General features: G+C 40.2%; 6 protein-coding genes and 1 long non-coding RNA gene across 10 annotated transcripts; 4 read left to right on the top strand and 3 right to left on the bottom strand.

The window, feature by feature from the left end:
* Positions 1–5,127: 5,127 nt before the first annotated feature.
* On the bottom strand, positions 5,128–19,381 carry LOC124276490 (transmembrane protein 209-like). The gene is made up of 15 exons (XM_046712121.1): positions 19,041–19,381; positions 17,451–17,509; positions 17,136–17,281; positions 16,615–16,866; positions 15,748–15,853; positions 14,277–14,363; positions 12,724–12,896; positions 11,901–11,963; positions 10,671–10,767; positions 8,529–8,654; positions 8,295–8,386; positions 7,699–7,813; positions 6,977–7,074; positions 6,627–6,700; positions 5,128–5,838 (listed from the first exon to the last, which is right to left on the bottom strand). Exons 1-15 carry the CDS (start codon positions 19,175–19,177, stop codon positions 5,787–5,789), a joined length of 1,677 nt encoding a protein of 558 aa, XP_046568077.1. The 5' UTR covers positions 19,178–19,381; the 3' UTR covers positions 5,128–5,786.
* A 138-nt stretch (positions 19,382–19,519) lies between these two features.
* LOC124276517 (U6 snRNA-associated Sm-like protein LSm3) lies at positions 19,520–21,664 on the top strand. The gene is made up of 4 exons (XM_046712144.1): positions 19,520–19,622; positions 20,125–20,235; positions 21,045–21,140; positions 21,356–21,664. Exons 1-4 carry the CDS (start codon positions 19,602–19,604, stop codon positions 21,437–21,439), a joined length of 312 nt encoding a protein of 103 aa, XP_046568100.1. The 5' UTR covers positions 19,520–19,601; the 3' UTR covers positions 21,440–21,664.
* A 6,427-nt stretch (positions 21,665–28,091) lies between these two features.
* LOC124276518 (muskelin-like) lies at positions 28,092–64,487 on the bottom strand. Of its 3 annotated transcripts, XR_006898552.1 has the most exons (22): positions 64,387–64,487; positions 62,682–62,751; positions 59,511–59,653; positions 59,117–59,205; positions 57,797–57,906; positions 55,730–55,867; positions 52,855–52,909; positions 51,487–51,561; positions 50,991–51,062; positions 49,110–49,222; positions 48,460–48,573; positions 47,116–47,273; positions 45,613–45,754; positions 43,661–43,793; positions 42,154–42,224; positions 40,882–40,958; positions 37,213–37,324; positions 36,758–36,835; positions 36,251–36,415; positions 35,801–35,858; positions 30,276–34,647; positions 28,092–30,221 (listed from the first exon to the last, which is right to left on the bottom strand). XR_006898552.1 is itself a non-coding variant. In XM_046712147.1 (21 exons), exons 1-21 carry the CDS (start codon positions 64,464–64,466, stop codon positions 34,526–34,528), a joined length of 2,160 nt encoding a protein of 719 aa, XP_046568103.1. In that variant the 5' UTR covers positions 64,467–64,487; the 3' UTR covers positions 28,092–34,525. The 3 variants fall into 3 exon arrangements, 2 of the variants coding, with proteins under 2 accessions (XP_046568103.1, XP_046568101.1); XM_046712147.1 differs by having other exon boundaries at positions 28,092–34,647; positions 42,154–42,209; XM_046712145.1 differs by having other exon boundaries at positions 28,092–34,647.
* A 243-nt stretch (positions 64,488–64,730) lies between these two features.
* Positions 64,731–85,019, top strand: LOC124276519 (carnitine O-palmitoyltransferase 2, mitochondrial-like). The gene is given in 17 exon segments (XM_046712148.1): positions 64,731–64,962; positions 68,301–68,341; positions 69,669–69,765; positions 69,767–69,872; positions 73,219–73,278; positions 74,561–74,664; positions 75,213–75,346; positions 75,802–75,906; positions 76,862–76,959; positions 78,015–78,161; positions 79,192–79,312; positions 79,515–79,711; positions 80,091–80,260; positions 80,551–80,779; positions 81,169–81,357; positions 83,095–83,141; positions 83,143–85,019. Coding segments are annotated over 17 exon segments (2,025 nt in total). The 5' UTR covers positions 64,731–64,884; the 3' UTR covers positions 83,245–85,019.
* A 4,322-nt stretch (positions 85,020–89,341) lies between these two features.
* LOC124276520 lies at positions 89,342–109,914 on the bottom strand. Of its 2 annotated transcripts, none has more exons than XM_046712149.1 (6): positions 109,652–109,914; positions 100,315–100,568; positions 95,075–95,242; positions 93,784–93,870; positions 91,568–91,672; positions 89,342–90,794 (listed from the first exon to the last, which is right to left on the bottom strand). In XM_046712149.1, the coding sequence occupies exons 2-6, from the start codon at positions 100,552–100,554 to the stop codon at positions 90,540–90,542; spliced, it is 855 nt and encodes a 284-aa protein (XP_046568105.1). In that variant the 5' UTR covers positions 100,555–100,568; positions 109,652–109,914; the 3' UTR covers positions 89,342–90,539. The 2 variants fall into 2 exon arrangements, with proteins under 2 accessions (XP_046568105.1, XP_046568106.1); XM_046712150.1 differs by lacking the exon at positions 109,652–109,914 and adding an exon at positions 102,787–102,909.
* A 15,687-nt stretch (positions 109,915–125,601) lies between these two features.
* On the top strand, positions 125,602–127,161 carry LOC124276523. Its single transcript, XR_006898553.1, has 3 exons — positions 125,602–125,660; positions 126,411–126,490; positions 127,099–127,161. It is a non-coding gene; the product is annotated as an uncharacterized LOC124276523 (long non-coding RNA).
* On the top strand, positions 127,159–128,492 carry LOC124276522. The gene is made up of 2 exons (XM_046712152.1): positions 127,159–127,566; positions 127,699–128,492. Exons 1-2 carry the CDS (start codon positions 127,188–127,190, stop codon positions 127,758–127,760), a joined length of 441 nt encoding a protein of 146 aa, XP_046568108.1. The 5' UTR covers positions 127,159–127,187; the 3' UTR covers positions 127,761–128,492.
* Positions 128,493–130,893: the final 2,401 nt, after the last annotated feature.

The following is a 130,893-nucleotide window of genomic DNA, read 5'->3' on the forward strand; positions in this document are numbered from 1 at the left end:
TGTAAGTCGCCGACTCTTCGACCAGATGTTACCGCCACCAGAAAAACAGCTTTCCAGGTCAACAACTGAATGGAAATAGCCGATAGGTGTGAGAAAGTGGGACCGACAGCCAATCGAAAGCGATCGACAAATCCCAAGGTGGACTGGTTAAGCCTGAGAGCAGGTCGAATCCGTTCAGCCAGCGAAAGCTATGACGAGAGGTGCTGCCCCAGAAGAGCACCATCGACAGGGGTGTGAAAAGTGGAAATAGCGGTGGAGTAGCCGCGAATGGTCGGGCCGCCAGGCCTTCTTCCAAACGAGCTTGCAAAAACTCCAAAACTTCGGACTAAATCCGCAGAAAAGGGATCTGCAATCCCCTTATCTGAACACCAGCGGCGCATAAGCGGACCACCTATCCTCGCATACTGAGCGTTTGTCGAATCCCTTCGAAGCCAGAATTGTGTCTGCAACTGCTGCAGGAATTCCGCGTGCCTCGAGGTTAGACCTGACAGAGGCCAAGCCACCCACTGAATCCGTGGATTTGGGTGGGGCGCTCGTTCTGAGTGAGAATGTCCGATCGCATAAAGGTAATAGAACAGGAGGCTGAGCCAGAAACCTGAGAATTACCGAAACCAGCTCTGTGACGGCCAAAGCGGTGCCAGTAGCACAAGTAGCCGAGCTGGCTGGGTGGACAGCTGTGAAAGGACACGGGGAATGAGTGGTAATGGCGGGAACGCCCAGAGCACTTTGCCCGTCCCAATCCAGCAGGAAGGCGTCGGCAGCCAACCCCTGGGTCCGGTATCCGAGAGCAGAACACGGGTGTCTGATCGTCCGCCCGGACGCAAACAGATCCACCTCGAGCGACCCGCACAACTGGGAGATTACTGTGAATATCTGCCTGTCGAGCATCCACTCGTCGCGGGGCCAGGATCCGGCGAGAGCGCATCTGCTCGCATCGTTCTCCAGCCCCGGAGATAAACAGGGAGTACCTGACAATGCGTACTGGTCGCTCCAGAGGAGAAAGTCCCACGCTTCCCCGGAGGAGCTGGGGACACCGTGCCTCCCTGCTTCAGGATGTACGACATGGCCGCTGGTTGTCTAACTGAAGGCGGACGACCTGGCCACGGACATGCTCTCTGAAGCGCTTCGAATACCAACCGCACAGCTCTCAGTTCCAACACGTTGATGTGAAGGTGAGCCCGCTTCGGACCAGAGTCCGGAGCCGACAGACTGCCCAGAACGCCCCAGCCCGTGAGGGACGCATCTGTCTGAACTGTGAGAGCTGGCGTCCGGGATTGCCAAGGGGAACCCCTGGTGAGATTCCCCGACATTTGTCCACCACTGAAGGTGAGGTGTCAACCACTTTCGGGACTGTGAGACTGCGCTCCAGATCCTCCGTGTGAGTCCACAGCCGAGCCAAAGCTTGCTGTATGGGGCGCATCCTCAACCGCCCCGCCACACTACAGAGATCGTCGCCGCCATATGGCCCAGTAGGCGGAGCCAAGTCCGTGCTGGTGCCTGGGGCTGGGAGAGGAATGAAGAGACCATCTCCCTAACTCTGGTGACCCGGTCGGGGCGACAAGGAAACGAGATCCTTGTTCGCTTTGGAATCGCTCAAGAAAAACCAAGTCCTGGGTGGGTACCAGGTCGGATTTCTTGAGGTTGATGATCCACCCCAGTCGAAGTTAGAATGTCTATCACTGTGTGAGTAGCATCTTGACTTCGCTGGCTGTGTTAGTGCTCCGAGCAACCAGTCGTCTAGGTAAGGGTAACAACGCCTTCCTTGCGGCGAGCTAGGGTAGCTGGGACTAACATGAGCTTGGTGAACACCCTTGGGGCAGTCGATATGCCGAGGGGAGCACCCTGAATTGGTAATACATCCCGTCGTAAGAGAACCGAAGGTACTGCTTGAGCGAGGGATGTATGGGTACATGCAGAATCGCGATCCTTTAGGTCGATTGGCGTGAGCCAATCGCCGGGCTGAACAGATGAGATCACCGGCGCAGTGTCTCCATCTTGAAGGATGGTACTTGAGCATGCGATTCAACCCCTTGAGGTTGAGAATCGGACGGAACCCGCCGTCTTTCTTCGGAGACGAGAAGCACGTGGAATAAAATCCCGCCTGTTCCTCTCCGGTGGAATGCGCGATTGCGGACTTGTCCAGCAGAGCCTGAACTTCGTCGCGCAATATGTCCGCCCTGGCTTGACATGACGGCACCGGAGTGCGACGTATGCCGGTGAAGTCGGGCGGACCTCGCTTCCACAGTGGGAGATGGCCGATGCTGACCGTGGCCAGCACCCAAGCGTTGTTGGTAGCCTTCTCCCATTCCGGCAGGAATAGAGAGAGCGCCTCCCACTGGGATATGGGGTAGGAGGCGGCGTGTGTAGACCCGAGTAGCGGAGCTGACTGGGCGTGACACACGGCTTGAGCGGCAGCCTGATGGGTTAACGGGAGGTCGGGCCGACCTCCCGCCAGCGAAAGGCTGGGAGCTGGTCGAGGACTGCTCCTTGCCCCTACCCTTGGCGGACGGTTCCTCCGCCTACCCCTACCAAGCGGCCGAAGCCAGCCGGCAGACTCGGGTGTAGGCTGCACCCCGGCGGAGGAAGGTGGCACGGGAGCGCGGGGGCGAGACACCCGCGGGTGCTCCAACAAGGCTTTAGAGTCCTTGAAGGAGGTAGCTGCAGCGGCAGCCTCCCGTATGACCTGCTGGGCCCCTGGAAGAGGGTCGGCTCCCAGGCGGAAAGGGAGGGCCAGCAAGGTCTGCTGTGTTGCTGCCGAGTACCTAGACGTCGACAGCCACAGCCGGCGCATCCCCATGACTGCGCACATCACCGTCGACGCAGCAGACCGCAAAGAGTCGCTACGAGGTGAGCCTGCACTTCCAAAGCTGACGGAGCAGCACGACATGCGGCGACACGTCGCCAGCATGCCCTCCGCCTCAGGGCCGACCTCTGAACCGAGGTGAGGTAGGCCTCATGGACCACCACCGCACCTGCTGCATCAGCGTTCGGTAGACCTCCTCGTAGGTCCGGTACGCAGCGTGCGCAGGGATGCCAGCGAGGGCAAAGGTGGAGTTAGCCCTTGCCGAAAGCAGCGGAGCTGCTCCTGAGGAAGCCGAGCCTCCCCAGGGCGGCGGAAGTGAAAACACATTCGTCAACAATCGGTACAACGAACAGGGAATCCTCCCAAGCTGGTAGCGCCGCCGCGAGTTCAGGTAAGTCAAACCTTACTCGGGCACCAGACAAGAGGGGATCGACCACGTCCGAGACCAACGATGGCAGAATCGCGGAGCTGCGCGCTGTGAGGGTTGCCTAGGGGCAAACGCCTCGCCAGGCAAGCGGAACTCAGTCGAGTCCACGCTACCAGCAGGCACCGCTGCCTGGGGTAGGCCCTCGGCAATTCTCTGCCGGACCTCCCGCAAGGCGAAGCAAAACGGAAGCCGCCGTCATGCTCCTCGACCTCCCCAAGCTCCATTGCCTCGGCGTCCGAGCCCGAGTCAGAGGCTGGGTCTCCTCCGTAAGAGGACCCTAACCCCAACCCGGTGGACTGCCTAACGCTAGGAACCACAGGAAGGGAAGAACAGACAGACTGCTCCCGTCGCCAGCGCCAGCCGGCGTGCGTGGACCCGGTCCCGAGACGCTGGAGGCAGGCCAGGCAGAACTGGTGCCTCCGCTCTCATGGGGCGGGTGTGCGCAAGGACCGGAATACCAGGAATACTCAACGGCCCTCGCTGAAGCTCGAGAGGGGACTGGGAGCCCCTCCCTCTCCGAGGAGCAGCCGAGGCGTCCGGATCCGGCCAGAGGCAACGGATCTACAGACGCCTCAAGGCCGAGGGATCGAGCCGAGCCCGGCGATCCACCCGGACTCTCCGCCCCCGTCCGAGTGGGTGAGGAACTCCTGCCGGAGACCTCCAACCGACTCCACTGAACGAAGGACTTCATCGAGTCCATCTGCTGCTGAAACATAGACTCCATCAGTGACATGTCAAAACCACTTTCGAAGTGGCAGGAGAGGGGAAGGGCCACGGGATTTTTCCCTTTTTGACACACGTTTGGACTTAGACGGGGAACCTGCGTCAGGTCCCCCCCGCCTCCGCATTTCAGCGATAGAACAAGGTGTCGGCAGCCCGCCTCTTCTGGGCCCGGGGAAAAGGCCAGACAAATAGGACAGGAGTCACTCATGGCCTGTCTTCTCCAGACAGGCCACGCAACTCAAATATGACTGTCGGCCCGGGATACTCCCCTCACAGACCGAACAGCATGAAAAGGCCTGAAACAAACACGCAAAGCGTGTTAGTGAACGGCGACCAGCAGCATATAAACACGTAGAAAACATTGAAAAACTACGTGAAGGTTACCACGAGGAAAGTAATAGTTGGTTTTAATACGCAATATTACGACCACATGGCACGCTAAACTTCCGCCATGGCAGAGCAACACGCGTGCGTAACCACGGGGAAAGTTCGGCGTATTTAGTTTTAATACAAAGTCACAATTATGAAAACAACCAACTGTAAAGCTTTACTGTTCTTGTTTTAGACAAATAAAGACCATACATACAGGTGGTGTCTCAGACATATCGTTTAACAGCGCCGTACGGCTCATGAATGGGTTATCAAACACGTCTGTTCACGGCCGTGACAGCAGAAGGAATGATGATACGGGTCTAGGAGCCTACCCAGTTGGTGCGCATGCGCTAAGGGAGGTAACTCCGTGAGGTAGGGTCCGTATAATAAATAAAAGAGTTTATTTATTGTACAATCTTTTTATTCAAAAAACATTGATACAACTGTCACAGGACATTTTTCAGCCGGAAAATGCATAATATGTACCCCAAGGACGATCTCTCTGAAAAAGAATCATAGGGTTGAGTGTAGCACCTCATACATACAATCATCACGATTCCTTGCACTGCAGTCAGTTGGATCAAGAAGTAAACCCATTCAGTCTAAGGCCAAACAAAATACCGTACTCGTTTTTTCATTTAACATGGACCAAATAGGAATGATTCGCTTGGTTGGGTAGTTCATTTTTTGTATAATTTTTTTTCACAAAATTTGTTCAATTTCAGGTCAAAATAGCTAAAAAGATGATAAATGAGATTTGTTTCCAAAAGTTAATATTTAATCTCAAGCGGTCTGTTTCCTCTTCTGATAAAATCGTCTGGTTTGAATGTGAAAGTCAGTACTAGAATCTGCACTTTACTGTGAAAGCATTGGCTACTTTCTGAACAGCATTGTGAATTCATGAAACAGTCACGTTACCTGTAACAATTGTACTTTCTGCATAATAAGCACCTGGGCCATAGTATAACAAAGTACCTACTTGGATTCCAGTCCCAGGAGAAGCATTTTGTGAGATTAACCAATATATATCCAGAAAACTCTGTATGCTTCTTTTCATGCTGTTGATCCCTGGTTCGTCTGGTCCAGATTCGATTATTTACAGACCGCTGCCATACACCTGGAATATTGCTGAGTCCGGCATAAAACTAAACTAAACTCGCTCACCCACTGTATGCTTCTGTCTCATACTCATAAAACATAGTGATCACATAAAACTCTGCCTCTCATCAGTGTTGCTTGCAACATTGATTCTGCTCTTCCAAAGCCTTGAAATCCGGCCATCTTCCTGAATGGGTCATGAACCTGCCACTTAGATTTCAGGCTGATCAAACCCCAGGTGCCTCAAGACAACTGACACAAGTTCTTTGAGTTTCTGATCTAGATGCAACTCCCAGATTTTTCGCCCAACCAAGAGCAGCGTGACCCAGCACAGACAAAAGATAGCACTATGTGTTGGGAGTCTCAGTTGAAGATCCACATGATGTTCAGACCAGACATACCAATGTTCACTCTCCTGAAAATAAAAATACAATACATGTCATAAATAACTGCACACACAATTTTCAGAATTTCAGTGGGGGAGGGAAACAGGCTACACTGAACAGTATTTCGGTCATATTACAGCTCGTGAGGTGGGAGTAAAGTTTTAAGTGATGCAGGTCCTGAGGGTTTACTACACTGGAGTTTAAAACTCAAGCCCATTTTATCAAGTGTCAGCTTAATGTTAGGCTTAAAGCCTGAAGTGATGCAGGTCTCATACATGTACCACTTTGGAAAAATCATGGCAAACCATTATTCAAACTGATGACCTAATGACCTAGGTTCCTGATTTACCCAAGGGAGGCAACTCTGTTCAGCACATTGTGGCACCTAAGGCTAGTTGGCCATTCTGCCTTGACCACATTAGTAAAATTGAACACTTGTATCATGGTGATTACTAATGAGTGAGTGAGTTTAGTTTACACTGCCTTTTTAGCAATATTCCAGCAATATCATGGTGGGGGGACACAAGAAATGGGCTCAACACATTGTACCCATGTGGGAAATCGAACATGGGTCTTCATTGTGACCACTAACACCACTATCGCCGCCCCACTGCCCCTGGTGATAACTAAGGATTATCATAATGGTAAACAGGTGATTTAAACCATTAATAAGCAGATCTTGCCGGCCAAGGAATGTAACTCTGCGGCAGCACAGACAACTGGATCAGAAGTAACACAGCAACATGTTTTATATGGACCATCCAATCAGTTCCCAGACTGCTATGTTACGTCCCAGCTACTCATCCAATCTACTCACCCCAGCATCCCACCCCGCTTCATCTTGATGTAGAAGAAGAACAGCAGAATAGCCTGGAACATGTTGTTCCTGCCCTGGAACAAACAACAACATCTCATACAAGCTCATGTTTTACATTCAAAGAGATTTGTTATTTCTGGCTGAGTTTGGTTTTACGCCTCTTTTAGCAATATTCCAGCAACATCACGGAGGAGGACACCAGAAATGGGCTTCACACAATGTACCCATGTGGGGATTCGAACCCGGGTCTTTGGCATGACGAGCCAACGCTTTAGCCACTAGGCTACCCCATCGCCCCTATTTCTAAACACAAGAAGCAGGCTGGTGTCTTGGGGTCTGACTGGACATACCTTGGGCAGGTTGAAGGTCTCGTCTCCGATGATCACCTGGAAGTGTGGAGGGCTGATGGAGACCTGGTAGATGTACATCGCATCCTTCTTTCCCTGGTCTGATGGAAAACAAGCAGCTTCTTCATCAATACAGTCACATACATAAATGTCATCTGTGTGTGTTTGTGTGTCTGCTTGTACTTGTCTATAGGGCTATTACAACAAAATATCATGCCACAGCTTAACATGGACACACCACTCAGACACAGTATACGGAGCTGACCAGTCCTTGTTGTGCAACATGTTATATTTGCGATTACACTTTCATAGTAAAGTACAGCTTCTAGTACCTTTGTTGGGTTGAGTCTCATCTGGGATTCGAACCCACATCCTCACAAAGTCTGCCGCCCTAACCTGCTCAAACACCGTGACTTCCCAATCCCGGATGGGACTCAACCCAACAAAAGTACTAGAATCTGTACTTTACTATGAAAGTGTAATCCCAAATATAACATGTTACATTTGACCACTTTCTAAATGCCATTGTGTAAATCAGTCCTTGTTTATCCTCTTCTTGCAGAGAGTCAGGTCAGGTAATAGCAATGTATCGTCTTGTAACATCTCTTGGCATGACGTATACTGGGAATGAACCACCCACTTCCGCTTGCAGAAACATCTTTACCATAACGAGATGTTGGCTATAATCCATTCCCTGCTGCGAGACTAGCAACCATCTAACTCACCAGGTTGATCTGGAGTCTTCACAAAATGCTGGGAGGTGAAAGTCTTGCCATCAGGATATCTCGGCTGTGTGGGCAACAGGGAGTCCAGGTAGGTACACAGTAGGTGCATCAGCAGCTGCAATCATTCGGGCAAAGAAACATGCAACCACTTCATGGAGTTGGTTGTCTTTAACAACTTACATAAACTGATGCAGATGTATTCCATCCCAGAATCCGAACAGGTCAATTCCCTATGCTACACACGAGTGGTATTCAAAGCTGGTTTCAACAATATCCCAGCCCTATCATGTTGGAGTGGGCCCAGCGAACATGTGGTCGACATCATGAGCATGTTATTTAGAAACCAGTGAAACACTGCAACACCCTCCTCATTATCATCTCTTACAAACATGAGTAACCATAGTTACTGGTAGTTTTCTGCACAGTAAAGGCCACAGGGGGAAAGAGAAAATTTACAAGCATGAGTAAATTGTTCCACTACCATTCGAAGAGGAAAGGGAGATAAGCAAAAGATCATGAGTCAGGATAAGGAAAAATAAATTGTTATGAAAACACTGGCCAATACCAAAAAGCAATATACAATGCAGCTGCCTTACCATGGAGTCTGTGGGTAGATGCTCCCCCCATGGTTTGCCATAACTACCTCCACTGTTCCATGCAAAGGCAGACATGGCACCTGTAGCCAGGTCTGAAATGAAATACTTAGCATATAAATGAAAACTATATTTGTAGAATCGAGAGAATACAAGCAGGCCTTGTAAACAACGCAGGTTCCCAGGAACCAATTCTAACTGGGTATCCTCACTAGGGCTAGTTGACAAATTTCATACCTCGTATACGCTTCACGATGTACTCTTGGTTCGACGACACATCCAGGTAGGGTATGATAGCGTTTAGAGATGGTACAAAATTTCCTTTTGTCAAAGCCAGCTGTTTTAGCGTAGACACACTAACATCTGCAAAAAAAAAGTGAGTGAGTGAGTATGATTTTACGCCACTTTTAACAATATTCCAGCAATATCACGGCAGGGAACACAAGAGATGGGTTTCACACATTGTACCCAGGTCTTCAGTGTGACTAACGAACGATTTAACCACTAGGCTAACCCACCGCCCCCAACAAGAAAGATGAAGTGACAGAGTGTATGTTGTTTTACACAGATGTAGGCAGGGTTACATTACAGGTAGACTGAAATGGCAGAGAGAGAACAACATGATAATTAAGAACTTAACTTTAACTAAGCAGGGGAACTATCTGAAAGCGAAGAAATTCATCAGAATATTGAGAAAGAGAAAATTCAGGACTGAGAAATCCAAGATCAGTTCATCTTCAATTTATTGTGAGATCTCCTTTGGGTAGATAGTATATAGTATATGATGTTATCTATAGTAATATGAAAGAATCGCGTGGTCCTTACTTTATTTCAGTTGTTTATCGTCAGTATGCGTCAAGTATGTTATATTATCTGTATCTATATGCCAATTCAAGTTATAACATCTTTCTGTATGCACACTCATGTTATATTATGAGTCTGTATGCCCACATTCATGACATAGCATATACATGAATATCTATATTCCCCACCCTTGTTTTAAGTGTCAGTATGCCCACATTCATGACATAGCATATACATGAATATCTATATTCCCCACCCTTGTTTTAAGTGTCAGTATGTCCATATTCATGACATAGCATATACATGTATATCTATATTCCCCACCCTTGTTTTAAGTGTCAGTATACCCATATTCATGACATAGCATATACATGTATATCTATATTCCCCACCCTTGTTTTAAGTGTCGGTATGCCCATATTCATGACATAGCATATACATGTACAAATGTATTTCTATATTCCCCACCCTTGCTTTAAGTGTCGGTATGCCCATATTCATGACATAGCATATAAATGTATATCTATATTCCCAACCCTTGTTTTAAGTGTCGGTATGCCCATATTCATGACATAGCATATGAATGTATATCTATATTCCCCACCCTTGTTTTAAGTGTCGGTATGCCCATATTCATGACATAGCATATACATGTATATCTATATTCCCCACCCTTGTTTTAAGTGTCAGTATACCCATATTCATGACATAGCATATACATGTATATCTATATTCCCCACCCTTGTTTTAAGTGTCGGTATGCCCATATTCATGACATAGCATATACATGTATATCTATATTCCCCACCCTTGTTTTAAGTGTCAGTATACCCATATTCATGACATAGCATATACATGTACAAATGTATATCTATATTCCCCACCCTTGTTTTAAGTGTCGGTATGCCCATATTCATGACATAGCATATACATGTATATCTATATTCCCCACCCTTGTTTTAAGTGTCGGTATGCCCATATTCATGACATAGCATATGAATGTATATCTATATTCCCCAGCCTTGTTTTAAGTGTCGGTATGCCCATATTCACCATATAACATACGTATTGATATGTTCTTCTCTCATGCTGTAAATAGAGGATACTAAACAACCTTCCGTGTAATACCATTATTATTAAACAATTAATGAGTAGGTATAAAACAAGCAAAAGTGAGTTTGACATTAAATCTTTCTCGAGTTTATTAAAAATGATATTTCACGGAAATGAGTTTAGTATTCTGTTTAATACTCTCCAACATAAACTGATAGAAACTGCCTACAGTGTGATGACTAAGCTTTCCGCAAGTCAAGCAAGTTCTATCACCATTGTGACAGAGGTATAAGCATTGTGATGTCATAACTGTAAACCATTATGACGTCATACGTCTAGCGGTATTACACCAGTGTAATATTGCTGTAAAAATATTACACTGCAGTATCTTCCACAGGCGAGTACTAACACATTTAGCTGTATGCTTCTCCCATGTTATATTATGTGTATGGGTTTGCTCCACACTCATGCTATAACATCTGTACCTGTATGCCCCCCACGTATGTTATCTTATCCATCTACCTCCTGCCTGCAAGTCCTCACAGCCGATATTCCTGAGTGTATTGTTGACTTTCTCCAGTTCATTCGCCAGCTTGATGATCAAGGTGAGACTCAGCCACTGAAATAAGATCACCAACACTGTAGGAGAATTACATCAGGGTAGTTAGTTACATGACCGCCTCCGTGGTTAGAGCGTCCGCCCGGAGAGAGGAAGGTCGCGGGGTCGATCCCCGACCGCGTCATACCAAAAGACGCTAAAATATGGTACTTGTTGGTCCCAGCCTGGCTGGTCGGCTCGGAGTCAGTAGAATGTGTCTGAGTGGGGTATTCATGCTTCACTGCAGCATGGTATCTCAGTGGGCTAGCACTATAAAACCAGCTTCAGTCTGGGCTAGTACAAACAGCCGCACATACACATACACACACATGCACGTTGTCATATGAGCGAAATATTCTCAAGCACCACGTTAAACCCAATTTCACCTCACCTCACCTCAGTTAGTTACATAGGACTGTTTTGCAAGGATTCACCTTTATCATCCAAAACTGTGTTCCACAGGAGATATTGCTTGTGTGAATCAAACGATATCTCCAAGGAGATATTATTTTGACAGTAAAGTTTGTAAAATGCTGTGACAATGCTATGACGTCATGAACTTGATGATGTTACAATGCTATGACATTGCTGCACTGCAAGTCTAATGACAGTACCGTGTTCCAACATGTGCATTTTTCATCGAAAACTAATGAAGAGTGATTGTGTCCTTGTGTCTTCTGATATTAAATACATCAACACTTGTTGATAAAAGTAGAAATATTCTCGGCAAGCCTCATATATTTGTAACTTTATCAACTCGTGGTGATATCAAAAGACACTCGGGTGAGATTCTCCATTTGTCTTTGTGTTATCAAGTCCAGGGAACCGCAGTCATAACTTCTTGGGGTAATCAACAGTGGCGATCAGAGATTTCAAATTGTGTCATGCATTACTTGATTTGGTATATTGTTGCTGAGAAAACTTAAGACTAAAGCAGATGACAACATGGCTTGCAGTAAGCTAGCTTTGTCACAGGAAATGAAGCATCTCGCTTTGATTTGATCAGATGTCTTTCAAAGTTTTCATTCATTTGTCAATTAATGGCAAGTATGTGATTACAGATTACATCTCCATATATGATGAATCATGATGAACATGGTGAAATGTAGATGCATTGTGACACAACTTGTACCAAGGGAGAATGTATAGCTTACTTTTCGGAGTCTCTCTGTCCACAGATACAAGTTGTCCTCAGTCACACCAAAATTGCTCCAAACCTGGAAACGTAACAGCAACATACAGAAAAATGTATAACTATAAGAAAACAGAACCACAACAAGGAAACAGTATCACTATGAGAAAACATGGAATCACGTTAAATAAACATCGTATGACAAAATGAAACTTAGTATCACAAGAAGGAATCATTGTATGAGAATCAGGAAACAATCGAAAGGAAATAATGCAAACAATATGACTGACTGAGTTTGGTTTTACGCCGCTTTTAGCAATATTCCAGCAATATAACGGCGGGGGACACCAGAAATGGGCTTCACTCATTGTACCCATGTGGGGATTCGAACCCGGGTCTTCGGCGTGACGAGCTAACGCTTTAACCACTAGACTACCCCACCCGCCCCGGAAACAATATGGAAACGTTGTATTATATTAAGGAAAGACTATCATTGAAAGTAAACATAATAATGAAACACTGTTTCACAAAAGTGAGTTGCAGCTTTAAGCAATATTCTAGCAATGTCACGACAGTGGACACCAGAAATTGAACCCATGTGGGGAATTGAACACGGACCTTCAACAGAAAAGAGCAAACACTTTAACCACAAGGCTACCCTTCCGCCCACTGCATCACAATAAGGAAACACTGCATCACAATAAGGGAACACTTCATCGTATTAAAGAAACACAACCACAAAAGGCAATGATGTAGACATGTCAAGGCACCAAAGCTGAACAGAATGGACCAAGTGTGGGTGTGACCAGAACACTATTGAAGCTACAATATTCTACCGTACATACCTCCTCCAGGCCTGATGACACAGACTGATCACTGCTGCTGGCTTTTGCTGTAGGTGACTGGGGCGACCGTGTGGCCACCTGATACTGGTATTTTCTCAGTACGTTCACATGATCCATTGGACTAGATCCAAAACTCCAGAATGAGGCTCCTTGACTACTGGTATCAGGGGAAGCTATCGTGTAAAACATTTCATTTAATCAATATCCAGAGCTACAGATAACTTTTTGGGTCATTGAGTTATGTACTCCCTTGTCTTCATCTCAATGATCCTAATTTTCCTTTGAGTAATGTAATAAATTTTACTCACCTCACTCAAACAAACTTTGCCATTTTCCATTAATTTTAAAATATATAATAAAGTTTAAATGTTGGTGTTTTGATTTACATTTGATCTGTAATATGGGAAACAATAAGAAAGACTGCAAGTTGTTAAGTTCATGTCCTGAAAAGGAATTTACTTCAGTTATTTTATCTATCCACTGGTACGCAAGCTACAATTTAACATTTTTGTGTGTACGCGTGTAAGATCATATTTATTGGGTATTTACATAACTTCAAACGTACTTGTACGCAATAGACTTAACAGGAATTGAGTTTTCACATAAATATTTAGTAATTTACTGGATTACAATTGGCTGTTCATTACAAGGATTAGTTCTGAGCTTGTAATCAGACTGACTACTCCAAAATTAGTTACTAGGTATCACTAAGGCTGGCTAAAACAAGTCATCAGAAGATGACAAATCCCTCCAGCCCCCACATATTTGAAAGAACAAATCATCTGACAGTTACTGAAAGTCCAACTTGACTTTTTTTAGTCCAAATCGTTTCCATGGAAACCGAGAAAAATAAAAATGACAAAAATCTGCAAATGGCAAAAGGCACCACTTCGAGATCTGTTTGTAGAAAGATATTGAACGGTTTTCCAGTTGTGCTCTGGAAACGAAGCCCTTTGGAGACTAAGTCCAACATGTTTCCATGGAAACCAAGAAAAATAAAAATGACAAAAATCTGTAAATAGCAAAAGGCACCACTTTAGGTTCTGTTTGATATATCTGCCAATTTTTGTTGAAAAATAGTAAACGGTTTTCCAGTTACGCTCTGGAAACAAAATGATTATGGACGGACGGACAGACAGACAAGGCGTCGACTATATCGCCCCGCATTACATGCTCGAGGCACAAAAAGGATTGATAATTGGAAATATTATTGATAAAAAGAATTATCTATATGAAAATTGTGTCATTGGTAATATCATACAAAAACTACTCTGATGATATGTAGTGTTTACTCACACAATACACAAAGCTATGTCTATATTAATGAGCTGTTTCTAAATTATGTTCAGTCTGCTGTTTTCTTACTAATCCATGCATAAATATGTCCCCACACACATAATTCCTTAAAGGTATTTTGGCATTAAGTTACTTGTCCGATATTTATCGATAATCAATTGATATCTAGTTACCAGTTATTGATTTCAATGATCTATCTCAATAGCCAGTCCTAGTTACTAGTATCAGGCATATAGAGTTCAGTCTTCCCAGCATACCTTGCAAGCTTCTTCTTTCCTTCTCTTCCTGATCTTTCAGATAGCGAGCCAAGGTTGGCATATCAGAGATGGTATCGTAAGTAGAAGCTGAATATGGAATAACAACAAGGTGAGGTGAGGTGAAATTGGGTTTTATGTCGTACTTGAGAATATTTCGCTCATATGACGACGTGCATGTGTGTGTATGTGCGGCTGCTTGTACAAGCCCAGACTTAAGCTGGTTTTATAGTGCTAGCCCATTGAGATACTATGCCGCAGTGAAGCATGAATACCCCACTCAGACACATTATACTGACTCCGAGCCGACCAGTCCTTGTTGTACCCATTAATGCCGAGCGCCAGGCAGGGACCAACAAGTACCATATTTTAGCATCTTTTGGTATGATGCAGTCGGGGATCGAACCCGCGACCTTCCGCTCTCCGGGCGGACGCTCTAACCACTACACCACGGAGGCGGTCTATAACAACAAGGCCTGTCAAGCTTACTTCACCAACAATTACAGTTTTAGTAGAACTCCTGACAGATTCAAAGATTGCAAACCTGTAATCATTACCATAGTATGATTTTATTTAGTATTACTTGAGGATTTACCTATGAAGCACATACAACATGTTTAAATAGGTGAGTGAGTGAGTTTAGTTTTACGCCACACTCAGCGATGTTCCAGCTATATGGCGGCGACCTGTAGATAATTGAGTCTGGACCAGACAATCCTGTGATCAACAGCATGAGCATCGATCTGCTCAACTGGGAACCGATGACATGTGTCAACCAAGCCAGCGAGCCTGACCAACCTATCCCGTTAGTCACCTCTTACGACAGGTATGGGTTACATTTAAATAGGCAAACAACTGCAAAGAAAAAACTATGCAAGACAGAAAACAAAGCAATGAATGTCAGTCGGGAATATTTGTTGAGGGAATTGTTCTAACTGGACAGTTGTATCATGTACTGTGGATGTTTTGAATAGTTTGCTTTAATGACAATGATTAGTTGGTTTTCTATAACTGCAACTGCATATTAAAATGAAAGTCACACAAATACATAGACTGAAGAATTCCAGCATCCAAGGGAATAGAAGTCTTAATATTTTAGGTTCCAGAGTGATGTCGCATACTTGTTTTGAATTATATCTTTGATGTCCTAGCAATGATGTGTTTGACATGTGCATGCTGTGAAGTGTTAAGTTAAAAACAGATGGGGGAATTCATTTTTCCTTAAATGCTGCATAGTGACTGAGGGAAGAAAATCAGATCCTGATTGCATTTATCATCAAAGATGTTACATTAGGATGTAATGCTGTAAATTCCTGATATCCATCGTCTAAACTTGACATGCAGGGATTTACAGGACGCAAATTTCTGCTCTGCTATGGAATAACCTCAGGTATATAAAATTTTGGGCATATTCTGGAATTCCCTTAGATGGTCATAGTAGCAGAATTAGAATTCAAAGTCCACTAAGACAAACCTGGTGAGAGTTTGGTGTAGGTGGCATTGTGTCTGGATCTCAGCCCACTGTGGTCGCTGACGTCGAACCTGCTTGAAGAGTTGTTGGCAGAACTCAGGTTGGCACTCTTAAATCAGAAGCAGTAAGTCAATTTTTTAATTATAAATTGTATCGCTAATTAATGGGTAATTTACAACTGTGATTTAAAAGCATCACTCTCATTAGCCGGAACAGTCTATCTGTAGAATGCTGTATGTCGCCAATGCTTTAACAATTTGCTCTCCCTGATCATTTATGATGTGAATACTATAATTTGTTGACAGCCTAAGGATTCAAAATCAGCTACATGACCGAGGCCAGTAGATAATGACCAGACAACCCTTTGACTGCTACTGTCGACCACAATCCTAACAACAACAGGCATAACAATATGCAATCAGCTAACTCACTGTATCTGACCACCCTATTATTTTGAGTCCCCATCTTGCACCTAGCTGGTGAGTTTAGGTCGCCACTTTCAGCAATATTCCAGCAATATGACAGCAGGGGACACTAGAAATGGGCTTCACACATTGTACCCATGTGGGGACGAGTGAACACTCTAAGCACTAGGCTACTCCACCGTTTTCCTTTCCCATCTAATTTAGGTTGCTGGGGACCTCTTCGGAATCCAGAATCCCCACTAGGCCAGGAATGTAGAGAGAATATAAATGTTCACAAATGGAGAAACAATTATTTTTTCCTATATTCCTGGCCCCTTGGCATTGGAAAACAAATCCATAATACGGCATGACTGTACCACAAAAAATAGAAAGAAATATTTTTAACATCAAGGCCCAATGTCAGTTGTTTGGTTTTGAAAATAGAAATACAAACTGTGTAACTTACCCTATCGAACGACTGCGAGTGTGATGGAGAGAGTGTTGACGATGACATTGACTGATAGCCTGGGGGACTGTGCTGTGAGAACATGAACGACACACCATATGGAGACTGAGACAGGTAGGATGATGGGCTGTGCCGGGATCCATCGCTGGCAAAACTTGTCTGTGACACAGGAGTGCTTGCCGAGAAGATGAAGCTACTCTGTGCTGATTGGTCACCTAAAGGTTTCCCGTGGTGATACCTTGAAACCTCGTTCTGAAAATTCATGAGATGACATTCCCTGGTTAGTTGACTTTGGCACTAACTTCTAAACATGCAATGATTAGTTGATATTTTTCTTCTCAGTCTGAAATTAGTAGAAGTCCCACTATTGTCAGATGTCATTTTCACATAAAATAATTAACTGAAAAACATGTTTACTGAAAAGTTATTACTTGTAATATATGCAAATAAAATACATGAAATGTCATATCTTACACCTCAGATTTGTGGTGACTATGATGATCATGGCAAATGTGAAATACTGTACCATTCTTCTGAACTCTAAGCAGTCTAGCTTGCTCTTCAGTTAGCTCCACTACATCTCCAAAGAAATAATCCCTTGTATAAGACACCAGATAAACAATACTTGGAACCAGTCTGAACAGCCAGAAGACCACACCCCCACATTCTGAAAAAAACGCCTACCATATAGCATGGCATTTATCAAATTTTATGACTCAAAATTATCTATGTAGTTGACTAAATTATTTCATGGGTGCTCCGTGCCACACTTGGAAAAGTACATTTCTGTCAGAACAATATAGATGGATATTGTGACGATTGAGTATTGTACTTACCTAAATACCACAGTGCAGGATGGGCCACTCCAAAATAACTACTAATAGTGCTGGAGGACCTTCAAACACAAATGTTATCAGATATCATAGCGTGTCAGTAACCATGGTAACATTGCTTGAATCTTTCTGCTGAATCTCAGTTAATAAAATTTCACAAATGTTAAAATGGCAATTTCCTTTGGTTTGCCCCATTAAACATGTGCAGGAGAGTAAATGGCAATCCTAACAACTTTGGTTCAATCAGATCAGTCAGAGTAATATAATACAGCTACAGAAGCTCACCAGTAGTCAATGACAAAACATCTTAGGGGTGGAGATGTGAAAAACATATATTTATGTTTTGTAGAACACACAACCTGACACTTAGATACAATCAGTTCCCAGATCATTTTGTCATGCCCCTTTTTCATGCTTATTTATACATTAATTTGTTTTCAATTTTCATATACCCTCGCATTATGGGTTTCCGTGGTATTAAGACATTTACGACTATGAATCAATCGGTTATATTGCCAAGTCATATAAACACAACATAGTGTTAGATGACATACCTTTGTATCATTTAATGTCAATAAAACACTTTTGTCATTCTGAAGTTCATTGTTGTCCGTATCGGACGACAGGCGGCAATTGTGCACAAAATCTGGTGACGTCATATGTTTCCGTGGCATTTCCTACAGATCAAATTACGGGCGCACAGCACATGTCACAATCTCACACGTTGTCAACAGCCATTCCGGGAGTGTAAGTGTAGGTTTACAGTAATAACGAAGTTGATAAATTGTAATGCAGTAAACGATTTTGTAGAATTAACACAATAGTCATATTTCTTCAGCATAAATTTCCAGTTCATAAAATATGTAGAGTTGATCAACGGGATACGTGAAATGGACCTTATCGGGCTTCCATAGTTTAAAAAATAGAGCTGGGATACCCCCTTTAGGTCACGTGATTGTTTTTATTGATGACATCAGCTTGCAGACGAGCGAAGTTTGGAAAACTTTGATGCTGAATAAGTTTACAGAAAATGTTTGTAAAGATTGCACAAAAAGTGCATTACGTGCTAGACATAAAGTTGCATTAGTTTTTAATAGTAGATGACTGTACGTACGCAAATTGATGAAAGTCGGAACATTTCTTGCTCAGAGCCGTACCGATCGACTGATGAACGTAAACAATCGATAGGTGGCGCGATTTGGTGAGTGGCTCGTGAGAAATTATGTCATTAGAAAATACCATGGAAACGTAAGTACCACGGAATCATATGACGGCATGGTAATTATTTGTAAGATAAAAAAACAGTCGCAACGATATGCATGCCCTAATGAGTGAAGCAATTACTTCGTCCTTTGCACTAATTCGCCACTTTGTGTGCAGCAATGATGGGTTCCTCATCAACTGCACAATCACCACGATGATCTGTTCCATCGTGTACAAATGACAACAATCCAAAACCTTCCTGTCAAGATTATGTTGATGCTAGACTGTTAATGAAGTTGATATCTATTGTGAAGTCAGTTAAATAATTATTGTACTGTTGGGTTTAGTCTATTTTTTCATTTCAATTTTGGAGCAGTTGTCAAAACTTACATGTCAATGAAGAGCAGCATGATGATCACCAGGATGAAGACAGCTGATGAGATAGCCTTTCTTGCAACAACCTTCCCATGACGTTTTCTGAATGTTTTCTCGACCACTGGACTGCTTCCCGGAGCAAGCCGCGCCATCTTATAAAATCTACTAGCGGTCACTAATTATTTGAAACAGTCAAAGTTTAAAATCCAACAACATAAAAACCATTACTAAACCTACACCAGTCATTCAAAATAGTGGGCTTCTTTACGAAAACACGAGTTCGCGGTTGGATGAGCTCAACACACTGTTGTGCCAGTGCCTCACAATATGACCAAATTGGCGACAACTAAAATTCGGCGTAAGGAGTTTGTTGGGCAAATTTACCAGGCGAGACATAAATTCGGATGTTTTGAAATTATGAACATACCCCAGATCGGTTTTGTTAATAGTATAAAATTTTAAATATTTTTTTAATCAATTATTTTTACACATTCTCTGTAGATCAAAGATTAAATTTATTTTGAAACTTACTGCCTTAATATACGAAACAGCATACCGGTAAGCTGACTTGTTAAAATGGCGGACGAGCAAGAGCAGGTGTGCTTTCTTAAAATTAGCCGGTTAACTAATAACTATGTTGACAACAGTTACTGTTGAAGTGTCTTTAGTTATTTTATGACATTGCAATGCTGGCTCATATATCTAGAGACCAATTATTGTTTTCTTGTTTTGGACTCCGAAACCTGTCTATATGTTATGGTTTACAAAGATCCATAGACTAAGGCTTAGTCTCTGAATATATATAATTTTGATAGTAACAAACAAGTCCATTTATATTGAAAAGGGGCCCTAGGGAGTCCAGAGATTCAGAAGCTGAGGAAATCTAGACTTGCTTTATTTAGGGCTTTAGCACTGCAGAGAGGGCTTGGCAGTAAGGAAATTAATGTGGTTCAGGGACTGTGAGACAGACTAAAAGATCCACGGAATTGTAACTTCAAATGCATGGATGTTGTCACTGCTGCCATCCGCCCGACTCGGGTATATACGATAATGCACAAAGTTGATAAATATATTCAAAGTTCTTTTTTCGATTTTTCAGCAAGTACCTGCACAGACAGTCGAAGAACCACTGGATCTCATTCGACTCAGTCTGGATGAGCGTATTTATGTGAAGATGAGAAATGACAGGGAGTTGCGAGGCAGATTGCATGTGAGAAATATTGCTTGCAAGTGACATTAAGGCCTCATGGAAGAATTATGTCTTATAATGTGGAGTGTACCAATCTAACCGAAGAGAAATAAAATAAAGAATTTGTGTAATTAGTGAAACCTCTTGCATTTAGTGAGTAAGAAATAGGTCCCAGTGAGTGTCCCTATGCTTGTTAGTAATGTTACTATGCTTGTGTTACAAGAGCTGAACAGTGTTCATTCTAAAATTTATTATGATCAACACCAAGAGAATATTTACCAGAAACGTTGTGTTCCTTAATAGAGAAGTTGACATCCATAAATGTTCACCTTTTATGTGTATCACTTCTATATGTTCTAGTTACACAAGCTGCAGAAATCTCCTGCCATGCCATCAGTCTTTGATGTTTTGAATCATTGCTCATGCTTTCAGTCACTGAAGTTTGTCAGCATCATGCTCCCACATCAATAATATATTGAGTAAAACATCGTGCCTTGATCATGTTGATCTCAAGGAATAATTGCTGTAAAAGAAGCATAAAACATTACTTACTCTTCTGGTACAGGCTTGATTATTTTGAACAAACAGACTGCCGTGATAGTGTCAATTTTGCTTAAACAACTTCCACTCAATCAAAGATTTATCAAATGCCTAGAATCAGCTAGGCACGTATCCTTCTATTAGTAAGTATTATGCATCCTATCATGAATTCATTACATTATTCACGATAAATAGAATTTGATATATACATCAACTTGAATTATACATCAACTGCTGACTTGTTATTGTATTACCATGGTTATGATGAATGACATGTTGTTGGTTTTCAGGCATATGATCAGCATTTGAATATGATCATGGGAGAAGTTGAAGAAACAGTCACAACTGTGGAGATTGATGAGGAAACATATGAAGAAATCTACAAGGTATTAATATTGTTAACATATGATTAACTGAAACCTAATTTTTGTAACAAGACAACCATCCAGTTTCCACTGCTTTCTTTATTAGCCTGTATGTCACAAGTCACAGTCTGAGTGAAGGACTGGTTGCAAGCTAAGCTATTATTAGTCCATACAATGTTAAATAACTCTGCAGACATGTTCTGAGGAGAGTTACTAATGATACGTTTACATTCTAGTCAACAAAGAGGAACATCCCCATGCTGTTTGTTCGAGGAGATGGCGTCATTCTTGTTTCCCCACCGATGAGAACAGGGACATGAGTTCAAGATCTTCATCCAGTTCCTATCATCAATCATTTTCATAACACTGACTAACCTGTGAAGGACACTTGAACATAGAGTGCAGTCTCATCGGAATTCTTCTTGTCCAAAGGAATTATCAGCTGGGGTCATGATGCTGATATTGGACATAAATTTGGACCCAACTTCTCATTGTATGACCGCCATGTTGTTTATGTTCATGAAGAATAAAACAATGTCTTTGTACTTGATGTGTGGATTGTTTTGTATCTTTGTTTGGTAGGTGACACAGGTGGCTGATTCATCTGAGGCAGAGAAATTTGCTTTTGAGAGTTGCATCCCTTAGGCATACCAGGAACCTATGAAAGCCTGGTTTCCCCAGTTTGTTTCTTGGTATTCCAGCACCATACCTCTGATCATGCACTTCTCCAAAATGGTAAATGTAAGAGAACTGCATCACTTTGGTGGTGCAATGACAGGAGCTGCAGGGTTAGAATTGTCAGTTAAACATTTGGCTCTGGTTAAACTCGAAGATTTGGACCTGTGTCAGTTCACCTGCACCCTTTTACATAGAATATTAGAATATGCTGTGATATAGCTCATCTGAAACACTGTTCAAATCAGCATTAAAACCCAGGCCCCCGGTTTATTGCTGGGTCTGAGAAAAGTGTGATGTGCTTATCAGTTTGCTGACATGTTCACAGCAGTTTGTGATTCATAAATGAACATTATATGGGTAAATGTGTACAAAAACGAAATGTTAAACTCAGCACAGCCTGCAAGGTTCAGGTATGTTCTGCCAGCATTGGAGATTTGCTCAGCCACTTCCAAATTGGTCAAATCCACCCATATTTATTTGGCACCAAAACATCGATGCCAGTGTTGGCACACCCTGGCTTTCCTGACTATGTAGAGCACTAATCTTCACTTCTGGCTGCAACAAACAGTTCTTCATCACTGTGAAGGCCTTTGTGGGTTCCACTCACTCACTCACTCAACCAATATACTAGTATACATTTGTGCATAAAATAAGCACCACCCTGAATTTTTACCAATTAATTTTGTCTGAAATGATATTCTAAACTCTTTCCCCAAAATAACCTTTATAATTTGATAGAGCAAGCATTTAACATTTCAAAAATGAAAACATTGAAATTACCGGTACCATGTACATGTACTTTAATTAGGATAATTGCCTATACGTAAAACAGGTTTTTTTCTGTCCTGAAACAAGTACCTTATTTTGAAAAGTGAATGTAATAATTGATTGTTTTGTGGCCTATAAATTCGTTATTTATTGTGAATTGGTGAAAGTTTGTAAACTAAGATTGAGGAAATTATACAGGCAAACTAAAAAGAAAGGAAAATATTAAATTGCAGTAAAAGTTGCTTTACAAACAAAACAAACAGATTTTAGCTGTAATTATCAGTATCCGACAAGGAGAAGTGTTTATTCATTACAATAAACTCAAAATCATAAAAAAAATTATTCCAAAATCTTATTAATGTGGCCTTTTTTCAGTTTTTGTCAATTAGCAATCTGAATTGTTGGAATTAGGTCTGAATCTTTGACATTCGGCTGGTTCCTGATTATACATAATTAAAGCTTAGTTACTTGATGTGTAAATGTCATCTTGGTATATAACAGAATTGTTATTTTTAGTCAAAAGTTAATTTAATTGTGTAGTTTAAGCAGGAGAGGAATAGTTATTTTGGGTAAAAATTCAGTCCCATCACATTTTCATCAACATATTCTTTGATAAAGAATAGAAAAGGTTATGGTATTTGTAAAACAATCAGTGGATGAAGCTTCTTTAACTGCAGGTTGATTAAATTGATTGCTATACCCTAACTTTTCTGTAGCATCACATCTTATTTATTGAGCACCCACTTAGTGGTTGAATTTAGCGCGCTATATAAATTTCCATTATTAGGTCTTCAGACTATTCAGTACATAGCGGAAGTTAGACGGCAGGATAGATTTGCCGCCATTGTTGAAAACACTGAAATTTTTGTCTATTTTCACGTTTTGACGGCGCCTGTGTTTATAAATCTTCTCCTCCTGCACGGCAAATAGTACAATCGTGCTTGATATATCGTTGTAAAGTCCACCCTCCGGACTACATAAATTGCTCAAGGCATGTCGATTTTTTTAATAGTGTTGGAGTTATCGCCCTTGGAAGTTGGTGAATTTTTCTAAGACGCATTTTCATAGGGTTCATATAAATGTCACAGCTCTGCTAAAACACAATGGATTTCATTTTTTCAAGGTCCCAAACTGTAGGTAATTGAATTGGGAAAATTTATGCTTCACATTATTGTTGTGTAAAAGTCAATGATTATGTCATAATCATGACAAACATGAACATTAGGCCTTTTCGCATTTCGTTAGTGGCGAGATAGCTGGAGGAAGAGTCGTAAAATCTAGCCCACAAATCCAGTGCCCACAGAAATAGTTCCCTCTTTAACAGGCCGTTGTTCTTAGGTCTACAGTCAAAACAATTAGTGTTCTGGAATTGCCAGGATGTGATCTCTCCAGCAGTTTGTTTACCAGCCTGACTGTGACAGGAATATGCTTGACTTTTTGACCACAATAAAACCTACAACATATACCAGTAATCTCTCTTTTACAGTACAACCAGAAATTATTGAGAATTTAAAGATTGTAAATTGTTAAATTATTAAATGTGAATATTAGCAGAACATAACTCCAGATTCAAAGACAGGTGAACAGTTAGTATTTTGTCAAATCACCATGGGCAGCAATGCAGGCTTCAATGCGGTGGGGCATACTACTGATCAAAGATAGTTAGAAAGTCGTGGTCCATGCTGTCCCAATATCCGACCACCTCTTCTTTCATTTCAGCAATATTTGTCAGATTTTTCTTATTGACACTTTCCTTCATAAGTCCCCAAACATTTTGTATTGGATTTAGGTCAGGGCTATAGCTTGGCCGAGCTAATAATGTCATATTTTGGGTCCGAAACCAGGCCTGTTAATGCTTTGAACGATGTTTTGGGTCGTTGTTCTGCAGAAAAATAAAAAAAATTCCATAGAACACGTGAGCAGATGGAAGTAAATGTCCCTCGAGAATATCTGTGTACCGCTCACTGTTCATATTCCCTTCAAATACACAGAGGGGCGTTGCCCCTAACACAGATATGCCACCCCACACGTTAAATTTCAGACTGTACTTTGGGCTCCGATACAAAGGTTTTTCAGTTTGTTTGGTCCAGAATTTCAGTGTATTAGGAAACAGCCACACAGAATTTTCATCTGAGAAAATCACATTGTCCCAATTAAAATGTCTATGCTGTAAGCACCAGTTTAACCTTCGCTCCTTTTGTTCAGGTTTCATGATGGGTATTGGAATTCCTCGACTTTTCTGCCAACCCATTGCATGCAGCTCAGTTCTAATTGTCTCCTTACAAACAGCCACAGTTCCTCTATCAATCATATCCAGCCTTAAGTTTTCTTAACTCCTTCGTTTGTTTTTAGAAACAAGAATACCAAGCCGCCTCCTGTCACCGACAGTCAATTTTCTAGGCCTACCTGCGCCTCCCTGGTGCTCAATGCCATATCCATTTGCAATATTTTTCAATACACGATATACAGTGGACAAAGGGATGCCTGTTCTACTTGAAATCACTTTAGCTGATCTGATGTCCTTGTTATAATACTCTAAAATCAACTTCTTAGCTGATCTGATGTCCTTGTTATAATACTCTAAAATCAACTTCCTCTTCTCTAAATCATCCATACTGAGGATCACTGAAAATGTCGTCTGCTAGCAAGTAAACAAAGGGGGATAACTCTTCACAAACTAATGAAAAAGGATTAACGAAGTTGTCGCTCTTGAATGAAACCAAGCACTTGATAGCTGGTCAAGGTTGTTTACACTAGAAATTCAATTAAACATATTCCTAAAATTCTCAATAATTTCTGGTCATACTATAGTATATGTCTGTATATATTGCTAAATTCCTTAGCTTTGTTTGACCGTGCGGTCCTGTTTGTCTTTCTGCAGTTTGTGAATTTTCCGTTTGTGTCAGCAGCATTGAATCAATGCCAAATTAATGTCAAAAACACTGGAATGGATGCTCCAGCTGACGTCCAAAGAAACAGTACAAGTAAAGGTAGCCACGGGGTGTGTATGGGGGAGGCAATCCTAGTTATTATTATCATTATTATTGTTTTCAAAATAGGGTGGTGCTTAATTAATGCATGGGTGTAAACACTATCAGCCAAGTTTCACTGTCAAACTACCTGTTTCTCTCTATTTTTGACATTGACGATAGGAAGCATGCACACCTTTATACACCTACATTATGTGAAGCATGCATACCTTTATACACCTACATTATGTGAAGCATGGATACCTTTATACACCTACATTATGTGAAGCATGGATACCTTTATACACCTACATTATGTGAAGCATGCATACCTTTATACACCTACATTATGTGAAGCATGGATACCTTTATACACCTACATTATGTGAAGCATGGATACCTTTATACACCTACATTATGTGAAGCATGCATACCTTTATACACCTACATTATGTGAAGCATGCATACCTTTATACACCTACATTATGTGAAGCATGCATACCTTTATACACCTACATTATGTGAAGCATGCATACCTTTATACACCTACATTATGTGAAGCATGCATACCTTTATTCACCTACGTTATGTGAAGCATGGATACCTTTATACACCTACATTATGTGAAGCATGCATACCTTTATACACCTACATTATGTGAAGCATGCATACCTTTATACACCTACATTATGTGAAGCATGCATACCTTTATACACCTACATTATGTGAAGCATGGATACCTTTATACACCTACATTATGTGAAGCATGCATACCTTTATTCACCTACATTATGTGAAGCATGGATACCTTTATACACCTACATTATGTGAAGCATGCATACCTTTATTCACCTACATTATGTGAAGCATGCATACCTTTATACACCTACATTATGTGAAGCATGGATACCTTTATACACCTACATTATGTGAAGCATGGATACCTTTATACACCTACATTATGTGAAGCATGGATACCTTTATACACCTACATTATGTGAAGCATGCATACCTTTATTCACCTACATTATGTGAAGCATGGATACCTTTATACACCTACATTATGTGAAGCATGCATACCTTTATTCACCTACATTATGTGAAGCATGCATACCTTTATACACCTACATTATGTGAAGCATGGATACCTTTATACACCTACATTATGTGAAGCATGGATACCTTAATACACCTACATTATGTGAAGCATGGATACCTTTATACACCTACATTATGTGAAGCATGGATACCTTTATACACCTACATTATGTGAAGCATGGATACCTTTATACACCTACATTATGTGAAGCATGCATACCTTTATTCACCTACATTATGTGAAGCATGCATACCTTTATACACCTACATTATGTGAAGCATGCATACCTTTATACACCTACATTATGTGAAGCATGGATACCTTTATACACCTACATTATGTGAAGCATGGATACCTTTATACACCTACATTATGTGAAGCATGGATACAATGTTATTTGGTGTCAAATTAACATTCATGATTGTAATCATCAAACAGGAAGAACAAAAACTAATGCAAATGTAACCATCCAGAAAGGCAGCAACACATGATCTCAATGCGAAAAAATATAGATCATTGCTCAAGATTTTTGTCACGTTTTTTGGTGTGTGTGTTTGCATCCAGATGTGTCTTGTCTAGTGCCGTACTCCCCTATGTTCCAGCTATGAGAGGGGTGTTGGGGTAGCGTAGTGGTTAAAGCGTTCGTTCGTAACGCCGAAGACCCGGGTTCGATTCCTCACATGGGTACAATATGTGAAGCCAATTTCTGGTGTCCCCCGCCGTGATATAGCTGGAATATTGCTAAAAGCGACGTAAAACTAAACTCACTCACTCCAGCTATGAGACGGCACCCTGTTAATTCTGGAGCAGTGACTGGTATTGCAAAGAACAATCAGTACTGTCCTGGTACAATGACTAGCCATCAACCCTGACCACCCTGTCACATCTTACTACCAGCATACAATACAAATCTCGAGGTCTGTCACTGCTTTGACTGATCTAGTGACCTTCCTTTGTAATACTGTTGAAATACCTCTTACTGTTGAAAAAACAAACAAAAATAGGAAGAACTGTTTTTGAATGGAAGAAAAAGTATCGCTTAACACTGCATCAGCAACTTTGCAGCTATTTGTGATGACACTCTTGAGAATCAAAAGATATTGCAGTACTGACAAAATGAGTGAGTTTAGTTTTACGCTGCTTTTAGCAATATTCCAGCAATATCACGACGGGGGCACCAGATATGGGCTTCACACATTGTACCCACGTGGGCAATCAAACCTGGGTCTTCGACATGATGAGCGAACGCTTTAACCACTAGACTACCCCACCACCAACTGACAAAATGAAATGACACTAAAGGTGATTCCAGGGCTTGATCATTGTGTGCAAATCTAAACGATTCTCTAGGTTAGCGTATCCCAATTAGAAACCAAAACAAAATATTTTAGCTGTTAAAAAACAAACAAAAATCCAAATGACTGTCTTTGAAAGTGAGAAAAACAATAAAACACCACAAAGATTTGATTGATGTTTATTTACAATATTTGCATGATATATATACATTTGGATAACTGCTCATAGCAAGAGTATAATATGATGTTTGACAAGGTCGACATGAAGGAGGACATCACATTTACACAGACATTCATACGAGCATTTTAATTATTAGAACTGTACAGTTGATAAGTTACAAATGTCTAACAATACTGTCTACGCAGATTCAATAATGTATGCTAACTCCTTGGATATTGTGTCAAATATCAGTTGTATATTAACAATGATTACTACATGCACAGAAACGGCTTGTTGCCATTTCAAAGTATTTAAAACCATTTAATTAAACAAATATATCATTTCTTCATTACAAACTTAGTCACCTGGGATATCTATTGGCAATGATGCTCCAACATGTGGGTAATTTGCATGTTACATGTATATCTCAACTTCGAAAATCCCATCCCCGATGCTCCTAAAGTAGCATTTAATCAAGTAAGTTATCAACCAATAGTATTGATGCATTGGAATAAGGGAAATTTACAGAATTATGACTACTCCAAATCATGAATCAGAAACAAAATAGAAGTTGCAAGGCTGAACAACAAAAGTATCATGACTTTTTCGGGGGATTTATTTTTTCTATGTAATTGTATGCTCAGGCTTCACTACAAAACAAAATACTATTCATGATCCCTAACCATTTCTGTACATCATATTTCTATTACAACAATCCCTGCCCATTTTCACTTTTTTAACAGAGACATTATCACAGCATATCCCAGGTCCATAAAATGGACTAGACTTTGTGAGTTGCTGCAAACTGCTCACATTGCCTGAAAATATGTGAGACCCTGTGCCATGTGATTTCACGCGTTTTGATTATATAAGGAGTGAACACTAGATCCTGAGCATTAAATTCCTGTTGTAATAGGTGATAAGGATTGAGATCATACCAATATGTGAAATGACTCATTGGGGTTTCATAACATATTTCATATCGTCAGCAATATTATTGACAAACTGTAAGAGTTCCTTTGTTGTTGAACTCCGCATATTCCAGCTACATGATGGTGTTCTGTAAAGAATCATGTCTGGACTAGACAATCCAGTGATTGACATCATGAACATCAATCTATGCAATCGGGTTACGATGACATGCATCAACCAAGTCAGTAGAGCCTGATCACCCGATCATGATAGTCACCTCTTACAACCAAAAAGGGTTGCTCAAGACCAATTCTAACCCAGCTCTCCATCCCATCAACAGAACCCAGCTGTGGTTCGCTGAACATGGACCCAGCTGTGTTTGAAAGTAAGTTTCCAAGTAAAGGGATCTTTGTCATAACCTGATTAAAGTTATAAATGAAGTTATGTTGAAGGAGGAAAGAGTCTAAGATTCAAATACTAAGAATGCAAATTTCACGGACCCCAGTACCCTATTCCACAAATGCTTTCAGTACTACGTTGATCTCAGGCCAATGTTAAAGTATGAAAGGTTCGATCACCTAAATGCTGAGATCGTACTGTGAAACTGGGCCTTGGATCCTATTTAACACGTTGACTGCCTATCACAAGTATACTCGTAGTATCAATTCTGGCTGAATTTGCCTCTACGAGTTACCCCATAGCTACATCAGTGGTATTTTGAAACAAGTTTCACATGTTGGCAAAATAGACACAAGAAATAAACGTTTCTTGGTGTTCTTGGTTACCGCCAGGTGACGATTGCTTCTCGTGCCTGTTTTGCCAACATGTGAAACTTGTTTTAAAATACCACTGATATAGCTACGAGATAACTCATTGTGGCAAATTGGGCCAGACATTGATTCTACGAGTATACTCGTTGTGGCCGTCAAAATGTTAATTTCAAACACTGCCAATAGGTTATTGTTCAAAGGTCAGCATGCTCTCATCCCAATCTATCCACCCGGACCATTTTCTGCAGTCACCTGCTATTCACACTGGAAATGCCAACAAAGCTATGTACAATTACACAGTGCAAGACCCCCATGTGTGGACTTCATTTGTTGCATTTGGATGACAATAATTGGACACATGAACTGACACACTTAAAAACATGCATCAGATTCAAAGGCAATGGGTGAGGCAAGGGTCAAGCTTATGAACCTATCACAGATACTGACCATTCTTTTGGTCTTTTCAGTAATAACCCGGTCATAAGGTTTTTCTTTTTACTTGTACAAGTAAGATATACTTTTACCAGTAACACCCCACGAGCAGAGCAGCAGGTGGAGTTTTCCAACATTTAATGTTATAAATTAATGGCAAGAAATTATTCTTTTTCATTTTGGGTATGGAGTGAGGCTCTCTCTCTCTCTCTCTCTCTGAACATAAGTCCACAGAGCATGTAATACAGAGCAGTTCATAATACGGTACAATGTTCAGCAAGCATTTCTTAAGCAGATATATTTTATGAGTGTTTCTTTACACTCTTATGATATCAAACAAATATCCTTAAATGTTTTTTTTTCCATTTAGACCAAACTTTGACAAAACAGACCTCCTTGATTTTTGTAGACATAGTAAAACCTTTGGGCAGGGATGGCCTTACCAGGTAAATTGGGCTAATGCCCTTACTTTTACTAGCTCAGTCATTGCATCCTTTGGGTTTTACCCAAACTCAAATATTGGAGTGATGTTTTATCCTATCCATCTAACAGTCAGAAAATCACCCACCCTAACAGACAATGGGGTATGATTTAGTGAGTTTAGGTTTACGATGCTTTTAGCAATGGGCTTCACACATTGTACCGATGTGGGGAATCGAACTTGGGTCTTTGGCATAACAAACAAACGCTTTAACAGAAAATGGGTATTTGCAGATATTACAGTGGGAACAAAGCAGTGCTAAGATGATTTCACACCGAACATGCGGATTACTGCTGTCTGAGAGACCTGTATGTATAATGCTATTTGAACAAAAATTGGTAATGTCACAGGGTGTCAGCTTAATGTTGGAGGAAAGCCCAAAGTGATGATGGTCCAAGACGTTTCTCTCTTTGGTGAAACCTGTGAGTACAGATACACTGCTGACAAGTCAAGAAGCCACACTGGGGCACATCTGAGATTCGAACCCATGACAAGTGTACCCTTACAGAGCTAATTAACTAATCATGGAATTGTGGAGAGACATTAAGACCGGTATTCAGGGAAAAAGAAATACCCATGTTCCAAAATATTAATCTTTTGCGCCTGTTTATAGGTTCCATGAAAGTCAAGGGTGCACCCAGTTCACCCTTTTTCTTTCTAACCTGGATAACTGTGCCCTGGTCAGCTGAACAAAATGCTTGAGAAACAGATAATTTCAGCATCTTGACCACAAACTGAATTCTTTTCAGAATGTATTTTGCCAAAATCATGACTTTAGCCACTAGTCCAATGCCAGAGTCTAGTAAAGGTCTCTTTGGTCAAGTCGGCTAATATTAGTCAACAACACTAAAAACTGAAAATGATGTTAACAGACTCAAACATTTTGGGCACAAACTGAAAATGGATAAAATTCAGCCTTAAAACAAAAAAAATATAATATCTTCAATGAAAGAACATCTATGTCATAAAAAGAACAAATTTCAGATGCCATGACCTGATGATAATGATTATCCACAAGCACTGACCCAGATGACTTACCTAATGGCTACATTTAAAAACCTGCAGGTAATGTTTGCCAGAAGACGAATTACATTTCTATAGATAAAGATTGCCTAATGACTACTAACACAACCACAATTCCTGGGTCAAATTATTTCAGTGTAAATGGCTGTTATTCACCTAAAACATCACACAATATTTCATGAATTATTGCCCCTTGAAAGTTAGATGACATCTGTGAGATCATTAATAATCTGTCAAATAATTGTTGACGAATATTAGTAGATCAAATACTGACTACATATGTATCCTCTTGCCCTGTCCCTAAACGTTAGTCAGTACCTGAGAGTTTCTCACATCCCTACAGCTTGTTCAGCTTGACCTGATCAAGTGAATACTAATGCATCCTGTGACCGTGTCACAACTGGTTGGGTCTATTATTGTGAAAGGGTGCACCTTGTCCAAACAGCCAAGACAAGATCGCCGTTTGACATCTCAGTGTTGAGAAATTGTCAGCGATGTCCTAACTTTCTTTAAAAAAGAAGCTGGATTAATGTTTCCGATTCGGGCTTTTAAGCAGCGAGGAGCAGCAGCAACTGGTGTTTCCAATGCAACCGTGAGCCAAATAGAACAAGAAAGGAAAAAGCTCCCCTATTTAATGAAGTTAACACGACCTGCCGTTTCTGCCATTTGGCCTCCCGTGTCATGCATATGTAGAGTAGCTCAGGTCAAGCTAAACAAGCTGTAACAGCACCATTCTGGAGGTCAATTTTCAACCACAGCTAACAGGCTCTTTCAAAGAAAGGTCACCATTTTATCACTGAAGTGATTGAAGTCTACCACAGATGATGATGGTCTAACTTTTATAAATGCACTTGTTGAAGGATCTGAGAAGTCAATGACAGTACGACCAGACAATGTTAACGAGGTCCAACACTACTTGGGAGAGTATTCAGTCATATTATTACAAATTTGCTAAATGTGTAAGCAGGATAAGATATACAGATGAACAACTTCTTCATTACAATATATACATTCATCCATATAGCTTATCCTTACTTACTACTCCAGCTTCCATATGCCTCTCAAAGAAACCTGTTTCTCAGAACAGGAAACCCAAGACTACTGCCACACTGGTAAGTGTGTTCAGTGCAAAGCCACTTTCAGCAGCATTTCAAGTATATCATGGCATGACTAACTGATCTGGGAACAAAGCATGGTGATAAACACCAAGTTGTAGACACTTACCACTTTGGTGAAACCAATATGCACTGGTTACCAGATTATTGAAACTCATGAACACTTGTATGATGCTGAAAGATGCAGGATCATAATCTTGGTGAATTCAAGCCATTGATCAGCAGATCCTTGCATGCCAAAGAGGGACAACTCCACAACATGTGTTCCCCCTCCCACTTCACATTGCTTGCAGCATCAGCTCTGTATCGTGATGATATAGTGTCACTTTTCTCCCATCAATAAATTAATAACACATTACTTGTAAATAACGTCCATAAATAAACATTGTTTCAATAATATGATGTGGTTTTTATATCACATGGAATAAACCACCTTACTACACCATCTACATGGAACCCTGCATCTACATGTGACAACCCTTGTACATTTTACCCTGCTTTAGCAAATGTCTTTAGAATGTTCTTCCCACTCATAAAAGCTGGAAGATAATGACTGATAATATTTGAAAGCTTGTAACCTATTTGGAACATTCCACTCCACCTCCTACCCCTAACCTACGCAACTCTAACAGACACCAAAATGTCACAATGTGGGGTTGCCAAAATGGATCCCAAATACATGCATGTGGGGGCAATATTAGAAACGAAATTCTCCAAATAATCTTTTTAGAAATCTGAACATTATTTTGGTACTGGTCTAGTCATATATTATTGGACTTTCAGGTGTGGGTGTGGGTGAACCAAAGCCAACATACACGACAAATGACATGTCCCCAGAATTACGGTTTACAGAATACAGTCATTTTGTTCCATGTCCCAGAGCGTTTTTGGTTGTAGTTTCAGAGTATTACAGAAATCCCAGCATCTTGTACCTGAAATCTGCCTACTGAAATCAGCCCCAGGTACTGGGAAATAATTCTGCCTCACAGTTTGACTAGTGTGTTAATATCAACAGTAAGTTCAATCCTATCCAGGCCAGCTGGTCAAAGGGAGATAACCACACTGCTCAAATACTACATAAAACATACGAAACCTCATGCTGATTCAATACAATAATGTATTCCTCTTCATGCAATAATATTAATAATAACATAGATTTTTCAGCTCAGATGATTCCAGCATATAAAACTTCAGAATTTCACCATTAACATTGTACAAGCAATTCTCTCCTGAAAATACCTAAGCATGCATTATTACTTTCATTGTTGATAGTGTGTAGTAAAACCAGAAACAATTGACAAATCTGTGTAAAGATGAATTGAGTAACAACCTGTGCCTATAAATACATGAACATGCTTCAACATAACACATATCAATCTTTTAACTCCTAGCATTGGGACAAAAATCGCTCCAACTCTTTAAAGAGAATTCCTTTCCAAATAACCAGATCTGTCCTTAAGTTCACAATACTGCACCAAGATCTACTAAAAACTCTTGAAAGTAACTGTGACAGCTGCAATTCCTGATTTTATCAACATTTTTGCATCTTCTCAGTCACCATTACACATAAACATCATCAGACACACACCTCTTCCAACAGTATATGTGTCAGTACAAATCTATACATGAAAGCCCATTGTATTGCGCGGGGGAAGCGACTGATCACTGTTGAGCAACTCTCAGTCTAACCTATCAATGCCAAGTTTAGTCGAGAGGTATCAAGTCCACCAGATTTCCTTTAGGTTGTGTCATGTGATCAGGAAAGTAGTTCACCAGCAAATCAAACAGATCTGTCCGACTTTGAAAATGTTCACTCACATCGGCATCTGAAAATAACGTTATTTTCATGTGAATTTTCTTGTAGTTTGTCATAAGATTTATATTGTTATCAATGCCCTAAACCAATACACTTCAGGGGTGGAAATAACCCATTGCCCGACGTCAGAGTCCAGTGTTTTTTTCTGTCGGGCAAGCAAATTTGCATATCACACTGTACTTGTTTCCAGTTGACTTTCCAATGTTAATTATGTTGTTTATTTAAAAAATCAGCAAGAAAACGGTCGGTATAGTGGAAAAATTATCAGGGCAAGTGACTTTACATGTGCCACTGTACCGGAGTACACTATCAATTTTAAAGATATTTCCACCCCTGCACTTAGTATCACTATCTCATAAATATGCAAATGATGTAACTTATCGCCTTATTACTCGCCTGTGGAAGATACTGCAGTGTACTATTTTTACGGCAATGGTACACTAGTGTAATACCGCTAGACGTATGATGTCAATGGCTTACAGTTAAGACGTCACAATGCTAATACCTCTGTCACAATGGTATTAGACCTTGCTTGACTCGTGGAAAGCTGAGTTACCACACTGTCATCTATCAGTTTATGTTGGAGAGTAATAAACAGAATACTAAACTCGCTTTTGCTCGTCTGATACCAAATCATTAACTCGTTTAATATAAATGGTATTACACGGAAGGTCGTTTAGTATGCTCTATATATTGCACAGTATTTCCTAAATGATAGATACATATAGATATGGCTCCTTATATGCAAGTGTAGCTGCAAACAGCTTCAAAGCTGATGTGGCTTAAAGCAACATTTACTCACAGGTATGTGCGAGCGCTTCTGTTAATGGCTGCAAATTATCTAGCACTATTCCTCAAATAGGATTGTTTTATCCGGCTTTGTATTTCTACGCTATTTCCAAATTTACTATAGTGAACAGCAAAATGTTTTATCAACAAAGTTATGATATGATAAAGAGATTATCACTCATGTGTTTATATATTGTAAGTATCATATCTTATGAAAAAAATATCATTATTATTCTCACAAAAGGTTCGCATAACACATGTTATATTAGTAAAATATGACGTGATATCATTCTGTAAATACAGATTCTTTTCCAAATTATTCAGTTAGATTAAAAATTTAGCTGTTTCCATAAAAACTGTTGTAAGGAAAGTACCTTCCAATGCTTCGTTTTCAGTACCATCATTGAACAAGGAAGAGGCAAGGAGCTGAAACTGAAAACATAGTCCAATAGTACCTCGTATCTCCTCACAGTGACAACAGTGAGTGAGTGAGTGAGACACAGTAGTCAGTAATATTTCAACAATATTCCTGCACAATCATGATAAAAACATACGACGATAAGTGACATTTATTCAGGTATGTCTCAAAACCTTACCACGTGATTCTCATTTGTCAACCTTGAAGAGCATAGAAAAATGGAAAGTGTTTATTCTTAGGAATCTACTTGTATTTCCATTGAACACATAAAATACATTGATATTATGTCTTCACTGATAAATGCTGCTTAAAAATTACATTAGAACAAAGCTTGGACAAAGAGTACCTCTCAACAGTCCAACACCATAGTAGCCAAACATAGCTTACATAACATAACTGCACTTACCTCCCTTGTCTCCTCGGTATCTGCATGGTCGACAGTGTTGGCTAGTTCATTCTGCAGGTAGATCATGGCATTCTTCGGATCACTTGCAGCCAGCTCCATAAAACGGTACTTCCTGATGAGGTACCGACACCGACGGAGAAGATGATCTGCTGACGGACGACAGAGCTGGGACAAGAAGAAAGATGAGGTGTTTAAGTAATATGGAGCTGGTTTGCAGGTTGTTGTATGCCACACTGTGCAATATTCCAGCTATATAATAGAAGCCTGTACATAATTAAGTCTGGGCCTGACAATCAAGTGATTGATATTGTCAGCAACAATAGATGCTATCAGTGTACAATGAGGTGTATCCAACCAAGTTACTGAGCCAGATGACCACATAAGTTATGTCCCCTTGTTTGATTAGCATGGGATGCTGGACACCTATTCTAACCTAGTGCTTCAATTTTAATGTGCATTGGAGGAGTTATTTCAGACCAAACTGTGTACAGTAATGTTGCTACTCACTTGCAGAGACCAAAAATCGTCAAGTCTCATTTTTGGTAGGCTGTCTTTTCCTGGATTCCCTCCAAAAAGGTAATGGACCTATGGCAGTAAAAGAGGGCTTGATCATAACAACTAATAGATGGTGTTCAGTAGCTGTTTTTATGTATTTAAATAAACCACATCTCTAATATCAGTGGAAAATGGAAATACTGTCAGCTGTTGCATCTTCATTAGGACAACAGAAGTGAGGCAATGTCATCAGTCAGCTAAAGAATTGCCTTTCATAACCCATGTGTCAAAGTAATCCAACAGAGGCAGTTACCTAGGTTACAGATCATTTTCAAAAGTCTACAGTCACTTATGAAGCAGGAATCACCTTTCTACATTAGTCTAGGCTAAATTAGTCCACAGTCAATACAGCACTGGTACTGATTCTAACCCAGGTGCCCACGGGGTCTGTGGAATCGACTCCTCACCTTCCTGACATGGTCATACACCAGTTGATGTGCGAACCTCGGCACTGGTTCGACATGCTGCTGTTTTATCCAGTATTGCTGCCCAGTGTTTTCATTTTTGTAGATGCATGACCTGACAGAGAAACAAACACTTCAACATTTGTAAGTTATAGCCTCGGAGTCATGACAACTTATAGTGCCATGAAAGGTGCAACCATCACCACACTTATCTAATCTCAACCATTCCTGAACTTTCCCAGATAGCAAAGGTGTGTTGGGCCAATGTTGGTATATGGTTGGTTGGTTGGCCAACAGTTTGACAACATTGGCCCAACGTTATCTTAATGACTTAAAAGTAACGGTGGCTTTTGACACGTTGGTCCAACAGTGGGTCAACATTTGAAAAAACTCTGCCTATTTTCCCTGATCTTACATCTATTTCACAAAGTTGGGCCACCGTTGGCCCAACATTGTGAATAAAAGAGTGAGCACACGGCCATTTTTAGCCATGTCTTCTTATTAAGATTTTGATGAAAGTTGAAATAATTACACAGGCAAAAAGAAAGAATCTATTTCCCTGTCTTTCAACTATGATGCAGTGAATTTTACAGCGTTGTTTTCTCCAAATTGAATACCAAACTTGTCATCATTGATAGCTTTACCTGATATTCAAGAGCAGACGACACTACATTTCTGGAGGCCTTCAACTGGTAAATATGCATTGTTATTTCTGTGATACTGAATTGCGAATATATTGTGAAATAATTGGTTTAAATCATCATTTAGGCTAAAGAAACTGACACATACTGTATTGAAAGGCAGTTGATTGAGTAGGTAAAAGATTTAATTGACTGTTTTCTTTAGGTAGCCTGTTTTAACCACATTGATAAATCTCATTTCATTTTAAATTATTTAAATTTATTGTGTTTACTTTATGAACATCATGTGTTTGTCAGTTACACTCCTGTTTCCATATACAACTCTCTCTATTATTCATCTTTACAACCAATAATTGCTAAACATCATCATATATATACCGTATGTGTCAAAGTTATAGTAGGTACACGCGTCATATCCAAATAAAACATTGTTTGAACAGCATTCTAGAAGTTGGTGAGTCAAAAATGAAACATACAACTCTATGGATGACAACTTCTTGTTTATTGTATAGAGCGACGTTTCGATGTAGATTCTTACACCGTTATCAAGCTAAAAGTGACTACAACCAAATGATGAGAAGTATATATACATGTACATAGTATGTTTTGTCAAATAAACATAATTGGGAGCAGCCAGATGGGGACTAAGAACAACAAATGGATCTAGTGATGAAACCAATTAACAAGGAAGGGAGGGGGGAGGGGGGTGGGGTGTTAGGTTGTAACAACCTGATAGGGTGATTTGATAGAGTCTATAGTTTGATTAGTTCTTCATATCCCAATGGTATGTAGTATCCTTGGTCTCTATTGATCAAAGGTTTGTGGGGGCTGATTTCGATGGCTTCCAAACGTTTTCTTTTTGTGAAGTCCTGATTCTTTGGTGGATAAGATTTCGAATTTGTCAAACCAGCCCCCTAAAACTAAGTTTGGCGTCATCTCAACCCTGATCAAGCACACTAAGAACATTTGCTCCAGCAGCCATGACCTAGAACATGAGCGGAACCACCTACAACATGTCTTCAGGAGCCTCAACCAGTAACCCACCAACTCATAGTCTGTTTGATTTCATTTGAGACCAATGAATTGCTCACTAACACAAAATCTAATAATCGCAACAAAACCAAATTTTGCAGTCACATGAAAACAACAGACCAATGAAGAACTATAGACTCTATCAAAGCACCCTATCAGCTTGTTGTTACAACTGAATCCCCCTTGTTTATTGGCTCCATCACCATTCTATTTGTTGTTCTTAGTCCCCATCTGGCCTCTCCCAATAATGTACCAGTTGTTATTCAATTACATGTTGTTGTTAATGTCAATCTGCTGATTGTCAAAACATACTACGCATATATACTTCTAATCATTTGGTTTTAGCTTGATAACAGTGTAAGAATCTACATCCGAACGTCACTCTGTGCAATAAACAAGAAGTTTTCAGTCATTAAGGTGTATGTTTCCAAATAAAACATAAGGTCACAAACTATGTCCTTTTACGATAGATCTCATGTCTAAAATTATGATATCTGACAGTTTCATGAAATTATTGGGTTGGGTTTTTTCAGGACCAGTTCGAAAAACCTGTCAGCGGCGACAGCCAAAAGACCTAAGACAAGAATATTTTTAAGAAATACAATAATGTTCAAATAACAATGAAAAAAAGAATTAAATAGTTCACTTGATTAACTTGTTGTGTTGTTTATATATGTTTCTGATTGCAGAGGTCAAGAAAGAGCTAAATGTTGAAATACTGTTGTGCCAACATAAGGCTAACTAAATCACATCGTTGGGCCAAGTATTGGCCATGGTTTAGTACGAAGGTCAAGAAAGAGCTAAATGTTGTTACACGGTGGTGCCAGCATAAGGCCAACAAAATCACTACGTTGGGCCAACTATGGGCCGTGATTTTGTGTGAATTTTCATTCGTTGGCCCAACAATGATCCAACATGATGGGCCACTGTGGAGCCGATGAGCATATCCAAGTGGGCCCATCGTCAGTTTGACAACCATGGGCCAACCAAACCGGTGATTATGGGCCAACTATGGGCCAACATATCAATGCTATCTGGGTTAAAGACAGACATCAAATGTAACTGGACGAATATGCTGGTCCACTTAACTTATATGCTAGTCCACTGGACTAATATGAAAGTCCACTAGACTAATATGCTGGTCCACTAGAAAGGGAAATGATGAATTATCACGCATACCTATTTACTTACGCATACATACTTACTTACAGACTGGATAATAATTTTCCCCCTTTAATTACACTCCCTTTGTGCGCATACAACAGCTTCTAACCCTCTTCCTCCCACAGTGACTGACTGAGTTTAGTTTTACGCCATCCTTAGCAATATTCCAGCAATATCACGGCGGGGGACACCGGAAATGGGCTTCACACATTGTACCCATGTGGGGAATGGAACCCGGATCTTCGGCGTGACGAGCGAATACTTTAACCACTAGGCTACCCCACCGCCCCTCCTCCCACATTGACTTAAATGGGGAACATAAGGCCACGATGAATAAATTATTACATTTTTATCGCCTACCCATCAAACGTGTCTCACATCACATTGCTGTCCCCCAAACGTAGAGGACTGCTATCAATGTTTCTTTGTTCCTACACATAATGACATTAACTACATCCAAACAAACCACATGTGTGAAAACCTTGAAGAATTTGTAAACAACAAAATAACCATAAAAAATATAATGCCTCCAGCTTTACTTATCTAAACACTTAGATGCTGTTCCAGGTAGTAATTGAATATGGTCCTACCTACCACCACTTTTACTGAAGTAGCATGCAGCCTGTGATCAACAATCATTGTTCATAGCAACATCACAAACAGTAAACATCTCACTCATTGCTTAGCACAAATGTGGAGGTTGTTTTACCTAAATCCATATTAACATCATGTTCACACTGAAAACTCTAAAATAACTGCTAAAAACTTCATCATAGCATTGCACCCATTCACAGTCTCAAAGAAATGTAAGTAATCAGAATTAGTGTGATCTTACCACTTGTTTTTCCCAATGTCATAAACCCAGAATGAGTTTTTGACATTATCTCGTTTCTCCTTATCTCGACTGAGTCCCTGTAACAAACACAACACAATACCAATAGCTTGCATGGTACTATATTCATAAAATACTTCACTGCATGGAACAAGACAAAATATGTCTCAAGAAATACTCTTGAAGAAGTTTTAGAATTATATTCCTTGTTTCACAGGTAAGTTTGCATATAAAAACAAAAATTGTGTGAACAGTGTGGAAGAGTCTGATTTGGAGGCAAACCGAGCACTTGGACTACAGTAGGTCATAGTTATAGTACAGGACTTAAGATCATCTTAACACTAAGATCACTTCGGGAAGTGGAGCAGAAGTGAAAAGCGCATTGAACACACCAAGAGAACTATTTTCATCTTTCATCTTTCAACAGGATAATAACCTGTCTTGTTTAATTGATATTGTTAATGATGAATGACCATGACTACACTTTTGGAGTTTTGGATCTGACGCCACTTTTAGCATAATTCAAGTGATATCAGGGAGACACTCGATGTGTATCCTTGTGGGGAAACAAACACAGGCCTTTGGCATGATGAGCAAATGATGTAAGGTGACATAGTGTTTAACGGCGTACTTGAGAATATTTCGCTCATATGACAACGTGCATGCATGTGTATGTGTATGTGCGGCTGCTTGTACTAGCCCAGACTTTAGCTGGTTTTATAGTGTTCTAGCTCACTGAGATATCATGCCGCAGTGAAGCATGAATATTGACACAGTATATTGACTCCAAGCTGACCAGTCCATGTTGTACTCATTAAAGTCGAGCGCCAGGCAGGGACCAACAAGTACCACATTTTAACGTCTTTTGTTTTTGGACGTGGCCGGGGATCAAACCCGCGACCTTCTGCTCTCTGGGCGGACGCTCTAACCATTACACCACGGAAGCAGTCAGCAAATGATGTAACCTCCACCAACCCCATTTCCCATTAAAGGAGAGGGGAGGAACCACACAGTTGAGTGAGTTTGGTTTTACGCCTCTTTTAGCAATATTTCAACAATATCACGGCTGGGGAAACCAGAACCAAAAAGTTGATGCAAGGAAATACAACATATGGAGTCTGACCAGACTGAAAGCTATCCCAAAACGGTCGAATACCCTCTCTCAATATGCCAAAAAACATACAGTCAAACTTCCAATGTACATTTAAACATATTTCATGTCAAGCTCATGAAGTTGAATTGTACTATATAATAATGCTCTCTACGTCAACTTACCGACAGTACATGGATTTCATTCAATTCCGGATCAAGTGTTGCCCTTTGTGTGAAACCTGAGGAAGACAAAACTGTTCATATCCATGGCAATAAATATCATGGCAATGAATTTCAAAACTTAATGTCATTGTCATTATCAGGTGATGAAAATTAATTAGCAGATTCTCATCCATGTTTGTTCCACATCAAGCCCTACCCTCCTGTGATTTAATGAGCCAATAAAACTGACTGAATTTGAAAAGGGTAATCTAAACCAGGCTAATCACATTGAGCACATTTGAAGAATAGAAACAAAGCCTTTGGCATACACTTCAAACGACTAGGCTACATCACCGAATCTTCTAGACTTAACACATCAACTACAAAATCGCTGTTTGGCAGATATGATGTGAATCTGGTAATGAATTTATTTATGAATAGAAAGATAAAAGTTTGGTTTTGTGGGTTACCAACTCATACATTTTTCTATGTAACTTGCGCTACGAGAACAAGACCTAACCAGTTGACATGTGATTTGTTGACTGTCAAAGGGAGTATTGTGTAGTGGTGGTCCGATTAATTGAAATAATCGAAAATTGGTCGTACCGCTAGTGACTAAACGACCAAGCAATCAATCATAATTTCTCATAATCGAACACAACCAATTTTGGAACACTTGTTTTCATTAACAATATTTTTCACAAGGTTGGTTTTGTCTGTTATATTTTGTAAGCACTACAAGCTCGTTTCAAGTCATGATTGAATTTATCTTAAAGGCTCCAAGAAATTTATGTTCCTAACATACTAGTCATCCTTTAAAGATGTGAAATTTTGCCAAAAAGCCCCAAAAGAACGACATGTTTTTTTCCTTTTTTTTATGTGCATTAACAAATTTCATAAATGATGCTAACCAATTATTTTCGATGATTGATTGGTTGTAATGAACCAATAATCAATTATGAGATTTTAACCAATTCCCAACAGGGAGTATTGTGGGGTGTGGCCACGGTGTGACTGAGTAGAACAGTATTTCAGTTATATGGCTGTGTATCAGCTTGTAGTGAGAGGGAAGCCCAAAGTGTTGCATTTACAACTCAGGAGGAACCCAGGATCAAACATGCTCAGATTGAAATTGTGGGCATGTGAACCCAGGATTATAAGCTTCTGGCATGTCTAAAGGGACATAAATCTGATATGCATGGTATGTACTGTGAATTTCTACCGATAAGAGGGCTAAACTTTAAATGCATGCTTGACTTTAAGGGCTCAACCACAGAAAACCATACAATTGTCTGGCAATTTTAATTTTGGCAAACAGAAACAATTTTGAATATGACAAATTTCATCAATGCATGAACAAACAGAAAATCGTATCAGTCATATTATAGCCTTGACACATGAGGCATAATTCCAAAATTTGTTTTTAGAAGTAAAGAAAGACAAACACTGGTAACATGAAAAGAAAGAAAAGAATTATCAGTGTTTAATTGTTCATAAGAGATTAGAGATTGAACTCATTATTGTCTACCTGCTTGACAGCCATCCCTCTTTGTACCATCTGATATTGTCTCCACCAACCCTGTGTCCACGCTGTATGTTAGGAAGTCATTTAAATACTCTCTTGCCCGCTGACCAGCAAATATGTACAGTACTCGTCGGATCTGAAAAATTAAGCATGTATGGTTCACTTTGTCAGTTTAAAATGCAAATAATACAAATACTGCATCACTTGCTAATAAAAGTTATATTACCTATGTGCCCACTGATATTGATATTACCTATGTGCCCACTGATAGTGATATTACCTATGTGCCCACTAATAGTGATATCACCTATGTGCCCACTAATAGTGATATTAACCATGTGCCCACTGATAGTGATATTACCTATGTGCCCACTTATAGTGATATTACCTATGTGCCCACTTATAGTGATAGTCCCCATGTGCCCACTAATAGTGATAGTACCCATGTGCCCACTTATAGTGATATTACCCATGTGCCCACTGATAGTGATATTACCTGTGTGCCCACTAATAGTGATATTACCCATGTGCCCACTAATAATGATATAACCCATGCACCCACTGATAGTGATATTACCCATGTGCCCACTAAGTGATATTACCTGTGCCCACTGATAGTGATATTACCCATGTGCCCACTTATAGTGATATTACCCATGTGCCCACTATTAGTGATATTACCCATGTGCCCACTATTAGTGATATTACCCATGTGTCCACTAATAGTGATATTACCATATGCCCACTAATAGTGATATTACCCATGTGCCCACTAAGTGATATTAACCATGTGCCCACTTATAGTGATATTACCCATGTGCCCACTAATAATGATATTAACCATGTACCCACTGATAGTGATATTACCCATGTGCCCACTTATAGTGATATTACCCATGTGCCCACTTATAGTGATATTACCCATGTGCCCACTATTAGTGATATTACCCATGTGCCCACTATTAGTGATATTACCCATGTGTCCACTAATAGTGATATTACCATGTGCCCACTAATATCGATATTACCCATGTGCCCACTAATATCGATATTACCCATGTGCCCACTAATAATGATATTACCCATGTACCCACTGATAGTGATATTACCCATGTGCCCACTATTAGTGATATTACCCATGTGCCCACTAAGTGATATTAACCATGTGCCCACTTATAGTGATATTACCCATGTGCCCACTAATAATGATATTACCCATGTACCCACTGATAGTGATATTACCCATGTGCCCACTTATAGTGATATTACCCATGTGCCCACTTATAGTGATATTACCCATGTGCCCACTATTAGTGATATTACCCATGTGCCCACTATTAGTGATATTACCCATGTGTCCACTAATAGTGATATTACCATGTGCCCACTAATATCGATATTACCCATGTGCCCACTAATAATGATATTACCCATGTACCCACTGATAGTGATATTACCCATGTGCCCACTATTAGTGATATTACCCATGTGCCCACTATTAGTGATATTACCCATGTGTCCACTAAAAGTGATATTACCCATGTGCCCACTGATAGTGATATTACCTATGTGCTCACTAATAGTGATATTACCCATGTGCCCACTAATAGTGATATTTCCCATGTGCCCACTGATAGTGATATTTCCCATGTGCCCCCTAATACTGTAATAGTGATATTACCCATGTGCCCACTTATAGTAATGATATCCATATGCCAGGTAAAAGTAACATTATCCATACATCCAAACACATAGCTATTATCCCTATGTCCACAAACAGTAACATTATCCATATATGCCTCCTAATAATAACATTATCCACAAGTGCACTAATAATAGGATCATCCATAAGCAGAGATGGAGAGAAAAAAAGTTGCTTTGTTTCTACGCAAACTTTGAGAAATATTAAAAGTCTTCATACATCATATTACCGTATAAACAAGATCATAACTTACTGGATGAAACAGCATTGAGTGACCAATCCTTGACCTGAGTTCTGGACTGTCCTCGATGAGACTGGACCAGGTGTTTGTTGGTATATGATAGCCAAACAACCCGCTAAATACTGGCTCATGACCTCGCTCATTTTCATTTGCACTGGATAATCAAGAGAAAAACAGCTAACCTCACAATGTCAACAATCAATTTGTAAACACTGTAAATCAAAGTGATGAAACTTTTATAATATTTAATCAATACTGCTGAGCTTCGTAAGTGGTCCTTCGGGTGCATTTCTTACAGTGCGACTTGTAGTAACAACTTGTAGCATACGACTTGTAGTAACATACGACTTGTAGTAACAACTTGTAGCATACGACTTGTAGTAACAACTTGTAGCATACGACTTGTAGTAACAACTTGTAGCATTGTAGCATACGACTTGTAGTAACAACTTGTAGCATACGACTTGTAGTAACAACTTGTAGCATACGACTTGTAGTAACAACTTGTAGCATACAACAATCCTAACGACTGTTATTTGTGTCCTTATTAAGTTGCAGACAACTCTTATCTCGCGTTAATCTCACATATAACTCGGCAACATGAATTCGTAAAGTAAGGAAGAAATGCTAGCATTAATGTCAAGTCTACATATTGCAGTCAATGAAACAGAAGAAGAGAAAGGCTAAATCGGTGAGGGTACACAACTGGATTCTGAGATGGAACATTCCATAAACATTCTTGTCACAAGTAAAAAACCCTTAACCCGCTTGGTTTCTTCTCTGGTAAGGTCAATTTTTATTCAGTCATGTCTCCAACATGATGTCAACATAAATAAAAGGATGACACTCTGAGGTGGACTATTTGAGCGATTTCATTGGTCGAGAGCTTGTGACTTGTAGCAGGAATTAGGACAAATCCTATGTCTTACAACTGCGACTAGTTGTATGCGATTTCAAAAGCTCTCAAGTGTTCTCATGTTGCAACTAGGTTGCACACAACCAGTTGATACTACTAGTCGCACTGTGAGAAGGCACCTTTAACACTCAACAGAACTACATGACGTGGAAACTTTGAATATGATTATTGTTTCTTGAATATGAAAAAGATCCGTGTTAGAATGAATCTTCAGTAACCCATGCTTGTCGTAAGAGGCGACTAACGGGATTGGGTGGTCAGGCTCGCTGACATGGTTGACACATGTCATCGGTTCCCAATTGCGTAGATGGATGCTCATGCTGTTGATCACTGGATCGTCTGGTCCAGACTCGACTATTCACAGACCGCAGCCATATAGCTGGAATATTGCTGAGTGCGGCGTAAAACTAAACTTATTAAATCACTCACTTGAATATGAAAAACAGTGCACAAGCAACAAATCCATGTCGTTCAGGTATATTTTACATGGAATCAGCCACCTTACATTATAACCCACTTCAGCCTGTTCCAAGCGCATGGAGTATTGGCATCTTGTTCTGCCAATCTCTATGTGCTGAGGTGCAATAAGGTTTACTTACCTTGTAAGTACCCGGCCTCCGAAAACATAAATAGTTTGCTTTTCAACATCAATGACCATCTGATGGTCAAAAATAAGACGTGGACCCCCCATTGCTGCTGTGTCTTCCGTGATTTCCGTCCACCGACCAGACCCCACGTCATACATGTAAAAGTCACACTGAAAGTAACGCAAGGTCAACATTAGACAACCCTCTTGCACAGGCAAACATCATCTCTCTTGAACAGTATTTAAAGGTCACATGCAACGTAAAACACAACTTTGCAGATTCTGATACCTTTCGGTATGGACTTACCGAAACAAATCATCAAAAATGCTAATTCAACTTATAAAGTTGAAAAATAACGCTATGAAAAAAAACGCGCGAAATCGGAGTTCAAACGTTTCACTAATTTTCCCCAGACTTTTCTGGGGAATACGGGTTTCAACAGCTGGGTTGCGCTCATAGCACGTGCGCAGTGAAATAGGTTCGCGCAACTTGGAAGCGGGCTGTCTGGCGAATACTCGGTGAAGGCTTTGGTGTGAGCTATTTTCATAATGTTTTGTTGATATCTCACAGGCGTGAGCTTTTTATATGTTATGACAGTAAATTAACTGTTTATATAATTTCATTTGTCTATTCCACCACACGTTCTTCTTACCGAGTCACTTTCTCAGTTCGATACTTAAAAGCAATGTCATTATTTAGCGTTGACAGAATTTCTAACTGTGATATAGATATGTCGCTGTCACAGACAAAACTCAATGTCTTGTTTTATTGACACCTGTGTGTCTGCCTGCCTGTCTGCTAATGACAATAATCAATACACAACTGCGATCACTGACCACATGCAATTTGAACTTAACACCAATCAGGCTATACACCATAAACAAAACGCATTGATTTATGGCCCAAGTTCGGTCTCTGTCACATTATGTAATTACACAGACAGGCAGGTGTGATACTTGAACACATAACATGTTATGATGTCTGTTGATTGCTAAATGTTATACACAAAAAATGAGCATGTATTTACAAAACCCAACATCTCTATGTATACACACACAATGAGCCGTGAAGGGGGCATCTGCTAATGAACCAGCCGTTACACTTCAGTGCACACCCACCCGCTCTGACTGGGTTCGGTATCCCGGCTGCTTCGTTTCGAGGGAGGTAAACCCAAGTACAAAATATTGCACTTTTGATTTGCGATTATCTGAGTCATTGAACAATACTAGTCAAGGGAACTAGTAGTTTAACTACTTTTGCTATGATGACAAAAGACTGAAAAGATCTCTAAACAGTTCAAAAACAGAGAATACACACAAAAAAGTACACAAAACAGTGAATAACAATTGAAGTTACTTTTAAGTTGTCTTGTGACCTCATGGAAGCATCTAAGTATCTCCCCAGTGTAAAGATCTGCTTCCTTTCATGATCCAGACACATTTTGTGACACGATCGGGCACTTGGACCACCCTGCAAAACAAACACAAAATAAAATTTTGACTAAATAAATGTCGCCTCTTACAACAAGCATTGCTTACTGAAGATCAATTCTAACCTGGATCTTCACGGGTCATTTCAGCAAGTATTTCAAAATTAATGGCACAGTTCATTCACTAAGCAGCCATGATTAACCTACGCAGCTGGTATACAATGACATGTCTCAGCCAAGTCAGTGAGCCTGGACCAACCAATCCCGCAAGCCGCCTCGTACAACATACATAGGTTGCTGAAAACCAATTCTAACCCAGATCTTCACTGGTGTATTGACATACAATCTCATGATACAAAGGTCCTGTGGCACAACATTACTGATCATTACTCATTACAACAGGGGGCGACGGGGTAACGCTTAAAGTGCTCGCTAGTCACGCAGAAGACCCGGGTTCAATTCCCCACATGGGTACAATGTGTGCAGCCCATTTCTGGTGTCCCCCGCCATGATATTGCTGGAATATTGCTAAAAGCGGCGTAAAACAAAACTCACTCACTCACTACAGAACCCTCACCTCTTCCTCCGTGTTTTTTGACACACATGTCCACTGTCTGGTGGGAACATTGTAACCCCAGAGATCCGCTAAGTCATGATTGCCATCCCAACCTCCAAACAAGTATATTGTTTCTAGAAGAAAAAAGTAGAATCATAAAACAAACATCATATCTAGTTTTTGATAATGACCACATCAATTGGCATGCTGTGTAAACTGCAGACACTGATCAGGTGTATTTCAATAGTGACAAGATTCAGATTTAACTTACTGGTAAAGCACCTTGTCATACCTTATCTTGCAGGGGTTATCTCCTGAAACTAAGACAGCCATTTCTTAGACAGCCATAACTTAGACACTAATGAAGGGGATTAATAAAGACAACACCCATGGTTGAAATGGAACAGTCCTAATTAGTGTTCCCGCTGAGTAGACCTAGCTTGTAAATAAATAAAACAATTGAAACTATAATGTATCAAATCTTTGAAGGACATTTAGAAGTGGAATGCATGAAAAAAGCAAGATTTATGGATGTCAACTTCATTATTGTGAATAACACGACGTTTCGGAGTGTATGCTTACTCCTTCATCACCTGGACTCTCACCTGATGATGTAGAGTACAAATCATTTATTCTCAAGCAAAATTTTCAAAATATAATGACTATGACTGCTATATAATTCTGAGTGACATGACATTTTACAAGGCCAAATAAAGAGAATGACAAAATTTCGAGTGAATATGAAATTTTGGACTTGTCCACTCTGAATGATTCTTATGTGGAATGCTACTTAATAAGCCAAGAATGGGCATGATCAACATACCATATTTATTATTTATTTTTTTATCTCTGTTGAACTTAAAATAAATATGCTGAAGGAACATAACGTCTTGTCTAATTGATTCTACTGGACTGATCCATTATAAGAAATAGGTATCACCTTGAGGATTAGTTGTGCACTGAGCCAGAAATGTTGTTGTTTTAAGCTGTCTAAGATATGGCTGTCTAAGTTTTGGGAGGTTACCCTTGCAGGTACTGACTACACTCTGAACACAGAGACAATGTCTCAGTTCCAGTTAAGATATTAATGATTAGTGTTGGGAATTGGTTAAAATCTCAAAATTAATGATTGGTTCATAACCACCGATCAATCATCGAAAATAATTGGTCAGCGTCATTTATGAAATTTGTTAATGCACACAAAAAATAAGGGAAAAAAAACATGTAGTTATTTAGTTATCTTTAAAGGATGACTAGTATGTTAGGAACATAAATTTCTTGGTGTCTTTAAGATAAATTCAATCATGACTTGGAACGAGCTTGTAGTGGTTATGAAATGTAACAGACAAAACCAGCCGTGTGAAATATATTGTTGATGAAAACAAGTGTTTCAGAATTGTTTGTGTTCGATTATGAGAAAACATGATCGATTGCTTGGTCATTTAGTCACTGCGACCAATCTTCGATTATTTCAATTAATCGGATCACCACTATTAATGATGTCTCACTTTCACCCAAAACACTGTTGACATAAAGACAGCATAAAATTGACAGATAGCAACTTCTTGTTTACTGCATGGAGTGATGTTTCAGGCCATACTGGTGTAACAATCTTCATGGAAATATCGCTCTATTCAATAAACAAGAAGTTACTAACCATAGATAAATGCTTCATTATGTACTTACCAATTTCTAGAATGTCAATCAAACAATTACTGTTGACAATGTTTTGACAATGTCTGTGTCTAAACAGTTTAGCACACTTTCATTGAACACAATGCACTCAGTTTATCTATTTAACAATCATTACCCTATTCATATTTGAATATAAAACAGAAAACAACAAGTGTTTGCCACTGATGTGAATACATAGTGCCCCGTAATAACTCTCTATCATCTCACCTGTGTGTACATCTATACACATCTGATGTCCGCCTCGCATCCCTGGACGAAACACTGAGTTGGTATCATTATCTGCAAAAGAAATAATCTTGTTATCCACATGAGACAAAAGTCACTTGTTATCTACAAGAAACACAAGTCACTTGTAATTCACAAAAGACATAAAGTCACTCGTTATCTAAGAGCGACACAACTCATTTGTTATCTACAAGAGACTTAAGAAACTTGTTATCCACAGAAGACATGTCACTTGTTATCTATAAGAAACACAAGTCACTTGTTATTTACACGAGACATAGACATTTGTTATCTACAAGAGACACAAGTCACTTGTTATCCACAAAAGACACAAGTCATGTTATCCACAAGAGACACAAGTCACTTGTTATCAATAGGGACATAAATAATTTGTCTTTCTACAAGACATATATAACATGCATAATGTGATGACACTTTATATTTTCTAAACTTGTAGATTTAAAAAAAAAGTACTTACTTTTGCTGACTGGCTGAATTGCTGTCCATTTGGGTTTATAATCTTGCTGACTTATGTACTGGTCAAAGAGTCCCTCTGAAAACAAAACATGACATAAGCAAGAGTGCAAGGTCTTCCAGTTAAATAACTCCACAAATATCATTACTGACATAAACCTGAGGAAGGATAACAATATATAGATGAACAACTTCTTTATAACCGTGAGAGGGGCGCGGTGGGGTAGCCTAATGGTTCAAGCGTTGGCTCCTCACGCCGAAGACCCGGGTTCGAATCCCCACATGGGTACAATGTGTGAAGCCCATTTCTGGTGTCCCCCCGCCGTGATGTTGCTGGAATATTGCTAAAAGCGGTGTAAAACCAAACTGTCAGTCAGTCAGTCAGTCAGTATAACCGTGAGGGCGATGTTTCAGTGTAGGTTCTTGCTTGCTAACGGGTGTTAGAACTTACACCAAAACGTCGCCCTCACAGCAATGAAGAAGTTGTTCATCCATATATTGTTATCCTTCCTTACTGCTCCAACTTCTAAATGCCTCTCAAAAATGTAACATAAACCAGTTGGGTGGGACATCATTATCTACACTTCATGATGACAAGTAAGTGAGGATGTTTGGTTTTACGCTACTTGAAGCAACATTCCAGCAACATACAGGAAATGGGCTTCACACACTCTAACCATGTGCATAACTGTCCCTGGGGCTCCTTTCACCAAGCAACCTTTACTAAGGTTAACCTTAACTCCCATTCTTTAACATTGCACTAAGGTTACCTCAGTGACTTACGATCACCTTAGTGCTTTGTGAAAGGAGCCCCTGGTCTTCAATGTGACAAATGTATGCTTTAACCACTAGGCTACCCCAAGTAAATGTGACGACATATATCTCAATGACATCACTACCTTGTAACAGTTTTAAACAACGTATAGACACCAAAATTATTTCTCAAAAGATCTGATTCTAAACATCACAATTCTTGCAATGGCTCTAGAAAATGATGAGCAAAACAAAGACTTAATATAGTTATTTGATCTGGGTGCATAGGGAGCTGGTGTTTTATGTCATAACCCACAATCCCCAATTCCTACCATTAATTCCAATAGACTGACTGACTGAGTTTAGTTTTACGCCGCTTTTTAGCAATATTCCAGCAATATCACGGCAGGGGACACCAGAAATGGGCTTAACACATTGTGCCCATGTGGGGAATCGAACCCGGGTCTTCGGCGTGACGAGTCAACGCTTTAACCACTAGGCTACCCCACCGCCCTAATTCCAATAGACAAAACAATAGACAGCTGACGAATTTTGAACTTAAATGATAATAATAGCATTCATACCTTAAAAAATTTTAACAGCTACATAAGATTCATACCTTCACATGCCTTTGTAACTAATTTTTCACAAGCATCAAAGTCTCCTTTCATAACCTGAAAAGCAGAAAATATCCAACATCAAATGACAATCACCCTAAAACTCACTCAAATCTCCAATAACATCAGCGGTTGAGTATAGTCTAATGTATTTACTATAGCTATGCTCCAAGCAATCATTCGAAATGAACAGAGCTGCTCAGTCGTTATTATGGGGATAGGTCCCTGTGCTCTTATACCATGTTTTTATCTAATGACCTATGTCTAGGAATCTGTCAACAGAAACATTAATACTAGTACTGCGACAATAAGCCATTGATGCTCATCCAAAATTTGGACTTGGGGTTTAACACGGCATTCAACTCAAGACTATTACTCAGATACAGCCACATGCATGTGTGTGTGTGGCTGTCTGTACACATCTGGAGTAATACCAGTTAGGTAGTGCTTGCCAACAGAACCACCATGCCGTAGCCTAACAAAGATGTCCCACTCAGACAGTACAGTGAGAGAGTGAGTTTAGTTTTATGCCGCACTCAGCAATATTCCAGTGATATGGTGGCGGTCTGTAAATAATCGAGTCTGGACCAGACAATCCAGTGATCAACAGCATGAGCATTGATCTACGCAATTGGGATACAATGGCATGTGTCAACCCAGTCAGCGAGCCTGACCACCCGATCCCATTAGTCAGCTCTTATGACAAGCATGGGTTACTGAAGACCAATTCTAACCTGGATCTTCACGGGTCCAGACAGTACAGAGAATCACATTCTCTTCCCACAGAGGTTACTCCTGTCATATCTTCCTACGTAACCTCTGTTCTAATATGGCCCTTTCATGGTGTGAGCGTTCAAGACTTGTGATTGGAGGCAATCAGATTTAGTTGTGCAATCAGCGACGTTGTTTCAAAAGTGATCATTCGCAAGGCCTCGGTAATTTCCGTATGCTTCGAGAAAACTACACTTCTTCCCTTGCGCGATGCGCAAACGTTTCTTCTAGACAGAACTCAGTCATGTTATGGCGGATCAGTGGTGTCTCCATCGCCCTCGTTGACAACGGACAAGCTAACCATTAAACGTCTTGTGTGTAACATCAACACAAGTCCCCGGCTGATGGGGGATATTTGTGGCCCCACATTTGCTTGTGTTAGTCAAGTTGAATCTAAGTCGATGTAACACATGTTCTGATTGGATAGAAAGAAGGGAGATAATTCGTGTTGCGATCTTTTGCCGCTAGGGGATTTTACGAGAACCGGGAAATATGGCCGTATTAGAACAGATGTTCGTAGGAAGATATGACAAGTACCGTATATGACCGTCTATAAGCCGACCCCATGGATAAGCCGACCCCCAAGCTTGACCCTCAAAATCAGTGTCAAAATCATATCTCTCATGGATAGGCCGACCCCCCGCGATGGGTCGCGGCCAACAGAGACCAGAGTACCCGGTAAGTATGTTCCATCAACGACGAGACACCATTACGAGAATATTACATAATAAAGATTACCGGTGTTTGTTTACCTTTTTTTAACGATCACTGCTTGCATCAACGACGAGACGCCATTTGGAAAGTGGATATACAGCGTAAGTGTTGGTGAGAATATTACATAATAAAGATTACCGGTGTATTGTGGCAACATGTGTTTGTGTTCCTTTTATATCCCGGCGATCACTGCTTGCATCAACAACGAGACGCCATTTTGTGAAATCGGTGAGTATGGAGAGAAAAAGTACCATCGGTAAATAAAAACTGAAGTCAACTTTTGTTTCAAAATATATTATTTAAGTGTCCATATTTCATCTATAGATATATGACAATAAGAAAAATAGTCCACTAACAATAAACACTGACATTTCTGCAAGAGAGTTCTGAGATTTTCACAAGTCATCGGCCGTAAACCCATCAAATTCCGTGTCACTGTCCTCCTCATACTGTAAGTCGATCCACATTATTCACATAAATTCACTGTCATATATATTGTGTCTACTCACGGATCGAAACAAAGTGTAGTTGACAGAAAATGCATAATATATTTTGCTTCTCTAAATATCATATTTATTGTAGCAACAAACTGGCTTGCTTATTTTACCCCATTCAACAATCACAAACTGATTACCGCCTCATTCCATGTCACGTGCTTACCACGTTCATGATGGTCCGTATAACCTTAGTGTTGATTATATATTTTTTACATAAAAACTATTACACAATGCTAGGATATATTTCTTTTGGTTAAATAATAGTATTCAATCAATAGAATTCATCCCATTATATTATTGTGCATGTGTGAACTTGTTCGCGGGGAAACGTGTGCACAGCTGATTGCTATTTCCGGCTTTGTGTACGAGACAAATACGCACGGTAATCTTAATCCCTGCAAATAAAACAATGCCCAGCAAAAACAACTTATAACTTAAATGGTAATTAATCTAGTCGAGTGATGTTTAATTGCAAATTTGACGTCTCTACTGACGAAGTCGTCTTCTGTTGTTTGTTCACGCGAAGTGATACGATGTTGTTTTCTTACCCCTGGAAAAAAGTTTGACGAAAGTGTAACTCATGGATAAGACGACCCCCTTCTACAGACTGCTTTTTTTGGTCCTCAAAATTCGGCTTATAGACGGTCATATACGGTAACCTCTGTGGGAAGAGAATGAGAGAATCAGAGCAAAACACTTTTGTGCTTTATCTCCACAAAAGCCATGGTAACAACAATTACCATCACCCACCCTTTAAACCTGGCCAGAAATCAAACAATCAACCTACCACTCTTCTCACCGATGTTCTGTGCACCAGACCATGGCGATTGAGGGTTTAAAATGGCTTTCAAAATGATTACTGGAGTCTGTCTTCTTAATCTGGGACACTACTCACCAGTGAGTGATGTAACTCTGTAAGTATTGGGTGCTCTAGAGCAATCTTTGTCTTCTTCTGCAGAGCTTCGTAAGCCTCGATGTACCGCCGCTGTCGGAAGTGTTTCAAACACAACCTGATTGCTTCTCGTTCCCGATACTATAACACAAGTTTGATTATACAGGGATAGAAATACTTTTTTTTCTAAGTGTGCCTTAGGGCACCAGGCAAATATTTTAGCTGTGCCTTTCAGAAATCAAGTGTGCCCACACGTTTCTAGAATAAATGACTGTAGCAAGGATGATTATCTTTTGAAATTTATTGTCAGAAAACAACAAATGTAACCAGTTTTCTGTTATCACTGATATGTCATCTGCTTATGATGGCTTTCTTATGTTACATTTGTTCTGCTTTCCCATCACCTTTAATAGCTAAGAATCGTGTGAGAGGTTCACCTTTTTCAATATGTCTAACATACACAATTTACTCTTCACTAACCGAACTATCAGTACTCACAACACACTAAATGGAAAAACAACCAGATTTCTTTACATCATCCATCATAATTCCAGTGATTTCCTGGGCGTAAAAGTCAAAAAATGTTTTTGCTTGTTTGTCATTTGCGTAAGTGTTTTGATTGGGGATTAAATGACTAAAGGTGTGCTATGTCTCTAAAAAATTAGGCGTGCCATAAGGGCACCAAGAACATTTTTTATCTGTGCCATTTTGATATTTACCGTGCCATGGCACGCTAATACATGGGGTATTTCGAACCCTGTTATATAACAACTGCAACCCAAAACAGACTCTGAGGCAGATTCCACACCATCAGATTAATGTGAACAGCATAAAATAACAAGAGATAACGTCTTCAGCTTGATATAATTCATATCATGATCATGTGTCTACTATGATTTAGCTTCTAGCAATATTTCAGCCATATCACAACATCGGAACATCAGAAATCGGCTTCACACATTGTACCCATGTGGGGAATGGAAACAGGGTGATAATTTACAGACCGCAGACATATAGCTGGAATATTGCTGAGTCCAGCGTAAAACAACAAATAAATCCTACATAAATATTCACATAATCCTACATCTTATATATTTTAAAGCAGATGTTCAACAAAATCTGCTCTTGACTTTAAAGAGTGCATGTGTGCATTGTTTAATCTCATATGCAACATTCAAGGTGAGGTGAGGTGAAATTGGGTTTAACATCGTGCTTGAGAATAGTTCGCTCATATGACGACATGCATGCGTGTGTATGTGTATGTGCGGTTCCTTGTACTAGCCCAGACTGAAGCTGATTTTATAGTGCTAGCCCACTGAGATACCATGCCACAGTGAAGCATGAATACCCCACTCACACACATTATACTGACTCCGAGCCGACCAGTGCTTGTTGTACCCATTAATGCAGAGCGCCAGGCAGGGACCAACAAGTACCAACAAGTACCATATTTTAGCGCCTTTTGGTATGACGCTCTCCGGGCGGATACTCTAACCACAACACCACGGAGGCGGTCCTCAACATTCAAGCTACATGACGGCAGCCTGTAAATATTGAGTCTAATCCAGACAATCCAGTGATTGATATTATGAGCAATGATCCACGCTGTTGGGGTATGATGACGCACAACCAACCACTGCACTGACAACTCACTCCATTAAGAGTGAGTGAGTGAGTTTAGTTTTACACCGCACTCAGCAATATTCCAGCTATATGGCGGCAGTCTGTAAATAATCGAGTCTGGACCAAACAATCCAGTGATCAGCAGCATGAGCATCGAGCTGCGCAATTGGGAACCGATGACATGTTTCAACCAAGCCAGTGAGCCTGACCACCCGATCCCGTTAGTCGCCTCTTATGACAAGCATGGGTTACTTAAGATTCATTCTAACCCGGACCTTCATTGGTTACTCCATTAAGACCCCTCTTAAAACCAGCATTAGCTGTTTGGGGCCAATTCTAAACCATAACACCCACATTCCCAGTTCAAATGCCTCTAATGACTATTGATGGGAAACACACCAGCCAAGGTCCCCACAAAAAATGACTGAAGGAGATGATAATACTCACTGTATTGTACCAGTTCATGCACGGTTTCACAGCATCCCAATCATCACGGCCGTACAGCTCTACATACCAAATGCTGAAGTTAAAACTCGGACCCCAGGCCTGAATTGGGACTGAAAATAACACAGTTGTTGTTGCTTAAACTTCATAACAATTCTGTACAAAATGTATGTGAAACCAGACAATCCAGCGATCAACAAATCGCAGGTGTCAACCAAGTCAGCGAGCCTGACCACCCAATCCTGTTAGTCGCCTCTTACGACATGCATGAGCTTTTGAATATCAATATTCTAACCAAGACTTTCACGGGTCGTTGTTAATATGTACAAAATGTATGTACAAAATATATGTGAAACTGTTCTGAAGACCTGAACCCTACGTGAGTGAGTTTAGTTTTACGCCGCACTCAGCAATATTCCAGCTATATGGCGGTGGTCTGTAAATAATCGAGTCTGGACCAGACAATCCAGTGATCAACAAATCGCAAGTGTCAACCAAGTCAGCGAGCCTGACCACCCAATCCTGTTAGTCGCCTCTTACGACATGCAAGAGTTTTTGAAGATCAATATTCTAACCCAGACCTTCACGGGTCGTTGTTAATATGTACAAAATGTATGTACAAAATATATGTGAAACTGTTCTGAAGACCTGAATCCTGAACATAAAACATAGGACAATGACTAATTCTGACTGAGTATGGTTTTACGCCGTTTTTAGCAATATTCCAGCAATATCCCGGCGGGGAACACCGGAAATGGGCTTCACAAATTGTACCCATGTGGGGAATCGAACCCCGGCCTTCGTCGTGACGACAATGACTAATTAAGCTTAAATGTTTTTCATATTGGTTCTGCATATTAACATATGCAATACAGTGTTTCTAAAGTCACTGGCAATCACAACAGAAGAGAAATAAGCAACTTTACATGCAAGTACTAACATGATGGAAAACTTACATCTTTTCAATATTGTTTACAAGAAAAAGTCGCGGTAACAAGCCCAGCCTTGTTGTGGATAGTGACTCAATTTGTGATTAGAATAAACAAGAATTACATTAGATTTTCAGTCAGTGTTCCAGAGTTTGTGTTTCTGTACATATCCGAGCAGAGCACATATCCGAAATTACTGAATAAACAAAAGTAAAATGGTCCTCATTTAGAAAATGATGGGGCCCCTTGATTCATCCTGCCTAAAAAACAACTCAAGAGCACACAGCCAAAGGTTTTTTTAAACCATGCAGCACAATACCTAGTTTGTAAGCTGAGTTACATAACATCCATTACAAAGGACCAATTATCTCATTATCAAACAAATGGTACAAACCTATTTTGATATATCTGCAAGGAAAGTGATTGCCATCTATTTCATGTCGAAGACTGAAACATTCTGGTGTGTGATCATTCTTCAAACCACTGAAAAATAATTGTGACACTAAGTGAGATATTTAACATTTATTCTGATCATTTTGTCTGCCACTGAAGTAACAACAAATATTCTCTTTGTAAAAATAATAATGATTAAGCAATTAATTACTATCATACTATCATAAATAAACTGTTTCTATGGCTACTATGTGGATATACCCAGCATCCACATTTTCTTCACACCTCCATAAACACAAAAACACTCATATCCTTTGTTTCTCCTCCAGTATTAAAACAGTGAACATTGAGAGGAGGGTTTACAGTTGTTATTACCATACAAGCTCAGTATTTACCTGTCTAGGATTTCAATCATATGATCTTCAGTGAGTCCACCATGGATTTTGAATTTCTTGAGATTGCACACATGAGTTTTCTCATACTTGCCAAATGATACTGTTTCCACAATTGCAGGTCTTTCCAGTTTGAGCACCAAATACTGCAACATTGATGAACAAAAACATATTATCTTTGCTTCTAGTTTAGCATCCCAACAGGAAAATTCAAGCTATATGACAGTAGCTGACACCTCAACAAGTCTGGACCAGACCAGGAGGTTCAAAAATCCCATCGCCCAACGCCCGGGACAAGTCAGTTTTCATTTCGGGCAATCAAATAATGGTATCTTACTTGTCCTTGGGCTACTAGATAATTTCCACTTATGGTTTCAAACTGCAAATAAACTTTGATTTAATTTCATATCTACTCAAAATGTAGCTATTAAATTTCGCAATGATAATAAAGTAGAGTTATCTTTCTTTGCTATTTATCACTTTTCAATAAATAGTCCAGTAGACATTAACATCAAATAACATGTTGATTTCTTCTTTCATAATTACATCATCATAATTATGTCATAAAATCAGGGCAAGAGGAAAATTAGTCAGGACAAGTTACTTTCTTAAAGTCACTTGCCCTGTGGCAAGTGGCTTTTTAAAAAAAAATTGAACCCCTGCAGACAATGAATATGAGAAACTATCCCTCTGATGCATTAAGTTTGGGAATACAAAGAAAGAAATTTTCATCAAATTTCCTCAATTTAATATGTCTCAAGACAAGGGGACTAACGTCGACTATCAAGTAATCATGGTAAGGATTAGGATAAACTCATCTGTTAATACAATCACCAGGAAAGAACTGCCACTTAATACTTCCAACAGAATCATAAAGTTAACATAATTTTACCTGCAGCCATTAACTCATTCTGTCTCACTCCTGTTTGTTAATATACCATTCCACCTCCCATTGGGATATTTATATATTTCCACGATGCACAGAATGTATTCTCACATCATGTCAAGTGAATATGTAGATAGAATGACATATCGGTATCTGATTGTCCCTACCAACGTTGGTCAGCATACAAGAATCACAAAATCAGTTTCTTTGTTTTAAGATCAAACATCATAATAAGAGAGTGGATAAGAAACATACTGCATCCTGCAGGATACACAATAATACCTACAGCACACTGAGACTAGGCAAAGGTGTCTGTTATTTCAACCATCAATCATGACTACTGTTCACATGGTACTTACTCATTCCAGGCTTTGAAGTAATTATTGAAATGTACAGTACACAATATATTCTTTTACACTCCATAGACACAAGATATACCATTCTCTTCCCACAGAGGTTACTTGTCATATCTTCCTACTAACATCTGTTCTAATACGGCCATATTTCCCGGTTCTCGTAAAATCCCCTAGCGGCAAAAGATCGCAACACGAATTATCTCCCTTCTTTCTATCCAATCAGAACATGTGTAACATCGACTTAGATTCAACTTGACTAACACAAGCAAATGTGGGGCCACACATATCCCCCATCTGCCGGGGACTTGTGTTGATGTTACACACAAGACGTTTAATGGTTAGCTTGTCCGTTGTCAACGAGGGCGATGGAGACACCACTGATCTGCCATAACATGACTGAGTTCTGTCTAGAAGAAACGTTTGCGCATCGCGCAGGGGAAGAGGTTTAGTTTTCTCGAAGCATACGGAAATTACCGAGGCCTTGCGAATGATCAACTTTTGAAACAACGTCGCTGATTGCACAACTAAATCTGATTGCCTCCAATCACGAGTCTTGAACGCTCACACCATGAAAGGGCCGTATTAGAACAGAGGTTACGTAGGAAGATATGACAGGAGTAACCTCTGTGGGAAGAGAATGAAGATATACATAATACCTGATAATTTTATTATATTTCAGTCAGCCATCATCTTTAGTTACTGCACAAGTTAGACTGATGGTCTCAGCCTTTAGTTTAAACATATTTTATTCACAATGTGAAAAGGATCGGGGACAAGTTCTTACAACTTATTAAACCCCTCTCAAGGTCACATGCAACCAAAAAATCAAACATAATTAAAACACAATTATCACTTATTCATGACATATAATATACATTTCTGGTTATGATAAAACATATAAACAAAATTATAAGCGTACAATCGCAAATCAAAAGTGCAATATTTTGTACTTGGGTTTACTTCCCAAGAAACAAAGCAGCTGGGATACCGAACCCAGTCAGAGCGGGTGGGTGTGCACTCAAGTGTAACGGCTGGTTCATTTGCAGATGCCCTCACGGCTCATTGTGCGTGTGTATATAGAGATGTTGGGTTTTTGTAAATACATGCTCATTTTTTGTGTATAACATTTTGCTATCAACAGACATCATAACATGTCATGTGTACAAGTATCACACCTGCCTGTCTGTGTAATTACATAATGTGACAGAGACCGAACTCGGGCCATAAATCAATGCGTTTTGTTTATGGTGTATAGCCTGATAGGTGTTAAGTTCAAATTGCATGTGGTCAGTGATCGCAGTTGTGTATTGAATATTGTCATTAGCAGACAGGCAGGCAGCCACATAGGTGTCAATAAAACAGACATTGAGTTTCGTCTGTGACAACGACATATCTATATCACAGTTAGAAATTCTGTCAACGCTAAATAATGACATTGCTTTTAGTATCGAAATGAGAAAGTGACTCGGTAAGAAGAATGTGTGGTCAAAATAGACAAATGAAATTATATAAACAGTTTATCTACTGTCATAACATATAAAAAGCTCGCACCTGTGAAATATCAACAAAACATTAGAAAAATAGCTCACACCAAAGCCTTCACCGAGTATTCACCGGACAACCCGCGAACCTATTTCACTGCGCATGTGCTATGAGCGCAGCCCAGCTGTTGAAACCACTTCAATTCCCCCAAGCGCTGGGGGAAAATTAGTGAATCGTTTGAACTACTATTTCGCACGGGTTTTTTCATCGCGTTATTTTTCAACATTATAAGTTGAATTTGCATTTTTGATGATTTGTTTCGGTAAGTCCATACCGAAAGGTATCAGAATCTGCAAAGTTGTGTTTTACGTTGCATGTGACCTTTAATAAATAGTTAACCTTTTCCAAATCAGGTTTTGATACATAAACGTTAGATTACCAAACGATTACCTGAGGAGGGTTGTTGGAATCTGAAGACCATCTTGAAGTCTGGTCGCCCGGTTTGTCATGACATATGTTTCTGAAATGGTAAAATTTACAGGAATCTTAGAACTCTGCATATTACCAATATATCATATTACATACATAGCAAACTATGACAAGCAATTTGTTTCTTATCTTTGATAGCACATACTGAAAACAGTTTGCATGAATGCACCTAGATAGCACAATCACCAAATAATGAGTTACCTGCTCTCATTTTAGATGTCATTGACACAAAACGAAATACTGCATGAATGGTCACAATGGTTCAGTCATCAAAACAAAGCTGATCATCATACAGCACAAATAATAATAATCAATCCTCAAGACAACACTTCGACATATCACCACTTAGTTTCTTCAATGGTCGTTATGTAACTAAGCAGCATTTACAAAGATTACTCGCAGTTTAATCTACAAGACTGATGTATATTGTAGTGTACAGTATCTTTAAACACAGTAATTTACTTAATACTTAATCTAATCTCATAACAGTAAACAGTATTTCTGCGTGATGTGAAATATTTGCACACTTTAACAGTGTTTAACTCTCAAATAAGGCAGATATCTAAAACAGTCTGTAATGATCTGAGCACATTCACTTCACTAACTGACCCAATTTAGATACATAGCTTATGGACTTATTAGGTTTTTCAGTAAATAAATGGAATATACAGGCTGAATTTAATAGACAACATCTCTAGAATATAGAACCACATCTTCTCATGTGAACAAGCTCTGCCACAGGTCACATGTTTATACTCCTTGCCTCCGGTTTTGTGAGAATCAAAGTCACAGAGATCACAGTAAGGAACAAAGGAGGCATAAGCATGGTTGATGTTGCAACATTGGTCAGCTTTTGAATCATTACAGAGCAAGCATTGCAGTTGAAACAGACTTGGATGAATATTCATGGACAGTTTCCAGCAATCAAACCATTTGACAATAAACCATATTCCTCCTGTTTTTTCCTGAAGTCATACACACCAAAATCTGTGGCTTCTGTTCTTGAACAATGCACAAAAAAGGGTGGAATCTCCTTAGATCCCCAGCTCATCCCTGACTTGTCATTTATTACAAAACCAGATTTATGGCACTATGTCCCACAGTAAATAGTTTTAAAGACCAACAACATGTGGGTGGGTGAAGCTTGCAAAGCAGTCACACACCACACACAACAAAACAGACAAAACTACACTCCAGAGCACAAATACTATTTGAAATAGAATAATAATAGATGTAACAAAAACTGCTTTCATAAATTAGCCCTTGCTATACAATGCACTGTCACATATAGAGTAATCAAATATTGAACACTATCCACATGAATGATCTTGTTTAATGACAATGAGTTAAGAGATGATAGATTACTGAGAGGTATTTATTATTCTGGATTGGAGCCATATTTGCAACAGTGATTTACATATTTATACCATTTTGTAGAGTTATAAGGATAAAATAGCTCTCTTGCTACAGTTAAAACGACATGCATTAGTAAATATCGAGCACACGTGACTTATAAATAAACATACAAAACTGGTTGTTTTCCTTTATTCTCTCAAACTGACATGTGAAAGAATATTCGTAGTTTCAGTCCATTGTTTGTTACCTTGGATAACAGTATGCTTTACAGTTACAAATGTGAAATATATCAAACGACAAGTGTACGCACTCTGGGACATAATTGTAGGAATAACTTGACCATTTCACCACTGAGTACTTGAGTCGTTGTTTGCAAGAGAGGGCAGCCATTCTTTTTCTTTCACTCTTTTACGCTTGCGAATGGAGGGATGGAATATAAAAGGCGAACGGGAAAAAACATATGGAAACGGAGTCTACACAAAAACTCCTGAGATTGTAAAACACCATGAAAATGCAAGTGTTTATTTATTCATGGTATTACACACAGAAGATGTTGTTGTAATAAAGGGAAGTGTTCCTCTTGGTTAGCTAAAACGGATATACAATGTTGATTCAAGTTTCGGATCAACCGTACGCTCAATTTGATGAGTTTTAAGCGCCTCCTAGCGGTAGGTTACGTCGGTAGAGCACCTGCCGGTTGTCTGCTAGGAACGGTTGAGCAGGTAGTCCAAAGTTCAGTTGTGTTACCACGAACACCATCATTGAATGACAAATCAAGACCCGTCTTTCTACAGCTGAGAATTTCAACATGCTGAGAACAATTGCTTCAAGACCATTGAATGGTCAATGTGGACAATCTTTGAAAATTGCTGCCACCTATGAAAAGGTAAGGCAGAGAAAACTGATAACTGAATAAAGCCCAGTACACTGTACAGTTGGCACTGTGCCTGTGTTTTTGTGGTTGTGAATTTGATATCATACAAAATTCAATTATAATCTTTACGTAAAGTGTGATTTTTTGTGTTTGCTCGTGTATTCTTAATTTGTTTGTTCATGAGAACTGCTAATTGCATGACTAACTTTTGGTACTGGTTTAGCCTAAAACATTTCATATCAAATTTTTCTTCTCTTATGATATAGTTTAAACAAACTGATCTCATGTGTCATGACTCACTGTTACTGCAGCAGATGCAGATGACATCGAAAGAGTGACAAATAATGCAATCCTGACATTTAATTCTCTTCTGTATTGTACACTATGTACATGAAGAAGTTTTGTTCATAGTCAAAATTTAATAGGAAGCTATTTTTCCAAAACATAATGCATATTAATGTTTACAGACTGATAGTTTAATTCTTCTGTTGGTTTTGTATCGTTTATCCACATTCAAGACAATTGTTTACACGATTACATGTTATAAAACAAGAGCAGTAAGGCTCTGTAGCTCACCGCAATTAAGGCGAAATAATGACAACAATTCTTTTAGTCTGAATGGAATTTCCTATGCAATTTTTCAAGACCCCACAAGAACAAAATTCTGCAGGTGATAAAAATATGCCAAAACTGCATCATAATGTGTTTCATAAATGCCTACGTGATGGGCAAAAATGACACTTTCAGGTCTGAACAAGCTGTATTTGGAGGCATTACAACTCGAATCATTATTACAAAATGTCAAATCCACAGAATCGATATTGTAGATTGAGAGATGTTCAAAATGTAAACTGTCCCCTGGACACGAGAATATATTAAAAGACGTCCAGATTGGGCAAGTTTAGATTGCCTCAGTGGAATAGTGGTGATTTAACGGAACGTATACCCTGGAGATAAAGAGGATGCCCTTCGCCTGAAAATTAAGAATTCCTCTGGGCTCCTATTGGACTATAATTTATGGTGTTTTATTTTGTATATATATTTAAAGGTCACATGCAACCAAAAAATCAAACATAATTAAAACACAATTATCACTTCTTCATGACATATAATATGCATTGCTGATTATGAAAAAACATATAAACAAAATTATAAGCGTATAAATCGCAAATCAAAAGTGCAATATTTTGTACTTCGGTTTACCTCCCTCGAAACGAAGCAGCCGGGATACGGAACCCAGTCAGAGCGGGTGGGTGTGCACTCAAGTGTAACGGCTGGTTCATTAGCAGATGCCGCCTTCACAGCTCACTATGTGTATATATAGAGAGATGTTGGGTTTTGTAAATACATGCTCATTTTTTGTGTATAACATTTTGCAATCAACAGACATCATAACATGTCATGTGTTCAAGTATCACACCTGCCTGTCTGTGTAATTACATAATGTGACAGAGACCAAACTCGGGCCATAAATCAATGCATTTTGTTTATGGTGTATAGCCTGATTGGTGTTAAGTTCAAATTGCATGTGGTCAGTGATCGCAGTTGTGTATTGAATATTGTCATTAGCAGACAGGCAGGCAGACACACAGGTGTCAATAAAACAAGACATTGCGACATATCTATATCACAGTTAGAAATTGTGTCAACGCTAAATAATGACATTGCTTTTAAGTTTCGAACTGAGAAAGTGACTCGGTAAGAAGAACGTGTGGTGAAATAGACAAATGAAATTATATAAACAGTTTATTTACATAACATATATAGAGAATACTACACGAGGTCTCATTACATACGAATTATACGAAACGAGTGTCCTTCCTATGGTATCTGACCGAGCGAAAGCGAGGTCAGATAACATAGGAAGGTCAATGAAGTTCAGATAATTCGTATGTAATGATGAGACCGAAAGTGGTATTTTATTTATTACCCACGTCTTACATGCATTAAATTGACAAAATAGCGTATTTTTGTTAATATTTTGGTTTCAAACCCGAAACCGGTTTCATAAAGAGGTTGCGGAAGAGTTTTGCACTGTAGTACAATATTTGCATGACGCCACTGTAATGACGTCACTGCCTTGGTAACCGACGTCACGATGCATGTCAGTTGTCATCGCCTCGTACAGCCTCCTCCAGTAAACTACTCCGTAGCACCCTGTTTCTTGGTTTGCAGTTGCTTCATTCGGCTAACATCACTGGTGGAAACATTGCGTTTACGTTTTTCGACAGATATAATGTCTCAGTTCGACTCACAATTAAACAGCGACACGGCAGCGTTCGCGATGTTTACATTCCCACAATGCATTTAAGTTGTACAATGAATGGATTCACGTGTTTGTTATGAATGAAAAAATAGTTACGTCAGAATGTGACCTAATTGAGAGGTCATCGGTTATCCAATCAAATCGTTAGAATCTCAGGTCAAGTCATTACGACACAGGTCAACGCGATACGACACTCGTGTGACGTACGAGATTAGTATGCAACTACCCATACGTTGACCACGTGGGTAATAAAAAAAGCTTGCGCCTGTGAGATATCAACAAAACATTATGAAAATAGCTCACACCAAAGCCTTCACCGAGTATTCACCAGACAGCCCGCTTCCAAGTTGCGCGAACCTATTTCACTGCGCACATGCTATGAGCGCAGCCCAGCTGTTGAAACCCGTATTCCCCAGAAAAGTCTGGGGAAAATTAGGGAAACGTTTGAACTCCGATTTCACGCGTTTTTTTTCATGGCGTTATTTTTCAACTTTATAAGTTGAATTTGCATTTTTGACGCTTTGTTTCGGTAAGTCCATTCCGAAAGGTATCAGAATCTGCAAAGTTGTGTTTTACGTTGCATGTGACCTTTAAATAATATACCTTTATTTCTGGAGAGTAAATGTAGTCTATTATAACAGCATTAAGACATGAAAACTTCATGCATGTGCATGTCAAACTCTGCATAAAAAGACATAAATATGATATACCACTTACTTTGAAATTGGATCTGAATTCTTTGTGCACATTTGATGAACAGCTCAACTGGGATCATTCAGAATTGGTCTTCAGTAACCCATTGCTTGTCGTAACAGCCGACTTAACAGGATCAGGTACACATTTCTAGGGTTTGTCGTCCAGCATTTTTGTGCATACAAATATTTAAAAGTATGCTTAAAAAATATTGGAAGGAGGAGGGGGGGTCATTGATTTTGTACATGACATGCAGGGGGGATTACTTACTTTTACATAAATTTTAGGGGTGGGGTCATTCACATTGTACATGCTTCTCCATAATAATCATCATCATCCCCCTGGCCATAAATTATGAACGGTATGATACATATTTTTCATTTCTTTTCAGTCCCTGAAAATAAGTTCTATTGGCACAAAGAAGCTATATAGGTAAGCATGAAGGCATGCCATTCTGTTTAACCATTTCCACCTTTGTTTCTGATTAATTGCTTGTTTTAACCTGATGGAAAATTATATGCAACAATTAATAAGTCCTGTGAAGATTCAGAGTTGGATTACAGTCTTCACTAAAACATGCTTGTCATAGGAGACAAATAACAGGTGGTCAGGTTTGCTGATGTGGTTGATCCATGTCACCGTATCCCAATAAAGTAGATCAATGCTCATGATGTCAATCATTGGATTGTCAGGCCCAGGCTCAGTTATTACAGCCTGGTATCATATACAGTAGAACACAGATATAACGAACTCCAAGGGACCAAGAAATTTAGTTCGCTATATCCGTTGTTCGTTATTCACATTTGACCGCCATCTTAGATTGTAGAGATGTAGACATTCACAGACATTACCTATATCATGTTGATAAATATGAAGTTTATTTTTATAATAAAATTGAAATAATACAACTACAACTTAAATAAATTTATTTTTTAATGAAAATGCAAGCTTACATTTATAATGTCCAGATAAACTACGAAAGAAGCAAAAACTGAAGCGATTTTTTTTCCATTTGTGACATGTCATAACATGCCCGTGCCTTTTCCTTTTATATTTTCATTTTTATGTAATCGGGCTTTCCGTTCGTTAACATGACACAACAACGGGAAATACCTCCGTTTTCGAAGCTTCGTATGAATAACATGCGAGGCGAATCGTGTGGTGTCTGGTATCGTTCGACAGCTCTGGAACATCAACAATATCACTGTACCCTTGCCGAGAGTATTTTCACAGTTGTAAAAAGCGATTTTATTGGATAAAGATTGGTTTCTAATGACGCTTTTTCGCCACAGTCTGCTATAAGGACCGTGATTGGTCAAAATCAGACACGTGACCTAAGGCAGCCAATCATACTAGGGCAATATATACCGTCCTCGTCAAAAACACGATATGTTTGTTTTGTTAATTAATTAATGACCATCAAACAATGTTGATTCACCGCCAACAAGATTGATGTATAATGTACCGCTAAGTGGCTGAGCTGACACTGAGTGAGTTCGCTAATCACGTCGTTAATTGGGTCTTGGGGGTAGTACATCAGTTCGCTATAGCCGTTAATTCGCTACTCACGAGTTCGTTATTCACGTATAATTTTAATGATATCATAAAGGACTGTTGACGGGACTTTTAAATTTGTTCGCTATATCCGTTTGTACTCTATATCCGTGTTCGCTATAACCAAGTTCTACTGTAGTGTAAATATTGCTGAATAAACAATAAACAAGCGTAACTTTAATTATTTAACACTATTTCTTCACAGCACTGCCTCTAATGACAAAGAATACCTCCATAAAAGTATCCTGCCAACATACCACTTTCAGAAGAGCCTTTTAAGGTTGGGAATACCAAAACTGGAAAAAAACTTGTGAGAGGTATCTAAAAGCTCAAAAACCTCTCTTGTCACCAGAGGAGTATTCTCACACTGAAACCACAGTGCAGAACTTCCAACAGAATGAAGGAGAAGGTAAGTGTGAAGGGAGGCCAACAAAACCATTCTGAGACAACCTTAGAGAGTGAGTAAATACTGGTTTATGCTGTGTCAGCAGTATTGCAGTGTTTCACAGCTTGGACAACACATATTTCATAATGTAACAAGTTGGTGACTTAAGTCAGTTTCATTTATTCTATACTATGGTTCAAAAGATTTTAGGGGGTGCTAGGGTAGCCTGTTGGTAAAGTGTTCGCTTGTCACGTTGAATTCCCATTAACGATTCCCCACATGGTAAAATGTGTGAAGCCCATTTCTGGTGTCCCCCCACTGTGATGTTGCTGGAATATTGCTAAAAGCGGCATAAAACTAAACTAACTCACTCAAAAGGCTTGTACAGTAAACAACAGATAAAACTCAAAGGCAGTTTGTTAGTTCATTATTTGCATTTCCACAAAAATATTCCACATATGGCCATCACTAATAACACACTTTGTTATGTCCATCAGCATATTCATGACAAGAGTGTTTGTAATAAACATAGTATACTATAATTTAGTGTCATTTCCACAAAAATATTCAGCAAGTGTCCCGTACCAAAACTACTGTTGATTATATCCATCAGTTTGTTATAATTGTCTTCTTTATAAATGCAGTTTACTGTACCCCGATATTTTAGTGTGAAATTGTTCTAATTGTTACAATCCGTTCAATTGGCATTCTAGATGTTGGTTACTACATATGACAACATACAACCTTATGGATGATGACCTCCAATTTATTGCGTTAATAATGTTTCTATGAAGACTGAATGTAGACCTAACCAAGCGATAAGTATCCAGTGTAGTTTGTAACTATCTCGCACTTACTCTTTACAGAACATCTGTCTTCATCAATTATCTATGGGCCTTTGTTATCAATCACCTGTTGTTAATGTGCTGTATAGTAACATGCAATATGTATTTATTAACCATATGGGAAAGAGGACACAGGGTAGTATTTTTCCTGAAAGTCCCAAGGGAGGTTACACCTTTTGGTGAACGTTGATTGGCTGTTTCAGAAAATATACGATTTCATTGGTTAAAAACAATATGCCGGGACTCCTTCATTCATCTTTTCAGTTCATTCACTGTTTTATACACAAACTCTCTTGTACACGAGGATATGATAAAAAATTACTCAATAAACATTCAGTTTTGTTTATTTATAATACATCATTGTAAGCTCTTGGAAATGGCAGTTGTAGTAAAACCAAGAAAACCACAAGCTTGCAAAAGGTAATACAATACGTCTGCTAGAAATCATGTGAAGCCTAAGAATGTCAATACTATTGATGACGTCACGCCTTGTGACGTCACGAACCATCCTTGCTCTGTTGTCGATGTAAACAAACATGGCATCTTCCCTATCTCCAATAAAAATGAATGACAAAGTGAAAAATGATGGCAACATATTAAGAAAAGTTGTAGATATTGTTCACTGACACATTCAACACTTTCAGGACTGTGGGATTTGTTGTGAGGACTGAACAAAGTGGGATGTATGTTCCCAGGTTTCGCATCCGTGTTGTGCCTGAGACTGTCACGTCTCGTCGCAAAAACGAACTACTCACACGCAAATTTGATAAAATACGTTTTTGTTTGCAATTCTTAATTAACAGTTCAAGCATTCAAGCACAGAAAATACTATTTATTACTATTTAAGAAACTATACAGTTCAGTTAGTTGAAAAAAAACAGTTTTCTAAGGGACTATTTAGTCTCGCGTATTACACCTGTTTAAGATAGCAGTAATGCGATGAAATTCTTGGAAATGAAGCTGCACCACATGCGTTGGGATATGGGGATTCCCCACGTCGCAGATTTCCTTAGAGAGAAACTGCTAATTACATTTTATTGTTTTTTAGTTCGCAAACTGATATGGGTAACAACAACAATGACCAGCACGTCATGAGGAATGACAGATTATCTCTTGTTATGTTAATTATGTAATTAATATAACTCTGGAAAGATAATCTGTCATTCCTTGTCACCTACATGGTTGCACTCATTCCGGATTTAACAATTAGAAAATCGACATCGAAGCATCGCTAAAGAAAAAACAAGAGTTATCATTCATATATATATATTGTATTTTAATGGCACTGTTGAAATAAGTTTCTGGTTCCTGAAGGGCACCATCAGCATTTTTTATTAAACTACATTACACGGTAAAAATGCTCATTATATGAAACCACAAAAATATGACAATTTCATGGAAATGTTAAACATGTTAAGTGCAGAGTGATTCCCAAGGTAAATTTAAGTGTTCATAAATTTAAAAGTGTATTATCAATTATAATGAAAAGGAAGGTGAACATTTTTACAAATTTCAACTGCTAGTTATGCCAAAGGGGTACCCTAAATGGTGGACGAGTCCATATTCTGCAACCCAAACTCGATGTATGTAGTATTCCCTTTCAACTGATTGCGAGTGGTATTGTGCATCGTGAAATATTTGTTACTGTGTGATACATTGATGCATCGATACTTTTTTTAAGACGATAAAATTATTGATACATTAAAAACTGTATCAATATTTAGTTATGAAAGTATCAGTTTAGATATGTTTTTGTATCGTTTACATTTTGCAATTGTATCATGTTTTTTGATGTTATGAGAGTTATAAATGATTATTTTTCATGCACAAAGATGGGATATTAGAACCTTTTAATCTCTGAGAATCACAAATGTTGATCTTTTCATGGACAATTATAAAATATGAAATATTAGTGTTCAAAATGTAACTAAATTTACACAATAACACCATGAAAATAGGTATCCATGACATCCCTACTGTGTATGCTCCTTTCTTATAAAATGCAATGAAATGTATCTACTACAAAAATATTACATTTTCATTCTGTGTTCAGATTTTGGCAGGGGTATGTTTCTGTATACAGAAATGGGGTACATATCTGTAGTACCCATGCCGACAACAACCCTCTTGCGTACAAATACACTTGAAATTGTTTGAATACTCAAAAGTTACATGCACACACACAAAAATAAATAAGAAAACTGAGGTATATTGTGAGGTTGTATTTTAGTGTATGAATGTGGCAGCTTGCAGACTTTCTTATCGTTTCTTACATTACAGATCAAATATAAATAGAAAACACATAAACCAACATTTAAACTTAATTCTATTTTTCAATAAATGGAAAATGGCAAAATACACAATTGAGTTTGAGTGAGATGGGTACAATTCATTTGGTTACTCATAGGAAAATTAGGATACCCAATTGAGATGCACACAAGCGGGTACATAACTCAATGACCCAAAACGCTATCTGTAGCTCTGACATCACATCACATCACTTGTGATTGTTGTTATATTTTCAGAGCTCCACAAGGAATTGGTTGCCAGTGACAAGAGAAATAAACATACAAGTTATATATCAGGTGAGAACCAAACAGCAGACATATGAAATGGTTGATTGGAGCAATAGACAAATATGAACTGTTTATGCTTCATTCAGCAATCTGGGGATCAGGGCCCCGTTCAATAAAGCAGTCATTGTAACTCACATTGTTCATTATAGAAAATCACAGTGCTATGAATGTTTTGTGAAACATTTGGCCCTGTTTTACTTAATTTCCACATGGAACAGTGATTTTAGGACAAGTTTCAGATATGTTAATCTTCCTATAGAGTTTTGGTTGGTATGGTAGTCTGGTTGTGTAAGTGGTCACTCTTCATGCTGAATATCTGGCTTTGATTGCCTATATGAGTACAATGTGCGAAGCCTATTTCTGGCATCCTCGATAATCTCCAAGGTATACGTTATGATCACTCTCCACTATACCCTGGATGCATCCACGGCTTGGCCCGATGGTTATATTACCTCCCTTTGCTGCGCTGCATTCTCACAGTAGCCAGTCAGCTAAGCCGCCGTTACATCCGAGCTTGCCAGTGTCAACAAAGATAGCGGCCACAGTCACGAAGGATTGTTCGCAGTGCCACTCAGATTTTTTTAGGAAATAATACAGACAAATTGACAGATCTTTCAGAGTACCTCTGCATCAATTCTGTTGCCAAGTTTAAACGGTTAGATAATTTAAGAAGCGAAAGTGGGTTGTGATTGGTTCGCTCAACTTCCCAGCGTAGACACCTGATTGGATAAAAAGCCAGCCAAGGGAAGTAATAAAATCATCGGGCCAAGCTGTGGATGCCTCCAGGGTATAGTGGAGAGTGATTGTAACGTATACCCTGGAGATAATCGAGGATGATTTCTGGTGTCGGCCATCATGATATTGTGGGAATATTGCCATAATCAACAACGTACAACCACATTTGCACTGATCTTGGGACAGCATGGCCTTTTCAACTCATGCAAAAATGTCTACTGGCCCAAATTTGGATAACATGTAACAAAAGCCTCAAAGTGTTTGAATTTCTACTGGCCCTCACGATAACTTTATATTTATCAAAACTGACCCGGAGGAGCAGGCTATTTCTAATTTGCATGATCTATAACACTTGTAATGCACATATATCCATGACTGATTGCATGCTCACAGCGCACAGTTAGAAAAGGCTTATGGAAAGAGATAGGTCGTAAGTTGTGACCTATTAAGAGTCAAGTCTGTACAGTCTCTCAGGTGTTGTGGCAGGCTGTTTCATAAGATTGATGCTGCATAAGTAAAATGGAACTTTTGACATATTCTGATTGTATGTTTCTAGGTCCCTGGTTTGACATGTACCTGAAGGACAGGTCACCTGTTGTGCTCACACATAATCCATTTGTAGTTTTCAACGATGATCCCAGGCCAGAGTACAATAACCAGGTAAGACTGTGTTTTGATGGCAGACTATGGACTATGTACGGATGTTAGTGAAGTGGAATATACCAGTACTAACAATGGAACTTTTTGAGTGTGGGGATTTGATCGTTAGGTGTGGTCACGTTTGAATTTGAACATAACAGTTTCTTGACCACTAGTTCAAATGTCATTGAGTATGCCAAGTTTGCAGTAAATGGTAAATCTTATCATATAGAGACAGTGTCTAAGGTTCAGAAATGGTTTTAATGACAATGGTCTTAACCAGTGCAGAAATGGGCACCAGACCATTAAACAAGCTTTTAGACCACTACTCGCCCCCCACAACCTAGAACACAATAAGGGACCGTTCATAATTGATGGCTTGGGGGTGGGGGTTGGTGTGTTTGATGATTTTAACGGGGGCGCCATTCACATTGAACATGCTTCTTAATAAAAATCATCATCACCCCCCACCCCCCTAGCCATAAATTACGAACAGTCCCAAAGAAAACATGTTTTTCAGTCAGATGTTCTTTCTGACTGTCATTAATAGATAATATTTTCTTCTGTAGCTTGTCAGAGCAACAAACATGATAGTGTCTTCAGCAAGGTTCATGAAAACTCTGAAAGCAGAAATATTGGAGCCGGAAGTCTTCCATTTAAATGCATCTAAGAGTGACACCCCAGGATTCAGAAAGTTCACCAGGTAAAACACAGATCACAAAATTACAAAATTATGTAAATACAAAAGAAAAAAGTCGCTTATGGTAGTGACACTGCTATTTATGATGAAACAGAATTATACGATTCTGAATTTATGAGGTTTCATTGCTCTGTTTTTGTTCACTGAACATTTTACAATGATGCCCAAAGTTAGACCCATGGACAAAATTCTGTTGCAATTTCAGGGGCATAGGGGTAGCTTAGTGGTTAAAGCGTTCGCTCGTCACGCTGAAGACCCGGGTTCGATTCCCCACATGGGCACAATGTGTGAAGCCCATTTCTGGTGTCCTCCACCGTGATATTGCTGGAATATTGCTGGAATATTGCAAAAAGCGGCATAAAACTAAACTCACTCACTCACTCACTCACTGTTTGTGTATCATTATGGTTTTAGTCGTGGGTCCCTGGATTCTTACGTTTTGACTGTTTCTCTTTCAGGGTTCTGCCTCAATCCGTCGCAGCGTATGGGGCGTACTGGTACAAGGCCTTCCCCTTGGATATGAGTCAATATGGCCGACTGTTCAACTCCACTAGGATTCCCAGGTAAGAGTCTCCACTGGGTGATGGTGATACAGGATAAACGTTGGTCGCAGAGAGAAGATGATTGTGCTGGTGATGGTCGATAATGGATAACTGTTGGGCACAGCAAGTTAAATGTGGTGTCTGCTTGGTCAAGTGGCCGCCTCTGTGGTGTAGTGGTTAGAGCATCCGCCCAAGGAGCGGAAGGTCATGGGTTCGACCCCTGGCCGCGTCATACCAAAACACGTTAAAATATGTACTTGTTGTTCCCTGCCTAGAGCTCGGCATTAATGGGTACAACAAGGACTGGCCAGCTCGGAGTCAGTATAATGTGTCTGAGTGGGGTATTCATGCTCAACTGCGGCGTAGTATTTCAGTGAGCTAGCACCATAAAACACACTTAAGTCTGGGCTAGTACAAGCAGCCACACATACGTATGCATGCACATTGTCATATGAGCAAAATATTCTTAAGTATGACGTTAAACCCAATTTCACCTCACCTTGCTCAAGTAACTTTGTTTAGAATATCTTGCTGGATGAGATGGTGACTATTTACCTCCTAGCACCTCATCATGTAGCTTGGTTGCCATGGTATCTCAGTGGGCTTCATATAAACAGCAGAAGTCATGGACTAGGACAAGGGGTCACACTCGTGAGCAAGTACATTGCTGTATGAGAGACCAAATCTTGAACTTAATTTCTCCTTCTCCCTTCTTCCAATTCTGAACATCCATTTTTCATTGTTTTGCATGAAAGGATTAGAAAAATCTTAAGCTGTTTGCTGATAACTGTGGTGGTTATGAAGGACTCTTTCATTTTTTATCACATTGTCAGTACGTTTGATGAACTTTGTAAAGCCAATGTACAGTGAGATCAAATCAGTCTTTTGTCGGTCAAATGAAAACTTGTTGATGCAAAAGATTCCGATATTGGTTCATCCTCTGAAACAATGTCTGATGTATACTCTTTCTTCACAGACCAGGAAGGGATGAGCTGTTTACTGACAACGGTGCCAGACATCTGCTGGTCCTCAGGAGGGGCAACTTCTACACCCTCGATGTCCTGGATCAAGACGGTAAGTTTATAGGCTGATCAAGTGAGCATTTTACTCAGAAAATTCCTTTAGTTTGTATATATCAGTCACTGTTTTCAGCCACGTAACAAAATCAGGGACTTGGTCATGTAGACCGATCCCTACAGATCCCTACTGATGTTACATGAACCTCTACTCCATGTGGGGCGGTGGGGTAGTCTAGTGGTTAAAGCGTTGGCTCGTCACGCCGAAGACCCGGGTTCGAATCCCCACATGGGTACAATGTGTGAAGCCCATTTCTGGTGTCCCCCGCCGTGAAGTTGCTGGATTATTGCTAAAAGCGGCGTAAAACCAAAACTCAGTCAGTCAGTCTACTCCATGTTATAATGTCAGTGTGTCTGTTTTGCCAGAATTCTATCTTTGAAACTGGCTACGGCATTAGCTAATATGGCCAGGTAAGACCAAAAGTATGTGATGTTTGGCTCTTTATTTATCTTACTAAATTGATATCTGACTTAAAAAAAATGAGATTTTGAGAATAGAAATAAGTCTGTTTCCTCATTTATTTGTCATTGTAAACTGTTATATTCAAATAGTAATTTCCAGTTCAAAGTAGATGCGTTTAGAGTAAAATATATTCAGGGGTGGAAATAACTTTAAAATTGCTAGTGTACTCCGGTACAGTGGCACATGTAAAATCACTTGCCCTGATAATTTTTCCACTATACCGGCCATTTTCTTGTTGATTTTTTAAATAAACAACATAATTAACATTGGAATATCAACTGGACACCAGTACAGTGTGATATACAAATTTGCTTGCCCGACAGAAAAAAGCACTGGACTCGGGCGTCGGGCAATGGGTTATTTCCACCCCTGATATTGTTTTGGTACAAATGCTAGGACATGCTAGGATACTAGCATCAGTGTCAAACTGTTGTGTGGAAAGAAGGAAGAAGTTGAAATTCACAAGTCAAAGCAGTCATCAGTGACTTTATGGCATCATCTTTATCTTCGAGATGTCAGGTTTATGTCACTTCATGATACTGCATAGAGTCCTTAGCTGCGCTGATCTCATGAGGAACTGTCTCTTGCAGGCAATATCCGACCTGCTGTAGATATCATGGCCAACTTGAAGTACATCCTGGACGAGCCAACCCCCCAGCCTGAGTTCCCCCTGGGGGTTCTCACCACGGAGAATAGAGATGTGTGGTCCACTGTCAGATCACAGCTGGTAGATGCAGGTATGTCATTTGCTTATACAACATAGCTGTGGGAAACAATTCAAGTTTCCAGACCATTTGATATACAGGGAGATGGGGCTGGAATTGTTTTATAATTGTCTGTTCCAAAAATTGAAGCGCCAGCAAAAAGCTATGATCTTGCTGACAGTGACATAACACAACATTCACTCAAGCTGACATTTCTAACCATGCATATTTTACTCAAGTTGCATTTGTCACTCAAATTATCTCTGTTCTTATTGCCTTTTGCATATGCTATTCTCTTGACTTAGAGTTATCTCCCTTTATTTGTAACTTTATTATAGGATACTTATATAGCGCACATATCCAGGCAACTAGTGCATGATCAAGGCGCTGGGATATTTTCCCTCGATCATTGGATGTCAATATCAACGTCACATCTTATTATCAATCTCAACTCCCTGGGGAGTATACAACTCTTGCAGCCACTAGGCGCACCGAGTTACTGTGGCTTTCCCATGTTTACGATGTACCCATTCACAGCTGGGTGGACTGGGACACATTATCACAGTACTTTGTCCAAGTTCACTGCACATTGCTGTACCTGCAACTAGGTGTTTGCATGTATTCATGTGGCCACCATCTGGTCATATACCAACGGATTTGTGGGTTCTTTTAAGTGCACAGGGTTGTGTACTGTACACTAGGGGTTGTGACAACACTGAGAGAGTCTGCACACAAAGTTTACCCCAAGGAGTTTTTACACCCGGTCACAAGTGGGCTCGATCCCGGCACCTCATGCCCACTGGATCACTGGCCTGGCACCTTAGCCAGCTCACCCACCGCGCCCCCTAACTTGTGGGTATCAGTTGCACTGTTTGGTTAAACTTAGTCAGCAGTTATAGTCACATCAAAGTTACATCAAGGATCTTTGGTCATACTGGATTTTGAGAAATGTGATATATATGTCAATGCAACATATATATTATTATTGTTCCATTTTGGATTACACTTCCTTGGTAAAGTACAGATTCTAGTACTTGTGATAAAACATGGCTGCTTTACTCAGGTAATGAGGCCACCCTGAGGCACCTGGACAGTGCGATATTTGCCCTGGTGCTGGATGAGGAGGCACCGCAAGATCCTGATGGAGTCTCTCGACTCTTCCTACATGGAGATGGAATCAACAGGTAATTCAGGTGTTACAAATTGTTGAATCACTTGCTCCAGCACAAGAACATCAGCCATATTACATAAGGTTGTTCCAGGACACTAAATAGACTATTGAACCGTTTTATTAACTTGAGCCATAGTCAAAGGACGAATATTTTCCAAATTGAGTAAGATACTGCATTCTGCCAGTACAACAGACATTATTCCTTGTGAATGCAGATGGTATGACAAGAGCTTCCAGCTAATACTCAACTCTGCAGGCACAGCTGCTGTCAACTTTGAGCATGCGTGGGGAGATGGGGTGGCAGTGTTGCTCTACTTCAAGGAGGTGTACAAGGACACCACGGAGAAGGCTCAAGTCAGCCCCAACACTACACCAGCTAACAGAGATTCCAGCGCTGACGTGAGGAGGTTGGGTACGTTTTTTTAAATACCAGGTCTTTGGACATTCCCACTAATATATTCTTGACAAATTGACATGACTAGTGCCATTCCATGGACACTTTTAGTGTCAAGACAGTCATAATGTCATTTTCTCGTCCTTTACTATAGACTCATGATAGTCCTAATATTGGGATCGCTTTGTCAGAGAAAGACCAGATCGTAAACCCACAGGATGTGTTGTTTTGAAACAGAACCAAATCTTCTATTCTATTGCAGGAAGGTTTGCTTTCAGAAGTAGCGCTGAAGATCTTGGGTTTTCAAAATGTGTCTTATTATTATAACTTGGGAGGTTATAGAAGAATTGTGGTTGATTATAAACAATCGGGAGCAACACTGAATTGTGGTTTGCAGATTTCAAGCTTGATGCTGGTATAAAGCAGGCCATACAGGAAGCTAAAGAGAAGTTTGACAAGAGGACCAGTTCCCTTGACCTCCACCATCTGGAGTACATGAGATACAACAAGACATTTGCCAAGCAGCAGAAAGTCAGCCCAGATGCCATCATGCAACTAGCGATACAGGTAAAGGGAGATAATCACATGTGGTTTGATCCCATGGGGATTCTAGGTTAGACCATGTGGGTATTATGGGCTAGATTTGGTCCAAAGAAACCTCTGCTGGTCATAAGAGGCCATAAGTTGTCAGACAGAATGTCCTTGTTCCTTGTTCCTCTCAGCATCTTTTCATCTGGTCCAGCAATTAAACACGACTCACTCACACACACACACACACTCACTCACTCATGAATTTCTAAACATTACAACCTCATCTTCAGCTCATGAATTTCTAAACATTACAACCTCATCTTCAGCTGGCATACTACAGACAAAATGGCTGCACTGTCAGTACGTACGAGTCCTGCAGCACTGCAGCCTTCAAGCATGGCCGCACGGAGACCATGAGACCATGTACCACAGCCACACAGAAGATGTGCCAGATGTTGTTTGAGTCGAAGGAACTGCCGTCTATCAGTGACCTTCAACAGGGCATTCGAGATTGCTCTACAGTGCACCAACAGCTCACCAAAGAAGCTGCAATGGGTGGGTAAAATTATTTAAATGGAACTTAAACACATAAGGATAGGCGTGGCTACTAGTCGATTAAAAAATTGGAGGGGCAAGTTGTCCCCAGTATAGTTATGTTACAGGCGTTTCTAGTTCAAAATGGTGTCCCCCGCCGTGATGTTGCTGGAATATTGCTAAAAGCGGCGTAAAACCAAACTCAGTCAGTCAGTCTAGTTCAAAATGATCCACAGACTAGTTACATAGGACAAATAGTGCCTACTTCAGATAAGGTATGGTAGAGTCCCTTTTTTGCCTACAGGTTATGAAAAATGTAGGAACTTTGGAGAATATTTGATTTTTAGGGCTGAGGTGCAACTTCAGCTCACGATAGCAGTAAATTGTAAAAGAATGGTTGATTTTTCCAGGACAGGGTTTTGACAGACACATGTTTGCCCTGCGGACGCTTTCGGAGGCTCATGGAAAAGTCCCAGAAATATTCCGAGACCCCGCCTACAAGAAGATCAACTACAACATCCTCTCTACATCCACCTTGTCGGACCCTGCTGTCCTTATCGGGGGCTTTGCTCCGGTTGTACCTGATGGATATGGCGTTGGTACGTTCAGTATTTTGTCTGGAGGACAGGTTTTTTACTGGTTCAGGGGTGGAAATAACTTTAAAATTGCTTGTTAGCATAATTAACATTGGAAAGTCAACTGGACACCGGTAGAGTGTGATATACAAATTTGCTTGCCCGACACAAATAAACATTGGACTCGGACGTCGGGCAATGGGTTATTTCCACCCCAGTTGTCATTTTGAAAGAGCAAAGAAATCACTGTTTCACAAACTGTGGTCACGATAGCCTTCCCCTCATGACTTAAGTACACAAACACGTAGAATATGAATTACGTTATCTTACAGTCTGAAAACATTACGTGAGAATGATTTGAAATGCAGTACTAAAGTTTACTTTGATTTCTTTTGCCTAATAAGACATAAGATGTGAGGTGAGGTGAAATTGGGTTTAACGTCGTGCTTGAGAATAGTTCGCTCATATGACGACGTGCATGCTTGTGTACGTGTATGTGCGGCTGCTTGTACTAGCCCAGACTTCAGCTGGTTTTGGGGCGGTGGGGTAGCCTAATGGTTAAAGCGTTGGCTCGTCACGCCGAAGACCCAGGTTCGAATCCCCACATGGGCACAATATGTGAAGCCCATTTCAGGTGTCCCCCGCCGTCGTGATGTTGCTGGAATATTGCTAAAAGCGACGTAAAACCAAACTCAGTCAGTCAGTCAGCTGGTTTTATAGTGCTAGCCCACGGAGATACCATGCCACAGTGAAGCATGAATACCCCACTCAGACACATTATACTGACTCCGAGCCGACCAGTCCTTGTTGTACCCATTAATGCCGAGCGCCAGGCAGGGACGTACAAGTACCATATTTTAACGTCTTTTGGAATGACGCGGTCGGGGATCGAACCCACAACCTTCCACTCTCCGGGCGGACGCTCTAACCACTACACCACAGAGGCGGTCTACATAAGATGTAAGACATGTAGTATATATGTATGTATGCTTTTCAACATATTTGCAGGTATGCTTTATTTAAATAGAAAAAACACATGCCTTTGTGTTTTCCTGTATATGTATGGATTGTTGATATATTACATCAGGTAATCTTAGATTTGTTTAGACATCTACACTGATTATCTGTCAGAAGATGTCAATGAAAGGTCATTGTCAAACAGAGACAATACATATGCTCCATGTGTGTAATAGTGGCCAAATGTTGCTAGCCAGTTTGGCTAGCTTTTCCTGAAAGTACTAGCCCACAAAATATTTCACTAGTCCGAAATTTGAATGTAGACATGTGTTTCATCATTAAGCTGCTTATATGATCAACATTTTTATCAGGCCATAATCTTGCATGATTTAAAAGTGTGTTATAACTTAAGAAGTAGGAGAGAGTGATATATTTACAAAATTACCCCATGAAAATTCACTTGCCAGTCGAGCCAGTGACTGGAGATTTACTGGCCTGAGTGGATTTCGCACACTGCATGTATGCAATGTATGCTCGTCAACATTTAGACCAAAGCGTATCTCGTGACCAAACGTATCATCCATGACTTGGTTGACTGCATGTCAGCGTACCCCAACATTGTGTAGCATTGCTCAGTCACTGGATTGGCTAGTCAAGACTCCATTATTACAGGTGCCATCATATAGCCAGATTATTGCTGAATTCAGAGTTAACCACAAACTATCATAAACAATGACTGGCTATTTATATGTTTTACTTTAACAAATGTTTTACTAAACTTAAATAGTCAAATTTCTATTTCAGGGTACTCAATAGAGAACAACAGGATAGGTTTCAACATCACTAGTTACCCCCCCTCCGAGAGACGTCCGCGACTTCATCCAATGCTGTAGCAATAGTTTAGATGATATCTATGATATACTACAAGGCAATGCTCCGGCCAGGAAGACATGATGTCATCTATATAGAGTCAATCCTACAGTGCTACTTGAGTGTGTCCTACTGTGGGTATTCCATGTGGCCTCCTACTAATGCTATGTTTGTCGTAAAAGGCGACTAACGGGATCGGGTGGTCAGGCTCGCTGACTTGGTTGACACATGTCATTGGTTCCCAATTGCGCAGATCGATGCTCATTCTGTTGATCACTGGATCGTTGATCCAGACTCAATTATTTACAGACCGCCGCCATATAGCTGGAATATTGCTGAGTGCGGCGTAAAACTAAACTCACTCACTCACTCCTACTAATGCATCACAATACTTGACAGGCTTGTAACATTACACTGCTTCATGATGAAGTAAGGGTGGTTGGGTAGCCTAGTGGTTAAAGCGTTTGATAGTCACAACGAAGGAACAGGTTCCATTCCTAACATGGGTACAATGTATAAAGCCCATTTCTGGTTTCTCACATCACAATATATCTGAAATATTGCTAAAAGCGGTGTAAACTCACTCACTCACTCATGATGAAGGAAGGTAGTGTGTACATGCTCCTGAAACTATTCTTCATGGTGAGTGAGTGAGTGAGTTTGATTTTACGCCGCTTTTAGCAATATTCCAGCAATATCACGGCGGGGGACACCAGAAATGGGCTTCACACATTATGCCCATGTGGGGAATCGAACCCGGGTCTTCGGCGTGACTAGGCTACCCCACCGCCCCTCTTCATGGTGAATGTGATGGACACAAGTATTGTACGATGTCACTAGTCAGGAAGACAGGTCATAAATGGGTCCAGTATGGTTCCAAATATATAAATATATGAATTGCCTTGGTGACTAAGGTTGAAACCTATATTTGTTATATAAAGGAGTGTCTGCCAGGCTATGTGACCATACTTTCATATTGCAGGGAATGCTCCATGTTCATCACTTTGAGTTTATTGTGTCAAGGACTGACGGTTTGTTATTCAGAGGAGTGAGTGAAAGAGGGACTGGGTTTTTTTTTTAAATATTAGTTTTGACCCAGATATAGCTTGGAAAACATAATTAGACCTGTGACTGTTTAATAAAAAAAGTTGTTTGCCATGAACTATACATTGCTGAAGTAGATCTGGCCAAAAGATATCAATGGTCATAGAATAATTTAAAAAACTGTTGGTTTTGCAGCTTTATTTCAAATAATATATAATCCAAGGCTTCCCTGCATCATAATATCAATGTGTGAAGTCCATTTCTGGTGTCTCTGGTCATAATATTGCTGGAATATTGATAAAGCAGTGTAAAACTCACTCACTCATAGTACCAACTGGTCAGTCCCCAAATGACATTATTCCCAAATGTATTTATTTTAGGCCAGGATAGGAAATCTATTGTCAATGGACCAGTTTCATACAAAGCATTTACCTTTGTATGTTTATATTTACCACTCATTTTACTACAGTATATCTTTGCATGAAAGTGCTTTGTCAGCAAGATTGTTTCAGTGGGTTGGTTGATAATATTTGTTGTCGAAAGTTATTCGATTTGTTGAAAGTCAGAAAATATAGAGAGTAAATAAGCTCAGTAGTGACATGGTGTAAGGTTCATGCCTGAATTCTTTCACTGACTCAGAATGAATGGTGAAAATTATTCACACAAGAGAATATTTTATGTCCTCCAAACATTAATCATTCTACCTTGACTGCTATACCAGACAAGGAAGAACATCACTGTATGGTTATAGTTCCTGAGATCTGTGATTATGTTTTCTTACATATTTTCAAGTAATAAACTATTCTTTGCACACACTTTAGGTTTGTCTTTTCTGTCAGAACTTGTTTTACAAGTTCAATTTTGTGATTATGTCTTCAGTTCAGCCACATGAAGAGAATCTGAATGAAACAGTGGTTGAAGCAACATATGAGTTGTTACATGTTGGCCTTGTCTAATTGCTGAGAAGGGTCCATTATTAGGTCCTGGTTTGATTTCCCACACGAGTACAATGTGTGAAGCCCATGTCTGGTGTCCCCCACCATGATATTGCTGGAATATTGCTAAAGGCGGCATAAAACTAAACTCACTCACTCACTCCATTATTAGATACTTTATAAGATAAGTCTGTGTGTGAAGACACATGTCTTTTAGAAAATTGTCAAATGCAATATGTATCAATTGGGAGGGCACTTTCTCTGTAAAGTATATATATTAGTACCTTTTGGGGTTGAGTCCAATCTGGTTTTGGAACCCACACACTCAGAGTGAGGCACCCTATCAGCCAGCCATATGAGAGTGTAATAAAGTACAGATTTGTCCTGAACAATCATAGTTATAGCCTGAGGACACTCCATGTTTACATGCGTTACATCACTGGAATAGAGCTCAAAGCAGGGTCAAACACAGCACACTCACAATGGTGTTAGGGACCGTTCATAATTTATGGCCAGGGGGGATGATGATGATTTTAATGGAGAAGCAAGTACAATGTGAATGGAAACACACACACCCTAAAATTTATGTACAAAGTAAGTGACCCCCCTGCATGTCATGTAGAAAATCAATTACCCCCATATTTTTTTAAAGCATAATTTTTAAATATATGTGCAAAATTGATTGATGATTCATTCCCCCGAAACATATGTACAAAATTGATGACCCCCTTACCTCCCAGGACAAAATGTCTGACAAACCCACCCACCCCACCCCCAAAATCATCACACACACCGCCGCCCACCCCAGCCATAAATTATGAACAGTCCCTTAGATGACCTCAGTGGACAGACCACTACCAGCTGTGATCAGCAAGGACCAATCTAGACACCATTAACCACAATTTGGCTTCTTCCATGATGATGTCTTGTGTCCAGCTTTATAAGTTGATTGCCTCTGTTCACCCAGCAGAACATGGGAACCTGGTGGGATGTCATGGGACTACTAACGCCTCACAGGCAGCTTGGGTTATCCAGGGTAATCGTATTGTAAATCAGATAGTATGTTGTGCGCTTAGAGCATGTCCATAAGAGATGTGGATGAGGGGCTAAAAAAGTACTCTTATTATTATTATCATTAATAATACTGAGACAAGCAACAGAAACCATCTCCATGCACTGTCTACTAATTAAAACTACGTGCTCTGTCTGATTGCAAAAAACGTTCACATTTTATAAAACTGGTTACCGTTTTGATGCAGTACTTGCCGTACTGGTCAAGTAGACATACAGTATGCCAAGCTAGCCTCATTAGTATCTTCATTTCTGACATTGCAAGCTTCTCGAGTTTTAATTACAACAGTTAAAACTGTACTTTATTACACTATACATGGAGTAGAGCGAACTGTATTTCTTACATATAGTATGATATGTCAAAACACGCATGTTGCCGTTGCCGTTCATCATGATGTTCGTTAAGGGGCGATGGGGTAGCCTAGTGGTTAAAACGTTGGCTCGTCACGCCGAAGACCCGGGTTCGATTCCCCACATGGGCACAATGTGTGAAGCCCATTTCTGGTGTCCCCCGCCTTGATATTGCTGGAATATTGCTAAAAGCGGCGTAAAACTAAACTCAGTCAGTCAGCCATTACGTCAAGATTTGGATTGTGTTCGAAGTAAGGAAATTGATTTGTGTAATGTCTTTCAAAGTCTTTCACAAAAATACGGTTCAGGAATCAATGGAACAACGATTTGAAAAGGCACTAAAAAAAGAAAACAAAATTATAATTCACATTTATACTCTTCGCAGAAATCACAAGGGAGATAATGCATGTTAAGATACCATTATATGCCAGTGATTTTGTTCAAGCCATGGGTTTGTTTTAAAAATATCGCACACAAATTAATTCGCCTCTCATTCTGTCATCCTCCCGAAAATGGCTCAGACTTGATATCTTGGTAGGGTATGCTTACTTAATTGTGACATTTACAATACATTAAGGTATTTGACGAGATTAAACAACACTCCAGAATATCACAGCTGAGCATCTTCTTTAGACATCATCATCTGTCGACGTTCAAAGGAAAGACAAAAAAACATCTCAGTCTCAGGTCTGCCCCGCTAAATGTGATAACTTGCACGACCGGTAATAACCTTATAATATAGAACAAACTTTATGGATAACAACTTCTTTTATTCGTGAGTGCAACGTTTCGATACAGATTCTTGTACCGTTGTACATGCTTGACAACGGTACACGAATCTGTATCGAAACGTTGCACTCATGAATGAAAGAAGTTGTTATCCATAAAGTTTGTTCTATATTGTACCTCCCAACTTCTAAAATGCCACTCAAAGAAGTCAACGGTAATAACCTGATACTAATCTCTATCATATTGCCGTGTGCCCCCTGCCGTGATAGTGCTGGCATACTGCTAAAAGAGGCGTTAAACGACCCCCACTCACACAGCACATAAATAGCAGTGGAAGACCACAAAACATTTAGATCTGCCATTCAGACAGCCCATTGTTCGCCAACAGCATGACCATGCATCGACGAGTCTTCAAATTGCGATGACACCAGGTGTTCGCGAAAAAAACAGCGTGAACACCCCCGGGGACAGCCACGCCGTGATGATTACTTGAGACCTCAGTGTAAACATGCTGGACACTTTGATTGTATTTCTGGGCCCCCTTGTATAAAGGGTTTGGTCTACTAATGCCTACAGGGGAAAATAGCTACAGGGAATAATAGGTACAAAGTTTGTTGTGACAGCGATACGCTTACCTGCACACAAGTGGACTGTACCGGTTAGTGTGCACTAATGCCTACAGTGGGATTAGGGGAGTAGAGGGCAAAGAGCAATTAGCAGAGGCTATGCTTCTTCTCACACGGTTGAAGGATAGAAAAACATATTGAGGGATAAAACAAAGTGAGAAGGAAATGTTTAATTATTTGAGAGAGATTTTTCTTATTGAGAAGGAACCGTATTGCTTTAAAATGCTTGTAACCAAAGTCTTCTTGCTAACCATGGCAAACCCAAAGAAAGTCGAGTACTTCACATCACAGAAAGGAGGACAGCAGATACTACTAGATGGCTGCAGATATTTCCTGTAGGCATTAGTAGACTCCACCAATAGCACTACACCAACCATAGCACTACGTTAAGGTATTGGAGTCACCTCAGCGCTAAGCACGCTTTGTACAACGACACACGGAGCCATAGAGTCTTCCTCTCATGTTTGCACAGATTGCTTTGCTCTGGAGCCACCAGTCCGATTCTGAAACTACTTGACTCATATGAAGCACTTGATCGTTACTGTCCGGGTCTGCCATATTCAGAGTCAGAACTTAGAAATTGCTCAAACCTGGCTACAATATGTGCTCGGAGGCTTCAACGATATTTGCGAAAACACCTTTGAATATAAGTGGTTTAAGGTTCAAAATTGTCTGCAGTTTCAACTAGAGGTGTGACGATGCGGACATGTCACGATACGATACGTATCGCGATATCTTGGAACGATATGCTATCTTTAGTTATTTTCTTTAAAAAAGTCTATTTTGATAGCAAGTAACAGTGTAAATTTTTATATAACCGTCAATTTCTAGTGAACATTAACATTTTGTAGGGTCAACGATACATATCACGATACGAACAAAAGTATCGATATATATATATATCATCAGATAAAGTATCACGATTATCGATACTACGATATATCGTCACAGCTCTAGTTTCAACCGATTATCAGGAGTTCTCCACTAAATGTAACTAACAGCCAAGTCTTCATTGTATATTGAGTACATTTAAACCTTGATCAGATGATCACACGGTCAGTCATCCTTATTGGATAATTATATATAAGTAACACGAAGAAGTCATCGATATTCTTTTCCCTTTTTAAATGTGTGTATAATATCACAAAATAGTGAGTCAGAGACCTTCGTGCTGAACACACACCTTCCAGCAATATCATTGCGGGGGACCCAAGGCACAGGCTTCACACACTGTGCCGACGTGGGGAACTGAAACGGCCTTTCAAACCTAATGATAAATCCTGAATAGGTTACGCTTTGTTTCCCAAGCTGAAACTAAATATGTAACCAGGAATCAGGCCGTAAGAGAACGGTGTGTACGGACATGTCATGCAACTGTCTTGACATGATGGTTTGTGTATGCTATTTACAAATAGAGATATAGCATTTAGTAACAAGAATGATAAGCATTTATTCTGAACTTTACTCGTAGTACAATAATACTATACATTGTTTCGTTTTACATAAAGTGTACACTAACGGGACTTAAAAAGGCATCTGACTCCATTTAGATTGAAGGAGCTGTTTTACAGGATGAATTTACTCCTAGGTCGAGATTTGATTACTAAAACTGAAATAAAAAGAAACTGTCCTATGTGATTACCATACCCTCGTCAGAGTGATCACTGACTCACGAAACGGAGGAATTTTCGTCTCATTATCAGAAGATTTGAGTTTTGCTGATATATTCTCCTTCCCAGACGTAGTGTTCGATCTGAGGCAGTTCACAGTTTGCCTAGTCGTTATTGCCCTTCGATTTCCCGATCGGGAACCTTTGATGAGTTTATCACTTACAAAGTCCAGCGAACTGTAGCACTTGGTGAAATTGGGATCCAGCCGTCGTTTCGTACAAGCACTGGTTGTCATTTGCATGTAGTGCGCCGCACGGCCATTTGGCAAGTTCTTGGCATTGTTGACGTTTTGTAGATTTACGCGTTTCCCTGTTTGTTTGAGGTTTCCAAAACTCTTTGAATTGGAAGGCACTGATGTCTGATACCATTGTCGGCTCTCGGCACCATAACTCCCAGGAATTCGCACCTTTCTCTGCAGCAAAGGCTGCTCAACCTCCTGTTCTGCCTCAGCCTTGCGCATTAAAGATGCCTTTCTGAGCATCAGAGAAGACTTGGTGCCTCGTGGCGGAATGGTTATAATTGTCACTCGTGGTCGTTTCTGCTTGCTTTCTGCGCTTGTTGGGGAGCTTTTGGAAGACAGAGAGGCATAGCCTTCATCACTTGCCCTACTGATGCACATAAAGCGTTTCATGAAAGTTTCACTCCGAAATCGCGGTGGTGATGGACTGCGAGCGTCAAAGGTCAATCTGATGCTACTGCACCGACCAGAACCAGTAGTAAACCGGCTTGAACTAGTTCTGCTTCTTCTGAAGCTGTCAGACTGTTGGGTGCTTCTTCCTTCATCTTCATCACCATCAGCTTTATCACTCCCTGCCTCACCATCACTGCTGTGATGCCCGGAATCTGCATCAAAATCTTTTTCGGACTTATCAGTCTCCTCTTTCTTGTCTACATCTTCCTCTTTGGAGTCCTTCCTCTTCTTCTTCTTCTTCCTCCTTGGCCGAGTCTCGTCTTCATCTCCTGACCTGTTTTTTGCTGGCTTCGCTGGAAGCATCATTCTCGGACTCGCCACCAGTGGATGGTTCAGGCGTTGGAGGCTTGGGTCGGCGGTATCTGATGATCCTTTGTTTGGGTTTGATGAAGCTAAACAAGTCTCCGTTCAGGTAGTCGATGAGCTCTACAACGTCGTGCATCCCTTGGTCGAAAGCCAGTTGTCTACAACTGCAGTTGTACCACTCCATTGCCTTTGTTCGCTCATCCTTTACGTTCTGAAACAATGGATACATTTGTTCAATAATGAAGCGTGTATATGCGGTCTAACGGCCTACACGTGTAGTATCAAGGTCAATTCCAATGTCGAAATAATAAATAATACCTTGTCTGTTAAACTGCATGACCTTACGAAAACACATTTGACAAGCAATCATCGTCGATCGTTCCTATGGAAAAGGGTAAAAAATGCATGTTCCATAAATAATATATTTTCCTGATTTACAGACAACATCAAGCACGAGGATATATGGAACTATCCAAAATAGGGAATTCAATCCAATGCAGAGAGGGTTCAATCCCAATCAAAATAAGTGTCTGATGAAAGAAAAAAATTGTAAAGTAGACAGACTGCTGCAGGAGCAATGGTCAAATGCGATCGTACATTTTACCTATTCCTGTAAAATATGACCAGATAAAATTGTATTTAAACTTGCAGATTTTCTGCAGTGTTTTCCAAATATGAAATGTCACTTAATACGTTTTTCTTCTGAAGATAGTATCAAAGAGTAATAAAGGTCCCGAATATGAAAAAACCCGACATTTTATTCACACACACACACGAACAATGCCAATAAAAAAATAAAAAATAAAATTGTGTCATAAATGCCACTGAAACGAAGAAAAATCTACTTCATAATTTGCTAAGATGGATGACTTCATCGACAGAGGATGTCAAGGAAGGTCCCAGGCAAGAATGACTGTCATTTTCTATGATATATTCATCTCCAAGACAGAGGGCACGTGGACAGATCGATCGCTGCTGACTTACTATCATGGCTGTCTTGTAGTTGTAATCCACGCCGTTGTCTATGAGGAACTCCGCCATCTCCTCCTGTTTGGACTTGATGGCGGCTACCAGTAGGTTCTCGTGGTACTGCAACAAAAGGGCCAAACATGGGTCAAGGACGTCATCGTATTTGATGCAGCATTAAAACCTCAGAATTAAAGCATATTTAGTCGTCTTCACATCAAGTATATTTATCTTGTATTTGCAAAATATGCAAAGGTGAGGTGAGGTGAAATTGGGTTTAACGTCGGGCTTGAGAATATTTCGCTCATATGACGATGTGCATGCGTGTGTATGTGTATGTGCGGCTGCTTGTACTAGCCCAGACTTAAACTGCTAGCCCACTGAGATACCATGCCGCAGTGAAGCATGAATACCCCACTCAGACACATTATACTGACTCCGAGCCGACCAATCCTTGTTGTACCCATTAATGCCGAGCGCTAGGCAGGGACCAACAAGTACCATATTTTAACGTCTTTTGGTATGACGCGGTCGGGGATCGAACCCGCGAACTTCCGTTCTCCGGGCGGACGCTCTAACCATTACACCACGGAGGCGGTCCAAATATGCAAAGTATTACTATTAGCAGGAACTAGGTACATTGACCCGATGCTTCCTTGCTTAAAACCTTTGAATAATGTTCCCAAGAGGTTCAAGCATATGGCATTCACTAACAAACAAACAATCTCAATGTCCATTGTTTAATGATCTGTCGGTACCATTCAATGGCCGACAGAGCAAGTAAAACAATATTGGGCGTTCCACGTTTTAACTAACTTTTAACGTAGAGTTTAACAAGTATTCTAAGATGCCTAGCGGTTAGAACAATCGAAAAAAACAAACATTATCAGACAATAAAGGTATAGTTTTTTGATGACGTAACAATTGAATGACGTTATCCCGTCACTGCGCCATTCTAGTGTGCCCCCTCGTAATCGAACCATTTTACATTACGTCACAATGTAAGCGACGTCACGATGCATGTCAGTTGTCATCGCCTCGTACGGCCTCCTACAGTAAACTACACCGTTGCATCCAGTTTCTTGGTTTGCTGTTGCTTCACGCAGCTAACATCACTGGTGGAAACATTACGTTTATGTTTTACGACGGTTAAAATGTGTCATTTCGCCTCACAAGTTTTCAGCGACACGGTTACGTTCGTAATGTTTACATTCCCACAATGCAATTGTGGAATGTCGCTTGACTACTCAACTTCCTCTGGATGTACTGATCTAAACTTACGTTGGTAGTAGAAATGCAACGTTCACATTGCCCCATATGGTTTACGTTAATGACTGATGTAATTAAAATAATTCAGAGAAGATATTTAATCCGAACGTAAACCGTCATCAAACTGTTATCATTTGTTTTTTTTCTGGTAACGTTCGTCTTAACGTAGGGGGCAGACACATCAATAGAACAGCGCGCCAGTTAGCCCTGTGCGAGGATTCTTAATTTAGGTCACCGACACCGTCGTTTGTTTTCTGCCTTAAATTAATCGTAATTATCTTTAGAAAGTATTAAATTTGGCATCTTAGAAAAGAAATACACTTCGCCCTACCACCATGTATAGTGTAATAAAACACACTTTCGCCCTGAACTATTAAAACGTTAAAGGACTCGGACGCAATCGTCCTCGTGCTTTAACTATAATAGTTCAGGGCAAAAAGTGTGTTTTATTACCCTATACATGGTGGTAGAGCGAAGTGTATTTCTTAAGTACACTGGAGATACTGCAATGGAATGAAAAAACATATGTCTAAAATAGATTTTGAAGAACATCTAAGGAATACTATAGCATGTTCAGCTTGACCTGATCAAGTGAATACTAATGCATTGCGTGACCGTGTACCAACTGGTTGGGTCTATTATTGTGAAGGGGTGCACCTTTGTCAGTTGATAGTCAACATGTCCGAACAGCCGAGACAAGGTCGCCGTTTGACATCTATGTGTGAGAAATCTTGAGGAATGTCCGAACTTTCTTTAAAAAGGAAACTACAGATGGTTTAATGTTCCCGACTCGGGGTTTAGGCAACATTAATAACATTCTCTTCTCCCCTATTTAATGAAGTTAACTCGACCTGCCGTTTGTGCCATTTGACCTCCCGGGTCATGCATATGTTGAGTAGCTCAGGTCAAGCTGAACACGCTGTAGCTTCCAGTACCAAACATCTTCAACAGCAACAAATGTTTACCCAAGTCATGTTGATGTCAGAGTAGCGCTTGTCAAGACAGTCCTCCAGCAGGTCGATGTCCCCGATCGATGCGGCATTGTACATAGCCTGGTAAACAGAATAGATAATTAAGTAACTTTGAACACAAGGGAATTACCGTCAAAAAGGAAGGGCGAAGTGGGGTTTACCGTTGGGTTCTATATTGGCACATACATACATGTGTGTGCATGACTTCTTGTATAAGTCGGATTTATGAGGGTTCTCTAGGGCTTGTCGACCCATGAAGATCCGGGTTAGTTTTACGCCGCACTCAGCAATATTCCAGCTATATATAACAAATCGAGCCTGGGCCAGACAATCCAGTGATCAACAGCATAAGCATCGATCTACGCAGTTGGGTGAGGTGAAGTGAAATTGGGTTTAACGTCGTGCTTGAGAATATTTCGCTCATATGATGACGTGCATGCGCGTGTATGTGTATGTGCGGCTGCTTGTACTAGCCCAGACTTAAGCTGGTTTTATAGTGCTAGCCCACTGAGATACCATGCCGCAGTGAAGCATGAATACCCCACTCAGACACAATATACTGACTCCGAGCCGACCAGTCCTTGTTGTACCCATTAATGCCGAGCGCCAGGCAGGGACCAACAAGTACCACATTTTAACGTCTTTTGGTATGACGCGGTCGGGGATCGAACCCGCGACCTTCCGCTCTCCGGGCGGACGCTCTAACCACTACACCACAGAGGAAATTACGCAATTGGGATACGATGACATGTGTCAACCAAGTCAGCAAGCCCGACCGCCCGATCCCGTTAGTCGCCTCTTACGACAAGCATGGGTTACTGAAGATCAATTCTAACCCGGATCTTCACGGGTCTTAATGTGGAAGCGAATCCCAAAATCTTAAAGGGAAGCCACTTTTTTTAAATCCTTGATTACGGTTATTGTGCTGATAAACCTATACATAAACACAGGGGAAATATGGTATTCATATGGGATCATAGGCTTTCTGAATTCCAATGCAATTCTGTACAGCGTATGATGAGCCTAAGGTGCCTGTGTCACCCTGGTACCGGTGTAATCTTAGCTATGAGATTATCGTAACTCCCATATCTTAATATTGAGTTATGACAGTCGAAGAGCTTGTTTCGTACGACGGCTCCGGTGTCCCTCTGTTTTTCTATTTATAGTTTTTTCCAACTTCTTTTTTCAAAGCAGTCAGATTTGGCAACTAAGCTTATCTCTGACGTTTATCTCTGATTGTTGCTGTTATTTACCCCGCTCGGTTCTATTACCGTCAATACAGTACCTGTTTCTCTTCTGCTGTCATGCATGGATCTTCTTCTTCGAATTCTTCCACTTCCTCCTCCGCCACCTCTCCTTCCTCCTTCTCTAGTTCCTCGACGCCGGGGATCTTTTTGTCTTCGATGTAGTTGACGCTGGGGATGAACTCCTTCTCGGCATCGTCAACAATGACCTGCATACATCATCAACACGTGGTTAGTAAACCGTAACTCAAAACATCGTCAACACGTGGTTAGTAAACCCTAACTAAAAACATCGTCAACACGTGGTTAGTAAACAGTGATACGTTTTGATTGAGATGTACAGAGTTCAAAGAGATTATGTGGTATGTTTATTTTACTTCTTACTGGCATCCTGTACGCATTATGTTTTTTGATTATAAATCATATTCTGTCATTCACCTGATGCAGGGACAAGAAGTAACCCAGAAACTTTGTGTTGTAAATAATTATAGAAGTTGTAAATCCATACCATACGTTGTTATGATACATGGTTCGATAACTGTCACCTTAATACATCGTCAACACGTGGTTCGTAAACTTTCACCTTAATACATCATCAACACGTGGTTCGTAAACTGTCACCTTAATACATCGTCAACACGTGGTTTGTAAACTGTCACCTTAATACATCGTCAACACGTGGTTGGTAAACTGTCACCTTAATACATCGTCAACACGTGGTTCGTAAACTGTCACCTTAATGCATCGTCAACACGTGCTTCGTAAACTGTCACCTTAATACATCGTCAACATGTGGTTGGTAAACTGTCGCCTTAATACATCGTCAACACATGGTTGGTAAACCGTAACTCACTCAATCATTCCAGACAGGTCCTGTAAATCTCATAATATGGGGACGAAAGGAATCTTTGAACATTGTTCAAACAGACACCTATTTTAATTACAGGTGGAGGATAAGCTAATTGTCCAGACGAATGTCATCCTAGTTCCTCTAGTTTCTTCATGCCAGGAATTGTGGCTCTAATGTCGCTGTCTGTTATTTGACTTCTGCACTATAGTCTGTTTGCAGTGAAAACGTACCGAAGAATGTCACTTTAAACAAAAAAAGTAAATCCAATTAAGTGAAGATTGCGAATCCTCATAATTTGACTTTGCCAATTAAACATTTTAATCTCAGAATTTAATTGTTTAGCAAACCTTTCATAGTTTCAAGTCGCTCTTATTGGTATGTATTACAAGGGGGTATGCACATTAAATGAGACACCGATAACATGTAGGGTTGGTCTAAGTTAACGCTCATCTCGAACCGCACGTGCATTTGTTTTACTGTACCAACTACTGCGCTTACCCCCCTTGTAATACAAACCAATAATAGCGACTTGAAACTATGATCGTTTGTTAAACAACTTTTATCCTAAGTTGAATAAAATTCTGAGATTTAAATGTTCAATTGGCAAGGTCAAATTATGAGGATTCTCAATCTTCATTTCACTTTATTTGATTTATATTTTTGTTTAAAGTGACATTCATCGGTACGTTTTCGCTGCAAACAGACTATAGAAAACATGGATTTATCGTATATTGTAAGGGTATTCACAGCAGAACATTTAATTAGAGAGACATTTGGCAATCCTCACATCGATTTAATACCATAAGTTGTCACCTTTAATAATAATATGTTAGCCATACCAACTTCGTTAATCCGCGCGCTGCCTGAGTTGATCTATTTCACTGATAAAGCATGTAACAGATTGTACTGTAAATCCATCTAGTCGCTGAATGTTATTACGAAGACAGTAAACAGACAGCCCCTTATCTCTGTCAATGTTTAATAATGTTCCAGATGTCATCGTTTTCTCATCGAATGTTTGCACAGAAAGCGTGTTTAACGTACGTGACACTTGAGGCTTCTTCAGTGAAGCCATTTCCAGCAATAAATTCTAATCTTTTTAAAGTATCTGTCCGATACCTTGATTTATGTACAGACGTAAGACAGCTGTTATCTTCAATGAAAGTCTGATAGTGCACAAGGATGTCTCATGAACGTGCTGATAAATTATGACCCCTTTCTACTCCTATTTTCAGGGTGGTGAGGTGGCTTAGTGGTTAAAGCGTTCGCTCGTCCCACCAAAGGCCCGGGTTTGGTTCCCCACGTGGGTATAATGTGCGATGCCCTGGCATTGCTGGAATATTGCTACAACCCAATTCACCCTACGTCCAGAGCTTAGGGGTTCCGAGTCGTTTAATGTTCCGAGTCAGCTGTGATTGAATGCTGATGGTGGGTTAGATTCCCAGATTCAGCCTGATTGGGATTCTTGGTTTGTTAGCACCAATCCATGCGGCAGTATACGTCTAAGACCTGCATCCCTTCGTGCCTACCTCGTCCATTGCCCTGACACGGTGTATCAAAACTAAAATAGGGTTAATACGGCGTTAAACCCAGCTTACTCCATAGCTTACATTGACTGGTTCTAGCTTAACGACCCATTCGGTAATATTGCAGTTATAGTGACTGAGTGATTGAGTGAGTGAGTGGGGTTTTTAGCCGCTTTTAGCAATATCACGGCGGAGGACACCAGAAATGGGATTCACACATTCTACCCATGTGGGGAATCGAACCTGGGTCTTCGGCGTGACGAGCGAACGCTTTAACCACTGGTCTACCCCACCGCACTATTCCAGTTATAAGACGGCGGTCTAAATAATCGAATTTCGGTTAGAGAATCAAGTGAGTGACATCATGAGCATCGTTCAGCGCAACTTGGATACAATGAAACGCTATCATCTATATCACAGATCCTGGCCATTGAGTCACAGGACTGCTCACTCAGACATGTACACCCTGTCAGTAAATGGCCACTAAAGACACAGAGGCAGTGAAACCAGACAGAGACAGGATCGTGATAGAGAAAAGGGAGAAATCATGATGGAGAGACAAGACGGTGAGAGTAATAAACTAAATGGACCCTTGAGAGGGAGAGAGAGATGGTACGTGTGATGATTGAAAGGACTGACTGACTGAGTTTGGTTTTACGCCGCTTTTAGCAATATTCCAGCAACTTCACGGCGGGGGGACACCAGAAATGGGCTTCACACATTGTACCCATGTGGGGATTCGAACCCGGGTCTTCGGCGTGACGAGCCAACGCTTTAACCACTAGGCTATCCCACCGCCCTGATTGAAAGGAAGGCGGAATAACAGTGATAGAGAGAAGGGGGACTGGTATGGATATATGTCTCGTTCTCCTTCCTTAAGGTAAGGTTGGTTCAACATGTAAACTACAAAGTCATACCACTGATAGACTGACATGGGAATGTGTTATCAAAACCACATTTATCAAGTGTGACTTTTTCACTTAAGTGACCCAGCAGGCCCCGTGGGGTATTTTTTTGTCAAAAGCAGCAGGTGCCAAAGCGTTCTTTAATCAACTCCTAATCTCAACAGTCGTCAGTTTCGCAGGTTGAAGATTAAAGTTAGCAAGTTGAGGATTTAGTCGGGGGCTTAAGAAATGCGTGAAGGGCGGCACGCCACCCCCCGGAGAGTGAAGGACCTGAGATGTGAACCAGTTATAGTCTGATTGATGTATTTTACAACCGAAAACGTTGTTGTAATGAACACACAATACCATAAACGTTCCGGAGACAATGGAACCAAGAGAGTGAAATCAAGCGTAAAGACAAAGCAATCCTCTACTGGAGCACAGTGGTGTAGTGGTTAGCATGCTGGCCTCTCACGCCAAAGGCCTTGGTTCGAATCCCGGTGGAGACACCAAAATTTGTGACCTGGGTCTCATACTGTGTTGTGTCCCTGGGCAAGGCACTTCGTCCACATTGCACTCAGTCCACCCAGATGATTAAAATGGGTACCTGGGAAGCGGATGTACGGACCTATGCGGTCGCACGCAGCGCTTAGTAGCAGCTTTGAAAGTACATTTCTGTCAGGGTAATAATGTAACGCCAGAGAGCAGCATCGCGTTGGATTCTAGGCGCAAAAATTATCATTATCATTATTATTATTACTGCACATTATGCGGATTTGAAGCCAGATATTGCTCCTTAAACACTTTAAGTGTAACAAGTTGAAATCCTCATAATAGAAGGCGTGTCTGAGTCGGGTATCCATGTTTCACTGCGATGTGATATCTCAGTTGGCTAATACTATAAAACTGTCATTAGTTCTTATTTGTATAAACAGACACACACGCGCGCCGCCATTAAAGAGAAATAATCTCGGACGCAACGTTGATTCCGTTCTCACCCCTTACGAAGGATATTGTCTTGAATATGACTTTCAGTGTTTATATAATGCCGACATTTTATGTCACCAACAAGGTAAAGCCTGTCCTATTTGCTGAAACATTTGTCACCTTAAACCTCAACAACATATTGTTTCGATTTGAACATCGAGTCAAATGCAATCGGCACGTCTTAAGGATAAATGATGCATGACCATGTCGGAATAAACCGATGAAATCCGAGTCCATCGGTGTAGCGCTTCGATTGAGCAAGTCCCTACTATATTGCTGACCTACGGAGCCTCAGGATAAAGTGGTACTGTCAGGAAGCCACCGTGTCTATACCTACACGACCTGACGCCAAGTTAATCCCTCTGTGTGAAACATAACCCCTTCTGTTAATAACTTAGTGACAGTTTATATAGTCAGTGGTTCGTTTCCCGCCTGCTCTGATGGGTGGCATGCAAAGGTAGGTTTGAGCTGATATTGTTAAACGCTCCATTGTAATTGTGTTGTCCGTTTTTAACAGTCAGACAACAGTTCAAAAACTGAAAACATTTTCAAATCAAATTTTGGATCCAGTGTCTCACTCAAAACGTGTACCAATTACAAGGAGCCTCTTTTGCAAGCTAGGTTCGGGCAAAGAGTCACTAAAATTCGGATCAAATCCTTTAAATACCATTTCCATTTTAATGTATTATTTATGTCATTTTTATGTCATTATATATTTTAGTCTTTATATCAGTTCAGCAGTCAATATTTACCCTAAATCACCAAAATAATTAGCATGTTCTATTCGAGACACCACATGCTGGAGCTGCGAAGAAAATCAGTCAGTCAGGTTTGCGCTGCTTTTAGCAATATTCCAGCAATATCACGGCGGGGGACACCAGAAATGGGCTTCACACATTGTACCCATGTAAGAAATCGAACCCATGCCTTCGGCACGACGAGGGAACGCTTTAACCACTAGGCTACCCCACCGCCCGAGCGAGTTATGGACACATTTAATCAACTTCATATATGATACATCAAAATTGAAATACCTGTGTCTTCTCCCGAGAGCTTAATTTCTTCTCCTTTTCTTCGTCTGTCTCTTCCTCCAAACGATGAAGGTCTGTCGTCTTCGGTGCTCGGTGGCGTCGGACTTTCTTCTTTTTAGGACTCCGAGCCTGCCTCGACTCCTGGCCCCCCGGCCTATCATATTCCTGTCTAGGCGGGTGGGGGACAGACGACAGTAAGCTTCTTCCGTCCGCCATGTTGTAATATTTAGAAACAGTTTTCATCCATCACATACATTCTGTAACATATAAAACAATAACCGTGTGATTAATACTGTCAGCTATATATCAATACAGATAAAATACATGGACAGTTCACACCAAATAGAGACGACACGCCACAATCTCGAGCCAAGGTTCTATCAGGATCTAGACGTTGTAATCAGAGCACTGTGGGAAACTGACATACCATCTCTCCATTTATTACTATACGCCACAAACGGCCAGTACTCAAAAGCAAGGAGGGCACGAAGAACGTTAGTTAAACCTGCAAGCACGATTAACTCGAACAGAGTCCCTCTTTGAACATTTTTCACACGTAACCTCATGCTCCCTTAATATGTTACAAGATGCCCACCACCATAGACAAAAGATTTGTCACAATCAATAAAATCAATAAGGCACTGTATATTGAGTATACAATGAAAGTAAGAATATCGATGTGAGTCTCAATGATTTTCAATAACAGGAGTTATAGGTTTAAAACACAATCATCTCCAAAGTCGTTCCCTGTTTGAGGGCTCTTGGTACCATGTTCTGACTGCAGTAATAGGAAATGGTACCCGCAGAACTGTTAGCGTCCAGGGGACAACGGCCCTGCAGTCAGCTGTCAAAGTAGTGTCTGTCCTATGTCACGACGTGAGTAAGTTCAAATTTAAAGTCATTTTGGCAATATTTCAGCCATATCGTGACTAAAACAGTAAATACTTTACAATTTTATTATATAAAATCTGTCGTCAAAGGACAGTTAAGCAACTGGCATATCACATATTTAAAACTTGCCTGTAACTTAATATTATATACTATTTAGGACATTACAACATAAAAATGGGCTATAGATAGCCAGCAAATGAAGGTAGATACTAGGGACCACGGGGACTTACAATACCTTTGCTGCCTGCATGAACCCTAGTTGGATTTACACCATCCCTGCAGGCGCTGGCGATTGTAGGAAACTTTAGCCATTATTTTTAAATAACACAAATACTACGTTTAACAATCTGGTAAGTATAAATTTACTTTGAAAGTTTTGAGACTTACTTACCCCCCAGGCTATGTCACGAAGACCCAGGCTAACCAGATGCAATGCAATTCCCCTTAAGAACACTACACCACGTACCCAGCGTTCGGTTCCATAGCTTGGTATCGACCGGCTGATATTGCCAGCAAAAGGGCAATAATTTTCCTTCCTCCTTACAATAGTTGTAAAACTGTGTCGAGTTAATTCACAATTCGCTCGCAACAACACGGCCTTGCTTCAGGCTTCAGACAACGGTTTAATAAAAATCTACTGGATAAAACAATTTGTCAGAAAGACAAATCAGATACCCAGATATACTTTGACGATCAGATAACCCGGTTGTACATGCCATTTTGTACCAAATGATGTAGAGATAAAAATGAATTTAGAATCTGCAGATGAATGAGTTTGGTTCTTTTACATATTCAGCAATATTCCAGCAATATCACACAGGGCATCAAACATGAACGTCACATGTTATACAAATGGTGGGATTCGAACCCTGATGTTGGGGATGACGATAAAAGCTCAGCTTGGCTACCCTACAACACTGTTCATTAATTCATAATTCGATCCGCAATTCAGGATTCTACAGGCATAGACACTGTGAGGCATCATTTGGTATCCTTCACCTTGTCTTGGTTCTTGACAAAAACATTTAATATTAGATACCTGAAACGTAGAGACTATGTCAATGATACCCACTTACGTTCATGTAACAGATACGAGATGGTTAGGGTTTGCAGTTGTTCATAAAACACATCCTTAGGGAACACTACAGCCAATGAAAAAACACACATTACTTTGCAGATCCGTTTCGACCAAAACCACACCAATCCTCACCCCAAACACTCACATAAATATACACGCGCGCACGCACGCACGCGCGCGCACACACACACACACACACACACACACAAGCATGCACCCACGCACACTCACTCCATAATAAAAAATATATCGCCCCTTGAAGGATTACAAATGTATATCCCACTTTAATCCAGTTTATACATGCAGTTCGTGAAAATATACACACACAACCAGTAGTTATGTTACATACATGACGACCCCGAGTTACATATAAGGCAGTACTTACTTGAGTACATACATACCATACCGGATTATTGAAGACAGCGTTAAACACCTCACATTCACGTCTATGCCTGCATATGTTGTATAATAAGTTAACAAAAAGCACCGTAACATGATATACTAACCATTTTCCAATGTAAACACTCCACGCTTGGGCACTTCTAACACTACAACACGACTGTGGCTACCGTTGACTGTAGTTTTGTTTTCCCTGGCAATGAAAGGGCGACTCTCCCCGCCTTCAGCCGCTACCACAGTGGCGTCATATCGACCACCCTACTTGTTGTGTTTCTCGGGGTAGGAAATATCAATCACAGGTAAACACGGCATTTAATGGAAAACTTGGAGGGCTTATTGTAACTGGTACTTGCTACCTTTCACTGGTTGCCTGCCTGACGCCATGGCATGGTCCTTGACTTGGGGTGGCAGCGGAGTGACGTCAGCGAGATGGTGAAGCCTATAAGGATTTTATTGTTTTCAAGTTTGTTTGTTGTTTGTTGTTTAACGCTGTACTCAGCAATATTCCAACCGTATGTAAATAACGGTGTCTGGATCAGACAATCCAGTGATAGACATCATGATCATCGATCTACAGTATTGGATACGGAGTCATGTGTCAACCAAGTCAGCGAGTCTGACCACCCGATCCCGTTAGTCGCCTCTTACGACAAGCATGGGTTATCAAGACCGGGACGCCAACGTAACTGGGAATCTTGTACTTGTATGTGTATCGAACTTGGCCATTGCTGTGTTAGAAGCAAGTGCAATGTCCACTTGGCTTCGTATATGCATGAGGTGAGGTGAAATTGGGTTTAACGTCGTACTTAAGAATATTTCGCTCATATGACGACGTGCATGCGTGTGTATGTGTATGTGTGGCTGCTTGTACTAGCCCAGACTTAAGCTAGTTTTATAGTGCTAGCCCACTGAGATACCATGCCGCAGTGAAGTATGAATACCCCACTCAGACACATTATACTGACTCCGAGCCGACCAGTCCTTGTTGTACCCATTAATGCCGAGCGCCAGGCAGGGACCAACAAGTACCATATTTTAACGTCTTTTGGTATGACGCGGTCGGGGATCGAACCCGCGACCTTCCGCTCTCCGGTCGTATATACATGAACCCTGGTTCCTTGTAACATATACTTTCATGAAGCGAGTAAATTAAATGGATTGAGTAGCACGATGTCTTGGTTGATTGTGTCATCGTATTAAAAACATCATCATTCTCGACGGGATGGGACATTGATCGTGATAACAACCACGGATAGGTCTAGACTTGTTTACTTAATTACTGTGATATAACTAGAAATTTGTAGGCATTTAGAAGTTGGTAGGGTAATACAACACACTTGATATGGATGTGCAACTTCTTAATTATTTACACACGACGTTTCTGGGCTAATGCTTGCCCATTCATCACACATTGTACCCATGTGGGGAATCGAACCCGGCTCTTTGGCGTGACGAGCTAACGCTTTAACCACTACCCCACCTCCACTAGAACACAATAGCATGAAACTGTTGTGATATACATATGATTAAATGTGATACAATTACTGATACAAATAGTTCAGGACTGGTTTGCCTTACCCACGCTCTGTCACTAATAGCTACATGAAAGCTATCGTGTTACCGCCAAGTATGTTCGTCACAAAATAAGAACAAAGCCATGACATTAACGCAACACTTACCAAGCTATCTGCCGTTACAGTACAGTTGTGGCGTTTTTTCATGTTCCCGTGTACCTTCATAAATCACCACCTCCATACAACTAACATACATCAAGCAATATTTTGCAGCATGAAAGCAACGGACAGAGTGTGGCACCCTGCGGTACCCCAGTGCTATTTACATGCCGCTATAGGTTATTATTCCCAGCTTAAGCAGGTACTATTTAGAGTCGTACCTATCATCGACAATCGTTCTTTTCATACAAGGCAATAAATTCTCCACACAAGGGAAACATACACCAGTAAGCCCAACCGTCTTCGACTTCTTTTCATGTGTCATTTCCTTTGAATGGCCTTTACTCATTATGAGAAGGTTAGAGGTGTATCTCCGGCTTCTTTATGAGACATGCAAAGGAGAACAAATTATTCCAACTACAATAAGAGAAGCCTTTGGCAAATATGTTTATCGATATGGGTGTACTTGGGTTACGAAATCGCATTAAATCTTTTCAGTACATACCAATGCCCCCTTTGTCAAAATTGAATTTAAATCCAGTGATTACTTGAAACCCTCATTGATTTGAAACCCGTGTGTGTAAAGTTCTATACGGTTTCTGTATCTCGGAGGCATAACTTTCAATTGAATATATTTTGTAATTTGAATTCATATGTTTGAATAAGCCTAGAGACTTGTAAATATCGTTCGCGAACCTAAGCTCGCAGCCAAATGAAGGTTTTGCTATTCTCTGTATTCGATCTGACGAGTCCTGGGAAACATTTTAAAGGTCGGAAAGTCAACAGGTCTCATTTCCATAAACCTTCTCTAACTTGAGGGACCGGTCATTTAATATGGGGATGAGAGGGCATCAGGGGAGGTCACCAACAAATATGAAAGTCCCAAGAAGAGGGTCTTGAAAATTAATATACTTATATTTCGGGAGGGTGAAGAAAAGTTTATAATGAAATATACTTCAGCTTTTTGTTTTTCGGAGAGGGCTATGAAGTGTACAGGGATATGGAGAGAGTCATCCCAAAATATGAACGCATTAGGGGAGGGTAATTAATTCAGTGCTTCAAGAACTTCTCACCCACCCACCCCCGTAATAAATGACCGGTCCCTTACAGATCGGAATCCCTCATATGTAAACCTGGCCCTTCGGTCCAAGTGTGTTTATGTAAACAGGTTCATTGTCATGAAGTTTATTCAGTCTTTAGTGTACTTCTAATGTTGGCAACCATTGTAGTCTGCAAACAGGCACATAACACTATACTTGAAATGGTTTGAGTAAATTTGTCGTTGAGGGTAGTGCGATCTAAGACTCGCCTAGACCATTGCTGTTACCTGGTAGAGAGTGGAGAATGAGTGGCCTCGATAATATACACCCGTGCATTAATTAAGCACCACCTTATTTTGAAAATAAGATGTGACGCTACAGAAAAGTAAGAGTATAGCCATCAATTTAATCATCCTGTAGTTAAAGAAGCCTTATCCACAGACAGTTTTACATATACCATAACCTATTCTATTCTTTATGAAAGAATATGTTGATGAAAATGTGATGGGACTGAATTTTTACCCAAATAACTATTCCTCTCCTGCTCAAACTACACAACTGAATTATGTTTTGACTAAAAAAACAATTCTGTTATATACCAAGATGACATTTACACATCAAGTAACTAAGCTTTAATTATGTATAATCAGGAAGAACACGAATGTCAAACATTCAGACCTTTTTCCAACAATTCAGATTGCTAAATGACAAAAACGGAAAAAGGCCACATTAATAAGATTTTGGAATATTTTTTTATGATTTTGAGTTATTGTAATGAATAATTACTTCTCCTTGCTGGATACTGATAATTACAGCTAAAATCTGTTTGTTTTGTTTGTAAAGCAACTTTTACTGACTTTTTAAACTGTTCCTTTTTTTTATTTTGACTAACTTTTCTTCAATCTTAGTTTACAAACTTTCATCCATTCACAAAAAATAAGCAATTTATAGGCCACACAACAATCAATTATTACTTTCACTTTTCAAAAGAAGGTAACTTGTTTTAGGACAGAAAAACACCTGTTTTAAATATGAGTAATTATCCTAATGAAAATACATGGTAATTTCAATGATGTTTTCGTTTTTGAAATATTAAATGCTTGCTCTATCAAATTATAAAGGTTTTTTTTTGGAAAGAGTTTAGAATTTCATTTCAGACAAAATTAATTGGTAAAAATACAGGGTGGTGCTTATTTTATGCACAGATGTATATTAAACTGATGTAGAAAGTACACACTTGTTGCTTTGGGAACATTTTCCAAAAAGCAACGAAATATTTTGATTGTGCCATTTTTCAAAATATTCATTTTGCCTTTTGTAAAATAATCCCAAAACTACACATGTATACTTTCTTTTGTAAGTGAGACTATATGTATAAAATTGTACATTCATACAACGCTGTCAAACATGATCAGTGAAACACACTGCCGGCCAAATATTAGTATAATCCCAAGTTTGTTGGTAACTAAAATAAAACACACACGAAATGGGTTTCAATGGCGAAGTATTTTATAAGGGTGTCATAGTATTTCAGCAACCGATTTCAACATTTCGACAACCTTGTGTAATTTTCAGGTGTATACTTTTTTGTCTGTCAGTTTATCGAGGTAAATATGACGGATTCAATAGAGTACAAGCTATAAGATAAAATTGTATGTTTTTGGATACATGTATGAACTTCTGACAAAAACATGAAATTCATGCAAGCAATTACAGTTATTCTTAATTTAATTCAAGCTATATTATACAGACAATATTATTCAGTTTCATTTAGTTAAAGATAAATCTAGTGTTTAAGAATATAGTATCTTTTAGATTTGCAGATTTTTAAAAGTATTCTTGAGAGCACAAGGGTCACGTTTAGGTTTATACTCGTCGCTTATGCATGTGTTTATGTTTGCAGGGCAGTAAGCAAACCTTGATATTAACATTCAATAACACACATCATACGTACAGATGTCTCTTTCAGGCACACGTTTCACATTGACATATGGGATATCATTAACTAAATGACCTATTGACAGGTTGAAAAACAGTCTGAGTATTTAATGACTCCCCCTACCCGTTCTTTGTTAAATTAGGGGAAGAAATATGAAGCGGTGGACAAGGGTACTTTGTCGTTCCCGGAGGTAAAGGCATCAGAACACAGCCACATGCACATTTAAAGACAGGCATACAGACTCGTGACTCGAAAAACACGCTGTTGACAGAACAGGAACACTGTTGAAATTTACAATTACATGGGCTAACGTCTCTCGCATGTATGACGGGCCGTTTAGGGGCTGTGGGTTAGCTTGTAGTTAAATTGTTCGCTAGTCACTCTTAAAGACGGATTCGAGATTTCCACAATAGTGCAATATGTGAAGCTCATCCATAGTGTCCCTTGTCCAAAATCCTGCTGGAATATTACAATAAGCGTCGTAAAACCAGATTCACACACACGCACTGACTCACTGGATGTTAAGCCTCGTGGTAATTAAAGTCAAAGATGTATTTGCGTGCCTGTCCCCTCCCACTGTAGCCTACATGTAAACTGTCTCACTAACGTCTATTCAGCTGCGATTAACCAGTCCGAAATCAAAGACTAATTTACTTGAGCCTCTTAGTAAAAAAACTATGCTATAAACTAATAGCAAATCACGGGCGATTAAACAAGGCTTTAGTAATTGTAGCCAGCCAGGTACTTCATACCTCGGTGTTATTAGTTATTACGTATGTTATTATGCTCTTAAGATACGGGTGTCAAAGGAAACTAGGTCAGTGTGGTGCCGTGATGAAATATGGTGAAACCAGGAGGAGGTATTTGCTGATTAGTACTCCCTGCTAGTTATAGGTTACGGCGGTGAATATCTGTTTCACTTATAAGCTGTGTCTTAACTGACTTACATAGAAGTTGACGACGTGTTGGGTGTGGACAGGATTCTGAATAACACCTTTGGCATAAGACTGATTAAGACTGATTCGGTGTATTGTTTACACTGTTGAACTATTACTGACTATTAAGTAACATACAACATGATACTGTGTTAACGTACAAGTCTCTGGCTGACTTAATACTGTTGAAATTGCATCACCGTTAAAATATGACTGACAAACAACTAAAGCACAACTGGCAAACCCTTTACTTACAAAAATCTTTCTGCCTAAGTATTGGTGGAATCTTAACACAGTTGAACTATGACTGACAAACAATTAAAGCACAACTGGCAAACCCTTTACTTACAAGAATCTTTCTGCCTAAGTATTGGTGGAATCTTAACACAGTTGAACTATGACTGACAAACAATTAAAGCACAACTGGCAAACCCTTCACTTACAAGAATCTTTCTGCAAGTACAATCTTAACAGTTGAACTAACTGGACAAAGCCACTGGCAAACCCTTACTTACAAGAATCTTTCTGCCTAAGTATTGGTGGAATCTTAACACAGTTGAACTATGACTGACAAACAATTAAAGCACAACTGGCAAACCCTTTACTTACAAGAATCTTTCTGCCGAAGTACTGGTGGAATCTTAACATTGTTGAACTATGACTGACAAACGACTAAAGCACACTGGCAAACCCTTTACTTACAAGAATCTTTCTGCCTAAGTATTGGTGGAATCTTAACATTGTTGAACTGTGACTGACAAACAATTAAAGCACAACTGGCAAACCCTTCACTTACAAGAATCTTTCTGCCTAAGTATTGGTGGAACCTTAACACAGTGGAACTGTGACTGACAAACAATTAAAGCACAACTGACATACCCTTCACTTACAAGAATCTGTCTGCCTAAATACTGATGGAACTGATGTTGAACTATTACAGTGCAACTAGCACAATGCTAACGTACAAGATTCTCTCTGTATTAATACTGTTAAATCGTAACACAGTTGAACTCTGACAAACAATTACAATATGACGGGAAAAGTTTCAACTTGAAAGGCTAAAATATTGTAGTAATAGCATCAACACTGTTGAACAACAACTGACATGTGTTTGTAATATGACTGGCATATTATTGAATTACAATTGAAGAAATATAAAAACATTTACGGTTGAAACAATGCTGAAATCGTATCAACACTGTTGAAATACACATTCATACTGCTGACACACCATAGACACGTGGCTGAAATAAACCAACCAAATACGACTTGTTAAATTTATGTTGCAGTTATCCGTACAGCAAGTTATTTAACACATATTTTAACCCTCCAGTTCATGCACACGCTCGAACATTGACCAAGAGAAACGTCTCGCCAGGACTTACCTTAACACATTGGTAACTATCAACTCCGGGATAAAGCTATCAGTAAAACACAAGGCGATTCAAGCCCAAACCGTTCTCTGTCTTATCAGATTCTCCAGCAGTGTACAATATTGCCAGTCTGATCCGGGTACAGATGGACATAGTTTGCTGTCTACGTTGCTGGACAATCGGACGTTCAATAACAGACTAGCTGACTGTTACAATCGACAATCTGAGGCGATATCGAGAAGTGCGCTGTGCTCTCTGATAAGCTAGGATTACTGGGGGTGATCCTACGCACGAACGGTTATAAAAAGGCTGCGTTTTGGAGATCGATTGCTCGGGTGTTGGTTGGGAAACGTTTTAGAGCTTTGGCTGGTAGCTGGGAGTTGGATAGGAACAAGATTAGAAACTTGGAGGACAATGTGTTTCAAAGAACAGATGTGTTGACTGCCCTGGTAAATTATCGTGGAATGTATTGAATTGTGCAGCATGTCGTTCATGTTGTTAACATAAAGGATAGGTTTGTTTATGTGATTATATTTTGTCATCCCATCTTGCAAGCTGGTACATACACCGACAGCCAATTTTTGGGATATGTTTATGAAAAGATGGGTGAAGGAAGAATGAGTGGGAATGAGAGAAGAAGAGTCGGGGGAAGGGGAACAGGGGTTAGAGGGAGTAAGAGAGAAGGAGTGAGACTTAGAGTGAGAGAGTGACAAAAAGAGGAGGGGGAGTAGGAGAAACAGTCGGGGGAGAGGAAGAGGGGTTGTTTGGCTCCAGTGATCAACAGCAGGAGCATCGATCTACGCAATTTGGAACCGATGACATGTGTCAACCAAGTCAGCGAGCCTGACCACCCGATCCCGTTAGTCGCCTCTTACAACAAGCATGGGTTGCTGAAGATCAATTCTAACCCGAATGTTCATGGGTCGGGGCAAAGGGAAAGAAAGACAGAAAATTGGTTGTGATACTATTAATATTCCATTTCTATTTTACCACAGCAAATGTTCACTCCTACGATCATGTAGTGTAGGCCGTCAGGACGATGATACATTCGCGCTACAATTATCTGAAGCATGTTAAAGTAGTGTATAGTATAAGGACCCTGTGTGCAGATATATAGATATATACTTTCATAGAGTTGTCCTCCAATACATATGTCATCAAACTGATGAGTAGTTGTACATGCATTAACCTCTTTCTTTAATTCACTCAGAATTAAGTAGGACTAGGGGCATGGTCCAGATCTAAATACACATACGCATAGGGAAACCCAGAGGATTAAATATCAATGGCTTTGTATTACTCTCCGTTCACATATGCTGTTACGTTCGATGTAATGTAACAAAAGTGTTGTTGACAACATAGTTTGTCTCGTCGACTTGATCGGGGAATGAAGTAATTTTATTGCATATTGTAATTTGTATTAGTATTTTCGCTCTTTTGTCTTGTTTCGTTGAAATGTTGGTCCCATTAATTATTATGATAAATGTATATCCTCTCAAAGCATTGATGGCGTATATTTGCAGAGTAGTGTCCCTTAGATGATGATTATTGTTGAACGTGTGCAGTCATTGTGATGTTTTCCCCTTACTGATGTACCTGTGTAATACTGTTAAACCAAATTTGGACTTTTCTTAAAGTCGATTCGGAGGTCACACAACGCCACACATTCAGCGGGTAAAGGTGAATAACCATTTGCCTCATTCCGCCATAAATCGCATCACTTTGAAATATATTCATTGTTAGTTTGTTAAGAAATCGTACTGAAAATGAAAATGAACACACATCAAAGAAAGAATTATTCTGACTCAAAATATCACCTGCAGAGCTGAGAAAGAACATACAATATTACAGAGCAGAAACACGTGAAGCAGCAAGCGGTGTGTTACATATTTACATTACATGTCAAGTAATTTATCATTTCGGCAGCTGAATAAAGTTAGTATTTGTTTTCCCCTCTGGAAGACAGCGATATTAATAAAACCCCGAGCGTGTTGTATTCGCCATACGTCCTGGGGTTAGTTAGTGGAAAGGCTGGATACAAGCATATAACCACGAAAATATAAAGGGAGTCGGAATGTACTCCAATACATTGAGAGGAGAGAAAGTGAGAGGAAGGAGAGAAGAGGGAGAGACAGAGAGAGAAAGAGAGAGGAGGAAGTGAGACAGAGAGAGGGGAGAAAGAGGAAGGAGAGAAGAGGGAGTGGGAGAGAGAGAGCGGAGGAAGTGGGACAGAGGGAGAGAGAAAGAGAGAGGAGGAAGTGGGACACAGAGAGAGAGAGAAAGAGAGAGCAGGAAGTGGGACAGAGAGAGAAAAAGAGTGGGAGAAAGAGGGGAGAGAGAGGAAGGAGAGAAGAGGGAGTGTGTGAGAGAGAGAGCGGAGGAAGTGGGACACCGAGAAAGAGAGAGGAGGAAGTGGGACACAGAGAGAGAGAAAGAGAGAGGAGGAAGTGGGACAGAGAGAGAAAGAGGGAGTGGGAGAGAGAGAGGAGAGAAGAGGAAGTGGGACAGAGAGAGGAAGAGGGAGCGGGAGAGAGATGAGAGAAGAGGGAGCGGGAGAGAGAAAGACACAGAGAGAGAGGAGAAAGAGAGAGTGTGTATACAATGAAGTGTAGGTACAATGATACCGTCGACCCAAAATTATCTGAAGCCTGTTAAAGCAGCGAATATTGTAAGGACCCTGTAGTTTATTGTAGATATGGCCTCTGTGTGTGTGTATATATATATATATATATATATATATATATATCAAGAGTGAGCTCAACGTTAATATCAACATAAAGTGTACAGACCACTGTGAGCTATTTCATAGTAATAACGTCAACAGTCCGTTTGGCTTATGAGCCACGTACTCTCCAATGAATTATTGTACCCTAATTCCATGAATACACTCCTACAGATGGTGTATTGATGTTTTTATTGAAAGAAAAATAACGTGTCAAATATGTCCGCATGGTCAGTATAATCCATTCCATGTTGTTATGTAGAATTACTGCGACGGAAAAGCCACACGGATTTCAGCCAAGCGTTGGTCTGCGATGTTTCCAGGCTGCTACTTTCACCAGGGTTCCGGGTGTGGATAATCCGGTTATTGCGTTCAGCGACCTGTCAATCAATCAAGTGATTCACCCACCTGTCAATCCACATTCACCCAACCGCTATCTGCCCGCCTCTACCTGCACCCATCAATCCTCACCTAAGTAGCGCACCTAGTTCCATTTAGTGTTTTCAGGTTCTGGTGCCAACTCATTTCAATAGATAAATGCTGTGACAACAACATAGATCAGCACACGACCTCAGTCACCTAACCTGTCTAGCAAATGTTTGATTATATGCTATTGAACAAAATGTTCACTTCATCTGATCACACGACATCTCAGTTTTGCAATGAGCCTGTTTCACACCGCTTGGATCAGCTTATGAGGGCCGGAGACAATAAAAATAGAAAGGTAAGACAGTGAAATAAAAAAAAACAACATCATCTTAGATACCCTTTTCTTTGTGGTTTTTCCCCGTCTTTCTCTTTTATTTATTTGTTTTATTTATTATTATTTTTTTTATTTTTTTGGGTGTTGGTACATTTTGACATTTTTCAGTGATTTCATTTATTTATTTGTTTTATTTACTATTATTATTATTTTTTGTTTGTTTTGGTTTTGATACATTTTGACATTTTTCAGTGAATAAACTGTTACTTATTGTTAAAAGCTATATTAAACCTAGATCAATCTTTAGATTATTTTATACGGTAATCAATATTACGTTTACGTGACATCAAGGTCGATCCAATGCCCGTCAATACGGAGGTCAAAGAACTGTACACATAATGCGGGTAGGTGAATAACCCTTTACCTCATTCCGCCATAACTCATATTGTGTTGGAATATATCCATAGTTAGTTTATTAACAAATCGGATTGAAACGGTCAAATCAAAGAAGAAATTACCCTAACTCAATATACCACCTACAGAGCTGTTTACCCTGTCGCAGAACAGAAGCATGGGAAGCAGCGAGTGGTCTGTTGCATATTTGGGTTTAGATATCAAGTAATTTATCATTTCGGCAGCTAAACAGAGCCAGTATTTGTTTCCCTCTCGCGACATTAACCCAGAACATATTCTATTCGCCATACTTCCTGGCATAGATATATGACCACGATAATATTAATAGGGTGGGTAGGTACGTTCTCAAACGAAACACGAAAATATACCAGAATCATATTAATTCCTGCAACACAAACTATGTAAGTACATGTATATACTATTCACACTTTGCTAAGGATCAAATCATGGATTCAACAGAAAACTATTATGTGGGGTCAAATTTCGTTTAAATACCTAAGTTTATTGTAAGCATGGATCCTAGGTTTCAGTATGTCATTGCATCTTGTGGATCCCATACCTGCTATTGACATGTGTTGTGTACTTGTCACTGACTCGTTCCATGATTTGCAAAATGGTTGATTGGTGCCATAAGAAAAACATTTTTATGGTTACTCGTGTATCAATTGCATAAGGTTAGCTTAAAGTGACTATTTGCCTAATAAGGTCTCAACTTCTAAAATGCCACTCAAACAAGTTACCATATTATTATTTATCCAGTTTTAAATGGATACAATTTTAAATTATAAATCTACGCTTAAGTAAAGTTGTGAATTTTTGTGATCCTTAGCAAAGTGTGAGTAGTATGTGTATGTATGTGTGCGTGCGTGCTTGCGTGCGTGTGTGTGCATGTATTTGGTCCATTTGATTCGTAAGCCATCAACTGTCCCATTTAATTCCATAATGTATATCCAGAAATCTTTATTCTAACATGTCAAATATGTCCGCATGGTCAATGTGAATCAGTCCATGTTGTCATGTATAGTTGCCGGGACGGAAAAGCCACACGGATTTCAGCCAAGCGTTGGTCTGCAATGTTTCCAGTTTGTTACTTTCACCAGGGTTCCGGGTGTGGATAATTCGGTTATTGCGTTCAGCGACCTGTCAATCAAGCAAGTGTTGCCAGTAGCACGTGACGTACAGGGTCAGGACAGTTTGGATCTGAACGGAAAATAGTGTCTCAGTGAAAAATGACGAATGTGGCATTGCAGCCAATATTAATTAAATGCATTAATTAAGTTCTTAATTCCAATATCATATTCATACTTTTATGATGCACCCACATACCTGACGTTATGTTACAAACAGCATTTTACGTTACTCTCTATCTCTCTCTATCTCACTCCTCTCTATCTCTCTATCTCACTCTCTCTCCTCTCTCTCCTCACTCTCTATCTATCTCACTCTCTCTATCTCCCTCTCCTCTCTATCTATCTCTCACTCTCTCTCTCTATCTCTCTCTCTCTATCTCCTCTCCTCTTTCTATCTATCTCTCACTCTCTCTCTCTATCTCTTTCTCCTCTCTCTCTATCTCACTCTCTCTCTCTCTCTCATCTCTATCTCTCTCTCTCTCTCTCTCTCACTCTCTCTATCTATCTCTCTCTCTCTCTCACTCTCTCTACCTCCTCTCTCTCTATCTCCTCCTCTCTCTCTCTCTCCCTCTCCCGCTATCTATCCTCTCTCTATCTCTATCTCTCTCCTCTCTGTCTCTCTCTCTCTCTCTATCTCTCACTCTATCTCTCTCACCCTCTTTCTATCTCATTCACTCTCTCTATCTCACTCTATCTCTCTCTATCTCATTCACTCTCTCCCTTTCTCTCATTCTCTCTCACACTCTCTCTCTCTCCCTCACTCTCTATCTGTCGCCCTCTCTCTCTCTCTGTCTCATTTAGTAAGACCCACCATTCAGATATTGGCAACATTAAAAATGACTAGTGTGATTTATTACGGAAACACGACAAGGTGTAGTAAACTGACAAACATAACGCCTGGCACATTACACAGATAGTGCAGGTGACATGAGAGGTCGATATCGATTTATTGGCGTAATTTCCAAGAAGTGTGTTCAACAACGCTAATCCCGAGGTTGTTCAGTCGGGTATATATGGGGCTCTTGTGTATATATAGGAAACACAACTAATCAGTATCACACGTTCTGGTTTAAATATTTCATGACCGAATATCTTCAAAGCTGGATATGTGTTTGTGTAAACATAGACGATAACCATATATCACTGGCATGTTTTCTATTGGTGGAATATTGCTGACTGCGTTATAAAAACAATTCATTCGTTATCACAATTGTATTCTCATTATAATTAATAGTTTGTCGGCACCGTACCTGTTGTGCCACTGCACTGTCAAGTCCTAAATCTGTTGATGCTGTCACCCGTCAGGTGGAACAGTCGTCTAATGCACCGAAAGTTGCTGTGCAGAGTTATGTCCCTTCGATCTACCGGAAACCTATCATCGTGAGCATGAATCTCAGTTCGGCCCTGTTATGTTTATAGGTTTGCCATGTGTTTGTAGGTAAATGTCAAAGACCTTATTCACTGAGGGCTTTCATCCTACTGTCAAATGACACGCTGTGGTATAGCCAGATTACTGTTCGAAGCGACGTTAACCCTAACTCAGGCACTCACTCACTCACTGAGCTAATATGCGGTGACATGACGGACATAAACCCAACTCACTCACTCAGTGTATGAACATGAACGCACAGCAAACAGGTCACACATGCCAATGAATATATACATGTCAGGTGCCTCATTTGTGAAAAGACCCGTGAAGATCCAGAATTGGTCTTCAGCAACCCATGCTTGTCGTAAGAGGCGACTAACAGGATCAGGCGGTCAGACTTGCTGACTTGATTTAAACATGTCATCGTATCCCAGTTGCGTAGATCGATGCTCATGCTGTTGATCACTGAATCGTCTGGTCCAGACTCGAATTCACAGACCGCCGCCATATAGCTGGAATATTGCTGAGTGCGGCGTAGAACTAAACTCACTGACTCATTTATGAAACTAGACTGGCCAGCTGGTTACGTTCAGAACTGTACATGATTATATTAAACTGACTTGATTATTCAGGTCGCCGTCATCTAACTGGAACATTGCTATGTGTGACGTTAAACAACACACAGCAGACTACCCTAACGCTCCCAGATTATTTCAAGTGACTTGACATGCCATGATAAAGCCGACGAGATAAACTAAAACCGGGTCTTGAATCAGGCATTCTGAAAACGTGTTAACCCGCTGGGGGTATAGAGACACTTTTTAAATTACACTGCTCATATCAGCAAATATGAGATATCGCGGGGTGTAACATATAAATATTGATATTGGGGGGTTATTATTACACCGCCGTATAATATGGAACGGAAAAAAATCAATAGACCGACAACAAAAGTACAAATAGGAACCTTCGCTCTCTTCACTCCTCTCTCTCGCTCTCTCTCCTCTCTCTCTCTGCTCTCTCTCTCTCTCTCTCTCTCTCTCTCTCTCTCTCCTCTCTCTCTCTCTCTCCCCTTTTTCTCTCTCTCTCTCTCGCTCTCTCTCTCTCTCTCTCTCTCTCTCTCTCTCTCTCTCTCTCTCTCTCTCTCTCTCTCTCTCTCTCTCTCTCTCACTACATACCAGATCGCATGTTGGAATGACAAAATGTATATTTATATAAATGAATCTTAATTTCATCTTAATTTACAAACAAAACGAAATCCACCACATAGATGTACCCGTCATTATATTTCTTTGATATGTACATCATTGTTCTTTCTACGGAATCGATCTCGCAAAATAATCTACATTGTCTCTTCACCCAATGGCTGACGCAGTGTAGTATATGGAGCGAGTGGATAGTCGCGTGTTGCACGAGAGTAACTTTCTTAAGTTTACAATGGTAACTGAGACACGGTACTAGTAATCACCCTATTATCTTCCAGAAGGATACACTTACTATTGGGGCTGCGTGCTGTTGCCGACATAAAGCGCCATTCACACAGTCACGCAAAACGTTAGGCATGTACATTCTTTATGAACAAGACTACAGTATGTAATGTGGTTTATAGATCAATTTAGACAACGGAATCTCCCTAACCTCGAACCTAAGGGATCCTATGCCTTTTAGAAGGTGGTCAAATGTACATACATTATATGTTACATGAACAATATATGTATGCATACATAATACATGCGTGATCTTAGATTCGATAGAAAATATATATATGCTTAGAAAATATCTCAAGTAAATGATTACGCTTCAGATCGTAGAAAAAAATATTGTCCCCCATAAGAAATATATTGTTCACTGATTTTAGTTCAAAAATAACATTCATCCTTAAAATCGTAATAAGTAAAATATCTCTTTACAACCCCGCACCCCATCCTCTCCTTCCCCCGTTTTTACCAAATGTTTGATACCTAAGTTAATACGTTTGATCAGTTCCAACGAAGCAGGATTAAACCGTTGAAGATTAATTATTCCACACAGTCATTTTGAACAAGGAATCATTTAAAATTTAAGAGTAAAGTATGTTTACTTATCCCCGAGTCTCCCATTCACTGACGCACGCACCGCTAATTGTGACGTCAGTTGTGTGTGTAGAAAGACTTCCCTTGGCTCCACAAGTTACATCTGTTGTCATGATCGGATTGTTTATGTATTCCACTTAATCTAATCCAATTGTTTGCATCCCAGACACCTTGAACAGATATATAGAGGTACAAACACAACGTGGGAAATTGCAATACGATTGCTTATAATTAATGGTTTGAAAATGGGCTCGGTCACGATCCACAATGTGTTCGTAAAGTTACGACCTGTCGCAACTCTAGTTTAGTATAGGCTTACGAATGTCGTGTCTGGGTAGGGTATCCATGTCAATATGTGTCATCTCATGGGGTTAACACTATAAACTAGTCCGGACTGTTACAAACAGCCACATATCCACATAGACACAAGACTAACGCCTAGTCTCTGAATATATATCATTTTGATTGAGAAATAAATACAGGAGCCCCAGATGGTAGATTCAGAACCTGAGGCAATCTAGACTTGTTTCATTTAAGGCTTTAGCATTGCAGAACGGGCTGAGTAAAATGGAAAATAATGCGGTTCAGGGACTGTGAGACGGACTAACATAGACACGTGAATGCACGTCACTATAGTGCAGTGATCCTGGTCGGAGTATTAACCCCATGTCACCTCAGCTCGCATCGTACCCACACAGTACAACCATTCAAGTCAGACCCTGTGATCAACACGCCTGTAATATAACAACAGATCGTCAGTCCTGTCACCCTGCTCACCACCATATCAGGCAGAGATATATACATACAATACACTCGGCCGACTGAGTAGTATCACAAACGTTGGGGTGATTTGTGTACAGTTGTGCATATAAGTAAACTACGGTTAAAACGAACTCAAATTGACGACTATCTTTAGTTAGTTATTCCCGTAATTCGTTATACGCATTTATGCAAACATTTTCAGCACGTGGTCGGGGCCCAAAAAGATCGAAACATCCGTCAGTTCGACTTAAGTGTGTTCGTTATAAACGTTTGGTTTACTGCATGTATGTATGTATGTATGTATATATGTATGTATGTATGTATGTATGTATGTATGTATGTATGTATGTATGTATGTATATGAAGTTTTGAATTTACTGGTTTGGTTGTGTTCTGTAAATGTTCGAATTCAGGGAGGTAAGCACTGTCTGACCTAGACAACAGTCAAAGCAGTGAAAACATCTTACACATTCTCCTCCTTCTCCTCCGAAGACAATCTTCATCCCATGGTGAACTACATATCAGCAGTTGAGACCTCTGGGGGTGAGAGGTGGTCTGTGGGTAAATTCTGTTTCAAACAAACTATTCTTTCAATTGGTACGTCACTTCTGGCGTCTTGAATCCAAACCTTCCGGACTAATCCTCACTTGAACCTGTGCGTCAGAGCTGCCTGGTAGACGTGATTAGGTCCACGGTGTCTGGCAGCAGACGGAATGGTGACTTAAAGCAAACAACTTGCAGCAATTCTCAGGTTATAGTACACCCGTTACTGGCAGTAAGTCAGCGCCTTTCCATTAATTTACTTGTTATTGCCACGCCAGATAAACCGCCTGTTGAACCGTTGACCGTCCCAGGATAAGATATTGGACACCCAGGTCATTGAGTCCATCTGATCTGTAGACCTAAAGCTGAAGTTATAGCAAACGTCATTAAATACGACGTGGGATTTTAAAACAATTCACTCGCTACCATAGTCCGTTTATAGCTGTGCATTCGTAGCGATATTCCGAGGCGTGTAAATAGTAAGCTGGACCAGACAAGCCTGTGATTGATATTTTGAGACACGGTACACGCATTACACCTCGCAAGCAGGTCCTTAAACTGTACTTCCTCTACTTCACGACCGAGCGTCCATTTTCGCGCAAGCCGCTGACCCGTTTTTCTGTAATTGTGGCACAGTAGCAGCAGCTCACTACCTCACGAATCCAAAATTATTCAGTCATAACAAAGGTCTATTTGCAGGAAACTGTATCACCAATATATCACTCTATGAGGGACCCGGTTTCCATTGTTCTAGAAACGACTTCTGACCGGGGTCGATTAGAGGCAGGAGTGTATTCAAAACAGACACCTCGAGAGGAGAGTTTTGAGTAACTTTCCTTCTTTCGTAGACACCATGTTTTATGGTCTAAATTCGTTGTTTTATATTTTTCAAGATACATTTTAAATAGATTGAATTGTAATATTTTGAATAATTTATTAATTTTAAGAGTGTCATAACAACTGAACTATTTATTATTATAGATATCATTAAGTTATAGAAAATGTCCTTCTTCATTTCCTGAAACTGTGGAAATCTAGACTTGCCGCGTCCTCTAGACTTGCGTGGGCTTTCTTGGATATATTTGTTTCAGGGTCTGTATGACAGACTATTATCTCAGCAACTCTGCCTGGTACAAGTTCACTTAGGTAATCTGGTCCCATGCTGTTTTTCATTTAGAAAATGTCATTAGTTTGAAGTGATTCTTTAAGGGATTTAACATTAGTGACTGGTACCTTTTGTGTGCGACCTTTTGTGTGTCATTATTGATACAAATGGCTGCTGTGATATTTTAATCTGTGATGACATATGTTCACATGTCATCGGCAAATAAACAGATATTACTGTCTATACCTTAAATGATATCAATGTATATAGCAGTGGTCCTATGACCGATCCAGGGCTATAACCGTTTATGACATTTTGCGTCCTAGATTTTTTCAGAATGTTAATCAAGTGTTTGACAGTGAGTGACACTAATTATGCATGTTGTGAATGGAAGTCTGTGTAGATTTTAATCTAAGCCATAAAGATAATCACAAAAATTTAATATATGTCCATTACCCAATATTCCAGATCTCTGAAAAAATATTGCAATACGTATAGTTTGAAAAGCGTAAGCCGGTAATACCGTGCAGTCTTACTAGGGGTGGTGATGATGATAAGGGTCTGTGTGTGTCTGTGTCTGGGGGTTGGGGCGGGCTGTGTGTTGGTCACCCATTTTGAAGGGGGATGACACGCATGGGAGGGGTCTCTTACTTTGTACATAATGTTCACATTGTATCTGCTTCTGCTTCGTTCGAGGAACCTTAAATGTTGCCCAGTACAGGGATCAGGTTTTGCAACATATCCTGCTTCCATTTACAAGGAGACATGGCGCTAGACTGACGTTCCAACAAGACAACGCTAGACCGCATACGGCAATTCTTACTCAGAATTTTCTACGAAATGCCGGTATTCAAGTTCTGGATTGGCCGTCGCGCAGCCCCGACCTCAGTCTTACCGAATGCATCTGAGATTAGCTGGGTCGACGTGTTCGTCAACAAGTCAATCCACCACAGACGTTGCAACATCTTCAACGTCATCTTTTCCTGGCAATGGCGGCGTCTTCCTAGGGGTGTGTTTACTAACGTTCTAAGATCCATGGGGAGACGTTGTGTGGCTGTAAGAGACGCTAGAGAAGGCTACAATCCTTACTCAAGGCCTCAATCATTCTCTTCCCAAAAAGGTTACTCCTGTCATATCTTCCTACGTAACCTCTGTTCTAATACGGCCCTTTCATGGTGTGAGCGTTCAAGACTCGTGATTGGAGGCAATCAGATTTAGTTGTGCAATCAGCGACGTTGTTTCAAAAGTGATCATTCGCAAGGCCTCGGTAATTTCCGTATGCTTCGAGAAAACTAAACTTCTTCCCCTGCGCGATGCGCAAACGTTTTTTCTAGACAGAACTGTTATGGCGGATCAGTGGCGTCTCCATCGCCCTCGTTGACAACGGACAAGCTAACCATTAAACGTCTTGTGTGTAACATCAACACAAGTCCCCTGCAGATGGGGGGTATTTGTGGCCCCACATTTGCTTGTGTTAGTCAAGTTGAATCTAAGTCGATGTAACACGTGTTCTGATTGGATAGAAAGAAGGGAGATAATTCGTGTTGCGATCTTTTGCCGCTAGGGGATTTTACGAGCACCGGGAAATATGGCCGTATTAGAACAGAGGTTCGTAGGAAGATATGACAAGTAACCTCTGTGGGAAGAGAATGGGCCTCAATGTGAACTTCATTTCGGAGAGAGTACCTTGTCATCATGAACGTTATCGTTGTTAAAGGGTTTCGGCGAGAATTCTTTTCCCTTTGATCTCAAGATGTTCTGTGCACAGCATACAACTAAAATTATTGACTTAAACCTAGCATTAATAACTTAGTCAAAAAATTCCCGAGTGTCAAGTTTCAGTTTGGCTCAGTATACCAAAATAGCAAACATCGTATTTTACACTTCCTGGAAAATCTGTCACGTGTTTGATCCAACTTGACCTGTGATAATCAGCTTAAACGTCGCAGCTGTGTTATCAAATGTGTTCTCAGTGACAAAGATCGTGGTATATAAAACTCAAAGTCAAGCCATTTCCCCTATACGCTAAACTATCAGAAGTGTTCAGAAAGACTTTGCCCGGAAATACAATCGTGACACAATGTGATTTTAGAAACGTTTAACTGTCCGGTTCAAGGGAGACAGGAGGCGGTGTGGTAGCTAGTGGTTGAAGAGTTCGCTCGTCACGCTGAAGACCCGGGTTCGATTCCCCACATGGGTACAGAGTGTGAAGCTTATTTCTGGTGTCCATCGCCTTGATATTGCTGGAATATTGCTAAAAGCGACGTAAGACTAAACACATTCACTCAAGGCGGACAGACCACATACCAAAACACATTTGATAGAGGCCATATTATATGAAACTCTAATGCATGAAATGCATGCACAAATGTTCGTCATAGAATTTCAAAAAGGAGGAGGGAAGTGAAGGAAAGTTCCATTTGTATTTCTCACTAAACGAGAGTCTACTTAAAATAACACGATTTGTGACACAGTAAAGTAGTATTTACTGTTCTGCACAATCATGTCGATAGATTTGATGGCATATGTGACGTTTGAACAATGTATAAAGAAGATAGTACAGACAAGGAGTTGACAGCAATTAAGACTGTACGTGATAAACTGTATATCATGTCCAGGTGAGGTGGTCCCCAAACCAATGGGGACATGCGTCCTTCGACCTTAATTATGGATCAGTGGAAATATCCCACCACTGGATAGTCTACTGGGAATGAGATATATAGCATGTATTTCACTCACTACCATGTCGAAAGTTCAGCAAATGAGAGATGTTCATTATTTATTTTTAAAATTTCTTTTCTAAAATGAGCGTCTAATCAGCTAATGTGGACACATAACAGCTTGAAATCGCTTTATAATGATAGTGTCTATGCGATGTGATTTGGTAATGTTGATAGTATTATGTCTTGTTACTATTGGTTTGTTGATAGTATTATGTCTTGTTACTATTGGTTTGTTGATAGTATTATGTCTTGTTACTATTGGTTTGTTGATAGTATTATGTCTTGTTACTATTGGTTTGTTGATAGTATTATGTCTTGTTACTATTGGTTTGTTGATAGTATTATGTCTTGTTACTATTGGTTTGTTGATATCATAATACGTCCTTTTGTTGATGTATTTTTGTTGAATGTTGGTATTGTCTTATTTCCCTTTTTGGTGGGTAAATTAGGTGGAATGAATTGTCCACTTGAACATTTTGTATTTAGCATCGGTATACATGTACGTTATTTCCCCTTTATAACAATTTGAATATTAAATGGTTACAATATTGCAACAAAAGTTGTGTTGGCAGTGTATGGCAAAACCAAAAACTGGACACCTACACCACGATAAGGTCCAGCACATCCCATTTCCGTTGACAAAATAGTTCTCCTAGAATGCATAACATTCCCATAATCAACTAAAAACAAAACAAAAACAAGTACAATTGGACCAGCTGTGCGGTTCACGGCTTTTTATTGTCATCATTCCCAACATGGCACAATACAAAATTCTCTATTTGCACGAACATAAACACACACACTGTGAAAAACCACCGACATTCGGCGGTTGCTTCACAATATGTAAGTATATTTTAGACGTACATTTGAAAACGGTCAAAGGTAGCTGAAGCCCGACACGTAAAACCAGAGATAAAAACTTTTTGAGAGAAAACTCTGGAACCGTGTTCCCACAACGTATGCAGCACTACCCCCTCTACTGGAGGGTTTACAGTAGCAGACACGAATAATACATTGTCACAAAATATATCAACAGTTAAACATACACATAATGCAGCCAACGAACATACACACATGAGTCTACTGGAGGGTTTACAGTAGCAGACACGAATAATACATTGTCACAAAATATATCAACAGTTAAACATACACATAATGCAGCCAACGAACATACACACATGAGCAGTATGTCGACTCCTTCCCATGAAACAGGACGTGGATGAGTGATGAACAATGAGAACACTGCATAACCAGCTATGTTGCTCGTACAAAATCCAGTTATCCTTTCCTGATATCCGTACACGTGGGACACATGGGTCACATACACAACAGAGCATATACATGTGTGTGCATGGCCGGAGATGGATACAGCTACAGATTCATTAAACTCCAGCTCCCAGAGTTGGGGAGTGCACACATCTTCATCCTGGATCCAGGCTTTGTCCTCCTTAAAGTGGACCGCTCCATGCCTGCGTCCTCCTTAAAGTGGACCGCTCCATGCCTGCGTCCTCCTTAAAGTGGACCGCTCCATGCCTGCGTCGTCCTTTGCAAGGAGCACCCAGCATCAATTTGGCGAGATGGTCACGGAGGAGGGAGGGGTCCAGCGCGCACATACAGACGTTCATGTGTCTGAAAAGTCATGGACAAGCATCATGAATTAAACTAGTCCGTTTGAGTCAGAAACGGACCGATGAATTGCAAATTTTATCATTGTACAAAATTGCTACATTTTATACCAGATTCACACATAGGAATTATCCAAAGGGACGACAATGGAAATCTTGTGTAAAGGTTAAAAGCCGTTTTTTACCTTTTCAATGAATTTCTGTTCCTTGGAAACTTCTTTTGTTTGTTTTTGGATGTTTGTTATTGAACACCGCACTCAGCAATATTCCAGCTATATATCACCTGTCTGTAAATAATCCAGTCTGGACCAGACAATCCACTGATCAAAAGAATGAGCATCGATCTACGTAATTGGGATACAATGACAAGTGTCAACCATGTCAGCGATCTTGACCACCCAATCCCGTTAGTCACCTCTTACGACAAGCATAGGTTCCAATTCTAAGACCAAATCTAACCCGGATCTTCACGGGTTCAAAAAGGCTGAACATAGTTTAAATACGCAGGAATAAGCGTAATTTTGATCAAAATCTACAATATACATGAAGGTCGACACTGGCATAGTATAAAACATTGATTGAAAGCGTGCCCTGCTAATAAAATTAAAATTAAATATCAGTCTCCTGGACGTATTTATAATGATTACGTGCCAATATGACGAAACAACTCTCCTACCCAGAGTTACACGCGACATGTTATGCCTACTCATCACTGCGCCAACATCACTTGAACGGGAAGTGACGTCATAGACGATCCTGCATAGTTACGTCTTCATTGTCAGCGCAATCCCGTTGGACGTTTTGTTGTTGCCGCTGTTGTTTAGAAGCTACTATCTCGACTGGTCGATACGAGGTAGGTGACAAGTTTTGATGTGTGTGTAAACCGTAACGTGAGCATAAGCTTTTCATTGTTTGGTTACGCACGTTCTTGAGAAAACAGTCTTGTATGATTAGGGTTACACTAGAACCAGGGAACTTATGTTAAAATAGTCAGCTATCCAAATAGCAGTCATATGATTTTTTGATCTCCTAAACTTAAATTAAATTTATGAACGAATCATTCTGCTATATGCTTTGATTATATATTATATGCATTATATGATTTCCCCCAAAACAAGATGTCTCACTTATGAGAAAGTAGCAAAAGTGTTAAAGTTGACTGGGGACCACAAGAGTGAGTGAGTGTGTGTAGTTTTACGCCGCCCTCAGCAATATTTCTACGATATGGCGGCGGTGTGTAAATAATGGAGTCTGGACCTGACAATCCAGTGATCATCGATCTACGCAACTGGGATACGATGACATGTGTCACCCAAGTCAGCGAGCCTGACCACCCGATCCGTTAGTTGCATTTTACTGAAGACCACAAGAATAAGAAGTTCTCTGTTTTCCCCGATCAGATGAGAAATATCGGCAGGTTAAACTTTGTCATAAACATAAAGTTGCAAGTTAACGCAGAAATGTATTAAAACAAATACGGTTCTTCGAACCCAACTGTGTTTCGGTTGATTGTGTATTGAAATAACAAGAGAGCGAACAGTGACAGAAACACAGTTTATTACTTTGTAAATAATAAAAGACTCTTTGTTTCATTTCTCCACAGCAGTGAAAACAAGATGATCTTTCTACACGGACTGGCTTTGGCCGTATATGAATTTCAGAGATACCTCAAATACCGCGATGGTAGGTATTTGTTACATACACGCTGTTGGTAAAGAATACATTTATTTTGTAAGGAATAAATCTATTTTTGTCTTGTTGATTGTTCAATACAGCTCAATAATGGCGTTCAGTGATCAACCTGATCCATTTAGCCTCTTACAGTGAGTGAGTGAGTGAGTATGGTTTTACTCCGCTTTTAACAATATCATAGCAATATCACGGTGGGACACACATTGTACCCTTGTGGGGAATCGAACCTGGGCCTTAGGCGTGACGAGCAAACGCTACAACCACTAGGCCCCTAGCCTCTTACAACAAATATTGGTTACTGGGAATACGGAGATGGATTTTGTATGCCAGCTGAGCATCTACTGTACTGTTTCCCGATACCACCAATATATGTAGTTGAATAGTCGCCCACAGAACAGTGTTATTGGTTGTTTCTGTGAGATACGTAAAATCCATATATTTTGCTGCATGATTCGTTTAAGAAAGAGACAAAAAGAAAGAAGCAATATATAGGATTATAGGATTATGGTTTAAATTCAAAAGGTATCTGGCAAGACTTTCAATCTGACTTTAACATTCTGAGTAAGTGGTCGCCTGACCTACAATCGTTCCCCCAACAGATCAAAGAGTAGAGATGCCGAAGCGGGAGGCAGATCGCCAAGCCGCCGAAGCGTTCGCCGCACAAGGGGAACTCCTGATTGCTGATGCAATGGAGGCTGAAAGATCAGCTGTGGCTGCTGCTGTAGAGAAGGCCGAGGCTGCTACTGCTGCAGCAGACGCCGGGTATGCCGCCTGGAAGGAGGCCCTGATTTTTGCAGCTCTGGAGGCCGAGAGAGTCTCTGCTTATTCCACGAAGAACGTTGGGACGCCTGCAGCCTTGGAAGTCCATAGATTAGAAGCATTAGCACTGGAGAAGGCCCATACGTACGCAGCACTGGAGGAGGCGAGAGCAGCTGCAGTTGCTGAAATGGAGAGGGGCCAGGCTGCAGCAGAGCGAAATGCTGAGTCGTCTGCAGCTGTTGCTGACCTGACCACAGATGACGACGCTGCAGCTGCTGTTGGAGCGTCCAAAGCCGACACAGTTCCAGGTAGAAAATATGAAATATGTATGGACTGAACAGACAATACACACCATAAATACCTAAACATAAATACATTGAGTACCGATGTCTGGGAACTTGGAAGAATGAAGTTGATTAACCTTCACCCTGTTGTTTCAGTCAAACAGGACAAGAACAGGAAGGGCATCTTCGGAGGCATGAAGTCTGGCTTCATGCTGTAAATGCTGTGTTCTGATTGGTCATCGGCAGTCTACCTCATCCTTTAAAGACCCACGAGCATGTCCTCCACTAACGACCTTGACTCTGATTGAAATCGTCACGTGCCATAAACTTTGTACTCTGTGTATTGAATTCTTCTGATCTAATTTTGAAGAGCTGCATAAATGTGAGGCTGATGGGTGAAGGGTTTTAAGACATTAACTTGTAATTGTAATTTCATGCAGATATTGATTTACATCAAAAATGTCATTTCGCATGTTCAGGACTGAATACAACTGACGACATATATGCGGACCAGCAGGAACACGGACATGTTGTGACGGGAGTGTGCGGGGGTGTTGGTTTAGACCGGACTAAAGCAGAGTGTTCTAGAGTTGTACGGAGTATGTGGCCACTTGTTGTCAAACAGAGGATCAACTCAGTGTCAGAGCGGATAGTGACAGTTGTCCTGACCAGTAGGAGTGTCAGAGTGGATGGTGACGGTTGTCCAGACAAGTAGCAGTGTCAGAGTGGATGGTGACGGTTGTCCTGACCGGTGGGAGCGTCAGAGTAGATGGTGACGGTTGTCCAGACAAGTAGCAGTGTCAGAGGGGATGAGTGAAGTTCTAGAGAGGTGTTGGCTGAGGTGTTTTGGAGGTAGTTGTTGCGGTGTTGGAGACATGGATGGGTGAGGTGCTTCAGAAGGGTCGGGTGGGTGAGGTGTTGGAGAGGGGTGGGTGAGGTGTTAAGGAAGTGATGGGTGAGGTGCTAGAAAGGAGTGGGGAGGTGTTAGGGACGTGGTGAGTGAGATGCTGGAGAGGGGTGGGTGTTTTGTAACAAACACCCCTGTGTCACCTCTCTAGTGTTGTGTTCCAAATATCCCAGTGTCACCTCTCTAGTGTTTTGTAACAAATACCCCAGTACCACCTCTCTAGTGTTTTGTAACAAATACCCCAATGGCACCTCTCTAGTGTAGTGATGCAAAAACACATGTACCACCTCTCTAGTGTTGTGTTCCAAATACCCCAGTATCACATCTCTAGTGTTGTTTTCCAAATGCCAAAGTGTCACCTCTCTAGTGTTGTGTTCTAAACACCCAGTGACACCTCTCTAGTGTTGTGTTCCAAATATCCCAGTGTCACCTCTCTAGTGTTGTGTTCCAAATACTCCAGTATCACATCTCTAGTGTTTTATAACAAACGCCCAGTGTCACCTCTCTAGTGTTGTGTTCCAAATATCCCAGTGTCACCTCTCTAGTGTTTTGTAACAAATACCCCAGTACCACCTCTCTAGTGTTTTGTAACAAATACCCCAATGGCACCTCTCTAGTGTAGTGTTCCAAAAACACATGTACCACCTCTCTAGTGTTGTGTTCCAAATACCCCAGTATCACATCTCTAGTGTTGTTTTCCAAATGCCAAAGTGTCACCTCTCTAGTGTTGTGTTCTAAACACCCAGTGACACCTCTCTAGTGTTGTGTTCCAAATATCCCAGTGTCACCTCTCTAGTGTTGTGTTCCAAATACTCCAGTATCACATCTCTAGTGTTTTATAACAAACGCCCAGTGTCACCTCTCTAGTGTAGTGTAACAAATACCCTAGTGTCACCTCTCTAATGTTGTGTTCCAGAGACGCCAGTGTCACCTCTCTAGTGTAGTGTAACAAATACCCCAGTGTCACCTCTCTAATGTTGTGTTCCAGAGACGCCAGTGTCACCTCTCTAGTGTAGTGTAACGAATAATCCAGTGTCACCTCTCTAGTGTTGTGTTCCAAATATCCCAGTGTCACCTCTCTAGTGTAGTGTAACAAATACCCCAGTATCACATCTCTAGTGTTGTGTTCCAAAAATGGGCCGCCGTGATGTTGCTGGAATATTGCTAAAAGCGGCGTAAAACCAAACTCAGTCAGTCAGTCCAAAAATGGGTGGCAAGTAATAGAGAGTACCTCCTACTTTGTTTCGACTCTGTAATGATCCTCTACACATTCAAGCCAAGGTAAAGCAAAACTTCTTTCATACAAACCATAACTGTTCCCAAATTCATCTGGGCAGAACCCATACCATCATTGTTCGAACCCGACCCAAAACCTGACTGACATGAGCACACCCTACTCTCCCAGTCATCACCCAGGCGATACCTGTGAGGTTACGTCAGATATATGTTACACATTTCTATTAGTGTGGGTGGCATGTACCTTTTAAAGTAATACTTTTTGGATAAACGATGTCTTTGGCAATACGTATTCCTTACCCATCAGCCTCTTTTGTGATTATCATATGTTGTGTTGTTTTCTCTCTGTTGGATGGAAGTGTGTGGTTGAAAACCTCGTAGAATAAATGTCTGTGTGTATAACCTTTGTTTTCCTGTTTCTTTAATTTCCTGTTTTTGCGCATTACTTGAAAATATATCGGACTTACAAGGCCGTGTATGAAGGACTGTCCACCTACGAACTTGTGATTTGAAGGAAAATCATTTTGTACACAGAACAAAATGCGTTGCCTCTTTACATTACTTCTTGCACAAAATACCACAAAGAACCTTAATCATCGTAAGTGTTGGGCCATATATAGAATATATTCTCCTTTTTCTTTACCGCCCGATCCAAACATTCGACACGACCCTAAGATTTTTTTAGTTTTACACTGGAAAAAATGCAACTTTGACTCTCAAAATGTGCACGAATTTTTTCACACTTCTAAGTTTTGATTTTCTATCGGAGAAAAGGTGTAGATTTCCAGAGAAATCAAAAGTTTTGGGACATAAAATAACATAAAATGTAAAATATATTTAATCCGCCCGCCCGCCCGACTCATGAGATGAGAAACAAGAATATTTTGAAGTGGCCTTTGTGAAATGGGGCCCAGGTGATTAAGACGGTCGTTTATTCGGTAATTGTGAGAAATTAAAATGTAGAACCTACAGTGTACCTTCAATATGACATAAATGCATGCTGCCACATACGAAAATTGAAATCTGAACACTTGCTTACTCTGAACTGAAAGATCAGCCGCCAGACCGGTTAAGCTGGGCCCCGTCTCGCATATCGCAATATACTTTGACGAACTTTAGCGTGCGCAAAGGGAGCCGGGGACCAGCTTACCAGACCGGTTGTCTTGGCGGCGTGACGTCATATCTGGCGATGTTGACGTCATGAGCTC

Source organism: Haliotis rubra, unplaced genomic scaffold (assembly GCF_003918875.1).
Source record: "Haliotis rubra isolate DU_JTF1 unplaced genomic scaffold, ASM391887v1 Scf21, whole genome shotgun sequence".
Taxonomy (NCBI): Eukaryota; Metazoa; Mollusca; class Gastropoda; order Lepetellida; family Haliotidae; genus Haliotis; species Haliotis rubra.

Excerpts from the sequence above, each read along its gene's own strand:
- LOC124276490 (XM_046712121.1), bottom strand. The coding sequence starts at position 19,177 with ATGGCGCGGCTTGCTCCGGGAAGCAGTCCAGTGGTCGAGAAAACATTC. Across the intron at positions 17,510-19,040 it reads ATGCTGCTCTTCATTGACAT|GTCCTCCAGCACTATTAGTA; the intron begins GTAAGTTTTGAC and ends TTGTGTTTGAAG. Across the intron at positions 6,701-6,976 it reads AGACCTTCAACCTGCCCAAG|GGCAGGAACAACATGTTCCA; the intron begins GTATGTCCAGTC and ends TGTTTGTTCCAG.
- LOC124276517 (XM_046712144.1), top strand. The coding sequence starts at position 19,602 with ATGGCGGACGAGCAAGAGCAG. Across the intron at positions 19,623-20,124 it reads TGGCGGACGAGCAAGAGCAG|CAAGTACCTGCACAGACAGT; the intron begins GTGTGCTTTCTT and ends TCGATTTTTCAG. Across the intron at positions 20,236-21,044 it reads AGTTGCGAGGCAGATTGCAT|GCATATGATCAGCATTTGAA; the intron begins GTGAGAAATATT and ends GTTGGTTTTCAG.
- LOC124276520 (XM_046712149.1), bottom strand. The coding sequence starts at position 100,554 with ATGAAAACTGTTTCTAAATATTACAACATGGCGGACGGAAGAAGCTTA. Across the intron at positions 95,243-100,314 it reads GCTCTCGGGAGAAGACACAG|GTCATTGTTGACGATGCCGA; the intron begins GTATTTCAATTT and ends TGATGTATGCAG. Across the intron at positions 91,673-93,783 it reads CTGACATCAACATGACTTGG|TACCACGAGAACCTACTGGT; the intron begins GTAAACATTTGT and ends CTTTTGTTGCAG.
- LOC124276518 (XM_046712145.1), bottom strand. The coding sequence starts at position 64,466 with ATGGCTGCCCTCTCTTGCAAACAACGACTCAAGTACTCAGTGGTGAAA. Across the intron at positions 55,868-57,796 it reads GCATGAACTGGTACAATACA|TATCGGGAACGAGAAGCAAT; the intron begins GTGAGTATTATC and ends CTTGTGTTATAG. Across the intron at positions 37,325-40,881 it reads GACATTGGGAAAAACAAGTG|GTCATGCATCTACAAAAATG; the intron begins GTAAGATCACAC and ends TTTCTCTGTCAG.
- LOC124276522 (XM_046712152.1), top strand. The coding sequence starts at position 127,188 with ATGGAGGCTGAAAGATCAGCTGTGGCTGCTGCTGTAGAGAAGGCCGAG. Across the intron at positions 127,567-127,698 it reads CAAAGCCGACACAGTTCCAG|TCAAACAGGACAAGAACAGG; the intron begins GTAGAAAATATG and ends CTGTTGTTTCAG.